This window comes from Mytilus edulis, chromosome 11 (assembly GCF_963676685.1).
Source record: "Mytilus edulis chromosome 11, xbMytEdul2.2, whole genome shotgun sequence".
Taxonomy (NCBI): domain Eukaryota; kingdom Metazoa; phylum Mollusca; class Bivalvia; order Mytilida; family Mytilidae; genus Mytilus; species Mytilus edulis.
The window spans coordinates 3,181,922-3,306,151 of NC_092354.1; the positions used below are offsets into that span (position 1 = coordinate 3,181,922).

The 124,230-nt window shown below is 33.4% G+C and overlaps 1 protein-coding gene across 1 annotated transcript; it reads right to left on the bottom strand.

Annotated features, from left to right (window-relative positions):
• Nucleotides 1-1,252: 1,252 nt before the first annotated feature.
• Nucleotides 1,253-106,816, bottom strand: LOC139493889 (uncharacterized). Its single transcript, XM_071282054.1, has 21 exons — nt 106,709-106,816; nt 97,139-97,322; nt 94,150-94,173; nt 89,660-89,746; nt 84,781-84,879; nt 84,056-84,154; nt 83,197-83,298; nt 71,880-71,960; nt 33,670-33,745; nt 25,961-26,203; nt 25,005-25,493; nt 23,336-23,442; nt 19,837-20,290; nt 15,193-15,965; nt 14,504-14,534; nt 11,239-11,507; nt 8,835-8,862; nt 7,414-7,740; nt 5,498-5,782; nt 4,083-4,485; nt 1,253-4,004 (listed from the first exon to the last, which is right to left on the bottom strand). Exons 3-20 carry the CDS (start codon nt 94,165-94,167, stop codon nt 4,151-4,153), a joined length of 3,903 nt encoding a protein of 1,300 aa, XP_071138155.1. The 5' UTR covers nt 94,168-94,173; nt 97,139-97,322; nt 106,709-106,816; the 3' UTR covers nt 1,253-4,004; nt 4,083-4,150.
• Nucleotides 106,817-124,230: the final 17,414 nt, after the last annotated feature.

A 124,230-nucleotide genomic window follows, 5' to 3' on the forward strand; every position in this document is an offset into this window, starting at 1 on the left:
CCTGTCTTAACCAGATGATTTTTCTAAGAATATTATCCATTGAAGAAGAAAATGAGATATTCAAGTGTTTAATACACATGTCAAAGTTTTAATTGGCAGATGAAACGTCGAAAAGAAAAACCAATGTCCATTAAAATATATTTCTAATGCAATTATTTTGTATCAATGGTTCTGGTTTGATGACAATAAGCGTACATTCTCTATCTCCCTGTCTAACTAATGAAGCCGACATTTTGAATACCCGAATGTATTGACATACAATTTCACTAAATAAATATGAAGTCAAACAAACTGAAATAATGACTGAAATTAAAACATTGGTTGATTTGTTTATTTTGCATTAGTATAGTGATAACTGTACTGTATTTGAAGTTTTGCGGACGTCTATCGGTAGTTTTATTGTCGAAAATATCCATTTACCTGTGTCGGCTATGCGTCGCAAAGTAAACTAATTTGCGACAGTAAAACTACAGACAGATGTCCGCAAAGCTTCAAATACAATTCAGTTATCTCTGAAGTATAAAGACTAACTATTAATAGATAATCATTTGAATATATTCTGGAAGGCATTTTATTCATTTGCTTATGTTTTGTACGATGATTTAAAACATCTGCTATATGGGCACTTGTTTGATTTGGGACTTATATAATATACAAAGATATTTTGTCGCAGAAAAGGAACCTTTATTTTCAGCAGGTCTTCATCTTTGAATGAATGTTTCTACTGATAATCATAGGGTTACAAAAGTATATTCCTTTCATTGTTTGAAAAAGATCTTCCAGCTACCGGTTTTTAGTAGGCTTTGTGCTGCTGAGTCTAGTTTTTTATGTTGCATTTTGTAAACTGTTGTTTGTTTCTTAGTCGCATATTTTGTTTGCCATAGTTGTCAGCTTATGAGTTTGAATATGCCTTTGGTATCTTTCACCTCGGTTCTGATTTTGCTCTTTAACTTTGTATTTATTTGGCTTTTTAACTATTTTGATCTGAGCGTCACTGATGAGTCTTATGTAGATGAAACGCGCGTCTGGCGTATAAAATTATAATCCTGGAACTTTTGATAACTATTTGTGAATGACTGGACTGTCAAACTCACCGTGTTGATGCTGCTTTAATTTTATTGCACAAAGAATAAGAACAAGAACATGTTAAGGGTATAAGTAGTAGATCTGTTTTATAAACATATATACAAGTAGAAGATACAACTAAAACACAAATAGCGCTTCAGTAATCACATCAACAACAACAAACACAATGGTATCATAACAAATTTAATTTGTAAATTACAAAGTCACTAGGTATTTACAATAAAGCAGTTGTGCTAATACAAACAGTTTGAAGGCAAAATGTATAAACATTGAAAAAAGTTGACAAATTTATGACAAATCTGGCTTAGGATTTTGTATACACGTTTGGAGTGATTGTTTACAAGGAGAAAATTATCAAGCATGAAATCAGACTATGATTGTTGCAAAATAATTTCTGACAAAATCTAATCAATATTAAATATTATAGAATATATAAACATGTTCACATTAAATCAAAAGAAATATCTAATAATGGAATAAAGGAATAAGTTGAAGACAATAAAATAACTATGAAACACTGTTCCAGGTTAGGGGAGGGTTGAGGGCTAATAAATATGTTTAACCCCGCCACATTCTGTATGTGCCTGTCCCAAGTCAGGAGCCTGTAGTTCAGTGGTTGTCGTTGGTTTAAATCTGTCAAATATGTTTTTCATAAATTGTTTTGTCATAACTTAGGTCGTACGTTTTCTCAATTAAGTTGTTTTATATTTGTCATGTTGGAGCCTTTTATAGCCGACTTTACGGTATGGGTTTTTCTCACTGTTGAAGCCCGTACATTTGCCTATAATTGCTTACCTCCAATTTATTTGAACTTTGGTAGATAGTTGTTTAATTGGCAATCATATCAAATCTCCTTATTTTTATATACAAATTTTGATATTGGCGATGAAAGGAAAAGGGGGTTAAATTTTGTAAAACTGACAATGAATATTGAAATTCAAATATTACACACTCAACTCCTTCAAATTTAACAGACGTACAAGATAAAAAAAAACTCATAAAATATTCCAGGCTTATCATTGTGAACGTCATTGTATTCTTCGTTTATAAAAAAAGTAAAATATCAGAAATACAAGGACAATTCAAAACGAAAAATTCCCTTATCAAACGGCAAAATCAAAAGGTCAAACACATCAAACGAATGGGAAGTCATATTCCTGACAACAATGTGTGAACAAAACAAACAGACATGATAGATAAAATATTTAAATGTAAAAAATAGGGGTACGGCAGTCAACATTGTGTTATAATCTTAATCACTATAAAAAAGACAAATATGTCAACAAAGAAAATAAAATGGCATATAGACCAAAGCGCGTAGGTAAAAATATACAAGAATACAAAAATGACCATAGCAAAATAACACAATGGCGGGATGTTTAAATACTGAGCCACACCAAAAGATCCCAAAAGGGTATTACAAAAAGGGCTAAACAGTAAAAGTAATTTACGAAGACAAAAAAGGAACACCTCAACACATAATTAGGATGATAAACAACGTCAGTGACTAAAATTTATACTTCAAGACCATCATGTATTATTTGTGCAGTCGAATATGTATCAACAATGTCTTGGTATCTTCTGAAGAACTTAAGCAAAAGACTCATCAGTGACGATCGAAAAACAAAATGTTATAAAGGCAAGCAGAAAGTTGTAAAGCATTGCGCTAAAACACCACCAAACAACATATGGTGCAGATAGCTTGACTTGAAAGAGGCCAAACAATTGCTTAGTAGTAGGTTTTCAAATGTTTTTTGACATTTGATATGTTCTCAACTATTTGAAAATTTAATCATGTTAATATAACCAAACAATTATCACTGATATGTTTGGATTTAAAATCCTTTTTTCTAATGGATAAAAGATAAGTTCATTTGACAGAAAAGATGCGTTATGTCAAAAACATTCGTTGTGAAATACCATGTTATGTTAGCAACAACTACATTTACATAATAACAGCATATTGTTGCATTTTTGTTCAAAACTATATTTATGAAGAGGCATTTTTATTTACAAATGTACAAATAAAAGTAGCTGTTTGATAAACACAATATACAACAAGTTAATGTCAAAAATACAAAAACATCCTTAGGACAAGATTCGGTCACTGAATTAGTTATTTCATATGTACATACTTTATTATTCATTAGACTTACAATTTAGACCTAAATTGACTATTAAGGTAACATTTAACAGCTTTAAGAGATTAACATACAAAATTATGACTGAAATGAAATTGATAATAAGCTAATTACAGCTATGTAGGTTCTTTAAAATTTATCAAAATAGTACATATAGAATATTGTATCAAGTTATGACATTTCCTTTAGGTTGCACTTTGTAAATACAGCTGTTTCACAAACCACGCCTCTTTGGTTCCCAGATATGATATCTATGTTTCATCTCGAAGAGACTCATTTTGGGAACTTTACCAGTATAAATCCACATGGATAGCGGCTAAACTAAATTCTAAGAAGGACCAAATGTTAAGTGAGAGGAAGAACATAATTTTAGTATAGGTTTACATTTTTTGAAGTTTGAGGAATATAAATGTTGAAAATATGCCTCACAGCCAGATGTTTTTACCTTTGAAAAAACAGTAGTGCAAATGAACTTTCCAAATCCTGGTTCACAATAATTATACTAAGATACATTAAAATTATTTTATAGCAATATAGAATATGTCATGACTGCTTCATAATTATCGTATCTGTTATGGAACGAACACTCATAGGGGGGTATGTATTTAGGAATGAATACTCGGAAAAGGGGTACATATTTTAGCCTTTTTCCTTGCCCAGCATGACACTCACACATGACATATGTTTAATATAAAATATTGTTATCAATAATATATTGTTATTCATTCACTTTGATGGTTTAAGTGACCAAATCATTGATCATAGGATTGACAATACCTCCTTCTATTCATTTTTTACATGTGTTTGTCTTAGCGGTTTAAGAGACCAAATCATTGAACATTGGATTGACAATACCTCCTTCTATTCATTGTTTACATGTGTGTGTCTTAGCTGTCTTTAACTTGTTGTATAAAGTTTTTCTTTTATTTTGAGCATTTATGAAGGGTTGCCATATCTGTGCTAGTAACTTCTGTCTTCTCTATTTGATCTGCTAGATCTGCATAAATTGAGTCTTTTCGTAGGGCTTTGAGAAATTCATTAAATCCCTGTTCATTTTTACGCAACAGCATGTCCATTAAATTCCTGTTCTTTTCCTGTGGGGTTTTACCAGATTCTATCTTCTTCCCATCATCAACTAACAATACCTCTTTTGATATTAGATGATCTACTATATTCTCGTGTTGTATATCAGTGATGACCTTGAGGTAGTTCTTTTGTAGACGAACTTTATATAATGGAAAATTCCAAACTGATAACCCTACAAAATACAAAAAAAAAAATTCTTAAGATAGTGCTATTGACCTTTTATGACTATGAAATTTATAACGTGTTTTCATTTTTTTTACATCACTTGGTCGATACCTCTGCTGGTGGATTATATGTCCCCTAGAGTATCATTAGCTTAGTATTCAGTACTTTGCTACTCACATGATTTAAAACAAACCCTTCTTAAATTTACCGTTTATAAATTTTAAAATTATGCAGAAACTAAGGTTTCAACTCATTCGAGCAAAGTTGGCATTGGATGGATTTGGCCATTTTTAGTACTTTTCAGGTGCGTAGCCCTTCTACTGTTTTGGTTTTATTCACCCTTTTCTTAAATATAATGTATCATGAATAAGATGAATGCCCACATAGAATGTAGTATCTATAGATCTTACATTTCTTCAAACAAATTGAGATGTATGCTCTGAATTTATCAAACACATATGATAAGTGTTTGACATTTTAAAGAGAGCTGGTAAACATACATATTCACAATTTTTAGTTAATTACCAATTTGTTTGTTATTCTATTTTCTCTCACTTTGATTTTTTTTATAGTTGACCAAAACTAATGCCTTTGCATTATATATGTTCACTATTCTTTTCTACAGTTGGATCTAAGAAGTGAAATTCATCTGAGGTCATATTTGCCTGATTCGTAACAGGTACTTAATGAATTGTGACTTCATTATAACTGTAGAAAAGAATCTTGATTTCAATGTCTGAAATCATAATTACTCAATGTCACAATGTCTAAGATCATACTTACTACACACAAACTAAAATTCGCCCTGAAAGACTCATCATATTTACCAGTGTCCTACTTTGGTATGCAAGAAAAGTATTATACTTATGATAAATTAAATACGACGCAGTTGATCTGGTAGATAGTCTTTATAATCAAATAAATTATACCTATTTTGAATAAATATATAACAAGATTTTAAAATGATTTCAGTAAAAATCCTTCTTTGTTTTTGTTTATAATTAACCCTTCAGACATACCTTTAGTTTCAGCAGATACTGGACTTGGACTGAAATCACATTTCAAATCATTAGCGATATCTTCATATCCATAAATACGTAATCCATCAACAAACACACTGTAAACAGGTTCCCTCCTTTTGATCACAATATCCAGCAATGCTTTGTTTTGATCATCCTGTCGAGGATAATGTTCAATATAACGTCTGTCGTCTGCTGATATCACCAGATGTGTCATCATATGGTCTAAAATCTGACTGATTTGTATATCTTGTATGATGCTGTTTTCGTTTTCCCTGATTTTATCTGTAAATGAACAGATCTGTTTATTAACAAAGAAGAAGCTTAGTGGATTGTCAAGTAAAAGAATGCTTACAATTTTTTTTTACATTGTTTTTGTGCATCAACAAGGGACAAAAGATACCAAAAGGACAGTCAATCTCATAAATCTAAAACAAACTGACAACGCCATGGCTTAAAATGAAAAAAAAAACCAGAAAAACAATAGTACACATGACACAACATATAAAACTAAAGAATAAACAACACAAACCCCACCAAAAACTAGGGCTGATCTCAGGTGCTCCGGAAGGGTAAGCAGATCCTGCGCCACATATGGCACCCGTCATGTTGCTTATGTGATTTCAAATCCGGTAAATAGTCTAATTTGGTAGGTCACATGCATGAAAGGTAAGGGGATTGTAGTTACGACGTAAGGAACATATTCGATATCATTTGTGATACGGTTATTCCCTAACTGTCAACCAACTCGTGATGGCGTCCGTAAAATTTACGAAGGGATGATTTCAACTTCACCATTTGGAACTCTTGGTTTAATAGATTCATTGTACGCAGCAACCCTCTATCAAGAACATCAAGATAGAAAATGCAAGCACGGGAATATCGTATCAATTGGGAGATATGTACCCCGTATGCAGGTGCTGCTGGAATGTTGCTACTTAGAAATGGAAAGTTCATAATTGAAGCTGAAATCATCTCTTTTGTCGTATAGTTTTGTTTTCAACCGACCCTCATTATCAATTTCTAGATGTAAGTCAAGATATGAAGCCGACTTAACTGTATATGTAGTATCCTTTATCTCCAATTCGATGGAATAGATGCGTTCCACATAGTCACCAAATTTTGAATTGTTTAGTGAAAGAACGTCATCTATATAGCGGAAAGTTGAGTTAAATAATATTGCTAACTTCTTATCTTTCTTCCTAAATGTTGTTTCTCGAACAACATATCATTAGTTTTAAGAAAACCGCCATGAAGTGTCATAATACACAGATTAAATCAAGGTGAGTGTAATTGTAATTTAAAGTAAAGTGTGGCTCTATGGTCAGGTTGTTGTCTCTTTGACACATTTCCGATTTTCATTCTCAATTTTATTGCAAAAGAGGAAATACAAAACATGTCAGTATATTACAATGTACATTGATTTCAATAAGTTCAGAAAGAATCATCATGTAAAATTATCAGTATGGATTAGACTGTTGACAAAACACACCCCTTCCAGTTTGTGTATCTTTCTGTTTTGGATTTTTCCCCCTTCTTTTTCCTGCAGCAAATGTTTTCGGAGCTGTCATCACTCATCACTTGGCGTTACTTAGCAATTATTAGGAAAATAGTGACCAAGGTCTGGTTAATCATTAAATTAATAGGTCAGACAAAGGTGGTAGAAAGATATTTGTGCTTAACCATATGATGAAGTACAATAGAAAAACTTTGTTTTAAATATTTCCATGATTGCACGTAATTTCATTCAACAAACAAAACAGTGGCATTGGTATTAAAACTATTTTAGCACTGATTCTATGTATTTCTGTTACGAATCTATGATATACATATTCCCTGTACTGAATAACTTATTTACATAATACCTTATATAGTGTCTTTTTTTTTATTTACTTAGATCGTTCATGTAGCATTACCTGTTACAATTTCTACTGCTTTAAGTGTATTTGGATCAACATCCTTTACAACCTCCTTTAAACACCTTGCTCCTTTACCAATATTTACAAAAGCTTGCTCAAGAACCCGTATTGTAGGTTTCACTGTTCTGTCTTTCCTCCATGTAAACAAGACTTCCTTATTCTGTGCTGTCAAATCACGATCACATTTCTCTTTGATACTCTCTATTTCTTCTACAGACAGTCCAAGTTCTATTCCTAGTTGAAAAACTATCTTGCCAATCAGCGGTGCTAATCTGTCTACAATTTCATCTGATGGAATACAGTCTAGAATATCATCAGAAATACCTGAAATAAAAAAAACAAATATATCTACAGAGAATTATTCAAAACTAACAGTGTTACCTTGAATGCTTTTTTAAACAATGGAATATTGTTTATCCTGGACAGTCAAATTGCGTGTTATGCTTGTGAGACACAAGGGTAAACAATTGCATTTATTTTCCAGCTGGCACTACAAATCAAATATGGTAATATATACAGTTTCAAGATTCAATTCATGCTCTCTGGAAATGAGACAATAGCTGAAGCTGAAAATCGAACCTAAATATTTCCCCCATTACTTCATTGTAATTTTATAATTATTCAAGGCATATTTTTCCCCATATTGGACTACCAACTTTTAATTATTGTCTCATCCAAATTATTTTAATTCTGAAAGGGTCATGACCGGCATTTCAGAGAGCATTACAGATCGATTATTATTAGCGTCATTTCATTCACTGGCTGGTTAAAGTCGAAAATTAAATTTAGACATACAATGTATACATTTCAGAGTACTAGTATTACGGAAACAAAGCAAACCAATCAAACTGAACATTGAACAATAAATCCTAAAAATGGGATTAGGGTCAGTGGAATCCTACCAGTCGGACAACCTCACCTTACATTCATGCTATAAACCAAATACAACTGCCCCATTATTTCCCGGCAATCTACCAAACAACACATTGACCAATGGACTATTAAATAAAATGTATACCTTACCGTATTTCTTGGTTTGTTAGCCGGGTCATCGAACACATTTTTTTAAATTAGATACCCCAATAATGATTGTGATCAAGTTTGGTTAAATTTGGCACAGTAGTTTCAGAGGAGAAGATTTTTTTAAAAGTTAACGACAGACGACAGACGACGGACGACGACGGACGCCAAGTGACGAGAAAAGCTAACTTGGCCCTTTGGGCCAGGTGAGCCAAAAAGTTGCACAGTTAGATGAAAAGGAATCAAGATGACCTTTTGTTTACCTTAACTACCCTTAATTAGATATTGTACCAAGGTAAGCATTACATTTATGATTTTTTTTTCGAATCAGAACAGTATGAAAAACATAACACTTTTGAATATACCATGTAAAAAACTTTAGATATCCAAGTACTTACTAGATTTCACTTGTTTTCTCTGAAGTACCTGCAAATATGATAATATTAAACATTAATTTATTTCAGGGTGATAAGTTACATCTACCATTGATCCATGTTATGTGGAAACAAGTTCGTACAGAAGTAAAGGGTCCAGACAAAATCATAAAGACATGTTCAAATTACTCATTGCTTATGACGGTTTTGGTCAAAGATTAATATCATATAAACTTAACCTTAGCAAAAAATAATGTAAAAAGTTTAGCAAAAGTACCAAACTCAAAGAAAAATTCAAAAACAGGACGCTTATCAAAAGTTGACCAATTTATATGAAATCAATCAACTGAAAAGGTGAAAAACAGGATGCTTATCAAAACTTGACCAATTTATACAATATGAATCAACTGAAAAGGTGAAAAACAGGACACTTATCAAAAGTTGACCAATTTATATGAAATCAATCAACTGAAAAGGTGAAAAACAGGATGCTTATCAAAACTTGACCAATTTATACAATATGAATCAACTGAAAAGGTGAAAAACAGGACACTTATCAAAAGTTGACCAATTTATACGATATCAATCAACTGAAAAGGTGAAAAACAGGACGCTTATCAAAACTTGACCAATTTATACAATATCAATCAACTGAAAAGGTGAAAAACAGGACGCTTATCAAAACTTGACCAATTTATACAATATCAATCAACTGAAAAGGTGAAAAACAGGACGCTTATCAAAACTTGACCAATTTATACGAAATCAATCAACTGAAAAGGTGAACAACAGCGGCCATATTCATTAGTTGGTACAGTCATTTTCAGAAAAGAAAGCGTGTTCAATCTGGTTTAAAGCCAGTTAAACCTCACACTTGTATGACAGTTGTTTGTTTAAAGGGACACCATAGGGTGAGTAACCCAGACAGATTTAACAGGTCAAATTACTAAACAATTCCTACAAAAAAACCAACTTATGTAGCAAAGCGACAAAACAAAAAAAATAGTCGATACTGAATTTTGAGTTTCACTATAACATCAACAAAAAAGTGTTAAGTTACATATATGTCACATACCGTATATAGTAAACAATATCAACAATTTCTCGTAAGTGAAAACAAAGGAAATATAATTACAAACCATTCCAAATTGATTCCAAATCAAACCCCACGGTCCTCCTGGACCAGAAATGCCTAACGTAAAAATTATTTCAAATATTCTTAAGGGATTACACGGAACCCTTTGTCTCGGTTCCGATTGCTGCTGCGTGTCAAAGTGTAATGTTGACTTAATAAAAACTCAGTCCATTTATCAGTAAAATACAGAATTTTTCTATTGTCTCTCTTTAAATGCTACTTCTCGGTCAAGAAGATAAACTTCGGTCCAAGTTATATGAAGGCTTACAAACTAAGCATGTAAAAAAAATAGTCCCAAAATGTCGGTAAATGTTAACTAAAAAGTAAGTCCATCTTTTAAAAGGATACTGAAAATGAAAATATATTTTCAAAACGTTGCATCAGACATTATCTTTTACCCGTAATCATTAAAAAGCTTCTGCCAATGTTTCATAAAATACTAAGAAGGTTTGACAGGGTATTTGATGTGAAACAAACTTTAACCTTAGACTCTATCTACATGATCTACTTGTTAACTGTTAAAAGTCTATGTATCATTAAAGGGACATTAGCTGTCAAATGCATGCTTATCGATTTGACTCAAATTATAACATATAATTTAGAACTATTAACATGTATATTTAAATTATAAAAAAAGTCCTAAATAAACAATTCACGATGCATGTGGTCGATAATATTTATCACTACTTTGTGTGTATTCTAGTCTAGATGCCATTTAATTAACCATCGAGGTGACCTCCTAAAACTGCCTACGGTCATATAACCCGATATTAACAAGAACTGGATACTGTGTTTTAGTCATTAACAAGGATCTATCCACATTTCATAATAATTCCAGAAAGGATTGAAAAAGTTAATTTAGTAAAACTCTAACCTCAGACTGGACCTAAATGTTGATGTTGCAGCCGATGCCTAAACCAGAATAAAGGATTGCTATGTTTCACTTTCACAAAATTAATTTTGAAGGCTCAATGACAACCTGATGGTAGTTTGTTCAGATAGAGAGTCATTCAAAGTTAATCAAATCAAAAGAAACATGATATCTTGAAGACAAATAAAGGGAAACTGAAGAAAATTGAAATAAATAAACACAACATAAAAACTAGAATCTATTATTTAATATGACATTGCATATGTCTCTATTAGGTCTTGGTACTTTCAAATGCAATTTTTTGTCAATTGCAGATGAACATTACAAGACAGACATGCACACCTTAAAACCATACCATATACCAAATATATAAAAAAAAAAAATAAAAAAAATAGTACAAGTCCATTGCAGTAATAACTTACCACACATAATGTATGTGCTGTTATTTCCATTTCTCTCAATCCATTGTCCAATTCTGTGAATGTTATTTCATTCTCTTTCAAATGCATCAGTGTCAAAAATTTAACCATCTGTGTATTTGTTGGGTAATTTTCTACCATATCACTCCATACTATTTCTTCCATTCCAAGATGGAGAGCCAAATCGTGTAGCATGCGTGTCTCACAATTAACAGACAGACGAAGCAACTCTGTGTTACTTGGGATCTGAGATAACGCATCTTCACTCAAACCTAAAATGAAAATAAAAACACATGTATATATGTATATATATACAATTCATCTTAACATTAACCCAACAATGTTAGATCTGTAAATTTGCCTTCGCAAATTTTATATATATATATATATATATAAGGATATGTAGTATATAATTAAAGGCAACAATAGCATATTGTAATTCATAAAATTCATAAATCGATTGAGAGAAAAAACAAATCCGGGTTACAAACCAACACTAAGGAAAACACTTCAAAATAAGAGCGAACTATGACACAAGAGAAACACAAAACTGGTACAATGTAAGATTGCTAATGAGACAACTCTCCACAAAAGACCAAATGACACAAAAATTAACAACTGCTGGTCACTGTACGGCGTTCAACAATGAGCAAAGCCCATACCGCATAGTCAGCTATAAAATGACAATGTCAAACAATCCAAAAAAGAAAACTATCGGCATAATTTATTTACCCAACATGAACGATAAAAAAATTTGTAACGCATAAACAAACGATAACCACGGAATTACAGTTCAACATAAGAACGAACTAAAAAAATCAGTTGAAAAAGGCTTCACTCATCAGATGGATAAAAATACAAATACTATAAATACAAGTGGACGTGGCCGGGAACTAGTACATCCCAACAACCAAACGACACTTAATACATATCTGAGAGTACTCGCAGTTAACTGACAGCTAATACAAAGCAACTAACAACTAATAAAAAATCATGCTTCTAAGACTATATTATCAATCCGTACACATCCAACATCCAATGGATTTAATATAAAGACGTCCTAAACAGTCAGGGAAAAACAAAACCTTGTGCAATGACAAGTACATGTATCGACATATCGTAGATCCATGAATGTGTTTATGTATGTAGCATACCAGTAATATTTAGTTTGCTTCTAATTTACTGATAACAAAATCAATATTAATACCAATACAAACAATATTCAATTATCTTATTACAGTGTTGAATTGTTAACCTTTTAGAATAAGTTTATTTGAAGGATCGATAAGTTTACTAGGATCGTTTCTAAATTTCCGGTTGACAAAATTTCCGTAAAAAGAAGGATGTGCTTAATCCCGTTTCAAATAAGTTTTCTACAGGTACTACCAAACTTCAAAACCAAGTCTTTATATTTATGGACAAATGTAGTAAAGGTTTTAAGTAATTTATGGTAACGAAATCCCTGGCTTAATAATTTACCAGTAATACATAGATTATGTTCGTTAAAATCAAATACGTAACAAAAGATACGGGCATAGCGAACGAGCTGTTAAATATAAACACTGAAGATAGTGCCAAAGGAAAATCACCATCTATAAATGGAAAATTGACAATTTTAGTGTGGAGTTTCCCGTTTAAAACCGAAATATCTAAATATAGGAAAGGACAGTTATTACCATTTAAATTTGATTTATTCAAAGTATGTTTCTGTGGGTAAATTTAAGCAGTGTATTGATAAAATACTTGATTATTTAATGACAAAATATCATTAAGATAACGGTAGGTGTTGAATTTATCAATTTTTGCCAGTCTTTGTTAGAATCAGGCAATTTAGGTAAAAATCAAAACATGGTCAGAAAAAACCCACTGAGCTAATCATGCTATTTAATACTAACCATCATCCTGAGTTAAAAATAATTGGTCTTTCATTTGTGTCTGTCTGGTAATATCAAATAACTCGGTTAGAAAATTGGTTAGAATGGTAGCAAATTACAGAGTTCTCTCCCCTTATTTGTAAATTTCTTGTGCATTTCAACCAAATTGTATCTTCTATTACCAGAACAGTAAACGGAAATGAGTGTTATTTTTGTGCATAACTACATTTTATGAACTGAAATCAAAGTCAAATTGGGTGGGTTTATTTGGTCATGTTTTCACCACTGCCTGATTCTTAGGCAGACTGGCACTTAAATGCAATTTAGACGGGTCTTTACTGAGATTGGTCATAAACTGTGATTCATTACGGTACAAACACAATACAACTATTAAAGGGACACAATTAATGTCCATAGGGATACCTACAACCTGTTGACAAACTTTGTCCGAAACGTACATAACTGTTATCAAGGGGAAAATAACAGCTTTAATCATCTCATCACACCCTCATCAAGTATACCTAGCATATATAATGTACCTTTCTCTTTTGAGAAGAAGGCTCTAAATGAGTTGCAGCACATATATTTGCATTCCTATTTACCAAAATACTATTTAATTAAATAGGAACACTTTTGTTTGATAAGATAGTGTAGAAGTGTAGTGTAAAGAGTAGAAAAAAAAACAGAATCAAAGCCTTTAAGGGACCATCAAAAACACGTAATTTATTTAAAACATCCAAAGAACTTTTTACACTCCAAAAATAGTTAATTTAACTATGTTCATATATTGTATTATAAAAGTTTATAATAAGCTATTTGATAGCAGTGTAGGAACTTGTTAAAAGCACTGAAAGATAAGTTGTAGCATTTGTAAAGAGAGTGCGTTATATACCGAGTTAAGATGATATAATTATTCAACATTGAAAGTTCGCAATTTGAGCAACATATGCAGTAATCTAATTCTAAATTCTTCGAAGCTATCTCCACAAAATACACCTACATGTATTATCTTATGTACAGCACATAGTTGTATTTGTTGACAGCAATCATAGACAATTTACTCATAAGACATATAGGATATATTTTAGTAATTTACAGCAATTAATCTTAACTTAACATGCAAATCATATATTCTAAATTGAAAGTTTCTAATACATATATCTTTTGTAATTGTATAAACACAGATGGTTAAAATCCATTACTTTTCTAAAGAAGATTCAATCTGAATTATGTGAAATATCATTGTATTGTTTGAATGTCATCGGCACAAAATAAAAGCACATCAGTAGCATGGTTTATGTCATGAGATTGGAATTAAATTGGATATTTTAATAAGTTAAATGTTAACTCGAGTCAATAACATGGAAGTGCAGAGAGATTAATGATACATTTACCTTGACAATTAGCATCACACTGCTTTTGTTCCTGTAAAATAGAAAATAATAATTCCAGTATCTGTATAATTTCATGTAAGCAACCTACTTGCTCATCGGTCCACAAAAGAACATTTCACTTTGTAAAATGTGTGAAACTAATGACAAAAGCACATATAATAAAACAAATACAATATTGACAAATGCTGACAGTTACTTCAAGCTAAGTCAGGTAAATATTATAAATGTTAATCCGATTTTCTACCTTCTAAAAAAAGGTTTTAACATAGAGTTGTCATAGAAAAATTATCATCCTTTGTCCCTCTGTCTGATACATTCGTCTATTGCTGTTTAGTTACTATCATACCAGCATCAACAAGTTTGTACAGATATAAATTTGTCTCTGAATGTATAAACTTTTTTACGTAACGACTTTAAGAGCTTGATATGTAACATATATTTTACTCATTGTTGAAGATCTTACGGCAACCTAAAGGTGCTGAATTTTACGTCATTTGGTTTATGGTAGGGAGTTGTCGCGTTGACAATCATATACCATATCATATTTTTTACATATTGTTGAAAGATTGAATGTCTAACATATAATGCAAATAAAGTAACTATCTTATCCAATAAGGGAACTTGGCCACATTTGCGCAAAAAATTTCTGAATTTCTCGCAGTGTTGTTCCCTTAAAAGTATTTACATACCTTTTTCTTGTTCCAAATACGCCAGTTATTTTTAATGTTTTCTCCGTGTTTACAAAGACATTCCTCAGTTTCTGAGACCAACTTGTTTTCTGAAGTGAAACAGTTTAATGTCGAGCAGGAGTACTCGGTGAGGAAGGGTAACTTGCTGCTGGCTTTACAATCAATGGAGGACTGATAAAATTCGGAGATTCTTTCTAAAGTAACAAACAAACAATCCCGGACACTGGTGGCTATATCAGGTATTATCAGGCCCTTGGAGCGCTTGTGGACGAGGAACAGTAAGATCTTATGTCCTTCTACACAGACAACAATATCATGCTCTTTATCAAATGATAACCCAACAAACCCAGAAAACATAAGTTTCCTTCCTTGGTATTCTTTTAATGTCCACATACTCAGACATGCACATATTAGACGGTTTGGTAAGGCTGGAGGTATGATGGTTCCTTTGAAAACAAAGGCCAAATTTACAGTCCTCTCTGGTGTACATTCTTGTGTCAGGTAATCTGTATTATTTCTTTGTGTAAGCATACAGGGTACAAAGAAGTTTTCTATTGGTAGACGGCTTCCTGTTTTTGTATCATATCTCCGTTGTTCGGATACAATATCTAGATGTATCAGCATATCAAATATGTACTCTTTAAATGGTAAAATCTGACGGAATTCTTCTTGTTCCCAAATCTGGTAGAGGTCTACTTTTTGTATCATTCCATTTTCAGACATTTTTTTGAAGGTTTTCCTTGTTTTATTTTCTTTGGGCCAAAATGCAACATCTATAAATATGAAATAAAGAAGATGTTATCAGACTTCATATATAGTTTATATTATGAGGTAATACCGGTCTATAAAGCTAAATGATCAAACAATTGGTATCGCTCACTTAGATCAGGATTTGATGATCAAAGTTGAATTATTTCCCATTTGGAAGAAAATAATCTGAAACAAGGCTTGCATGTGCTGCTGTGGGAAAATTGCAAGTTTTCAAATGTTTGCATGGTTTCTACATGTTTTATTAGTTTTGAGTTAAGTTCCCAAGCTGTGATCCTTTTCGGTGGGTAATTTATTAATTTTGAGGTAAGTTCCCAAGCTGTGATCGTATATAGAAAGAAGACATTTATGTTAAACACACTGAATGTGATTATTTTTCCTTGACAAATACATGAAATATGATAGTATAAAATAGGGGCGAGATATACCAGAGGGACATTGAAACTCATAAACTGACATAGCCATGGCTAAAAAGAAAAAGACAAACAGACAAATATGATATTATAAAATAGGAGCAAAATATAACAGAGGGACATTCATACTCATAAACTGACATCGCCATGGCTAAAAAGAAAAAAGACAAACAGGCAAATATGATATTATAAAATAGGACAAAATATACCAGAGGGACATTTAAACTCATAAGTTGAAAATGCCATGGCTAAAAAAGAAAAAGACAAACAGAAAAATATGATATTATACATATTATAAAATAGGGGTGAAATATACCAGAGGCACATTCAAATTCATAAACTGACATCGCCATGGCTAAAAAAGAAAGACATACAGACAAATATGATATTATAAAATAGGGGTGAAATATACCAGAGGCACAATTCAAATTCATAAACTGACATCGTCAAGGCTAAAAAAGAAAAAGACAAACAGACAAATATGATAGTATAAAATAGGGGCGAGATATACCAGAGGCACATTCAAATTCATAAACTGACATCGCCATGGCTAAAAAAGAAAGACATACAGACAAATATGATATTATAAAATAGGGGTGAAATATAACAGAGGCACAATTCAAATTCATAAACTGACATCGCCATGGCTAAAAAAGAAAAAGACAAACAGACAAATATGATATCATAAAATAGGACAAAATATACCAGAGGGACATTTAAACTCATAAACTGACGTTGCCATAGATACGACATAATCCGTTATCATCTGTGAAACTAATATTTCATAACAGTCAACCAACTCGTGATGGTGTCCGTAAAAATTACTTTCAACTTCACCGTTTGGGTTAATTTAGCAGGAATTTCTGCTCTATCGGTGAGTTTCAGATTTCTGGATGAAATTTGTTCCCTAATATAAATAGAAAGTGACGCAGTTACAACATGATGGGAGAACTAAGTATTAATAGTTGATATTTCATGATTATGAAGAATAAACGTCTGCAGACTTTCAGACAATTGATTAATCCAGGATATCTTCCATCAAAATACAAGTTTCATTTAAATCTGTGTATAAAACTTGTATCTTTTGACAAATATTTCAAAAATGGGAACCAATGAATAATTTGTAACACTAGGCATCATTATGGACACTTATACCATTTTGCAATTGTGTTTCACACTGAAATGTCTCGCCTTTTTTACTAATCATTGATATTATGTTGAAAGTCCTAAGTATAAAGCTTTATTACAACTGTCACTGAACTTAACATTAACCAAGATAGCTAAACAAAGACCAATGAACCATGAAAATGAGGTCAAGGTCAGAAGAACCATGCCAGGCAGACATGTGCAGCTAACAATGCTTCCATACAAAAAATATAGTTGACCTGTTACTTATAGTTCAAGAAAAATAGACCAAAACACAAAAAACAGTCAAAGGACACCAACACATCGAAAAAATCTCGCAACCCTAGGGGTGCATCAGCTGGTCCCTAAACAATAATGTATGTTAGTTTAGTGAAACTGAATGTCACACTAACCACGTCAACATTCACCTTCTATAAAAAGCCTAGTATAAGAGTTTCAGTTTAAATATATAAAAACTACACATTGTCTCAAAACATAATTGTGTTGGAAATCAACTCATAACGAGATAGAACTACTTGCATTCTCAAAGTTTTTTAGCATTGTTCATGTTGTTCAAATATATCTTATATTTTGAAACCATGTAGTTCTATCTATACCGATACCTTTATACTAAATAAATATCAGTTTCAGTTTAACTTGAAAAAAAATATATTATATTTAAGTTTCATAAAATTTTGATGAAGTAAACTTAAGAAAGAGAACAGAAACGAAAAATTCTGCATTGTTTCCATCTGTAAGAAGCATAACTCTAGAATGGTAAAAGGGAAGGCACCAAAATTCAAACTTGATTTTTGTTTAGTGGTAATAAGCATTTTGTATAGAATTCATAAAGTTTGGTTGAGGTTGCACTTTGTAAATACAGCTGTTTCTCTAAACACGCCTCTTTTGGGGAGTAATTGAATATTCATAGAAAATTGATTTTGTTTACATACTGGTTCCCAGTTATGCTCTCTGTGTTCCATATCGCAGAGACAGAACTTGGGAATGTTACCAGTAAATAAACACGTGCATATTGTTTACATTGAAATCTATGGTAACCTTTCATTCGAGGTAGGGGTAGTTAAGAAAATTAGTGTAAGTTTAAACTCTGAGAAGTTCAGGGCATATAAACGTTGAAAATATGCAGCACAGCCCTATATTTTGACCTTTGAAAAAAATTGTGGTGCATATGAACTTTCAATTCTAGGATAAGATTTTTTTCAAAACTTCATAGTAAAAGTGGTACAGTTTTAGCCGTAAAAGGAGTTCCTATGGGAAATTGCATTGTCAATATTTACAGAAATGCAACCTTGAGGCATGGACTTTCTATACTAACAGGACTAGTCACTTATAACAAAATCTATACACATTATCAGACTGATCTCGGCCGTAGCTGATGTCACGTGACTTTATAGCAAATCATTTCACATTTATGAAGTATTTAACATAACTACAAATAACTATATATTCAAGTTTAACAAACAATCGTTTTTATGAAATTTTTTGTCATTGCAAACTGCTTTTCATGTTTTTCAAAAGATTTCTCGTCTTTTAAATATTGATCTTTAAACTTTGAGGAATTTGTTCGTTGAATTTTCAGTGGCTGCCATCTTGTGTGATATGGTAACCATTTTACACAACTGGGGTGTTCTTAAAAACGATACGTCTCAGTTAAATAATTCATCATTCTTTCAAAATCTTATATTTTTTGTCATCTTAAATCGCTATTAATCAGATTTTATATATACAACTAATAATAATTATACAATTACAATGTACTGTGAAGTACGCAAATATATACTAGCATTGTATATCAGAACTAAGTTTATTGTTGGGTGGTAGCTTTAAACAGGAGGCTGAGTAATCAGTTAAAATCAATAAAGACGAGTCCCGTTAGTATAGAAAGTCCCTGGTTGAGGCAAACTTAAGTAAGAAAATGGAAACAAAAAATTCAGCAATTTTCCCATTTATAAATTAAAGGGACATAACTCTAGTATAAAAGTGACGCCACACAATTCAAATTTGATCTAAGTATCTAAGTAAACTCCTCGGTTGCCTGCTGCCGTACATCACCAATTAAAAAACAACATTTTCATTCAGAAATCTGTATAAAAATTGCATGCATTTCACAATTTTTAACACTGTGGATAAAAAAAAGATTAATCTTTTTACTAATCATATTACATAAAAGTTCTCACATACCAACATAGATATTAGTATAGGATATTATCAAACAGTCTGTCATGCTCTAATAAAAGGTAGGTAAACACTTTTTGGATATTGGAACATTTTTACCTGCAATATATATATTCACTACACAATGAAAATACATACACACCTGTGATAAAAGATCTCATAACTTCCACCATAAGAAGAGGGTTGATCATTACATTATCTCTCAGCTGGGGGGTATCGAAATAAACAATCTTCCCCAGGGAATGATGAAAATGTAGGAAATCAGTCAACTGCTCAGGGGACAGGACAGACACCTCGCTGATAGCATTTAATTCTTTGACTTCAGCCAATGACATTATTTGTTTTCCTTCTGCCACTAGTTCAGCGATCTCTAGCTCTAGTTGAACACAAGCATTGGGCATTCTTTCACCCCAGCATGGGTGGTCGAATGTAAGTTCTGTTATTGTTTTCTTCAGAACTTCTATTTCTGGGTCGGCTTGATCTTTGGCATTGACAAATATTAGAGGTCTAAGGACCAGATGATGTTTTCCCTCGTGGTCTTTAAACAACTCCTCAATTCCTCTGTAAAGCTCTTCACGTCTGGTCTCAATATTCTCCTGTTAAACATAAAGAGTTGACAGAATAATACACTGTAAAGATACTGTATCGCACACCTAGTGATTTAAATGCATCTTCAATGGTGGAATAACAACAACAACAACAACTTTATTTTAAGATAGTTCTTTGTCTAATACGTTCTCCTAGTTATTTTTATTGTAGTCCTGTAATATTATGTTGTCATTTCAATGTTATATTTAACATTGCCATTAAAGTGCGAGGTTTGGCATGCCACAAAACCAGGTTCAACCTACCATGTTTTCCTTTAAAAATGTCCTGTATCAAGTCAGGAATATGGCCATTGTTATATTATAGTTCGTTTCTGTGTGTGTTACAATTTAACGTTGCATCGTTTGTTTTCTCTTATTTTTGAGTGTAAACTGACATTGCGATAAGACGTGTCACGGTATGTCTATCCCAAAATCTTGTATTTGGTTTTGATGTTATATTTGTTATTCTCGTGGGATTTTGTCTGATGCCTGGTTTCTGTTTGTGTTACAATGTAGTGTTGTGTCGTTGTTCTCCTCTTATATTAATGCGTTTCCCTCAGTTTTAGTTTGTTACCCCGATTTTGTTTTTGTCCATGGATTTATGAGTTTGAACAGCGGTATACTACTGTTGCCTTTATTTACACAATTAGCTAATCTTCCCTGAGGCCCTCATCATAAAAAATCAAACAAAATGCAAACATATACATTGCATACATTAGTATAAAAAGTCAAGTATGATAATAATGTTCAATACAACTTGATAAAATGTGATGAAAAAATAAACATGATGACATAATCAGTTTTTAATATTATTTATACAGCTAGGTTGATTTCAATAAATGATCTGTTATAAATGTTGTATTTGAAAGAATTAACATTTGTAATATTTCTTCACGGTATTGGCGCAAAGTATTCCACATGAACGGTCTAGAATACATAATTTTTTTTTTTGAACAATTCTGTTTTTGGTTTAGGAAGTATGATGTTTCCTTGAACAGCATTTCTCAAGGGGTATGTATTTCTGTCTGAAACATAATGATACTTGTCAGTTAGAGATGATGGGGCATCATTTTTAATGCACTTAAATGTCATCACAAACTTGTGATATTTTATTCTCTGTTCAACTGTCAACCAGTTTAAGTGTTTGAATAAGGGCGAAGAAGGAGCGAAAGGGTCGGTTTCTAGTATTAATCTAGCAGCTCTCTTTTGTAATTTTAATATCCTTTTTAAATCCTCACTGCTACAACTACTCCACACTAAACACCAATAATCAATTAGTGGCAAGATAAAACCATTATAGAATAATTTTCTGCATTTTAGATTTAGAAATATTTTAATCTTTAATAGTAGATATAATCTAGAGGATATTTTTGAGCAAATCACATCAATTTGGTTTGTCCATGTGAGGGAAGGGTCAATTTCAATGCCTAAAAGACTTTCGCATGTGGAAGATTGTATCACTTGATTGTTAATAGTTAAACAACTCTCATTGTAATGTGGCTATGCTCTTTGCTTCGTTCCAATAATCATATTTTTTTTTAATTTTTATTGATGAACATATTGTCATCATTGCACCATTCCTCAACACCATGTAAATCTTTTTGTACCTTTGACTGTAGAGTTTGATAACAATTACCAGACAGATGTAAAGTTGAATCATCGGCATATAACAGTGAAACAATTTTTTATATACAATGTAAAAAGGAAGGTCGTTTATGTATAATATAAACAGAAGGGGGCCTAATATGGAGCCTTCGGGGACACCATACTTGATATACAGTTTTCAGAATGAGCATTACCAATTTGTACTTGTTGAGTTCTTTCATTCAAATATGATTTTAAAAAAGAAACAGCAGTATCATCAAATCCATAAATTTCAAATTTTTTACAGAGAATATCATGATCTACTACATCAAAAGCTTTCTTAAAATCCGACAGGACTGTTAAGTTGACATCACCATCATTCATAACTCGTTCTACAATTAGATTTATCTCAAATTTTCAAGTGACATACATCTTCTATCAAAGGTAAATTTTACACTTTTAACCTAGATCTTATACTTTCAAAGATAACAGATTGAAACTGTTATCAGTTGTTAAATCTTACATTCCAAAGGGGAATACAATGAAAAGGGTATTTTGAAAGAAAAACTTGCTATTGATATTTTTGTTTGGTAATTCACTTTACCTACCTAGTAAAGAAACACAAGTAAACTAAACAAAATAAGACACAATTAATAAGTTGGCAATAAATCTAAAACAGGTCAAGAGGGTATTTGCATGAACATAAGGATATTGTTTAAATTCAATTTTTTGTTGATAAAAATTGAAGTTATTTTAAAACAAATCATGAATCGTCCTCATGCATTCCCTGTCACAATCTTTTATTTCACAAACTCATCAACATTTGTATTAGGTTTTGGAATTTCAAATATTTTGGCCTCTAACATCACTGAAGAGACATTTATTGTTAAGATGTGCATCTGGTGCAGTACCACTAAATTCTAAACTTTCATATTGTTAACATATTTGTTGAAATAAAACTTAAAAAGAAAATACAAACTTTAACATTTAAACTGAGCAATTGTTATAGTCAATAGACCATGCCCGAGAGTAACAAGGCAAAGAAAATACAAACTTTAACATTTAAACTGAGCAATTGTTATATTCAATAGACCATGCCGAGAGTAACACGGCAAAGAAAATACAAACTTTAACATTTAAACTCAGCAATTGTTATATTCAATAGACCATGACCGAGAGTAACAAGGCAAAGAAAATACAAACTTTTACATTTAAACTGAGCAATTGTTATATTCAATAGACCATGACCGAGAGTGAAGCGGCAAAGAATCTCCATGACAATGAGATATATCAAATTGAATATTAATACAAATGCTAACCAATATCATACCGAGAGTGTAGCTTTATACGAAGTTTGGTCAAGTTAAGACATATGGGCATATTATCGTTATGTAAGCAGTTTTTACACATTATTCAAGTGTTTCAAATGGCAATGACTTACTACTATATTTCTAACATAAGATCACTCACCATTGGTACTTTGTCCTTGTGAGTGGCAACAAACAAGATTTTTGGTATGCCTGCATATACAACCTTACAATAGGTCAGGATGGAATTGACCCAATATTGCAAGAATACTACAAAATAAAATCAAAATCTGTCATAAAAAAAGTATAAACTAGAGGCTCTAAAGAGCCTGTGTCTCTCACCTTGGTCTATGTGAATATTAAACAAAGGAAGCAGATGGAATACAAATTCATGACCAAATCTAACAAGTAATTCCATTCCCCTACTTACTTTTTTAGGCATAAAATATAAGAAAATAAAACTGGATGGTGTATGAAGAAAAAATTCATCAAAACTACAATTTTTAGTCTTTGGGTATATATTTTGAGAAATCAGTATGTAAACATTCTAACATTAAATATGTTTTTTGGTTTACTCATTATAAAACAATCTGACTTTCTATAGGAAAACATTTTTTTAACATTGCTTAATGACTAGGCCGTGAATTTGACAATACATTGATTATCTTACTTTTACAACAAATAAACATATTTTGACACAAGTAAGGATAACATTTGTTTTGCTGCTATTTAATACAAAGTTTTAACAAAAGTTGCAGGCTCGACAAAAAATAAAAAAAAAATAAACAGAAAAAAAAAATCTCCCCCCCCCCAAATTTTTTGAACCCCTTATGATTCATCACCCCAAACTCAATCCCAGCCTTCCCTTTGTGGTATAATACCTTGCAGTACAAATTCAGAGAGATCCATACACTTGAACACAAGTTATTGTCTGGAAACTAGAAAAAAAGCTTTTTTGTGTCCTTTTTGGTCCCAAATTCCTACACATTTAGGGCAATTGCCCCAAAACTCAAGCCAAGCCTTCCCTTTGTGATATAGAACCTTGTAGTATAATTTCAGAATTTCATGCACTTACACAAAAGTTATTGTCCTGAAACTAGAAAAATGTATGTTTTTTTAAACTTTTTGGCCGCTAATTCCAAAAATTTTGAGGCAATTACCCCCAATATCAATTCCAGCATTTCCTTTGTGATATGGAACCTTGTGGTACAATGTCAGAGAGATCCATACACTAACACACAGGTTATTGTCTGAAAGTTACAAAAATGCTTATTTTTGGCCCCTTTTTCCTTAAATTTTGGTACCATAACCCCCAAAATCAAACCCAACCTTCCTTTTGTGGAATTGAACCTTATGGTAATATTTCATAGAGATCCATTTCTTAAACTTAAGTTATTGTGCAAAAACCAATATGTCTTCCGACGACGACAACAACGCCAACTTCATACCAATATATGACCGCAAAAATATAATGTTGTCTGTCAATAAATGCAACACTCTGTTCATGCGTATGATAAAATCATCAGCTCCTTTTTTGTGAGAATTTACTCATTCAAAATCTAAAGCACTTTCCGACGTTCAAAAATTTAAACCTGGTATCTTTGATAAATATTATTGTCTTACCTCATATCAATGTTTCAAAATGTGAGACATATTAAGGTTAATATTGTAGTTTGTGACAAGCTCAAAGTGGCAATGTAAACAAGTTACGTAAACATTTAGATTTAGGCTTAAATATTTAGACAATTTTAATTGTTTTTTGAACTATCACCTTGCTGTCATAGAAATGTATCCTGTTTTCATTATCTGAGTGTAAATAACATGCACATTACCTGCTGGCGTTGGCGCCATGTGCTGCCCTGGAAAACACATCACATCAGGGACCTGTTCATGCAAATCTTTGCTCCCATCAAATACTACAAGAAACAATGCCCGGAACGTCATGAAGGTCTGATGTGTTGTTAGATAAACATATTGTCCACCAAAATCCCAGAAGATAAGACGTCCAACTTTCATTTTATACTTCCCACTTTTGAGGACCTTTTCCATTTTCTTTCTTATTTCTTCTTTTGTCATTCTTGTTCTCATTTTCTTTTCCATCTGTTTTACCGTGTGAGGCACATTGGAGGATTTCGTAGATGGTAGAGATTGTGCTGTTGTAGACTGTTCTGAGGGCAAAGAGGAAAGTGTAGCTTTGGCATAACCAGTTGGACTTGTATCTGAAGCTTTGATGAACTTTTTGGTTAGTTCACTCTCCTCCTCTTCTTCCAGAGAGGACATTAAAACCTTACTGTACACAACATCCAGGGCATTAAAAGAGTCTGAAATTATATTTAATACATCAGGCAAATCAAATCAAAATCGGCTGCAGGCTGTCAAAACGAAGTGAAGAATGTAAGAAAAATCAGTAATTAAGATTAGAATGAAATCTTATCAGGTGTAACATAATGCTATTAAGACATTTTAAAGAGTCATATTTTAACTGATTGATTGATGACATTATTGAATATGGAAAATAATGTTAATTCATTGAATAATTTTAACATTTAAATTCAATTTCAAAATATAAAACCTTAACATCTTTCTAATAAGATTAGTAAAATGTCAAGATTTTCATACACAAATCAGATTTGATATTGAATTAATATGGTGCGTGAATAGAAGGCACAAAAAAATGGCTACAATGAGAAACTATTTAAATCAGTACTTTAACATGTCTGCTGATAGGGCAGTCCATGCAATAGATTTTTTTAATGTGGTCAGATATTCTACTTGTGCTCTTTCTCACCTGGATCAACAAGAATCCATTCTTTTGTCTGAACATCGAGGCCACAGCGACCTTCTACCAGAGAAATCCCATCAGTCGGGTGTCGACCATCAGGTATAATTTCTCCAGCTAACAGCTTCACAAGAGTCGATTTCCCAACAGAAAATTGGCCGGTTACCATACATCTCATATCAAATGATTCATAGCTGCCCTTCCCATATAAACGATTTAACATGGCAGACTGTTGACCTTTTCCGATGGAATCTAAAAAAAAAAAAAAAATGGAAAGTTTTGATGTGTTTCTGTTGTGAAAAAAAATGTATCCATACACACACTCTTATATAATTTCTCCTCATTTGTTGGTTAATATGTTGATATGTCATCTTTTCGATATGTCAATGTGTTAAATATGTCAGAATGTCTTTATGTCTATGTGTTGATGTATTAGCCTGTTTATGTATTGAATTATTGGTGTAATGATGTAGAAGTCTGTTAATGTGTTAAATTGTTAGTGTTTTAATATGTTAATGTGTTGATATATGAATATTTTAATGTGTTAACATTTCAGTGTGTCAATATGTCTATGTGTTAATGTATGCATTGTTCAATATGTTTGTGGTTCAATATGTCAAGAGTGTCTATATGTCTATGCATTGATGTATGATCCTGTCAATGTGTCAATATGTCAAAATGTCAGTTTGTCGATATCTCTGTGTGGATGAATTTATCTGTTAATGTGTTAATTTATAAGTGTGTTGATATGTCTACATGTTGATATACGAATCTGTTAATTTGTTGATCTGTTAGTGTGCCAATATGTCAAGGTGATTGTATGAGTCTGACATTTTAGTAAATATGTCAGTGTGTCAATATGTTTATGTGTCGATGTATGAGTGTTAAGGTATTGATATATCAGTGTGTTAATGCGTTGATGTTTGAATCTGTTAATGGGTTGATTTGTCAGTATGTCGATGTATTAATGTGTAGATGTTTTAGTATGTTAATGTGTTGATATGTTGATGTGTTGATATGTCATGTGTAGATTTATTAATCTGTTATAGTGTTCATCTGTCAGTGTGTCAATATGCCAATGTGTTGCTGTGTGAGTCTGTTAATGTGTCGTAATGTCAACTTGTGGATGTTAGAGACTGTTAATGTGTTAATTTGTCAGTGTGTCAATATGTCAATGTGTTAATGTATGAGTTTTTCAATATGTTTGTGGTTCAATATGTTCAAGAGTGTCTATATGTCTATGTATTGATGTATGATCCTGTCAATGTGTCAATATGTCGACGTGTGAATATTTTAGTCTGTTAATGTGTTGATTTGTCAGTGTGTCAATTTGTCAATATGCAAATGTTTCAGTCTGTTAATGTGTAGATCTGTCAATGTGTCAATGTATGAGTCTGTTGATGTGTTCATCTGTCAATGTGCTGATGTTTGAGTCAGGGAATGTGTTGATATGTCAGTGTGTCAATATGTTAATGTGTTGATGTTTGAGTCGGGGAATGTGTTGATATGTCAGTGTGTCAATATGTCAATGTGTTGAGGTGTAATACCACCAAATCATGGTACGTCACATCCGGTTGCATACGAAAGTAGGTCTAAAAAAATATTCCCTTGAATTTGACCGTTGTAGGTAATTAATCCTACATTTTATTGCAGTAAAACTATTTCTGAGTCATAAACATATGTCTTGGGTATTTCAAAACACCATTATTTTTTATTTGTGATTTCTATAGAAAATTTTGTAATCTTGAGGTTACATGGTGACTAAACCTTGTACACAGATAGAATAAGGGGAGAAATTTGATTGGTTAACTTCCAATGATGGTTATTTTCTTATATGCAATGAAATGTTAGATGGAACTTTTTCTATAGAACTGGACAGGATGAAACTTTACTCATGCCAAGTATTTCTTTATTTGAAACAAAGATAAATTCTACACAATTTTTTGAAAAGTACAAATTTAACAAAGACTAATAGGGGAAAATCAATGGTGGTATTACACCTTGATGTTTGAGTCTGGTAATATGTTGATATGTCAGTGTGTCAATATCCAATGTGCTGATGCATGAGTCTATCAATGTGTTGATCTATTAGCGTGATGATGTATGTGTGCTTTAGTGTTGATCTGTCAATGTTTCAATATGTCAATGTGTTGATGTATGAATCTGGTTATATGTTGATATGTAAGTGTGTCAATATGTCAATGTGTTGATGTATGAATCTGGTTATATGTTGTTATGTAGGTGTGTCAATATGTCAATGTGTTGATGTATGAATCTGGTTATATGTTGATATGTAAGTGTGTCAATATGTCAATGTGTTGATGTATGAATCTGGTTATATGTTGATATGTAAGTGTGTCAATATGTCAATGTGTTGATGTATGAATCTGGTTATATGTTGATATGTAAGTGTGTCAATATGTCAATGTGTTGATGTATGAGCCTGTCAATGTGTTGATCTATCAGCGTGATGACAAATGTGTGTTAAAGTGTTGATTTGTCAGTGTGTGGATATGTCAATTTGTTGATGTGGGAGTCTGGTAATATGTTGATCTGTCAGTGTGTCAATATGTCAATGTGTCTGTTCAATATGTCATTGTGTTGATGTACAAGTCTTTTAATATGTTAATCTATCAGTGTGAATCTTTTAATGTGTTAAGTTTGTCAATGTGTCAATATGTATATGTGCTGATGTATGGGTCTGTTTATTTTTTTTATTTGTCAGTGTGTCAATATGTCAACTTGTTAATGTTTGAGTGTGTTTATATGTTGATTTGTTAGTGTGTCAACATGTCTATGTGTTGATGTACCAGTCTGTTAATGTGTTGATCTGTCAGTGTATCAATATGTCAATGTGTTGATGTGTTAAATCTGTAAGTGTTTCAATATGTCTATGTGTTGATGTGTGAGTCTGTTAATGTGTTGATCTGTCAATGTGTTGAAATATCAAATGTTGATGTATGAGTCAGTTGATGTGTTGATCTGTCAGTGTGTCAATATGTTTATGTGTCGATGTATGAGTGTTAATGTATTGATATATCAGTGTATTAATGTTCCATGTTTGAATCTGTTAATGTGTTAATCTGTCAGTGTGTTTATATGGCAATGCATTGATTTTTAAGTCTCTCAAGGTATCAATATGTCATTGTGTTGATGTATGAGTCTTGTTATATGTAGATCTGTCAGTGTTATGATGTATGAGTGTTAATGGGTTGATTTGTCAGTGTGTCGATGTATCAATGTGTAGATGTTTTAGTATGTTAATGTGTTGATATGTTGATGTGTCAATATGTATATGTGTTGATGTGTGAGTCTGTTAATGTGTTGATCTGTCAATGTGTTGATATATCAAATGTTGATGTATGAGTCAGTTGATGTGTTGATCTGTCAGTGTTTCAATATAACAATGAGTCAATATATGAGTCTGTTATTTTTTCTAATCTGTCAGTGTGTCAATATGGTAATGTGTTGATGTATGAATCTGTTTAAGTGTTATTTTGTCAGTGTATCAATATGACAATGTGTTGATGTATGAATATGTTTATGTGTTGATTTGTCAGTGTAGCAATATGCCAATTGATGAGTCTGTTTCGTGTTGATCTGTCAGTTTGTCGATATGTCAATGTGCAGATGTATGAATCTGTAAAAGTGTTAATCTGTCGGTGTGTCAATATAGCAATGTGCAGACCTCGACAATAACGCTTGTCCAATTGTCCGGTACCAGAGGGAAAAAAGGTCGGACAAGTAAAAGCTGTATCAAGCTTGTCCGTTGGGACAAGTACAATTATTCTGCAGAAAATAAACTTCATCCAACTTTAATGAACAGAGTATAATTATAAACAACAAACAAACAAAACAAATATTAATTTGACATGTTTCTGTCACATGGTTTCTGTATTCTGTCTATTCAAATGCAAAACCTTTTTCTTCGACTTGCAATCGATAATTAAAACTGGTTCTTTGTCAGGTACTTTTTAACAGGTCAAAAGTATACTATTCTCGGAAACCAGTCTTACTGATCCGAATCAATGCTGCGCTTTATAGATAAAGTAACTTTATAGTACAGTTCGTCACCTGGACAGGTTTAGCTCGAAGTTTAAGACAGTTTGGCACCGTAGGACACATATTTAGTAGACATGATTGATAGACAGTTTGGCAAGACAGGAGACAATTTGGGACCAAGACAAATCAGTATCTCATTTTCTTACCTTATTATGTTCTTTTTAATAAATACCATATGAGTTTTCTCATTGGCAATCAGACCTCATCTTCTTTTTATTGATTGCATTTGAATAGATTATGATGAGACTGGCATTGGTGAAAACTAGAACCTAAGTCCTGTGACATGACTAGATTCAGTTGTACTTGACTCATATTTTTGAAAAGTATTTCAAAAGAAATTCATCAAATTCAATTCTATTATTTAAATTCGTTTTGTTCCTTTAATCAACTTAAAATGTAAAAAGGTTATTTTGGGTTAAAAAAAAATTGGACAAGTAACAATTTCATTCGGACAAGTAAGTTTTGGTATGTACTTGTCCTACTGGACAAGTTGAAAAAAAGTTATTGTAGACATGGTAGAGGCCTGATGTGTCGATGCATATATGAGTCTGTTATTGTGTTGATCTGTCTAAGTGTGGATACATCAATGTGTCAGTATATGAGTCTGTTTAAGTGTTGATCTGTCAATGTGTCAATATGTCAATGTGTAGATCTCTCAAGGCGTTGATGTGTAAAAAGCTTTAGAACTGTCAATGTATAAATATGTCAATGTGTTAATTTGTCAACTGGTCAATGTGTCCATATGTCTTTGTGTCAATGTTTGAATTTGATCCTCTTTTGATACCTCAATTTTGAGATGATGATCTGTCAATGTTTTAATATGTCAATTATTTAATATGTCAATTTTTTAATAGGTCAACTGGTCAATGTGTCTATCCGTCTATGTGTCAATGTATTAATATGTCAAAAAACTACTTATTCTGTATAATCCAGTTGAGCTGATGGCTGGTTTTCAGCATTTCAACTTCCCCTTATTAGCATTAGAGTCAACATGAAAAGACAGACACAAGTCCCTTAAAAACATTAAACATAAAATTGCAGATAGAGCACAAATCTCAACAAACGTCCATGAGAACAATTATTGATCCACCAGTGGCGTCCATCAGTTTGTACTTGCAAATAAACCCTTCAATACGTAATTACGTGATATCCTGTCAATTTAATTAATTTATTTTATTATTCCACACTTTGTGAATACTGATAGTTTATTTTAGTAAGACGTTCATTTTCGCTGAAGTTGTATACATTAAAGTTTAGGGGCCAGCTTTAAAGCAGCCTCTTGGTGTGGAATTTTGATGTTTTTGTCAGTCAGATAATTTTTTCTCGGATTACATATTACTTGTTAGCGATTTTCGGCATAAAGCTAGCAGTTGAACAAAATAAACATCGCTGTCACGGATAATAAAGATTAAAATGAATTTTGAGATCGTTTGGGAATCTTGCAAGAATGCTAGAAAAATCCATGTAAAAAACAACACCTAACATTCGGACCAAAATTCAACAAAATTTTACCAGACCGATTCATTATTAACCAGATTTGTCCAACGGTCCGAATAATTTTGTGTAGTCTTATGTTACTGCCACATGCCTTGTGTGAGGAACAAGTAAGAATGATATTAACACCACATGCCTTGTGTAAGGAACAAGTGAGAATGATAGTACCGTCACATGCCTTGTAAGGGTAACAAGTAAGAATGTTATTGACACCACATGCCTTGTGTGAGGAACAATTGAGAATGACAGTACCGTCACATGCCTTGTAAGAGGAACAAGTAAGAATGATAGTGACGTCACATGCCTTGTGTGAGGAACAAGTGATAATGATATTGATGTCACATGCCTTATGAGGGTAACAAGTAAGAATGATAGTTACGTCACATGACTTGTAAGGGGAACAAGTGAGAATGATATTGACGTCACATGCCCTGTGAGGGGAACAGTAAGAATGATATTGACTTCACATGACTTGTGAGAGGAACAAGTTAGAACCAGGTGCTCCGCAGGGCGCAGCTTTTTACGACTCCAGTGGTTGAACCCTGAATAGTTGGGGCAAATTTGGTCAACATATTCAAGCTCGATTCTGTCTGAATTTGGATTGTGATCCAGTGTTTGACATAATATAGGTTTTTCTCACAAAATTGATGTGGTCAATTATCTAACAAATATATTGCACAATACTGTGCAATTGAAGATTTCTTCTTGAAACAAAAAAGATTTCTTCTTGAAACAATAAACAAAAAATCCCCCCCAACTTTTAGAACCATCCTTGGAGCAATAACCCTTAAACTCAATCTCATGCTTTCCATTGCATCATTGAACCTTGTAGTACAATTTCAGAGAGATCCATACACTTGAACACAAGTTATTGTCATGATTGTTTGGAAACTAAAAACAAGCTTCTTTTTGGCCCCTTATTCCTTCATATTTTGGGCAATTAACCCAAAACTTTATTCCAGCCTCCCCTTTGTTATATGGTACATTGTGGTACAATTTCGAGAGATCCATACAATTATGCAAAGTTATTGTCTTGAAACTTGAAAAATGCTTGTTTTGTGCCACTTTTGAGCCCCTAATTCTTAATCGGTTGGGATCATCATCCCCAAAATCAATCCCAACCTTCTTTTTGTGGTATTGAACCTTCTATAAAAAATTCATGAAGATCTATTAACTTAAACTAAAGTTATTATCCGGAAACAAATGTGTCGTCAGACGATGACGATACAGACAATGACATCATACCATTATACAATCCCAAAAATTTTTTGGGGTCGTATAATGATATTGATGTCACATGCCTTGTGAGGGTAACAAGTGAGAAAGATATTGACGTCACATGCCTAGCGTGAGGAACAAGTAGGAATGATATTGATGTCACATGCCTTGTGTGAGGAACAAGTAAGAATGATATTGACGTCACATGCCTTGTGTGAGGAACAAGTAAGAATGATATTGACGTCACATGCCTTGTGTGAGGAACAAGTAAGAATGTTATTGACGTCACATGCCTTGTGAGGGGTAAAAGTAAGGATGATATTGATGTTATATGCCTTGTGAGGGGAACAAGTAAGAATGATATTGACGTCACATGCCTTGTGAGGGGAACAAGTAAGAATGATATTGAAGTCACATGCCTTGTGATGGAACACATAAGAATGATATTGACGTCACATGCCTTGTGAGAGGAACAAGTAAAAATGATATTGACGTCACATGCCTTGTGATGTGAACAAGTAAGAATGATATTGACGTCACATGCCTTGTGAGGGGAACAAGTAAGAATGATATTGAAGTCACATGCCTTGTGAAGGGAACAAGTTAGAATGATATTGACTTCACATGCCTTGTGAGGGGAACAAGTAAGAATGATATTGATGTCACATGCCTTGCGAGAGGAAGTAGTTAGAATGATTATAAAAAAATATATTCAACACGTCGAGGAAAGTATAAATTAGATGAGAATGATTTTAAAATTAATGTGATCTGTAATCAATCAATCTTCATCAATAGCCTACTTTACTTTTCCCATCAATTTGTTAGTTGTTTTCATCATTTTTCATAATAACATTATAAGCAGATATCAAGGTTTCCATATATTAGAAACAAGTCAATATAAATCATTTCAGCTGGTATCTGAATAATTAACATTAGATGATTACCTTCAACTACTGGTGCTGCAGGTTCCTGTAAATGGGTGTCAGGAGTTACTTCTGTGGATGTCTTTGACATGACAGTCTACAAAAAAAAGTATGCTATAAACTATCATGCTCTATGTGAAAAGTTGGGGTCGAACTACATGTATCTCGAAATATTTCTCTGGTCCGGCTGACTTCGAGACAAAGAGAGTCGACAATATTCAGGTTTTCAGGTTTTAGGCTCCAATCTGGCAATATGTGGTGTAATGCATGTAATGTGGCTACCTTTATTTGAAATGATTAGTTAAGAAAAAAAATCAATTGTTTTCTGATTTTTGTGATTCACCGATTTTGCTTTAAAGGTGTCAGACCACCAATTCAAAATTCCTACCTATTCCAACATTTTTTTTTTTCAAATGTCACAGCATTCGAAATTTTTTGGAAATTGGAATTAGTGGTCTGACATCTTTACCACTATGCCATATCTCACTAGAGTAAAATTTAGGTACTGGCTACGGTTACATGGAAATGTAACAATAATAACTAGAGGCTCTAAAGAGACTGTGTCGCTCACCTTGGTCTATGTGAATATTAAACAAAGGACGCAGATTGATTCATGACAAAATTGTGTTTTGGTGATGGTGATGTGTTTGTACATCTTAATTTACTGAACATTCTAGCTGCTTACAATTATCTCTATCTATAATTAACTTGGCCCAGTAGTTTCAGAGGAGAAGATTTTTGTAAAACATTACTAAGATTTACGAAAAATGGTTAAAAATTGACTATAAAGGGCAATAACTCCTAAATGGGTCAACTGACCATTTCGGTCATGTTGACTTATTTGTAAATCTTACTTTGCTGAACATTACTGTTTACAGTTTATCTCTATCTATAATAATATTCAAGATAATAACCAAAAACAGCAAAATTTCCTTAAAATTACTAATTCAGGGGCAGCAACCCATCAATGGGTTGTCCGATTCATCTGAAAATTTCAGGGCAGATAGATCTTTACCTGATGCACAATTTAACACCAAATGTGAGATTTGCTCTAAATGCTTTGGTTTTTGAGTTATAAGCCAAAAACTGCATTTTACCCCTATGTTCTATATTATTAGCTGTGGTGGCCATCTTGGTTGGTTAGCAGTCAGGCAAAACATTTTTTAACCTAAATACCTCAATGATAGTTGTGGTCAAGTTTGGTTAAATTTGGCCCAGTTGTTTCAGAGAAGATTTTTGTAAAAGATTACCAAGATTTACGAAAAATGGTTAAGAATTGACTATAAAGAGCAATAACTCCTAAACGGGTCAACTGACCATTTTGGTCATGTTGACTTATTTGTACATCTTACTTTGCTGAACATTATTGCTGTTTACAGTTTATCTCTATCTATAATAATATTCAAGATAATAACCAAAAACAGTAAAATTTCCTTAAAATTACCAATTGAGGGGCAGCGACCCAACAATGGGTTGTCGAATTCATCTGAAAATTTCAGGGCAGATAGATCTTTACCTGATGAACAATTTAACATCGTCAGATTTGCTCTAAATGCTTTGGTCATTGAGTTATAAGCCAAAAACTGCATTTTACCCCAATGTTCTATTTTTAGCCATGACGGCCATCTTGGTTGGTTGGGCGGGTCACCGGACACAATTTTTAAACTAGATACCCCAATGATGATTGTGGCCAAGTTTGGTTTAATTTGGCCCAGCAGTTTCAGAGGAGAAGATTTTTGTAAAACATAACTAAGATTTACGAAAAATGGTAAAAAATTGACTATAAAGGGCAATAACTCCTAAACGGGTCAACTGACCATTTCGATCATGTTGACTTATTTGTAAATCTTACTTTGCTGAACATTATTGCTGTTTACAGTTTATCTCTATCTATAATAATACTCAAGATAATAACCAAAAAACAGCAAGATTTCCTTAAAATTACTAATTCAGGGGCAGCAACCCAACAATTTGTTGTCCTATTCATCTGAAAATTTCAGGGCAGATAGATCTTGACCTGATTAACAATTTTACCACATGTCATATTTGCCCTAAATGCTTTGGTTTTTGAGTTATAAGCCAAAAACTGCAATTACCCCTATGTTCTATTTTTAGCCATGGCGGCCATCTTGGTTGGTTGGGCGGGTCACCGGACACAATTTTCAAACTAGATACCCCAATGATGATTGTGGCCAAGTTTGGTTTAATTTGGCCCAGCAGTTTCAGAGGAGAAGATTTTTGTAAAAGTTAACGACGCCGGACGACGGACGACGACAGACTAAATGCTGGAATGCAAAGGCGGATAAGGAACCGATTAATTACGCATGTAACAATAATTACTGAGGCTACGGTTACATTGGGTTATTGTTAAATGAAAAACAGCAATCATTAAACTTAAATCTTGTATAGTTTTGTTGCCCAAGTTCTCAACAAAAAACCATTGGACTATATTTTCGCCTTTGGCACTACTGACAGAACCTTCCTATAAGCTCCCCCCCTAAAATGATACGCCGAGGAAGACCAAAAGGTGCAGAAACTACCGTCGTTGGATTGCCCAGAAGAACGAAGAGAGTCATGCTGTTTCTTAAAAGACAGGAAAAAGAAGAAGGTAATTTTTTTTTTTTTAAATGGACAGTTGATATACCCCAAGTTTTTGATAGGGTTCGTGTTTCTCAGTCTTTATTTGTCTGTTTGCCTTTTTACTTTTTAGCCATGGCGTTGTCAGTTTAAATAATGGAAAATGATTCACTATTTATTAGTACTTGATGAACTTTTGACTTGCATTTTTATAATTTATTGTTTTTTTAAGCTATGCTAAGATGGATACTGAAATCCGAGATAAACTTTACTGTAACATCCATAATGGACGGCAATGTGACCATACTGAAAGATGACATAAAACTACATCACATGCTTCCAACCAAAATATTAGATGAGAACATAAACATTGCTCGAGTGAAAAAGTATTTCACACTGGAAGCATGGCAAACATTAAAGGTTGCATTATCATCAAAAAGGGATATCGCAGAATGGAACTGTACAGTATGTGATACTGACGTTCAAAGTGCGGCATCACTGGTGTGTGATGGCTGCTTGGAGTGGTTTCACCAAAAATGTGTCGGACTTAGAAATGCTCCAAAAACCACTTACTGGATATGTAGAAAATGTCATTGCAAATAAATAATTAAAGAATTTATATTTAATAATTGTATGTATTGTAAATATAAAATAAATGTCTTTAGTTTTTATTATATAGTACATTTTAATAGACCCATTGTATATTGCTGTTTTTCATATAACAATAACACAATGTAACCGTAGCCTCAGTAATTATTGTTACATTCGTAATTTATCGGTTCCTTATCCGTCTTTGCATTCCGGCATTTAGTCTCCTATGTAACAATAATATTTTTATTACTGTAACATTTCCATGTAATCGTAGCCAGTGCCTATAAATGAGTATGTGATTTATTTGTTTTGTATGTTATTTAAAGAGGTTTTGCAGGAAAGTTAACGATACTGAGTTTACTAATTTCATAGAGGTTTTATCTATGTAGGTAGCTAAATTTGTCTACCCGCTCAGGGATGATTCCACTATATAGTTTAGGGCCGCTGAGCGGCCATTAAATCAGCCAGCGACCCCCAAAAAATGTAAATGAAAATGAATTCCCAATTCAGGAAAATAAAATAAAAATCGATATTTCCGGAAAAGTTTCTGTCACCAATTAAGGCAATCTATAGTTTTTCATAGTTTGTTATCAAAACGTTTTAAATCCGGATAAGTATAACATGTTTACTGTTTATGATCGCATTTTATTAACAACGATTTAATTATATCAAAAACATTCTTATTCAATTGATTGATATGTTATAGGAGTATTTGATCTTGTAAAAGCAGATCGCCCAGCAGGTTGATAAAAATGGGTGTCAAAGCAAACCTCGGCAGAGAGAAAATTCAAATTTTGATATAACATTGATGGATAAAGTTAAATGGGCGCCGATCTCGTAAAAGCAGATCGCCCAGCAGAGCTGATTATATAAAATGATGAAAACTTGTTTTGTAAAAGAAATTATTTCCTAAGCGTTTTTTGAAAATAATGTTGATGATACACCATTTATGAAATACGATGTCATCATTATGGAACTATTTCAAAAGTTTTGAAGATGATTCAAATAATTTTAAAGAACACTGGTTTAATTATGGCAAGCCGTTCTCGTGAAAACTATGTTTAAACCATTTTTCGAAAAATTTACACACTGAGAATTACAACAAAGCACACTGAGATTTAAAAACTTCAAAACACACACTGAGAATTAAAAATTACAACAAAGAATTAAAAATTACACACTGAGATTTCATAAAGACGCACTGAGATTACAAAAACGAAAAACACACACTGAGATTTCAAAAAGACACACTGAGAATAAATAAACTGAAAACACACACTGAGAATTTGAAATTACACAATGAGAATTTAAAATAACACTGAGATTTGGGCGCACTTTTTATGCGCACATATCTAATTAGCATACTTTATCTGAATCTATTACACGCTAAAAACAACTAGGGGACAGAACTCGTTAGTCCTTTGATTTGGTTCCAAATTATTTATAAAAAAAACTTAAGAAATACAAGAACAAGAAAAATACCCACTTACTCTTATTACAAAATATAACCAAATGGTGAAAAACTTTATTAAAATCATGAGAAAACATTGGAACAATCTGCCAAATAAAAAACAAAGAATGCAGTGAAATGTTTACTCAAGTGTCTATCATAGCATATAAACGTAACAAAAATATAAAAGATTACCTTGCGAAATCAGGGTAACAGTTGGAAGACTTTTAACAAGGAATCCATGCTTAAAAGGTGTTAAGTAAAAAAAATCCTGATACACTGGTAGTAATGATCTGAATTATAGGCAACAAACTTATGAATATGAGGGATGTTAAGTCTTGAAATTTATTACGAATGTTGGTTGAAGGAATCGCATGTCATTATCATTATTCAGTTCTGTTGAATTATTCATCTAATGAATATTCATTAGTAATTTGCATATTAATCGTAGTGTGTATTTTTGAAATCGCAGTGTGTAATTAACAATTCTCAGGGTGTGTTTTTCAATTTATTTCATCTCAGTGTGTCTTTTTAAAATCTCAGTGTGTAATTTTGAATTCTCAGTTTGTGTGTGGTTTTTTTTTAAATCTCAGTGTGTATTTTCGATTTCTCAGTGTGTTATTTTAGGTTTTTAAATCTCAGTGTGTATTTTTTTCTAAGAAAGGGTTTAAACATAGTTTTGACGAGAACGGTTTGCCATATCCAATGCTTTAAATATCTTATCAATTAAGTATATGAACTTTTGTAATTGCTTTTCTGAATTCGACAATTGACCAGTTCAATTTGAAATTCATTTGAATCAAGGTAAATTTATAGAGATGACCTGCTGTTGAAAAAAATACCCGTTGAATGATTTTTTTCAGTGGTTTATGTGAACTGAAATATATGTTTTTGTAATAGGCCTAGGTAACTAAAGCTAAGATGATAGACTAGTGCAATGTTCAATGATATTCATGTAATAACAGTAGTATATCCAGAATTATTCAAAATGTTACAACTTACATGAACATCAGTGTACAGGTTAAACTTAATAATATATACATTTTCTGTTTTTACAGGAAAATAATGTTATTTTGTCTTAGATTTTATGCTTAACAAATTCCCAATTAGAATAAAACTTCCAAATTTGATGTTCAAGGGACCCACGGTGGGTAAGGTTGTCCTGCGCGAGAACGTTCTGTGCTGGTGATTCGGTCCTGACGGGTGCTGGTGGGACCTGATTCTGTGCTGGTGGGTTTGTTTACATTGTATCAGAACGACAATAAAACGACTGTTTTGTTGCTTAATTTTTCTCTGATACGTCATAAGTACCATGCAAAGTATATTACAACAATGTTTTATTGCAAAAGTCGTGCAAGTTCGTTAAACGAAATTGTCCTGACGCTGTGCTGGTTATAAGAAAAACGGTCCTGGTTCTGTGCTCCTATGTCCTGGTTCTGTGGCTTTATATTTTAGTCAAAAGTGGCAAATATTCAAGATCATTGATGCTTAACTGTAATTGACTAATTAGCTATTATCTGTTTTCTTAACATTGACATTATTGTGAATCTGTTTACTGCAATTATGAAAAAAAAGAACCCATAATTTTTTAAATGACTGTTTTCTGTTTTTCTCTATAAATGAATTAAACAGCTGTTATCGGTTATCAACATTTTAATGTACTGAAATTATAAACAAAATCTGAAAACAGACATACAAGACTTACAAATCCAAGACTCGCCTGACTTGGACCGGGTCTAAAATGCTTTGGGATTTAACCTGTTTTGTACGAATCAAAAACAAACAAAGTTGATCAAGGCATACGATCAGACTCAGGTGAGCCTGAACACTTCTTTGGTGAGTTTGGATAATAAATTCAGTGTAATCTAAACATCCTGAATATTGTTTCTCTGACAAATTTGTATGATACTGTAGATACTTTTCTTTGTATTCAAGCAAATGAAACCCAGCCTTGTTACTGTGCGTAAGAATCATGTGTCTTCAGCAGCTACAATCAGATTTCTTTGTAAACAAGTTAGTGCTGACTCAAAGGGTGACTAGTCTATTATAGTATTGCGTTTTTTTACGTTTTTTAAGGTTGTTTTTTTTTGGGGGGGGGGGGGTGTAAGAGGGAGGTCTGAATTTGTCAGAGAATGAAGACGATATAACCTAGATAACACTAACAGAAATCAGATTTTTTAAGTTGTGTATGTTATAATTCCAAAAGAAAGTCTGTTGTTGAAGATTTTTGATAAAGAATTAAGGAGGCTGAATGATGTGTCCTACTTTTCTATATTTATATCCACAAAAGACCAAAATGACACAGACATTAACAACTATAGGTCACCGTACGGCCTTCAACAAGGAGCAAAAGCCCATACCGCATAGTCAGCTATAAAAGGCCCCGATAAGACAATGAAAAACAATTCAAACGAGAAAACTAACGGCCTTATTTATGTAAAAAAAAATGAACGAAAATCGAAATGTAACACATAAACAAACGACAACCACCGAATTACAGGCTCCTGACTTGGGACAGGCACATACAGAAATAATGTGTCGGGGTTAAACATGTTAGCGGAACCCAACCCTCCCCTAACCTGGGACAGTGGTATAACAGTACAACATAAGAACGAACTATAAAAATCAGTTGAAAAAGGCTTAACTCATCAGATGGACAAATAATAAAAGTGGACGTGGCCCGGTACTTATACATTAAATATATTTCATGAATAAAAATAAAAAAAATGCCTTAATTTTAATTGAAATTGAGTGAAAAACGAGTGAACGGAAAAATGCCTGACTAAAAAATACTTATTTAAATATTGGTAATATCACAAGGCTTTGAAGTTTTGTGTTCCAAACATACCTTCTTTGTAGTAATGACTCTTTACTGGGATATTTCACTTCACGCATTTATTTCATTTTTTGATACAGTGAATTCTTAGTACTATACCATTAACATGTATCCTTTGTATATATATATATTTTTAAATCGAAAGTTAAGCCAGATATATCAAACATTTGTTTTTTATTTGTTTTTTATTTATGTGCTTTCAGGACAAAACAATCAACTCAAACACGCCTTGGAAGTAGAATGCCATAAAATAAATGCCCATTTTTACTCCCCAGCCCACCCTCCCCCTCCCCCCAAAAAAAGAGCTGTTGCTGGATGGGAAAGGAAGGTCAGATATGCAAATTAAAATCAATATTTTATCTTTTCTTGTACGTTTTTTTTTCAGTTGAATTTATACTTGTTTGCACCTTGTTTTGTTTTGTTAAATGTGCTTTTAACTTCAAAAATTAAATTATCTTGTAGCTTCATACTACCAATTGAGTGATAATTATAAAAGTATATAAGATGCAAAAAAAATCCCTAACTTATACACCTACATTTAACTTTTAAAAGCCATAACAGTTGAAAATCAAAGTACTGATGTACTGAACATCGGATGACAGCTGTCCGATCGATATAATGATAAAGACTTGTCTCAGAAAAACATCACATCTCTATACCTGAAAGTAAGGTTTGTTTACAGATATAATTTCTTTTGCTGGGACAAATTTGTGAATTGATAATAAATTACTGACAGGGAATTCAACCTCAACATAATGACTATTATATTGTAGTGATACAACTCAGTATACTCTTGTTTATTGTTATTTATTATATATTCATACTTGTTTATTACAGCTACATGTATATTTAATGTTCATGTATTTGTATATCATTCTCGTCTTCTATATAAATAATAGTGCAGTACAAGTGCATATTGGACACTCTACTGAAATAATTCGATTTTTAGAATGGATTTGAGTAGGCATTCGTATTTTCCCGCAATATATGTTTAATCATCCATGCAGAGTTATAGTTCCTTGAGATTGCAAACGTTCTTGAGATATTCTTCCCCATGCGTGTGCATAGATATTATTGGTTTTTTTTTCTTATATGTATATACATATAACAAAACATTTTAATGTTATTAATATTTATCTTATTTAAAAAGTATTCGATGAGTATTCATTAAAGAAAAGCGCTTAGGAATTTTGATGATATATCTGTATTCATCATGTTCATAGATCGGTTAAAAACCTAAAACGAAAGTTACGTAATGGTAATCTAGGCTAAATCAATACACCGGAATGCCCTCACTGTCATCCGCTGTAACAATACAAATCTACAAATTTTACAAAACTGATTTGAAATAACTGGTTCTCAACCCGTTTCGCTATAAGCTCACCTGTGGCGAGGGGCGGTGTGAGCTACATGTATTGACTTGGCGTCCTTAATAACAAAAACATGTCTATCTCCCTTGCACTTTTTAGAAAATTCAGATCAGATAACGAAACTTGGTACAACAACATTTATAACCAATACGAGATTTTGACCAACACAGTTTCCATTCAGCACAAATATTCTTGTTACAACAAATAAATGAAAATGCAAAAGTACAAGTTTCAACCTCTTTAGTTTGTTTAATTTAAACATAAAAATATGAACTTTATGATCGGTACGATTGAGATTTTTATCTAAGATAACTTGGTTTATCTACCGGTATTAGTTGAAAAAGCGGCTTTGAATTAGCTTTCATAGTAGCTGCGAGTATGCGTTGTTCAATAATTTATGTCTTAATGTTATTGTTTTATGTGATAAATTGATGTGCTGTTACACCACTGTACCAATGAATGAGGAAAGGAGGAGGGGTTGGTTTGATGGAGTTGCGAGCGGTGTGTGGAACGCATATTTACCTGAATAAACCAGTCAAACCTTAATGTCAATAAACGACCCCCTCTTATAAATGTTGCTTTACTGTAAGCACCTTTTAAAACTGTTTAAGTTAACATATTATTTACGTTAATATATTATGTAAAGAATTATCAATTCAAAAACGTTTAATATCTTAAATGAAACTATTCTAATTAGATACATTTTCATCTTCTATTGGACGGAAGATGTTGCTCATTTGTGTAATATAAGTTACTATTATTTTAAAACACTTATAAAACAGCCACTAAAGTAAAAATAGGAGTCACAGATCCGATTGAATACAATTATTAGCCAAATTTTATTGATTTTGTAACATTTGTTACAAATATGACAAAAGTTTTACCCAAAATCACCAGCACCGTACCAGGACCCACCAGCACAATGACAGGACCCAACAGCACAGTAGCAGGACATAAATCAACTGAGAAAATGCAAAAAATTCTTAAATTGCATGGGTTTTTCACAAAATAATTTTGTCTTTTGGATTTGAGTATAGAAAGCGGACGTTATGAGCATTTTTGTTTAATTTTTCCAGTTCTAGATTTTCTGAAAATGAGCACTTTTGTGTTACGCTTACTGAAACCGTTTAGAGGGTCAATTTTTTTATGGTTTGCGTATAAACTCATAAGAAACAAAATTGAAAAATCTTAACTGTTTCCTTCCATTTTTTGTGAGAGAAAACGTCAAAAATCATCATTTTCGTCTTAGTTTACATTTTTTCAATGATCACCAGCACCAGTCAGGACCGAATCACCAGCACAGAACGTTTTCTCGCAGGACAACCTTACCCACCGTAGGACCCATTTCAAAACACCTTGAATCATCCCTGCCGCTACATATTTAAAGGTTTAAAATCTATACACAGGTTGACAGCATACTTAACATTTTGTAAAGATGTGCTTTTGTTTAAATACATGATTTAATATTACATACGTGTATTTGCATAAACATGTAAATCAACCTTTCCGCAGAAATATGCATTATATATACATACAAGGAGATGATGTGATGTATATACCTAGGAGATACCAAGCTGATGACACATACAAGGAGATGATGTGATGTATATACCTAGGAGATACCAAGCTGATGACACATACAAGGAGATGATGTGATGTATATACCTAGGAGATACCAAGCTGATGACACATAAAAGGAGATGATGTAAGGTATATACCTAGGAGATGCCAAGCTGATGACACATAACATGACATGATGTGATGTATATACCTAAGAGATACCAAGCTGATTACACAAAAAAGGAGATGATGTGATGTATATACCTAGGAGATACCAAGCTAATGACACATACAAGGAGATGATGTGATGTATATACCTAGGAGATACCAAGCTGATGACACATAAAAGGAGATGATGTGATGTATATACCTAGGAGATACCACGCTGATGGCACATAAAAGGAGATGATGTAATGTATATACCTAGGAGATACCAAGCTGATGACACATACAAGGACATGATGTGATATATATACCTAGGAGATACCACGCTGATGACACATAAAAGGAGATGATGTGATGTATATACCTAGGAGATAGCAAGCTGATGACACATACAAGGACATGATGAGATGTATATATCTAGGAGATAGCGAGCTGATGACACATACAAGGAGATGATGTGATGTATATACCTAGGAGATAGCGAGCTGATGACACATAAAAGGAGATGATGTGATGTATATACCTAGGAGTTACCAAGCTGATGACACATAAAAGGAGATGATGTGATGTTTATACCTAGGAGATACCAAGCTGATGACACAAAAAATATGAGACATCCAACAGATGAGAACACAGATTTCAAACATTTGTCTTTCACATATATATGCCAACATGTATATAAGGCAACAAGCTTGGAATTGTCAACTTACATTGTTAACTGACAACAAATACTGTAAACCAACTTATTTTCACGGCTACTTATTTTCGCGTTTTCGGAAGTCAATTCAATTTCGCGGCTACTTATTTTCGCGATTAACACTCTCGCTAGAGTGTATTTTAAAATGTCAATAAAAATCCCTACGTCTATTGTCACTAATTAAAACTTGACCGAACGTGAACTGAATTCATGCACCTGTACAACTCCTAAATTATTTATTCTTATAATTTAATTGTCAGTTTAAGGATGTCTTTACGGCTAAAATAGCAAGATATGCTTGCGAACAATAAATGAAAGTACTGTTAGATCTATGAAAAAACAATATATCGATGAAATGAACAAAACCCCAGAGAAAAAAATTGTGGAATTGAGCAGAAGTCCGAAAGGTCGCCCAAAATTACTTGGAAAATACGACGAAGAAGTAGTGGATTACGTCAAAAAACTTCGTGCAACGGGTGCAATAGTAAACAAACAAATTTTGATAGCCTGTGCTACGGGAATCTTGGAGCATAAGTGCAGAAGTATGCTACAGGAGAACGGTGGACATATTTCTCTTCATAGATCTTGGGCCGAGTCTTTTCTTAGGAGAATCGGTTTTGTTAAACGGAAAGGGACAAAAGCAGCACGCAAAGTGCCTGCTAATTTTGATGAACTAAGGGTAGAATTTCTCGGCAGTGTTTCAAAAATTATAACTGAAAATAACATTCCCGAAGAATTAGTGATGAACTTTGACCAAACAAATATCAGTATGATTCCATGTGGGAATTGGAGAATGGAGGAAGAAGGTTAGGTTTTTATTTTATTTTGTTATGCCTTATTTTATTTAATTTTTATAGTAACGATCAATTCAGGCCAAACAAAAAAATTATTTTGTTGAAAATTTTTGTTTCTCATATCAATAATATTGATGATAATTCACTATATAAAACAATAAACGTCAAAAAAATAAACATAAAATCCATCTCCATTTAAATGAAATTAAAATTGACCCTCCTTTGTATTTACAGGGTCAAAGCAAGTTGAAATTACTGGTCTCGAGGATAAACGCCAGATTACGGCTCTTTTAACATGCACCATGGCAGGGAATTTACTCCCCCCTCAACTACTGTATCAAGGGAAAACTGATCAATGTCACCCTCCAGTGAAATTTCCTAAAGGTTGGGATATTCATCATTCCGAAAACCACTGGTCAAACGAACAAACTATGTTGAGATTTATTGACACTATTCTCTTGCCGTACATTCACGAACAAGGTGACCGTTTAAATCTCCCACTTAAACAACCAGCTCTAGCAATATTTGATGTTTATGCTGCTCATCGTGTTGAATCGTTCATTAACAAGTTACAGAAAGCAGGCATACTAATTAAATATGTTCCAGGAGGGTGTACTGGAGAGCTTCAACCCCTTGATTTATCTGGTAATTTTCAGATTAAGGAGGTAGTGAAATCGTGTTTCACTGCATGGTATGCACAACAAGTTGGTACGCAATTGAAAGCTGGTAAAACTGTCAAAAACATTGAAATCAATTTGAAGTTGTCAAACATAAAGCCAATACACGCTAATTGGATTATTCAAGCCATTCAAAAGGTGAAAGATCAAAAAGGTGTAATCCGTAACGGTTGGGTGAGAAGTGGAATGTTGACAGTCGATAAATAATTGATTATGTACACACCTGCGGCATGACTTACCTGAATAATTATGTCGTCTAATCTGTTTGTTTACATAATGATGTTTGTGTTTTTATTTCAATTTCCTTTCAGTAATAAAGTTTGTCATTTTCTCATCTTAAATTTTGTTACATGCCCCATTAGAATTTATGGACTTATTCGCGGCGATTTATTTTCGCGTTTTTTTAATGCTCGCGAAATTAGCGAAAATAAATCGCTCGCGAAAATAAGTACTACAATGACATTGAAAACTACAGGCAACCGTTTAATTGTAATTTCTTTATACCAAGTCTGTTTTGTCTCTTATAATCTGTGAATATCTTTTAAAGTAAGACAATACTATTTACCTTAAGGAAGTCCATCACTTCTTTCTTCTTCTCTTTAGAACAATACTCTGATATCGTTACCAGATCATAAGGAGTCTTACCCTGAAATACAATCAAATAATCTTTCATTAATTATACCCATATATATCTTTTATTTCAAAAACTGTAAAACATTAAATAATAGGTAACTGTTGCATTAATTTTACCTATGCAATGCAGAATGTTGTCTTATTTATATATACTTGAAATAAAAACCAGTGAACCTAAACCAACAACAAATATGAAGTGGCATTATAAAGAGATCAATGAATAATATGAGATTTTGCTGTTAAAGAAATTATTGAATGATTGGTGTAGGGTGTGTGGGTGAAATGTGATAAGATGGAGTATAATCAAATGGTAGTTTTGTTAATAGTGTATGATTGGTGTAAGATGTGTTGCTGGAGTATAATTAAATGGTAGTTTTGTTAGTAGTGTATGATTGGTGTAAGATGTGTTGCCGGAGTATGCTTAGATGGTAGTTTTGATAAAAGTGTATGATTGGTGTAGGGTGTATTGGTAGAATGTGATTAGATGGTAGTTTTGTAAGTAGTTTAGGATTCGTGTTAGGTGTGTTGGTGGAGTATAATGAGATGGCAGTTGTGTCAGTAATGTAGGATTGGTGTTAGGTGTGTTGGTGGAGTATGATGAGATGGTAGTTATGTCAGTAAAGTAGGATTGGTGTTAGGTGTGTTGGTGGAGTATGATGAGATGGTAGTTGTGTCAGTAATGTAGGATTGGTGTTAGGTGTGTTGGTGGAGTATGATGAGATGGTAGTTGTGTCAGTAATGTAGGATTGGTGTTAGGTGTGTTGGTGGAGTATGATGAGATGGTAGTTGTGTCAGTAATGTAGGATTGGTGTAAGTTGTGTTGGTGGAGTATGATGAGATGGTAGTTGTGTCAGTAATGTAGGATTGGTGTTAGGTGTGTTGGTGGAGTATGATGAGATGGTAGTTGTGTCAGTAATGTAGGATTGGTGTAAGTTGTGTTGGTGGAGTATGATGAGATGGTAGATGTGTCAGTAATGTAGGATTGGTGTAAGTTGTGTTGGTGGAGTATGATGAGATGGTAGATGTGTCAGTAATGTAGGATTGGTGTTAGATGTGTTGGTGGAGTATGATGAGATGGTAGTTGTGTCAGTAATGTAGGATTGGTGTTAAGTGTGTTGGTGATGTATGATGAGATGGTTGTTGTATCAGTAGTGTAGGATTGGTGTAGGGTGTGTTGGTAGAGTATGATGAGATGGTAGTTGTGTCAGTTATGTAGGATTGGTGTTAGATGTATTGGTGGAGTATGATGAGATGGTAGTTGTGTCAGTAATGTAGGATTGGTGTTAGGTGAGTTGGTGGAGAATGATGAGATGGTAGTTGTGTCAGTAGTGTATGATTGGTGTTAGGTGTGTTGGTGGAGTATGATGAGATGGTAGTTGTGTCAGTAATGTAGGATTGGTGTTAGGTGTGTTGGTGAAATATGATAAGATGGTAGTTGTGTCAGTAGTGTAGGATTGGTGTTAGGTGTGTTGGTGGAGTATGATGAGATGGTAGTTGTGTCAGTAATGTAGGATTGGTGTTAGGTGTGTTGGTGAAATATGATGAGATGGTAGTTGTGTCAGTAGGGTAGGATCGGTGTTAGGTGTGTTGTTGGAGTATGAAGAGATGGTAGTTGTATCAGTAGTGTAGGATTGGTGTAGGGTGTGTTGATAGAGTATGATGAGATGGTTGTTGTGTCAGTAGTGTAGGATTGGTGTAGGTTGAGTTGGTAGAGTATGATGAGATGGTAGTTGTGTCAGTAGTATATGATTGGTGTAGGGTGCGTTGGTGGAGTATGATGAGATTTATTCCATACCAGGGCAATTTAAACTTTTCTTGCTAATCATTTTCATCATATTCACAACTTAATAAACTGCTTCGCCGAACGCAGCTGGATAAGACCACATAGTTCCAACCCTGAACCGTTGGGACAAAAATAGAGTCACTATTTAAGCTTGCTACAGGTCTGAATTTGGAATGTAATTAAATATTCTGACACAGAATAACTGTAGTCGAAGAACTTAAAACTAATTAAATAATTTGAATTTATACTTATTGTTTTGGTTTTGCACTTCGCTTTTGCGAATTACCTCACCCCCTCCAAAAATTACCCCTTTTTTGTTGATTTGGTGCAATACACTATGCTTTTGCAATAGAAGGTTGCTTCTCACAAGGAAGCTATTAAACCAAGAGTTCCAAATGGTGAAGTTGAAATCATCCCTTCGTACATTTTACGGACGCCATCACAAGTTGGTTGACCGTTATGGAATAACTGTTTCACAAATGATATCGGATATGTTCCTTACGTCGTAACTACAATCCCCTTCCCTTTCATGAATGTGATCTACCGAATTAAGACTATTTACCAGATTTGTTATCACATAAACAACACGACGGGTGCCTAATGTGGAGCAGGATCTGCTTACCCTTCCGGGGCAAAAGATCACCCCTAATTTTTTGGTGGGGTTCGTGTTGTTTATTCTTTAGTCTTCTATGTTGTGTCATGTGTGCTGTTGTTTGTTTGTCTTTTTTCATTTTTAGCCATGACGTTGTCAGTTTGTTTTAGATTTATGAGTTTATGAGTTTGACTGTTCCTTTGGTATCTTTCGTCCCTCTTTTATACTTGGAAAATTGGAATAATTGATGTAAAGTTATGTTAAAAACCTACAATGAAATGCTTTAAACTGCATTTTTCATATTTTCATGTTAGATACTTATTCATGTAAAAATGCCAAATTCTGAAAATCGATGCCAATAATGACTCTTTCATGACATATATAAGCTAGCGTAATATGGCACTTAGTTGTTATAGAAAGCTGACTATTTTATTTAAAAGGTAATTAAGCTTTTTAAAACTGAGTACTGACTATAAAATGGCACCTTGCTAAAGTTCTTCAGTAGAAAATGAACTCGAGGCATATATCATACAAATTTTCCTTCAGTTCAATATTTTATTAACTAAAATTTCATTACCTTACATTATGCCATGCGTATTTCTGACGATGAACATAACTAGTTCATTCATTCACCTCTTAGTTTCATATTTTCTTCAGAATGAACTTCAAATAAATTAATAAAATTATATCTGTCCAATTGCAGACAATAGCAGGCGTTATTTTTCTTCTGATATAGTTTATAATCGAATTGCCTTGATAACATGACTTCAACCACTGTTTCAATTTGTTTACGGGCCACTATCAATTATGACTGTATTCAATAATTTCCGCTAAAAAAAAAACCGAAGTTTACCGAATCATCTCATCATACATCAAACATCATCATCACAATCACCGATCATCACCTTCATCAACAAAAAACGTATAATGTTGTGAGCACTTCATATAATGTTGTGAGCACTTCATATAATGTCGTGGGCACTTCATATAATGTTGTGACCACTGCATATAATGTTTGGATCACGGCGTATAATGTTGTGAGCACTTCATATAATGTTGTGAGCACTTCATATAATGCTGTGAGCACTGCATATAATGTTGTGAGCACATCATATAATGCTGATCATTAACATAAGGCAGCCATGGCGTTCCATAGATACGTGTAGTATTCGAACTGTAATATGTATTTAGAAATGAAATAAAACACTTTTGTATTTACATTAGTTTGACTTTTTATTTAAAATAGTAACACATCTTGTAAGCCTTCTATTAAAACTGAAGTAGATAAATAGACCCCTTTTAGAAGGTAATTGTATTACTGAAGGCAAAACTGGACTTTCGTATCGCTCTACCATTTAATAGAATGATCCTCGATGCTCTTCAACTTTGTACTTGTTTGGCTTTATAAATATTTTGCTATGAGCGTCACTGACGAGTCTTATGTAGACGAAATGTGCGTCTGTCGTACTAAATTATAATCCTGGTACCTTTGATAACTAAAGGCCTCATATTATATTCCGTTATTTTTTTTTTTTAATTTCTGATTGCATAATTAAACTTTTTTTATAAGAAAATAAGTTTAGATATAGTATAAATATTCAAATCTTTCCAAAACAATTTAATTGATATATTAATCTTTAAAGTCATTACTGTTATTTTGAAAAGCAATAGTTTAACAGTGCATACCAATGATACTTTATTAATAAAAGAAATACAGCTTAAAGGAAGCATACACATAATAAAAATAATTTTGTACGCACCCATAATACGGATTCTTACAAAATATTATTGAGTAATACAATATATTAACATAAAGGTGACAAGAAATAAATAATGCATAATACAATATACAAAATACGAACGGAGAAAGATATTATATGTTATTCAGGTCTCAGACATTTCCGGCTCAGGGCTTATATCGCCTTCGCCTTCGTCTCAGGGGATATAAACTCTAAGCCGGGAATGTCACAGTATATACCCTGTCTGAGACCTGAATTACACATATATTCTGGTTTACCCCTGACCTGTTATTTTCCAGTGTAGGTATTTGTTGAACATTCACAATACAACATGTACATGCATTACCTGTTTATTGTTTCTTTAATATGTTGAGTAATCCATTTAAATGCACCTTTTATATCTTGATAAATTTTTTCCCGTTAAAAAATAGTTTCAATAAAGTTTTAAGATATCATATGTTGTGTTTGTATGTGTGTGTGGCTTTGTTTTTTTACAACACATATATTGAAAACCCCAACCTTATATGTTTGACATACGTGAAGGATTTTCAAATATGCTGTGAACATAATTTTATCGAGTATGTAATAATTTATAATCACACTTTTAACATTTAATTTAAGCATTAAAAGTGTAAATTAAGTGATTGTGTATTAAAAATGTTCTATTGACTGAAGCACGTCATTAGTTTGCCTCTGTGAGGCTCTGACATTTCTTAGTGTTCTGTACAGCTTTTGACTACGTTACATAGTAACCGTTGTTATGATAACGTTTTTGAGGTTCCAATTAGGGATACAAATGGTGTATATACCCCGGCAGTTTTCTAAATATATACTGACAATTCTGTGGTGTTATCCAATACCTCGACACATTTGTATTCTGTAATATACTTTAATAAATATGTTAGAACAAATATACTATATAATGCAATTAAACGTTTCTGCTTATTTTGAAAATATACCTAAATAATATAAGTCACTAATATTTCTGACAGACAACAACTTGAGAAGTATGTATACAGATGGATTTCTGTTTAATTTACTTTTCTGGGATTTCATTAAAAATATATTTGACATTCAAGTATAAAATGGTATTCATCTTTAATAGCGTTAGTGTTACGATTAGTACATAGTCTATTATTTTATCAACACTATAACATCTGCTTGTTAATTTGTATGCTTGAATTATGAGCTGATATATGATATTTACAAATATATAGTGTGTATGTAAATATAGTTTACAGGTCTATCTAAATAAAATTACAATCATGTATACTATGTATACATCTATACAAACAACATTTACTCTTATTTTTTAATGACTGGCTATACATTGGACTTTGGTTTTTTTATTGAAACTTTTTTACTTTTATTTACTTATTCATCTGTAAAAGTGTAGGAAATCAAATTTGTCATCAATACACACTATCGAAAACTGCATGAATCTGTTCAATCAATCCTGAAACATTTAAAAGAAATTCTGTCAAAAAATCATTTGCAAAACGTGTTTGCATCCGATACTGAGATGATATAATGTACATAATTAGAGCAACATTCGTTGACCTTAACATGAAGAATAACTTAGTTGTTGTCGCTTTATCCAGATGATTTGTTGTATGTATTATTATTCATTTTTAAATTTGAATTGATGATACAGACTTCGTTTGAGTATTTGTTAGATTTTTCCGGATGTTGTCATATTTTGTATGCATCTAAATGATGTTGAACTACAGTTAAATCGTATACATAATTTACATGTCTGAAGCATATTTACGTCGAAAGATACAATACAATAATTCAAAATACGTGAAATAGATCAACAAGGTATAAAAAACAAGTCGTAAATATCATCTGTTAATTGAAAGTTGCAGTTTAAACAAGGAAATGTAAACACGATAAACTTTTGTATTCACGTTTTCCGATCGTAATCGTCAATAGTCGAGAACGAAGGTGAACGTTTTATTTTTGGCTTCAAAGCATTGGTTTTACTGTTTAGGGTAGTGATTTTTTACTGTTGTACTCTTTTCCATCGATTTCTATTTGGGCGTGGTGTTATCTGTCTTTCAAGATTTAGGATTTATTCCTGTACTTCAAACATGAAAAAGATATCACTTAAGTTACCTGCTTTCATTCGTTCTTTTATCTCTTCAAAACTCCTTGTCTCTAATTCCATTTTCCTGATTTCGTCAAATCGTTTTACATAGGATTCAACTGCTGGATTGTTACGCTGGTCAAATCTAGTTAGCATATCATGAACTATAGTGATTAGTGTTTGGTATCGTGTGTCATCTAATGCAAAGACAGAAGAATGCTGCATTTCATTTCTGATCACACGTATCCGTTGAATGTCGTCACCAATAGTATCTTCTATGGTAGAAATCTCGTCAACCTTTTCTATTTTCCTAAAGCCTTTACTTGGAAAGTTTATTTTTAAAGCACAATATTTCTTACACATTTCTGTTATGTCCAATTTATCACGATCAAGTATTTCTCCAGTCTTTGTATCTATGTATAAGCGATCGTATAAAACGCCTGATAATACCTCTAGAACTATCATTGACATTCTGACGTAATTCTGTTGATCACTACTTATTCTACGGGAAGCCTAAAATATCAATGAAATATGTAATGGTACAAACTTATGCTATATAATTGACATCTATTAACAGGTAGGTAGACCTAACAAAATATAGTCAAGGCAGTAAATACACCGAAACAGTGAAAAAGGATAGAACACAGAATTAATGCTAGCCAGAAAATTCATGTTGAGGTCAGAATATTCAAAATTACGTCAAATGTACTTGAATTATTAAAAAACTATAAAAAAAAAGATATACATATATAACATTGCAAGCATGCGAGATTTGTACATAGCATGACACAATATTCTTAAAGATATACTAGAAGTATTTCCATTCAACTGAACAATAATTTTACAGTGGAGCATTTTTTTTTTAATTAGCTAGCTACGTAGTATGTTGTTCGACAAAGATAGATATTTAGGACATAGGGACTATTCAAACTGCTATGATATTCAATGAAACCAAGTAAAGATGGCGTTCTTTTCAATTGATTGAAGATGCATTATTACATGCATTGCATTACTTCTGCCTTGAACATATATAAAACAACTCAGAATATAATAGCAACATACCGGTCAGTAACATTTCTTTATTTTTCATATAGCATAGTATGATACGATCTTAAACAAGTAAAATAGGATGGATGATTTGCTTAAAAATCACATTAATATTTTCGTTATACAGCGTTAATCCTATAGTTTAAACATATTTTATTGTTCCAAAAAGAGACAAATGGATTAGACATAAGTTTTTCAACTTAGTAACGTCTTCTCCAAGCGTTAATCCTGTAGATCACATTAATTTTAGGAAAGCACTTAACATGCTTAAAAAGGACGCACTTCAAAAAATTGTCAGGTGTGGGCGTGAAGCCTGTAGGCTGGCTGTAAAATTATCTGAAAGTTCATTTATGATTTCAAACATTTAAATAGATATAAATAGATATAAATAGATATAAATAGATATAAATAGATATAAATAGAAATAACTCAAGTGTTACTTTCGCTTTTTGTGATATTTTTCGTGTCATGTTGTTTTTCAACCCGGAACAGAAATATGAATCAATGAAGACCCTAGGGTAACTTGTATTTTTTTTTCGCAAATTGTATTCATACATTTACAATGCAATCTTTATTTTATATGAAGTTCCACAAAAAATGTAAAAAGTGTGTATGTTTTTCAGCTTCTCTCATGCGATACCTTTTTGGTCACTTTTTATGTGTTGTGTGTGAATATGAATTATAACCCTCAATAGTGAATGAACAGGTTGAACAAATCCTTCTGAACAAACAGAAAAAGAAGACACATAAGAGCCTCACAAGACCTTTTCGAGTTTATTAATGAAAACTCTGTCTCTGATCGAATACGGTTAGATGAGCTTTAAATTATAAGTTATAGTGTGGATTACGCAAATGTTTGAAGTTGGTCGCGTTTTGTGTACATTTCCTGTTAAACAAAGTTTTGTTGTTTTCCTCTGACAGTTGATGTGTTTACCTTAGTTTTAGTTTGGAACACGGATCTGTTTTCTCTCAATAGATCTATGACTTTCGAACAGCGGTATATATAAAATTTAGTCCTGGTATCTATGATGAGTTTATTTACAACCACTGCCGGAAGAGATTTATTTCCCCGAGGGTATCACAAGCCCAGTAGTTAGCACTTTCTGTGCTGACATGAATTATCATTGATATTGTTATATTATAAGTTAACTGTTTACAAAATTTTGAATTTTGTGAAATACTAAGGCTTTTCTACCTCAGGCATAGATTACCTTAGCTGTATTTAGCAACAATTTTAGGAATTAGGGATCTAAATGCTCTTCAACTTCATACTTTATTTGGCTTTTTTTTCTTTTTTTTTTTTTAACTTTTTTGGATTCGAGCTTCACTGATGAGTCTGTTGTAGACGAAATGCACGTCTGCCGTATATATAAAATTTAGTCCTGGTATCTATGATGAGTTTATATACTACTGTTGCCTTTATTTGACACATTTAAAAAAACCTTAGTCATATTTGACACAACTTCTTGGAATTTTGGATCCTTAATGCTCTTCAACTTTGTACAGTCGCGCATATTAATTGCGAATGAACCCAATACTTTTATCTTTATCACAACTAGTCCACACTGATACTGACATAAGCAACGAGTACACATCAAAGGAATTAATATACAAATTACCAATAATTGGATTTCATCATGTCACAAATATATGCCCACTAAATGAAAATAATCTAAAGCAAATAAAGACATTACCTCTGATTTCTCACCAGACCAATAGTCTTTATATTTATGAACTGTCGCATGTTCTTCGCAATAATAATTTTCCCCATCATTTACTTGATCAAATTCAAGGAATCCTGTGTCAAAGGAGAAACTGGTGGTCTCACACTTCCATTTTTTCTCGAAAGATACTGTTTTCAACTTGTATCGCGTGTTGGCAATTCTGTTGATTTCTCTTTCGACAACTTTTAAAACAGCTTGGTTAACCTCTGTATCTACTTCATTCCATTGCCATACTTGCAGCTGAATCATATGGCTACTCTTTGCTAATACAAATTTTGCACATCCAGTTCTGTCAATATTGAATACACAACAATCCTTGAAGAGACCTATCTCGCCCTTTACCACTGCTAGAGGATATTCTCGTAGACAAGAGACAATCAGATTGCTGATTAGATACGGCGGTAAAAAACTAAAGACAAAACACAAACATGTAGATTTGCTAGCATTTGGAACGTTAAACAATACATCAATATCCTTAATTTTTAATGTTTGAAGCATGCATGGAACATAAAAAAAACTATGCTCCCTTTGTACATTTCCACTTTCCGTCAGTAGCAATGGATAGATGATAATGTCAAACTTTTCAATTACTTCCAGTATATGCTCTTTATGAATTCTCATGTCTGCTGATTGTTTCTTGAATATTTCTTCCAATAGCTTAGGATCCATCTTTCCTGTTTTTTTGAAGTTGTTCCATTGTAAGTGTGGTAATTCAAGTTGAAACTGCTGGGCTGTAACAATGCATGTAAAAGCATTTGCTAACCATTGGGGATCAAGTATGATGTATGACGAAATGTCTTCAAAAAATATCACGTTACCAATTTCATGTTGATACCTGAGAAAGAGATGAAGCTCCTTGTTATCAGTTATCGGAAGTGGTATTTTCTCACCTAGTTCTTTTAATCTTTCAAAAGAAATTATTTGTTTTCCGATCGTAAGTTCAGAGTTGATGGCTTTTTCCATCTGAATAAATTTAACAGGATATTCTCGATTCCAATTTGCGGTACTCTTTGCTGTGGCAAATATATCATTCCTCAATTTTTCAAAAGCATCGTCTACATCCTCTGTGTTGGAGATCAGGTGAATTGATCTCAGGTGAAGCTTGGAATCTTTAAAGATTTTATCAATGTAGGATTCGAGACGTTTTCTGCATTGTTCTTGGTCCTTTCGCAAAAACAAAAACAGTGATATTGTATTATTTCATTATCATTTAACCTAAACAGTCTTGTAACTATTACTATTCTCATATCTGTACTTTTCTGTGTCTTTTTTTCTAGAGCGGATGTATAAATACTCTGGCTTTCGTAAATTGTTATGATATAAATTAGGCTGTTAGTTTTCGCATTGAATTGTTTCATATGTTTCCAATCAGGATGTTTTTAAGCCGGCTTTGAGTCTTTTGTTTTTATGCTGATTGGTTTGTGCTTCGTACCGATCCAATGGAGAGGGTTGCGTGTTCACAAACATGCTTAACCCCACAACATTCTTAATGTGTCTATGTGTCTGTCCGACGTCAGTAGCCTGTAATTCAGTGGCTGTCGTTGATTAAAGCATGTCTGTCAATTAGTATTTAACAAATTGAATCGCTATAAATAAGGCCATAAGTTTTTCCGTTGTTTCAAATTTTTCATTTCGGGGACTATACGGTGTGTATTATTGTCGTTGTTGTACAGTTACCTACATTGTATGAGTGTTTATCATTTTTATCTGGTCGGTAGTTGTCTTATTGTCATACCACATCTCCTTATTTGCATACACTTTTATAGTAATAACATCTTCGAGTAGTGTGGCTACACATACAAACATTTTTTAAACTTGGACTTTTTGTGTTTGAGTTGATATTGTAGCACTCCTTTATTCTCTTTTCCTTTTCTGGCAATTGCAACTAGAAACATGTTCATGTATAGTTTATGTTTAGTCAGTCTTAAAAAAAATACAATAACATTTAAGGAAGGATATCTTTTACAAACACATTCATTTAACGACAAACTCAATAGTCCGACACAAATTTTTGAAAAGTACACCAAAAATAATTTTGCTTTTAAGTTTTCAATATAGCTTAGGGCTACTAGTTAGTTCAATCAATACAAATCAGCGGCGGTCGATATATCTGAGAAATGTCTTCGATGATAAATAAACATAGCTTATATTTTAATAGTTTTCTTTAATCAAAGAAAACCCCAGTACTTCTAGGATCTCATTCACACTTCATTCAAAAAATGTCCTTGAGATGTAAAATCATCAAGTAGAAAGATCAAGCACCACTTTAAAAACAAAAACGACAATCAGCATTGACAAGCTTGACCGTCAGGACAGAAAAAGATATACATTGTTATCGATATGACAAAGGTACATATTCGTACAGCAAAATGAAATAGATATTATACAATCTAGACTGAAACAATTTCCATAGTCTCTATTTAAACTGTGCTCTAACGTAACAGTGAATCAGCGATTCATTAACAACCCGTCGTGGTAAACTTGATCTAATTGTATCCAATACATTGGTGAAGTATTTCCAATGTCCATAGTCTAAACTTAACTAGAATACCGTTTTTATACGAACACAAGTTAAATTTACCTAAATATTTTCAAAGACGCAAATTCAGTCGTCAAGTTTTTATAAACAGTACCTAATTAACATGTCTACGCCATTGTTACTTTGATATAAATACCTGAAATTTGTCCTTGTGTGTACCAATTGCAATAACTGGTGGATCTAGAAGGTTGTGAGCTCCTTCGAGCAATACAGCTTCAGTTTTGTCGTTTATGCTTCCATAACAATGTATTGTATCCATCCAGAAATTGAATGTGCCTGTGATTAAAGACAAGTTAATATCTAAATATTTCGGTGGATGCCAGACTGCACTTGAAATGTGTCTTAAGAATACAATTACTTCTTTCAATAAAAACATATATAATGATTCATCCTGCAGACCGTTATAATATTGCAATTAAAAAATATAACTATTTAAATCAGTGTTTAAAAAGAGGCGAAAGTTACACACAGGCGAATCAACATTCATGAGTCAAAAAGAAAGCGATAACGATCGGGCAGATAAAAAAAACCCCAAAGAATAGACAAACAAAAGTATGCACAACATTTTATAGAACACAATCGAGAAAACAAAATGAACCTTGCATAAATCAGGGTTGAATCGAGGTCCTCAAGAAGGGTTCGCAGATCCTATATCACATTCAGCACTCGTCTTGTTGGTTGTGGAAAGTACAAATTCAGTGATAAGTCTCACTTGTAGGTCAGAGTCGACGTAAATAGAACGATATTGTGGTAACTACAAATGGAACATGCCTACTGTAATCTGTGGTAATAAAGACAATCTAATGATGGAGTCCGTAAATTGTCCATGTACAGAAAGCAAAACCCTATACATTAATAAAACGCATTGCGGGGCGCAACTTGATACGAGCGAAGAGGTCAAACCCTTAACAGTTTGGGTGAAAATTGACACTTCATTCATGCAAGCTTGATACAGATCTGAATTTGGATTCTGATTAAATATTTGACACATATATATATAAAGCTTTCTAAAAATTAATTTTTACAAAATTATAAACAAACCTACCATGAAGTTCTGCATAGTTAGATTCAGCATATAAAAAAACACCATTGAATTCAAATTTTGTTAAAATCAAACTAAATTTAATTTGGACCCATAGGACCTTAATGTGGATCAATTTAAACATGGGGCCAAAAATCCCAAATCTAAAAATACGGTTCCATTCAGCATAATAAAGAACCCACAGTGTTCTATGCTTTGAATTAAATCCCATTGAATATGGTCAAGAAATGAACAATTGATACATTTGTATTAGAAAAGTTTTGTTTTTGTTCTGTTTTTATAAACAGTTAAGACCATTGACCCAAAAGTCAATCCTAACCTTCATTTTTTAAATGAAACCTTTTGGTAACATTTCATTAATTTCCAATCACTAATATATGTAAGCTATTGTTTGGAAATCAAATGTCTTCGTACAACGCAAGATATTTGCAGTCGTATAAAAAAGGATGTTTTTATGAGATAAGAAGAAAACAACATTTGTGGTGATATCTTTTAAGCACTATATAAAATAGGTTAGCTACAAGTATATTACATGATTTTACTTGTAAAAGAGAGGGGAAAGGTACCAAAGGAACATTTATAATCATAAGACGAAAATAAACTGACAAAGGCATAACAAAGAACGCCAAAGACTAAAACGACAATCAAAAATATTCAAAACACAACGTAGAAAACTTAAGACTGAGCAACAGAAAACCCAACCAAAAACCGGGGGTGATTTCATACACTCAGGGAAGATTCTACTCTACATGTGCACCCGTCGTGTTGTTTGTGTATTTAAAAACCTGGTGATCAGTATAATTCGGTAGGTTACATACGAGACAAAAGTGGACGGGAATGTAGTTACGACTTTTGGAACATATCCGTCGTCATCTTTAAAACAGATATTCAATGATGTTAAACTAACTATTGATGGCATCTGTAAATTTTTAGAAGGGATAATTGCAATTGCACTTCTTTAACACTTGGCTTGATAGCTTTTTTGTGAGCAGCAACCTTCTGATAAGGACATCATGATAGAAAATACAAGTCCTAGAATATCGTATCAATTTGGAGATATATACTTCATGGGAAGACACTGCTAGAATGTTGCTACATAGGAAATGAATTGGGAAGCTGAAGTCATCTCTTTTGTCACGATATTTTGTTTTCATCCAATCCTCATTGTCAATTTCTAGATGCAAGTCAAGATAGTAAATGGCTATATTAAATGATTACACGAAAAGTAGTGTTGTTTAAAGCAAATAATAAAAATCATTTAACAAAAAAGCCACGCATTAAAATTTGCTGTCTTAAATGTTTAGTTTCATTGTTTTTATATGAACTGAACATCAAGAATAATTCGTATCTACGTTTAATATAATTATATCTTTAAATTTGATAAGGAAGCACAAATTGACTTTACAAACCGTAGGATACTGTGTCATCTATGTCATGTAAATTTGCTACGACAAGAAAAATTGCTTCTGAATTCAAAAACGTTTGATGTGTGTTGTAATACTCAATGTCACCAGCAAAATCCCACACTGTTAAATTTGCATAGTCGTCTTCGTCTTGTAAGTCTACAGCAGATCCGATTATACTTAACAGCTCATCCTTTGCCAGTTTAGAAATCGGCGGTTCTGTAATCTCCGGATAAGCAAACTGATAATTCATTTTGGGTTGAGGTTCTTTGTCATGTTCAATTTTTTTGGTGATTGTGCCCTTATTATCATCTGTTGATATCTGATCTGATGATGATATCTCCAATATGTCATGCTTTGGTTTTTCTTTATCTTGATGTAATTCTTTGACAATTGACTGTAATATTCTATTGTTGATACTTGTTTCTTTCACTAATCTTGTATCTACAAAAAAAATTGTAAAAAGTGTTCATAGTACAGAAGAAATCTATGGAAGTTAGGATTAAACTTCACCGATTTCATATGTTATATAATAAAAAAACAATAAAGAAAATCACATCCACCCCTTTCTCAGAAACTAAACACAAAACAATAATCTGTTAAGGCAACAGGTCATTATCAAGAAAAAAGTAAATTAACAAAAATACCGAACTATGCGGAAAATTCAAAACGGAAAGTCCGTATTCAAATGACAAAATCAAAGGTCAAACACATCAAACGAATCTGCATTTAAAAAATATATATCTTTCACTAATCTTGTATCTACAAAAAAAATCCGTATTCAAATGACATAATCAAAGGTCAAACACATCAAACGAATATAGATATCAATAACATTTTATTTTCATATAAAACCTTTACAGTAACAACTATCGCAGTAATTGAAATAGTGAAATTACAGTAGACATAAAGTATTTGTTAAAGGATTAAATTGCCATATACAACACTTAATCCAGACATCCATCTGATTAGACATTGTTATTTAGTTTTTTTGCGCTGATTGGATTGTATTCTTGAGAACAAATTTTAATAAGACGTTGAAGATCATATAAACGTCATGAAATGCAGGCACTAAAAATTTATTTAAAAAAATCCTAATTACACAGCTTTTTAAGTCTCAAGTATAAAAGAGTACACTGCAAAACAGTACAAATATAAAAAAACAAAACATTTTTACATATAATAAAACGGATGCGAGGATAAGTTTACATAAGCATAGTAATTTTTGCGAAGAAATTATTTTTGTGATAATGTAGTAGAGATCATTAGTCTGTATTTTAATTTAAATTACATCCAACAAGCCTATCTTTAATTCCATTAATTAAATATTGAATATTCATATTAGGTCTGAGACATACGGTTCATACTAGGATCTAGCAAAAATGTGTTTCCAAGAATTGAAAAATAAAAAAAAGAGTAAATACATAAAAACAGCATACACAGAACTTTAAAAAAAATTATAATTATGTTTACTATGATTTAGTTTTTCTATGATAACTTTGCAATAAATAAAACATGTAAAACGAGAGTGAGCAAAACATCGCATACTTACCTAACACTTTATTCCATTCCCAGTTACTTAGATTTATTCGACATCTCCGCCGATGAATTTCTATACCATTTGTGCTTTTAACGCTTTGTAACTCCTCCCCGAACAATCTTCGTACTAAGGAAGTCTTTCCAACAGATTTTTTTCCAACAATTATTAAATTTATATCCCGTCTTCTTTCTGAACCCGATTCAAGGGCGTTCAGATAAATGGCAATCGACTCATGATCCATCTTTTTTATTTGTTCTGGTATTTTGCTGTCTGAAATGTAAATAAATAAATGTTTATACTTAAACGTCATTAGTAAGAGGTAATACTCGTCTACTGATTTATACATATTAGGTCCGAGACATACAGTTCATATTAGGGCCTTCTCAATCGATTTATGAATTTCGAACAGCGGTGTCCTACTGTTGCCTTTATGATTATGTTGACGTCACATGCCTTGTGACAGCAACTAGTAAGAATGATTTTGACGTCACATGCCTTGTGAGAGGAACTAGTAAGAATGATTATCCAAAATATATTCAGCACGTTGAGGAAAGTATAAATTAGATAAGAATGATTTTAAAGTTAATGTGATCATGGTGATCTGTAATCAATCAATCTTCATCAATAGCCTACTTCACTTTTCCCATCAATTTGTTGTTTTTTTTCATCATTTTTCATTATAACATGCGCATCTGGTGCAAGAAAATTGGTACCGTTAATTTTATTACTACCACTGGGTCGATGCCTCTGCTGGTGGACTATTAGTCCCCGGGGTATCACCAACCCAGTAGCCAGTACTTCGGTACTGGCATGAAAATACGGATTTTTTGTGTTATTAAAATTTACTGTTACAAAATGATAAAAATTATTATAAATTAAGGAATGTATCTCCCTCATGCAAAGCTCTGATTCCTTTCACGGATTTGGCTATACTTTTTAGCTCATCTTTTATATAAGCTTTGGATTTCAAATATTTTGGCCACGAGCATCACTGAAGAGACATGTATTGTCGAAAAGCGCATCTGGTGCAAGAAAATTGGTATCGTTAATTTTATTATAAGCAGATATCAAGGTTTCTGTATATTAGAAACAAGTAATTATAAATCATTTCAGCCTGAATCTGAATAATTAACATTAGATGATTACCTTCAACTATTGGTGCTGCAGGTTCCTGTAAATGGGTGTCAGGAGTTACTTCTGGGGATGTCTTTGACATGGCAGTCTACAAAAAAAAGTATGCTATAAACTATCATGCCCCATGTGAAATTTTGTCAAATAGTTTAATACACATATTTTAATAGCCTTTCTACTTGCCACTAGGTTTAAAGGACAATAACTCTATATTTTACAGAAAGTTGAAATGCGCAATGCAATCACAACTTATGTTTACTAGACACAGACAATTATCTTGAATGGACCGTAATTCTTAACTTATTTTCAACTTTGATTCTGTTGTTTGCATCTATTTGTTATAATAGGTACAGTCATTGTATTGAACAAAATCATTCCTCTTCGCCGCATAATTTATAGATAATGCATAGTGATGCACGTTGACTAAATATGAAAGTGCATATGTAGTTGTCTCCCTTACTAGGATAATCAGTTTCAGAATGTTCATTGTTATTTTTCTTGTTTAAAACTATCAATTTCATGTTTCTTTATCTAATGATTTACATGATGCTTATTCAGTACATATTTGTGAAATTGAATAGATATTAGTATTTTGAATTCATTGGTTAAAGATATTCATTTATATTCTAAAATTTAGTATTTGCATTGTCACAAATCATTTACAACCTCCTTTGACAGACTTCAGGCCTATACATTTTATATGACTGGTTTGGTGTAATTGCATTGAATTGTCTGATGTCTGAAGTATACAGTCCAACCAATGAAAGCTGTACTGAATGCAAATCTTCCTGTAACTTATTGGAAATCCGAAATAAACTTTTTATAATTGAATCAGTGATAATAATGTACAGATTGAAAATATATTATTGATATTGAATAAATACTGTATCAAATGCAGTTTATACATCTATTTCAACCAACAAAGAGGATATTTTTTTGGTCAGGTAAATTAATCAATGAGCGATAGATTTCTCCAAGAAGAAATTTAAAGGTCTCAAATGAATAAACTACACAGATAACAATTGCTACTGTATTGATTGAATGGGACAGGTTAACTTACAAAAGTTTAAATACCTTGGTCAAGAGCAGACAACTCTGTGGTTCGCAATAACACATAATGAACGGGTATATAATCTGTTTATTGTTGGCATTGTAAAAAACAATCTAAATAAAAATTTATTATATTTAAACTAGCCAAAGTTTGTCAAGGGCAATGCCTCCAACAACACCACAATCATCAATACTGGGACCAACTACCATATCCCCAGGACCAACAAATTTCACCTCTAGACCAACAACCTCAGGGCGGACAACAAATTCCACCTCTAGACGAACAACCTCAGGGCGGACAACAAATTCCACCTCTAGACTAACAATTTCTGGACCAACAACAAGTTCCACATCTAGACCAACCAGATCTGGACCAACAACAAATTAATAATTATATATTTATTTAGAACGCCGGAATAATTGCTTGCTAATTCCGTTTCAGGTCTTCATATTTAGAATTTAAAATGAAAATTAAGTCAGAGTTATATATGATGAACTAATTTATTTGAATAAATAATTTGTTATATATATGCATACATAATCTATAATTATAGTTAATATTTAAAGAAAAATATTCAAAAACTAGCCAGGATCGTTTCTACAAAAGCGTATTAGGGACGTAGTAAAAATGAAATCGGATTACTGATTGTTTTTAAAGTCATAATGTTGACATCTCATATCTTAAAATCTCTGTGAATTATATTTTTGTTTCACTTATTTTGATAATTTACCAGTTTAATACACAATTATCTCTATCCAATGCAATAATATGTGAATATTTGGCGGTTATGCGTACCCTAAGAAGTCCAATTATGCCACGCGTACCCATATGACGCAGACACTGCTTTTATTATAAGCTTAATTTCACTCGTTTCATTTTCTTAAAAGAAATGATAGTTTTCGCTATAGTTCTTAGACTGGGTAAAAGAATAACACTAAAAAGCGATAAAAATGTATTTCAAGCTTAAATTGTATAATAAGAACATTTGAACTTCTGGAAATAGTTGCATAAGTTTTTGGGGTTTTTTTTGGAACGTTTTAAAAATCTAAAATATGTCCCCAAACATTTTCAGTTTGTCATAACCAGGCGTGGTGTTCTCGGAAGTATCCTTTCGTTTGAAGACACACTATAAGACAGATTTTGGGATGGACTTAAGATCATTTTAGAGCACTGACGCATCTCAAGTTTGAACGTTCTGATCATATCTTACATTTGTTTTTAATTGATTGAATTGTATATACTTCAGAGTAAAACAGTAAAGAAAAATAATACAGATATCATGTTAGTCTATAGAGTTAGTCATGCAAAAATTTTAATCCTCACAACTGAAATCTTTGTAATTATGTAAAGGGATTTTTTTTAACGTACTCTGTCTTCTACAATATGTACTTGAATGCAACAAAATCAAATGGAGATAAGGTTTTTACGTCAATGAGACAAAAACAAAGCGACACAAATTAAACAGAAGAAAGATGTGCATCCCCATTTGCAATTATATACTGGCATTTCATTAAGAAACTCTGTAAAGTTGATATCTATATTTTTCTTTCATTGCTTTTTTTTTTATAGAGAAACATAATTTTCGAAATACACATTGCAACTATTAAATTTAACCACGTCTCACCTTGAAAACCAGTATTGGTCCTTTTAACGAGACTGCAACCAAACGACATAATTAAACTATAATTATATACAATCCCAATAATTCCTCTAATATACAATAAAGATACTCAAAATTTATAAGAATATTTCAGGTTGATATTTATTTGTTTAATATCTTTTGATATTTTAAAGAGATTTTTTTTCCTTCTGGTATTGAAATTTAAACAATTGATTAAACGAAGTGAATATCTGTACTTTGGAAATCTTGAAATTTGTAAGAAAATTTAAAGTTGATATTTTGGTTTTTCTCACTGGGGTAATATTTTAGAGAATTGTTTTTTTGTATGGAAATTAAAACATTTGATATAACTAAGTCAATATGGGAAATCCGTAGTTTGCTTTTAAAAAAAAAAACCAATAGTTTAAAATCATACATTGTAACTGTTGACTATAACCACGGATTCGTTTAGATTAATATATAAATCATTGTTATAACCAAGTCCGACTTTTGAAATTCAAACTCTTTGTTTTTTATTAAAGTTAATTCAATATTTGAGAAGTTATTTAAGGTTTAATCAAATGAATATTTCATCTAAGTGTTAATTGTTAATAATTTTTGTTTACAGTATAATCTAACTAAACATGAATTTTAGAGTGCAATTAACTCGGCTTAAAGTTTTCACATGATTTATTTGTTGAAGTAGGCCGTTATTATTGAGTAAATAAGTTAGATCTGAGACTACTATAATATAAGTTATCTACATTCATATCCGTAATATATTAGATATTCTAACACCCTGTAGTACCCCAGTACACCCTGAGGCAAATTTATCCCCGGTCTTAATCCGAATCGGGCGAGTTTTAGGGAAATCGGCGTACAAACTGTAACGTGAAAACAACGTTATAGTAGTCTCAGGTTAGATTGACAGTGTACTCTTTGTACTTTGAATAGTACTGAAGATGAATTCCATTTTGTTTTACAATGTGAAAGCTATAGAGACTTAAGTAGGCAGTTCATGAAACCATATTATTATTGACGTCCGTTGTCGTTCAAATTAGTGCAACTCCTCAGTACTGAAAATATAAGATTGCGTAATTTGTGTAAACTCTTGATAAATGCACTTAATCCTAGGACCGAACTGTTATTTGTCAATTCTTGATGTTTACTTGCTTCTCTGATTTAGTATGTCATATGGTCATATTAAAAATATATATTTGTATTTATTGCACTGATAAGCATCATATCTGTGCTTAGAGTAATAAAGAATTGGATAGAATTATTTTTTTTATGTATGAAATGCACATTTAAGGCATATACAAACAATACAATAAAATATACACAATGGAAAAATTAACATATTAAACATCATTTATAAATAATTACATTAGATTCATGTTTCATTATGATACGTTATTCTGATTGGCTAACTGCACATAACGTGTTATTCCTTAAGCAGTTGTATCACACAATAAAACTTTTCATTCATGATGACACGAGGTCCCACAATCATGACAATAAAGTGCACAGGTAAATGAAATAAAAACTTTATAAAAGGTGTGTTTTCATGATTCTATAGGTAAAAATGTAATTATAAGTATTGAATGCTTTTTTTTGTGTAACTTTATAGGGTTGTAAAAGCGTTGACCGTGCGCACATTTTTAGTAAGAAGCGCTTACGCGCTTCATAAAAAATGTACTTCGGTCAACGCTTTTACACCCCAATAAATTTACAAAAAAGAGCATTCAATTCTTAAATGACTTTTTAATGAATGGAACAGTCAGCTGCATAATATGAAATGAAAATAGAATTAATTGTAATCTATCTGTTTCAGACAATTTAAAGTATTCTGGGCATATATTATTTATATCATTTTCAAGCTGATTACGTAAGATTTATTAATTTTACATTTTTAAGAAAAAGTGGGTTTTATCTTCAACCGAATTTATATTAAAATGTTAAAATATTCTATTTTCTCTTTGAATTCTTTTATATCTACCCCTCTCTATTTCCAAGAAATGGTCGGCTTACTCGCATTTTACATAATAATTTTCTATTTTCAAAACTATTTTTAGAAATGTATTTGTCTATTTCATATTTTGTCTTTATTTTACTGGTGTCATTAGTTAATTTTAATTTTTCAAAGAAAATATTTCCAAAGCTATCTTTTTTTTTTTTTTTTAATATTTTTTGAGAATAAAATCTTCTCTTGTTTATAGTTTATATCCTGTATTTTATTTATTTCTAATTTATTTGCATGAGCTATATTTTCTAAATATTAAAACCATGAAAATATACCGTTTGTGCTAAGCCATTTAGATAAACAGAAAGCATCATATAATAAATTGTTATTTTCATCACTAGAAATTCTTGCTAAATACTTCAATGATTGTACTTTAATAAATACATCTATGGGATACTGAGCTAGTTCTGCTCTTGCAGCTATATTGACAGATTGTTTACTAAGCCCCGGTATATATTTGTAAAATTTTAAATGTGTCTTCTCCATTTGGCTACTATCAATCATTGCTAGAATATCAAATTTACTCATGTCTTTAATTTGTGCTTGTCTTTCAGCTTTTATTATTTTTTCATAAAAATCCATATACCAAAATTCAGAATGATACATGAGAATAGGTTTAACAAGTGATGCGAACAATTTTTTGTATAGTTTTATAGACACATTTTCTAAAGGAGAAAAATACTTAAAAATAGAAAACAAAACTTTAGTAGTACCTTTCTCAACCATAATTCAGTGTGCGATGAAGTCAAAGTTAGATCGAATCTCTGATAGATTCTCCGTAGAATTGATTGAAATCAATTCCTAAAATATTATTGCACATTTTTTAAATCGTAAAACGAACTTGACATAAATCATTCATGTTAAATTTAAAATGGTTATAACCAAGAATTGACATAATTCTACAATAGATTGCTGACTAGACGAGCTCAGATTGGATGGAAATGATTAAGGCTCTTACGGGGAACGTAACATGTATGTCGATTCATTGGATTATGGAAAGTATCTCTTCGAGCTTCTTATCAAAAGGTTGCAATTGAATAAAAATGAAACATATCTCAAGTGCCGTGTGCTGGAAACCTCATAATGAAAGAATTATGCAAAATCAAAAAGTTTTATTTTAATAAAAATACATTTTATTCTCCAGTGCCGTTTACTATCCATATCCTCTTGTCATGCTTGTGTCTTTAAACAGACGATGAAATCTAGCATTCACCAATCTTAAAATCAATCAATGTACTAACAAAACATCGGATGACTACAAGTTCTTTTGGGTGGTGACAGGCACTTGTATCAGAAAAAGAATCGCATCTCTATATCCAAAAGTTAGGTTAAGGTACACTTCACAGACACATGTTTTCTGGTGACAAGTTCCTGTGTGGATGATGAATAAATGACCGGGAATTCAACCTCACCGTAACAACTATTATATTGTTAATCAGTATACTCTACTTTGTTGTTATATATTATAAAAAGTCATATGAAACTTCAAATTAAAAAAAAAAGGATGCATACGTTTTTTTTTACAACTATAACATTGAATAAGTATAGTTTTCATTCTAAAACATATGTACTGTCATATACTTTTTTTCTGAAGAAATTTCTTTAACTTGTCCACATTTAGAAGATTACTTTTTTTAATTGCTTGATTCCAGGATGCAATTCGCCGACATATTTTCCGTATGCAAGTAACCTTAGCGTGACCTTTCTTGTAATTGATCGCAATTCGCATCGATATGTCATTTAAATAAACCATATTTTGATTGTACATGTGGAAGTGCATAGTGGTCATTCTTTTGAAATAATTAGTTTCAGTGAACTGGTAAAGGTTATGACCCTTAAACGTCTCTTACAAAGATGAAAAGTGTATGAAATATTGCAAAAATATAACTACTATACAAAAAGATTATATTGGAATAAATCCCTTAAAAAGCATCTAACGTATACGAAAATCACGAGGAATATCCAGAATTGTGCACACTTCTTTCCACCGTATACCGTGGGCATAGTATGTCTACGGCTGTCCTCAATATAGGGTGGACACCACGCCCACGGCTGTCCTCGGTATAGGGTTGGCACTACGCCCATGGATGTCCACGGCATAGGGTGGGCACCACGCCCACGGTGGACAGAGAGTGGACGGCATTGGTTTGTCCACCGTGGGCGAGTGGAAATGACAAAGTCCACCTGGACGGTAGTGTATATACCTAGGAGATACCAAGCTGCAGGGGTTAAAAAATTTTGTTACAGCTAACTAGCCGAGGACTTATTGGCAGCAGGATTTTACTAGCCCTGTTGGAAGAACTGCTATACATCAAAACTGAGCTGCTAGCCCTAGCATGCCTTAAAAATCAAGAGCTTGCTGCAAAATACAAAGTGGGTGTCCTTTGTTTTGAAGGAGACATTATACACTGTATTTAATAATTTTTGTTGATCTGTTATTTATTCTTTTGGTGATTAACCTAACTTATTTGTTCCCATATTCAAAGCAGACCTTTTTTTTGCGTGTTTGGGGCAACTAACGGCATATTCACAGAGCATTGTCTGTTTTTTTCATCAGCAACAGCCAACCTTGCCAGGGGAATCATTGTGTCCCAGTTCTGCCAACTTTTCAGGAAGTGAATTCGTGATTTGTTGGCCAAATTGTAAAGATCAAAGAGAAAAAAACAACTAAGTTTAAAGACTAAAGACTTGGCAGCCCTTCTGTCCTGGACACTATTAATTTTTTTCCGCTGCTTTTCCATGTCGTAATTAGCATTTTCGGGGGGGGGGGGGGTGAATTTTCAGCCTCGTTACTCCTTTCATCTACCGTTTTTCGTTTTGAAACTGACGAAGTTCCTTCGGTTCCCATACTAAAATATTAAGAAATATTTTGTTGCATGGTTTTGTGCTCAAGAGCTGTGCAACAAGACAGGTCAATACCAATCAATACATCATACCCCCAAATACCATTAATTGAAAATCTCGGCACGATAAGCAATGTACAATACCCCAAGCCATGGTATGAGAAATCGATATTTAAAGTACGAGAATTGCGATCAACACATGATACCAGACAACCCAGACATGCCAGAGTTATTTGTTCTAATTTTAAAATATGTACAACAGGACCTGTACAAACCAGTTCAAATTCTTGGAATCCCAGATGATTTAATTGAATCGAATTGGCTAACATAGAATTGTGATGAAGGGATTTTTCACTTTCTATTTTGGAAACATCAAGAATTTTTTGTTACTAGTCAGTTGGGCATATCGGATTACACATTTTAATTGCCCGAGGCATTATTGATCTAGTCCCGGGCGTCGGGCTAGTGGATTTTTAACCCCTGCAGCTGATGACACAAAAAATAAGAGACATCCAACAGATGAGAACACAGATTTAAAACATTTGTCTTTCACATATGCCAACATGTATATTAGGCAACAAGCTTGGAATTGTCAACTTACATTGTTAACTGACAACAAATACTACAAAGACATTGAAAACTACAGGCAACCATTTATTGTAATTTCTTTGTACCAAGTCTGTTTTGTCTCTTATAATCTGTGAATATCTTTTAAAGTAAGACAAGACTATTTACCTTAAGGAAGTCCATCACTTCTTTCTTCTTCTCTTCAGAACAATGCCATGATATTTTTACCAGATCATAAGGAGTCTTACCCTGAAATACAATCAAATAATCTTTCATTAATTATACACATATATATCTTTTATTTCAAAAAACTGTAAAACATTAAAAAATAGGTAACTGTTGCATTAATTTTACCTATGCAATGGAGAGTGTTGTGTTATTTATATATACTTGAAACAAAAACCAGTGAACATAAACCAAAAACAAATATGAAATGCCATTATAAAGAGCTCAATGAATAATATTTGAGATTTTGCTGTTAAAGAAACTATTGAATGATTGGTGTAAAGTGTGTGGGTGAAATGTGATAAGATGGAGTATAATCAAATGGTAGTTTTGTTAATAGTGTATGATTGGTGTAAGATGTGTTGCTGGAGTATAATTAAATGGTAGTTGTGTTAGTAGTGTATGATTGGTGTAAGATATGTTGCCGGAGTATGCTTAGATGGTAGTTTTGATAAAAGTGTATGATTGGTGTAGGGTGTGTTGGTGGAATGTGATTGAATGGTAGTTTTGTTAATAGTGTATAATTGGTGTAAGGTGTATTGGTAGAATGTGATTAGATGGTAGTTTTGTAAGTAGTTTAGGATTCGTGTTAGGTGTGTTAGTGGAGTATGATGAGATGGCAGTTGTGTCAGTAATGTAGGATTGGTGTTAGGTGTGTTGGTAGAGTATGATGAGATGGTAGTTATGTCAGTAAAGTAGGATTGGTGTTAGGTGTGTTGGTGGAGTATGAAGAGATGGTAGTAGTGTCAGTAATGTAGGATTGGTGTTAGGTGTGTTGGTGGAGTATGATGAGATGGTAGTAGTGTCAGTAATGTAGGATTGGTGTTAGGTGTGTTGGTGGAGTATGATGAGATGGTAGTTGTGTCAGTAATGTAGGATTGGTGTAAGTTGTGTTGGTGGAGTATGATGAGATGGTAGTTGTGTCGTAATGTAGGATTGGTGTTAGGTGTGTTGGTGGAGTATGATGAGATGGTAGTTGTGTCAGTAATGTAGGATTGGTGTAAGTTGTGTTGGTGGAGTATGATGAGATGGTAGATGTGTCAGTAATGTAGGATTGGTGTAAGTTGTGTTGGTGGAGTATGATGAGATGGTAGTTGTGTCAGTAATGTAGGATTGGTGTTAGATGTGTTGGTGGATATGATGAGATGGTAGTTGTGTCAGTAATGTAGGATTGGTGTTAAGTGTGTTGGTGATGTATGATGAGATGGTTGTTGTATCAGTAGTGTAGGATTGGTGTAGGGTGTGTTGGTAGAGTATGATGAGATGGTAGTTGTGTCAGTTATGTAGGATTGGTGTTAGATGTATTGGTGGAGTATGATGAGATGGTAGTTGTGTCAGTAATGTAGGATTGGTGTTAAGTGTGTTGGTGATGTATGATGAGATGGTTGATGTATCAGTAGTGTAGGATTGGTGTAGGGTGTGTTGGTAGAGTATGATGAGATGGTAGTTGTGTCAGTTATGTAGGATTGGTGTTAGATGTATTGGTGGAGTATGATGAGATGGTAGTTGTGTCAGTAATGTAGGATTGGTGTTAGGTGAGTTGGTGTAGAATGATGAGATGGTAGTTGTGTCAGTAGTGTATGATTGGTGTTAGGTGTGTTGGTGGAGTATGAGATGGTAGTTGTGTCAGTAATGTAGGATTGATGTTAGGTGTGTTGGTGAAATATGATGAGATGGTAGTTGTGTCAGTAGGGTAGGATTGGTGTTAGGTGTGTTGTTGGAGTATGATGAGATGGTAGTTGTATCAGTAGTGTAGGATTGGTGTAGGGTGTGTTGATAGAGTATGATGAGATGATTGTTGTGTCAGTAGTGTAGGATTGGTGTAGGGTGAGTTGGTAGAGTATGATGAGATGGTAGTTGTGTCAGTAGTATATGATTGGTGTAGGGTGTGTTGGTGGAGTATGATGAGATGGTAGTTGTGTCAGTAGTGTAGGATTGGTGTTAGGTGTGTTGGTGGAGTATGATAAGATGGTAGTTGTGTCAGTAGTGTAGGATTGGTGTAGGGTGAGTTGGTAGAGTATGATGAGATGGTTGTTGTGTCAGTAGTATATGATTGATGTAGGGTGTGTTGGTGGAGTAAGATGAGATGGTAGTTGTGTCAGTAGTGTATGATTGGTGTAGGGTGTGTTGGTGGAGTATAATGAGATGGTTGTTGTGTCAGTAATGTAGGATTGGTGTAGGGTGAGTTGGTAGAGTATGATGAGATGGTTGTTGTGTCAGTAGTGTAGGATTGGTGTAGGGTGTGTTGGTAGAGTATGATGAGATGGTTGTTGTGTCAGTAGTATATGATTGATGTAGGGTGTGTTGGTGGAGTATGATGAGATGGTTGTTGTGTCAGTAGTATATGATTGGTGTAGGGTGTGTTGGTGGAGTATAATGAGATGGTTGTTGTGTCAGTAATGTAGGATTGGTGTAGGGTGAGTTGGTAGAGTATGATGAGATGGTTGTTGTGTCAGTAGTGTAGGATTGGTGTAGGGTGAGTTGGTAGAGTATAATGAGATGGTAGTTGTGTCAGTAGTGTAGGATTGGTGTTAGGTGTGTTGGTAGAGTATGATGAGATGGTAGTTGTGTCAGTTATGTAGGATTGGTGTTAGATGTATTGGTGGAGTATAATGAGATGGTAGTTGTGTCAGTAATGTAGGATTGGTGTTAGGTGAGTTGGTAGAGAATGATGAGATGGTAGTTGTGTCAGTAGTGTATGATTGGTGTTAGGTGTGTTGGTGGAGTATGATGAGATGGTAGTTGTGTCAGTAATGTAGGATTGGTGTTAGGTGTGTTGGTGAAATATGATGAGATGGTAGTTGTGTCAGTAGGGTAGGATTGGTGTTAGGTGTGTTGTTGGAGTATGATGAGATGGTAGTTGTATCAGTAGTGTAGGATTGGTGTAGGGTGTGTTGATAGAGTATGATGAGATGGTAGTTGTGTCAGTAATGTAGAATTGGCGTTAGGTGTGTTGGTGGAGTATGATGAGATGGTTGTTGTGTCAGTAATGTAGGATTGGTGAAGGGTGAGTTGGTAGAGTATGATGAGATGGTTGTTGTGTCAGTAGTGTAGGATTGGTGTAAGGTGTGTTGGTGGAGTATGATGAGATGGTAGTTGTGTCAGTAGTATATGATTGATGTAGTGTGTGTTGGTAGAGTATGATGAGATGGAAGTTGTGTCAGTAGTGTAGGATTGGTGTTAAGTGTGTTGGTGATGTATGATGAGATGGTTGTTGTATCAGTAGTGTAGGATTGGTGTAGGGTGTGTTGGTAGAGTATGATGAGATGGTAGTTTTGTCAGTTATGTAGGATTGGTGTTAGATGTATTGGTGGAGTATGATGAGATGGTAGTTGTGTCAGTAATGTAGGATTGGTGTTAAGTGTGTTGGTAGAGTATGATGAGATGGTAGTTGTGTCAGTAGTGTAGGATTGGTGTAAGGTGTGTTGGTGGAGTATGATGAGATGGTAGTTGTGTCAGTAGTATATGATTGATGTAGTGTGTGTTGGTAGAGTATGATGAGATGGAAGTTGTGTCAGTAGTATATGATTGGTGTTAGGTGTGTTGGTGGAGTATGATGAGATGGTAGTTGTGTCAGTAATGTAGGATTGGTGTAAGTTGTGTTGGTGGAGTATGATGAGATGGTAGTTGTGTCGTAATGTAGGATTGGTGTTAGGTGTGTTGGTGGAGTATGATGAGATGGTAGTTGTGTCAGTAATGTAGGATTGGTGTAAGTTGTGTTGGTGGAGTATGATGAGATGGTAGATGTGTCAGTAATGTAGGATTGGTGTAAGTTGTGTTGGTGGAGTATGATGAGATGGTAGTTGTGTCAGTAATGTAGGATTGGTGTTAGATGTGTTGGTGGAGTATGATGAGATGGTAGTTGTGTCAGTAATGTAGGATTGGCGTTAAGTGTGTTGGTGATGTATGATGAGATGGTTGTTGTATCAGTAGTGTAGGATTGGTGTAGGGTGTGTTGGTAGAGTATGATGAGATGGTAGTTGTGTCAGTTATGTAGGATTGGTGTTAGATGTATTGGTGGAGTATGATGAGATGGTAGTTGTGTCAGTAATGTAGGATTGGTGTTAAGTGTGTTGGTGATGTATGATGAGATGGTTGATGTATCAGTAGTGTAGGATTGGTGTAGGGTGTGTTGGTAGAGTATGATGAGATGGTAGTTGTGTCAGTTATGTAGGATTGGTGTTAGATGTATTGGTGGAGTATGATGAGATGGTAGTTGTGTCAGTAATGTAGGATTGGTGTTAGGTGAGTTGGTGTAGAATGATGAGATGGTAGTTGTGTCAGTAGTGTATGATTGGTGCTAGGTGTGTTGGTGGAGTATGATGAGATGGTAGTTGTGTCAGTAATGTAGGATTGATGTTAGGTGTGTTGGTGAAATATGATGAGATGGTAGTTGTGTCAGTAGGGTAGGATTGGTGTTAGGTGTGTTGTTGGAGTATGATGAGATGGTAGTTGTATCAGTAGTGTAGGATTGGTGTAGGGTGTGTTGATAGAGTATGATGAGATGATTGTTGTGTCAGTAGTGTAGAATTGGTGTAGGGTGAGTTGGTAGAGTATGATGAGATGGTAGTTGTGTCAGTAGTATATGATTGGTGTAGGGTGTGTTGGTGGAGTATGATGAGATGGTAGTTGTGTCAGTAGTATAGGATTGGTGTTAGGTGTGTTGGTGGAGTATGATAAGATGGTAGTTGTGTCAGTAGTGTAGGATTGGTGTAGGGTGAGTTGGTAGAGTATGATGAGATGGTTGTTGTGTCAGTAGTATATGATTGATGTAGGGTGTGTTGGTGGAGTAAGATGAGATGGTAGTTGTGTCAGTAGTGTATGACTGGTGTAGGGTGTGTTGGTGGAGTATAATGAGATGGTTGTTGTGTCAGTAATGTAGGATTGGTGTAGGGTGAGTTGGTAGAGTATGATGAGATGGTTGTTGTGTCAGTAGTGTAGGATTGGTGTAGGGTGTGTTGGTAGAGTATGATGAGATGGTTGTTGTGTCAGTAGTATATGATTGATGTAGGGTGTGTTGGTGGAGTATGATGAGATGGTTGTTGTGTCAGTAGTATATGATTGGTGTAGGGTGTGTTGGTGGAGTATAATGAGATGGTTGTTGTGTCAGTAATGTAGGATTGGTGTAGGGTGAGTTGGTAGAGTATGATGAGATGGTTGTTGTGTCAGTAGTGTAGGATTGGTGTAGGGTGAGTTGGTAGAGTATAATGAGATGGTAGTTGTGTCAGTAGTGTAGGATTGGTGTTAGGTGTGTTGGTAGAGTATGATGAGATGGTAGTTGTGTCAGTTATGTAGGATTGGTGTTAGATGTATTGGTGGAGTATGATGAGATGGTAGTTGTGTCAGTAATGTAGGATTGGTGTTAGGTGAGTTGGTGGAGAATGATGAGATGGTAGTTGTGTCAGTAGTGTATGATTGGTGTTAGGTGTGTTGGTGGAGTATGATGAGATGGTAGTTGTGTCAGTAATGTAGGATTGGTGTTAGGTGTGTTGGTGAAATATGATGAGATGGTAGTTGTGTCAGTAGGGTAGGATTGGTGTTAGGTGTGTTGTTGGAGTATGATGAGATGGTAGTTGTATCAGTGTTGTAGGATTGGTGTAGGGTGTGTTGATAGAGTATGATGAGATGGTAGTTGTGTCAGTAATGTAGAATTGGCGTTAGGTGTGTTGGTGGAGTATGATGAGATGGTTGTTGTGTCAGTTATGTAGGATTGGTGTTAGATGTATTGGTGGAGTATGATGAGATGGTAGTTGTGTCAGTAATGTAGGATTGGTGTTAGGTGAGTTGGTGTAGAATGATGAGATGGTAGTTGTATCAGTGTTGTAGGATTGGTGTAGGGTGTGTTGATAGAGTATGATGAGATGGTAGTTGTGTCAGTAGTGTAGGATTGGTGTAGGGTGAGTTGGTAGAGTATGATGAGATGGTAGTTGTGTCAGTTATGTAGGATTGGTGTTAGATGTATTGGTGGAGTATGATGAGATGGTAGTTGTGTCAGTAATGTAGGATTGGTGTTAGGTGAGTTGGTGTAGAATGATGAGATGGTAGTTGTGTCAGTAGTGTATGATTGGTGTTAGGTGTGTTGGTGGAGTATGATGAGATGGTAGTTGTGTCAGTAATGTAGGATTGATGTTAGGTGTGTTGGTGAAATATGATGAGATGGTAGTTGTGTCAGTAGGGTAGGATTGGTGTTAGGTGTGTTGTTGGAGTATGATGAGATGGTAGTTGTATCAGTAGTGTAGGATTGGTGTAGGGTGTGTTGATAGAGTATGATGAGATGATTGTTGTGTCAGTAGTGTAGAATTGGTGTAGGGTGAGTTGGTAGAGTATGATAAGATGGTAGTTGTGTCAGTAGTATATGATTGGTGTAGGGTGTGTTGGTGGAGTATGATGAGATGGTAGTTGTGTCAGTAGTATAGGATTGGTGTTAGGTGTGTTGGTGGAGTATGATAAGATCGTAGTTGTGTCAGTAGTGTAGGATTGGTGTAGGGTGAGTTGGTAGAGTATGATGAGATGGTTGTTGTGTCAGTAGTATATGATTGATGTAGGGTGTGTTGGTGGAGTAAGATGAGATGGTAGTTGTGTCAGTAGTGTATGACTGGTGTAGGGTGTGTTGGTGGAGTATAATGAGATGGTTGTTGTGTCAGTAATGTAGGATTGGTGTAGGGTGAGTTGGTAGAGTATGATGAGATGGTTGTTGTGTCAGTAGTGTAGGATTGGTGTAGGGTGTGTTGGTAGAGTATGATGAGATGGTTGTTGTGTCAGTAGTATATGATTGATGTAGGGTGTGTTGGTGGAGTATGATGAGATGGTTGTTGTGTCAGTAGTATATGATTGGTGTAGGGTGTGTTGGTGGAGTATAATGAGATGGTTGTTGTGTCAGTAATGTAGGATTGGTGTAGGATGAGTTGGTAGAGTATGATGAGATGGTTGTTGTGTCAGTAGTGTAGGATTGGTGTAGGGTGAGTTGGTAGAGTATAATGAGATGGTAGTTGTGTCAGTAGTGTAGGATTGGTGTTAGGTGTGTTGGTAGAGTATGATGAGATGGTAGTTGTGTCAGTTATGTAGGATTGGTGTTAGATGTATTGGTGGAGTATGATGAGATGGTAGTTGTGTCAGTAATGTAGGATTGGTGTTAGGTGAGTTGGTGGAGAATGATGAGATGGTAGTTGTGTCAGTAGTGTATGATTGGTGTTAGGTGTGTTGGTGGAGTATGATGAGATGGTAGTTGTGTCAGTAATGTAGGATTGGTGTTAGGTGTGTTGGTGAAATATGATGAGATGGTAGTTGTGTCAGTAGGGTAGGATTGGTGTTAGGTGTGTTGTTGGAGTATGATGAGATGGTAGTTGTATCAGTGTTGTAGGATTGGTGTAGGGTGTGTTGATAGAGTATGATGAGATGGTAGTTGTGTCAGTAATGTAGAATTGGCGTTAGGTGTGTTGGTGGAGTATGATGAGATGGTTGTTGTGTCAGTAATGTAGGATTGGTGAAGGGTGAGTTGGTAGAGTATGATGAGATGGTAGTTGTGTCAGTAGTGTAGGATTGGTGTAAGGTGTGTTGGTGGAGTATGATGAGATGGTAGTTGTGTCAGTAGTATATGATTGATGTAGTGTGTGTTGGTAGAGTATGATGAGATGGAAGTTGTGTCAGTAGTGTAGGATTGGTGTTAAGTGTGTTGGTGATGTATGATGAGATGGTTGTTGTATCAGTAGTGTAGGATTGGTGTAGGGTGTGTTGGTAGAGTATGATGAGATGGTAGTTGTGTCAGTTATGTAGGATTGGTGTTAGATGTATTGGTGGAGTATGATGAGATGGTAGTTGTGTCAGTAATGTAGGATTGGTGTTAAGTGTGTTGGTGGAGTAAGATGAGATGGTAGTTGTGTCAGTAGTGTAGGATTGGTGTAAGGTGTGTTGGTGGAGTATGATGAGATGGTAGTTGTGTCAGTAGTATATGATTGATGTAGTGTGTGTTGGTAGAGTATGATGAGATGGAAGTTGTGTCAGTAGTATATGATTGGTGTTAGGTGTGTTGGTGAAGTATGATGAGATGGTAGTTGTGTCAGTAATGTAGGATTGGTGTAAGTTGTGTTGGTGGAGTATGATGAGATGGTAGTTGTGTCGTAATGTAGGATTGGTGTTAGGTGTGTTGGTGGAGTATGATGAGATGGTAGTTGTGTCAGTAATGTAGGATTGGTGTAAGTTGTGTTGGTGGAGTATGATGAGATGGTAGATGTGTCAGTAATGTAGGATTGGTGTAAGTTGTGTTGGTGGAGTATGATGAGATGGTAGTTGTGTCAGTAATGTAGGATTGGTGTTAGATGTGTTGGTGGAGTATGATGAGATGGTAGTTGTGTCAGTAATGTAGGATTGGTGTTAAGTGTGTTGGTGATGTATGATGAGATGGTTGTTGTATCAGTAGTGTAGGATTGGTGTAGGGTGTGTTGGTAGAGTATGATGAGATGGTAGTTGTTTCAGTTATGTAGGATTGGTGTTAGATGTATTGGTGGAGTATGATGAGATGGTAGTTGTGTCAGTAATGTAGGATTGGTGTTAAGTGTGTTGGTGATGTATGATGAGATGGTTGATGTATCAGTAGTGTAGGATTGGTGTAGGGTGTGTTGGTAGAGTATGATGAGATGGTAGTTGTGTCAGTTATGTAGGATTGGTGTTAGATGTATTGGTGGAGTATGATGAGATGGTAGTTGTGTCAGTAATGTAGGATTTGTGTTAGGTGAGTTGGTGTAGAATGATGAGATGGTAGTTGTGTCAGTAGTGTATGATTGGTGTTAGGTGTGTTGGTGGAGTATGATGAGATGGTAGTTGTGTCAGTAATGTAGGATTGATGTTAGGTGTGTTGGTGAAATATGATGAGATGGTAGTTGTGTCAGTAGGGTAGGATTGGTGTTAGGTGTGTTGTTGGAGTATGATGAGATGGTAGTTGTATCAGTAGTGTAGGATTGGTGTAGGGTGTGTTGATAGAGTATGATGAGATGATTGTTGTGTCAGTAGTGTAGGATTGGTGTAGGGTGAGTTGGTAGAGTATGATGAGATGGTAGTTGTGTCAGTAGTATATGATTGGTGTAGGGTGTGTTGGTTGAGTATGATGAGATGGTAGTTGTGTCAGTAGTGTAGGATTGGTGTTAGGTGTGTTGGTGGAGTATGCTAAGATGGTAGTTGTGTCAGTAGTGTAGGATTGGTGTAGGGTGAGTTGGTAGAGTATGATGAGATGGTTGTTGTGTCAGTAGTATATGATTGATGTAGGGTGTGTTGGTGGAATAAGATGAGATGGTAGTTGTGTCAGTAGTGTATGATTGGTGTAGGGTGTGTTGGTGGAGTATAATGAGATGGTTGTTGTGTCAGTAATGTAGGATTGGTGTAGGGTGAGTTGGTAGAGTATGATGAGATGGTTGTTGTGTCAGTAGTGTAGGATTGGTGTAGGGTGTGTTGGTGGAGTATGATGAGATGGTTGTTGTGTCAGTAGTATATGATTGATGTAGGGTGTGTTGGTGGAGTATGATGAGATGGTTGTTGTGTCAGTAGTATATGATTGGTGTAGGGTGTGTTGGTGGAGTATAATGAGATGGTTGTTGTGTCAGTAATGTAGGATTGGTGTAGGGTGAGTTGGTAGAGTATGATGAGATGGTTGTTGTGTCAGTAGTGTAGGATTGGTGTAGGGTGAGTTGGTAGAGTATAATGAGATGGTAGTTGTGTCAGTAGTGTAGGATTGGTGTTAGGTGTGTTGGTGGAGAATGATGAGATGGTAGTTGTGTCAGTAGTGTATGATTGGTGTTAGGTGTGTTGGTGGAGTATGATGAGATGGTAGTTGTGTCAGTAATGTAGGATTGGTGTTAGGTGTGTTGGTGAAATATGATGAGATGGTAGTTGTGTCAGTAGGGTAGGATTGGTGTTAGGTGTGTTGTTGGAGTATGATGAGATGGTAGTTGTATCAGTAGTGTAGGATTGGTGTAGGGTGTGTTGATAGAGTATGATGAGATGGTTGTTGTGTCAGTAGTGTAGGATTGGTGTAGGGTGAGTTGGTAGAGTATAATGAGATGGTAGTTGTGTCAGTAGTGTAGGATTGGTGTTAGGTGTGTTGGTGGAGTATGATGAGATGGTTGTTGTGTCAGTAATGTAGGATTGGTGAAGGGTGAGTTGGTAGAGTATGATGAGATGGTTGTTGTGTCAGTAGTGTAGGATTGGTGTAAGGTGTGTTGGTGGAGTATGATGAGATGGTAGTTGTGTCAGTAGTATATGATTGATGTAGTGTGTGTTGGTAGAGTATGATGAGATGGAAGTTGTGTCAGTAGTGTAGGATTGGTGTTAAGTGTGTTGGTGATGTATGATGAGATGGTTGTTGTATCAGTAGTGTAGGATTGGTGTAGGGTGTGTTGGTAGAGTATGATGAGATGGTAGTTGTGTCAGTTATGTAGGATTGGTGTTAGATGTATTGGTGGAGTATGATGAGATGGTAGTTGTGTCAGTAATGTAGGATTGGTGTTAAGTGTGTTGGTGGAGTAAGATGAGATGGTAGTTGTGTCAGTAGTGTAGGATTGGTGTAAGGTGTGTTGGTGGAGTATGATGAGATGGTAGTTGTGTCAGTAGTATATGATTGATGTAGTGTGTGTTGGTAGAGTATGATGAGATGGAAATTACAGAAATCGCTTAAATTTTACAATTATTTAGTTTATGTACAGCTTTTTTCGAAAACAACAAAAAAAAATATAGGTCACCGATGAGTTAAAAAAGATATTTCAATTTTAATGCCAAAAATGACATTTTTGCACAAAAGGGAGATAATTTGGAGCTTTTCCAATGATATCTACATTTTAAAAGTCACCTGAGGCCAACACAAATTGATTTTTTGGAATGATTCTTGTACCATAATGATAAAGTAATAACTACTTAAGGTAATAAATGAAATTTGTAATGAAAAATTATTGTTTAATTTTTTTCTGAAAATCTTATACCCGCGAGCCTCCTTAAGAAAACTGTTCATTCATTAAGTATATTAATAAAAAGGTTTTTCCCTCCATGTAAAAGTTAAGCACAAACTGATTTCTTCATATTTAGTTTAACCTGTTTATTATACAGGTATTTCATCATAAACTTAAAAGTTGTACTTTATTATATTTTATCTGCAGCTGTTTATTCTCAACTATTGTATTTGTATTTATATTGTAATTGTACATTCTCTGTTGACTTGTATTTAGTTTTTAGAGAATAAAATATCTATCAATCTAATAAGAATAAAACTGAATGTTACCTCTTTTGTTTTCACCCAAGGACTGCATCCTTTATCTGTTAACCATTTTGTTACATCAATCTGTCCATTCTCAGCAGCCCAATGTAAAGCTGTTTGTCCACGCTATAACAATATAAAAATATAAACATGTTAATGGTGTGTGATAACAAAATCACGATAGGAGTCAAACAATTTACCAAATGTAAGAAATATAACATCTGTTAAGAAAATATCCAATTATATTTGTGTATAAACTATTAAATGGTAGATTAAGATATATAAATTCAATGTATATTTTCTGATTCAGTGAAACAAAACAGGTAAAAAAATATTAGTAAAGTCTTAATTATATGTGTAACAAGTCAAATAATAGCAACCCTAACTTTATATAAGTCTCACAAGTAATTGTTGTCCATTTAACATGAATGATAAACAACATGATTTTATGTTGATTCAGTAGAATGATCAAAGTTGAAAAAAAACTTTTTTCAAGAAATATTAAAACGAGTAGTATTTTCTGATTCAGTACGAAAAAACAAGAAAAATAAGACCCCACTTTATATAATTTTGTCAAGTATTTGTTATTTTTAAAAGACATTTTACATTAGATCTGTAGAATTAAAGATGTTAACACAACTTGTTCTCATCAACTTCTCATTAAAATCAGATGTTTACAAAATAATTTTTCGTCAAGAAACAAAATTAAACCTTTACCATCTGATTCAGTTCTGTGTTACGAATAAAATGAGACCCCACTTTATATAATTCTAACAAGTATTTGTTGTCCATTAAACCCGTCGGATTAACCACATGATTTTGTGTAAAATTCTGTATAAAGTGATGTTTAAGTGATGAGTAAGGTGATTATATCTATCATTACCCTTGATGTAGCTTCTAACTGACTTCCATGAGTGACTAGGAAAATCACCACCTCCAGGTGTCCTCCCTCAGCCGCCAACATTAATGGTGTCATTCCATACTGTAATATCAACATATAACAGACATCAAAACTTGTGTCATAAACTGGACAATGTTGTGTAATAAATATAAACAAAATATATATCACATGAATCAGTGGTCAAAACTGAATAAAATGACCAGTCACACTTGTATTTATATTCTACATAAACAAATAAACAACATGTTTTATTGTGAGATGTCAGAACTTCCATCAGAACTGTCAGGTTAAAAAAAAACTTTTTTTTAGAAACATTAAAACGAGTTATATTTTCTGATTCAGTACGAAGAGACAAGAAAAATGAGACCCCACTTTATATAATTCTGTCAAGTATTTGTTATTTTTAACAGATGTTTTACATTAGATCTGTAGAATTAACACTATCTGACTAAAGATGTTAACACAACTTTTTCTCATCAACTTCTCATTAAAATCAAATGTTTACAAAATAATTTTTCGTCAAGAAACAAAATAAAACCTTAACTATCTGATTCAGTTCTGTGTTACGAATAAAATGAGACCCCACTTTATATAATTCTAACAAATATTTGTTGTCCATTAAATCTGTCTGATTAACAACATGATTTTGTGTAGATTCTGTATAAAGTGATGTTTGGTCAGAGTAAGGTGATTATATCTATCATTACATCGTTTGTAGCTTCTAATTGACTTCTGTGAGTGACTAGGAAAGTCACCACCTCCAGGTGTCCGTACACAGCCGCCAACATTAATGGTGTATATCCTCCCTGTAATATCAACATATAACAGACATCAAAACTTGTGTCATAAACTGGACAATGTTGTGTAATAAATATAAACAAAATATATATCACATAAATCAGTGGTCAAAACTGAATAAAATGACCAGTCACACTTGTATTTATATTCTACATAAAAAACAAATAAACAACATGTTTTATTGTGAGATGTCAGAACTTCCATCAGAACTGTCAGGTTAAAAAAAAACTTTTCTAGAAACATAACAATATTTATATCATTGGACTCAGCTGGACAAGACAATTAAAATAAGACCCCACTTCATATAATTCTAACAAATATTTGTTGTCCATTAAATCTGTCTGATTAACAATGATTACGTAGAATGATCAAAGTTCAAAAAAAAAAAAAATTTCAAGAAACATTAAAACGAGTAATATTTTCTGATTCAGCACGAAGAGACAGGAAAAATGAGACCCCACTTTATATAATTCTGTCAAGTATTTGTTATTTTTAAAAGATGTTTTACATTAGATCTGTAGAATTATTAGTATCTGACTAAAGAAGTTAACACAACTTTTTCTCATCAACTTCTCATTAAAATCAAATGTTTACAAAATAATTTTTTGTCAAGAAACAAAATAAAACCTTAACTATCTGATTCAGTTCTGTGTTACGAATAAAATGAGACCCCACTTTATATAATTCTAACAAATATTTGTTGTCCATTAAACCTGTCTGATTAACAACATGTTTTTGTGTAGATTGTGTATAAATTGGTGTTTGGTCAGAGTAAGGTGATTATATCTATCATTACCTCGTCTGTGGCTTCTAACAGACTGCCGTGAGTGACTAGGAAAGTCACTACCTCCAGGTGTCCTCTCCCAGCCGCCAACATTAATGGTGTCCTTCCAATCTGTAATATCAACATATAACAGACATCAAAACTTGTGTCATAAACTGGACAATGTTGTGTAATAAATATAAAAAAAATGTATATCACATGAATCAGTGGTCAAAAGTGAATAAGATGACCAGTCACACGGGTACTTATATTCTACATAAACAACAAATAAACAAAATGTTTTATTGTGAGATGTCAGAACTTCCATCAGAACTGTCAGGTTAAAAAAAATAATTTTTTCTAGACACACAAACAATATTTATATCAATGGACTCAGCTGGACAAGACAATTAAAATGAGACCCCACTTTATATAATTCTATCAAATATTTGTTGTCCATTAAATCTGTCTGATTAACAATGATGACGTAGAATGATCAACAGTTTGTTTTTTTTTTTAAATTTCAAGAAACATCAAAACGAGTTATATTTTCTGATTCAGTACGAAGAGACAAGAAAAATAAAACCCCACTTTATATAATTCTGTCAAGTATTTGTTATTTTTAAAAGATGTTTTACATAAGATTAACATTATCTAACTAAAGAAGTTAACACAACTTGTTCTCATCAACTTCTCATTAAAATCAGATGTTTACAAAATAATTTTTCATCAGGAAACAAAATAAAACCTTATTGATCTGATTCAGTTCTGTGTTACGAATAAAATGAGACCCCACTTTATATAATTCTAACAAATATGTGTTGTCCATTAAACCTGTCTGATTAACAGTATTTTGTGTCTATTCAAAATAATGATCAAAGCTTAGAAAATATTTAGTGGTATTTCCGTGTAAAATGTTGGGTGTCTACCAGCTGCTTCATATCATATGAGTTGTTGTGTATAAGGGTAATATAATAATGGTGTATGTTTGTGGTGAGTATAAGTAAAGAACTGCAATAAGCCTATTTTTTTTTTCAAGTTTGCATTGCTTATAAGTATCTGTAACTTGTTTGTGATGAGTGTAATAATGTCATTGCTATGTCACATGTTGGTGTTGAGTATAAGAGTGTCACTGCTACATCACATGCTGGTGTTGAGTATAAGAGTGTCATTGCTATGTCACATGTTGGTGTTGAGGTAAAGGGTGTCAGTGATATTTCACATGTTGGTGTTGAGGTAAAGAGTGTCATTGTTATGTCACATGTTGGTGTTGAGTATAAGAATGTCATTGCTATGTCACATGTTGGTGTTGACTATAAGAGTGTCATTGCTATGTCACATGTTGGTGTTGAGTATAAGAATGTCATTGCTATACCACATGTTGGGGCTGAGTATAAGAATGTCATTGTTATGTCACATGTTGGTGTTGAGTATAAGAATGTCATTGCTATGTCACATGTTGGTGTTGAGTATAAAAGTGTCATTGCTATGTCACATGTTGATGTTGAATATAATAAACTCATTGCTGTCACATGTTGGTGTTGAGTATAAGAGTGTCATTGCTATGTCACATGCTAGTGTTGAGTATAAGAGTGTCATTGCTATGTCACATGTTGGTGATGATTGTAAGAATGTCACTGCTGTGTTACATGTTGGTGTTGAGTATAAGAGTGTGATTGATATAACACATGTTGGTGTTGACTTTGAGAGTGTCATTGCTATTTCACATGTTGGGGTTGACTATAAGATTGTCATTGCTATTTCACATGTTGGGGTTGACTATAAGATTGGCATTGCTATGTCACATGTTGGTGATGAGCATAAGAATGTCACTGCTATGTCACATGTTGGTGTTGAGGTAAAGAGTGTCATTGATATGCGTTTTGTACCTTTTTGGATCATAGCTCTTCATCGTTTTAATAAGCTTTGGATTTTCAAATATTTTGTCCTCGAGCATCTCTGAAGAGACATTTACAGGTGCAGAAAAAATTGGTGAGTTAATGTCACAGGTTGGTGTTGAGTATAAGAGTGTTATGGCTAGGTCACATGATGGTGTTGAATATAAGGATGGCTTTGCTAGTTTACATGTTTGTGTCAAGTATGATAGTTTCACTGCTATGTCACATGTTGGTGTTGAGCATAAAAGTGTCATGGCTAGCTCACATGTTGGTGTTAGGTATGACAGTTAAAGAGTAATTGCTATGTCACATGTTGGTGTTAGGTATGACAGTTTAAGAGTAATTGCTATGTCACATGTTGGTGTTAGGTATGACAGTTAAAGAGTAATTGCTATGTCACATGTTGGTTATGGGTATATGATCAAGTGGCACATAACATGTTCAGTACAGGAATGGTAAATAAATGTTGTATGATCAGATGGCAGAGTGGTATATACATGTTGTTTGATCAGGAGGTCCATGTCATGTTCAGGACAGGATTGGTAAATTCATGTTGTATGATCATGTGTGACATGTCATGTTCAGTACAGGATTGATATAAGTATGTTGTATGATCAGGTGTCTCATGGCATGTTAAGTTCTGGAGTGGCAAATTAATGTTGTATAATCAGGTGTCACATGTCATGTTTAGTACAGGAGTGAGTGGTTTATGAATGTTGTATAATCAGGTGTTAAATATCATGTTTAGTACAAGAGTGGTAAATGAATGCTGTATAATCAGGTGTCACATGTCATATTTAGTACAAGAGTGGTAAATGAATGTTGTATGATCAGGTGTCACATGTCATGTTCAGTACAGGAGTGGTAAATGAATGTTGTATGATCAGGTGTCACATGTCATGTTCAGTACAAGAGTGGTAAATGAATGTTGTATTATCAGGTGTTACATGTCATGTTCAATACAGGAGTGGTAAATGAATGTTGTATAATCAGGTGTCACATGTCATGTTTAGTACAGGAGTGGTAAATGTATGTTGTATGATCAGGTGTTACATGTCATGTTCAATACAGGAGTGGTTAATGAATGTTGTATAATCAGGTGTCACATGTCATGTTCAGTACAGGAGTGGTAAATGAATGTTGTATAAGCAGGTGTTACATGTCATGTTCAGTACAAGAGTGGTAAATGAATATTGTATGATCAGGTGTCACATGTCATGTTCAGAACAGGAGTGGTTAATGAATGTTGTATGATCAGGTGTCACAAGTCAAGTTTAGTACTGGGGGGTAAACGAATGCTGTATAATCAGGTGTCACATGCCATGTTCAGTACAGGAGTGGTAAATGTATGTTGTATGATCAGGTGTTTCATGTCATGTTTAGTACTGGAGTGGTAAATGAATGTTGTATAATCAGGTGTCACAAGTCAAGTTTAGTACTGGGGTGGTAAATGAATATTGTATGATCAGGTGTCACATGTCATGTTCAGTACAAATGGTAAATTAAAGTTGTATGATCAGGTGTCACATGTCATGTTCAGTACAGGAGTGGTAAATGAATGTTGTATAATCAGGTGTTACATGTCATGTTCAGTACAAGAGTGGTAAATGCAGGTTGTATGATCAGGTGTCACAAGTCAAGTTTAGTACTGGGGTGGTAAACGAATGCTGTATAATCAGGTGTCACATGTCATGTTCAGTACAGGAGTGGTAAATGTATGTTGTATGATCAGGTGTTACATGTCATGTTTAGAACAGGAGTGGTCAATGAAAGTTGTATGATCAGGTGTCACGTCATTATTTTTTTGAACCAAAGTAATGTTTTTTGTGTAGAATACTATGTTACGTGTAATAAAGTAAATCAATATTTCAATTGTATACAGTTACGAAGTATCAGACAGCAACTCTTTGACATACAAACTGGAGTGGTATTCATCAGTGTAATAAAGTTAATCACAATATATCATAATACTATGTTTCTTAATATTTTGAAGACAAGAGTATTTGCAATAAATAGATTGTACACTGAATCACTAACACTAACAAGGGCAGTATTTAACTGATCCACATTATGTGTACTATATATAATAAATATCTGTAAATGTGTTAAACATTTTACTTTACTTACAACATCACTCCATTCCAAGTTAGCTCCGTTCTTTATACATAATTCTACCTCTTTTATATTCCCCTCCTCTGCAGCTGTAAGAAGTTTCTGTAAGCAAAACAAAGCTTTTACATTTTCCTCTAGAACATACAAATATATTATAAGTGTAATAATTGAATTTAACAAGCTACATTTTTACAGTTTCAACAGTTTATACCAAATACAGTGATTACCAAGAAGGAGTGAAATTGTTGTCTATAATTTCAGAGTTTTTTTTAGAAAAGTCTGTAGACAATTGTCATGATTGTATTATGCATCAGTTTTGAGATCAGCCTAAGTTTTTGTTGAGGTTTGTGTTGCTCGGTCTTTAGTTTTCTATGTAATGTTTTGAATATAAAAAGAAGATGTGGTATGATTGCCAATGAGACAATTCTACAAAATAGACCAAATGACACAGAAAATAACAACCATAGGTCACTGTACGGCCTTCAACAATGATCAAAGCCCATATGGCATAGTCAGCTATAAAAGGCCCTGAAATGACTAATGCATGTAATGTAGACTGTTGAATTTTGATTGTTTTTAATTTTTTTTCCATGGCGTTGTCAGATTCTTTTCGACTTAAAAGAGTTGTGAATGTCCTACAATGTCTTACATTTCTTTTTGTCTCCTGGAATTTTGTATATTGAAATTCACTGTAGTCATTTTGATTTCTACTCTTCTTTCCCTTAGAATATTGCACGCCTGTATCTTAATATACAGTTTATAGACAACATATGTCACATGACATAGGTCACATGACATTGACTTTTAAGAAGAAAAACTTACCTCATCCCAACTTGCCATTGTATCCTGTAAAAGAAAATGAAATCATTGTATATTTATAAAAATAAGGAGATATGATTACCAATGAGACAACTATCAACTTAAGTTCAAATGAAGTGGATGTAAGCAATTATAGGCAACGGTACGGCCTTCAACAATAAGAACAAGAGGCTGTCAAGTGACACAAACTAATATAGATCTGCAACTTCTCTATCCATGCCAACAACTTTAAATGTAATAAAATATATCCTTTAATAAAAATAGATCATTATCTAATTAGAGGAGTTCACTTCATAAAATTATATATATAAAATTCAGAAAATTCTTCAAACAATTTACCAACATTTGACCAAAGAAACAAGAAAAAAACTTTAAATGTCAGTTATCCTTTATACAATGTCTTTTAAAAATGCTTTAAAAAATGAGTTATTTCCCTTTGAAATTCTGTTCACTGTAGTAATCTTGATTTCTCCTGTTCTCCCCCTAGGAATACTGCACTTCTGTATCTTTCTGTACAGTTTATAGACAACATAGGTCACATGACATAGGTCACATGACTTTTAAGAAAAAAATACTTACCTCATCCGAACTTGCCATTATATCCTGTAAAAGAAAATGAAATCCTTGTATATTTATAAAAATAAGGAGATATGATTACATATGAGACAACTATCAACTTAAGTTCAGAAAATTCTTCAAACAATTTACCAACATTTTAATAAAGAAACAAGAAAAAAACTTAAAATGTCATTTATCATTGATACAATGTCTTTTAAAAATGTTTTGTACAGAAATGGATTAAACCATCAAAAATTAAATTCTTGGGAAAGGGTTATTTATATATATAAACAGTCAGGGGACTTACTTAAATGAGTGATTTTCTAAATCACTGATTCAAGTAACATTATTTCCATAACGAATGGAAGTAAGAGTTGTCTTTCTTCAATAATCACCTATTTAAGTAGTACAAAATGATCACTAGAAGAAGTGATTTAATTTTACTGTAGCTTAAAATATAGAATACTAATGATCCAGGGACTAATTATGTTTCTAAACTTATCAGAACCAACATCTGTGTTGTCTAGGATGACCAGGTCATTTCAGGTGATGACCTTGTACTGAATCTAGGATAATGACATAAAAATCACTTGTTTAAGTATCATACCTCAATTTCCTTCCCAAAAATCACTTTTTTAAGTATTATTATTTTAATAACCCCCATTAATTTCAACACCCCCGAACAGTGAAATTTTTATCGCGAACAGTAGAATTTTATTACATAATCTGAAAGATAAAACCTTGAACTTTACAGGAAAAATACTCCCACTGCTGGGAAAAATATGTTAAGAAAGTATCAGTCCATTATGTAAAGCCATTATAACAGCATTTTTTCCAACTAAAATAAAATTTGCAGCTAAATGATAGTATCAAAGGCATAAACCTTGCTACTAAAAGAAGCAAAAAAATCATTTTTTTTCAATTTTACTAATAAAAAGATATTATTTAAATCTATGTGTTAAAAATTTTGGTAAAACTACAAAATCACAATTTGTGACAAAACTTCGAATTTGCTACTTAAATAAGTGATTTAAAAATCACTTATTTCAATAAGTCCCCTGACTGATAAATAAACTCATCATAGATACCAGGACTAAATTTAGTATATGCGCCAGACGCGCGTTTCGTCTACAAAAGACTCATCAGTGACGCTCGAATCCAAAAAAGTTAAAAAAGCCAATTAAAGTACAAAGTTGAAGAGCATTGAGAACCAAAATTCCTAAAAGTTTTGCCAAATACATAACTTAACATCAAGAAAGCTAAAATCATGAAAATTGAACTTGACCTTCATTTAGTCACAGGAAACAACATATATCTAAATTTGTTTTCATGTAAATGAATGGACACTAATTGGCAGCCGCCTGCCTGCACGGCCGCCTTACATCCCAAAATCAATAACTGATTTAACTTCGATAATCTGGTTAAAAAGCCATACCGTAAAGTCAGCTATAAATGGCCTCAACATGCAGCACGCCCGCCGTACATCCCAAAATCAATAACTGATTTTTATTTTAAAAATCTGGTTAAAAATCCATGCCGTATAGTCAGCTATAAAAGGCCCCAACATGAAAAATATGAAACAATTCAATTGAGAAAACTTACACCTAATTTATAACAAAACTATTTACGAAAAACAAATATGACAGACAAGAACCAGTGATAGCCACTGAACTACAAGCTCCCAAGGTGGGATAGGCACATAAAGAATGAGGAGGGGTTAAACATGTTTGTAAACAGGAGTTGTAATTTTATGAAGAATACATTAATTAGTGTTGTAATCATTATGTCATATTTAGATTGACCCAATACTATTAAATATTAAAATTGATAAAATCTGTATTTTCTCCAAATTGATTATCCTCTAACATTGTCCTTTTATTACCATGATTACATTCCACCATGTCCACCATATATACATGTACAAGTAAATTAGATAAACTTTAAAACAAAGTTACTCTTTTTTAAATAGATACTGTAAAAATGATGTACACATTTTGCTTACATTTTAGTGTCATTGTTGAAACAATGAAGGGCCATAACTCCTGAACAGCATAAAGAAAATTGGCACTCTCACACTTGACCGCCATTTTGACATGAGAAACATAAAATATGAAAACTTTAAAAGGTTTGGTTAAATGTTTCGCAAGTTATTACACATAAATGTCATAAACAGTAATTTTTCAATCAATCACAAGAACCATAGCACTTAATTCATAATATGAAAATGTTAAAGTTTTGATAGCAACAGTTTGTCGAAATTCGGTTTTTCAGTCAGAAATGTGTTTTTCTTGTTTTTGTAAAATAATGTTAAAAGTAAGAAGATGTGGTATGATTGCTAATGGGACGACTCAGACTCTTCACCAGAGAGTTTTCAATAATATGGGGACGAAGTCCCCAATAACAGTAGAAAATTCAATAAAAAAAAAATACGGGAAAATTTCCCGAATTTTTCATTGTACTAATGAACTCAAAATCGTTCAAATTTTTTTTGTCGTGTTTTGAAATCCCGGACCTGCGCAGAAATGTACAATGTACTTCCTTTTTCCGGTCTCGTTTGTATGAAACTTTGAGTAAAATATATATTTATCAGTCTAGTATAAAATAGGAAGGAACGCGCAATACCAATTTCATTTTTAATAATTCCTTGATATGAAAAAACATTACCTGATGATAGCGTTTCTTTGTTTACATTGCATATGACGTCATAATTTAAATAACGTCACAACTAAATCCCTAACAACAGAACCAAAATCGGAAACGTTACGGTATTTCAGTTTCTTTTTTTTTAAACAAATATTTAAGTCACAAAAAAATAATTCATACAGACTTCGTCCCCATGTACAGGTAATGCCTGCCTCATATTAAGCAAAACCTTTACCAAACAGCAATCTATAAAAGGCTCCAAAATGACAAATGTAAAACAATTCAAACAAGAAAGGCCATAGAACAGTATTTCATAGTGCATTTCTTTAAGAAAATAAATTCAAATTAAAAAAATCCAACCTGCTGTATCTCAAAAATGACACAGACTGAATCTGAAAATACTGCACGCCTGTATCTTTCTGTAGTTTATAGACAACATGGGTCACATGACATAGGTCACATGACTTTTAAGAAGAAAAACTTACCTCATCCGAACTTGCCATTATATCCTGTAAAAGAAAATGAAATCCTTGTATATTTATAAAAATAAGGAGATATGATTACCAATGAGACAACTATCCACTTAAGTTCAAATGAGGTGGATGTAAGCAATTATAGGCAATGGTACGGCCTTCAACAATAAGAACAAGAGGCTGTCAAGTGACACAAACTAATATAGATCTGCAACTTCTCTATCCATGCCAACAACTTTAAATGTAATGAAATATATCCTTTAATAAAAATAGATTATTATCTAACTAGATACCATTGAGATGGGAGCCATCTCTGTGGGCCCCGCTGTCAATAACGTCCTCTGGTGGTGGTTAAAATGGATGTTAAGTATAAACTTTGAAATCCTAACGGTTATCTAGATATGGAGTGGACACGATCTTCACCACAGGACATGGGGTTGTCAACTGAAACCAAAGTTTTTGACCTTGACCTTTGACCTAGGAAGTTGTACATACATCATGACACACCCTCTAGTGTTGGTTAATAAACATCTTAAGTATTAAGTATAAAATCATAACGGTTATCTAGATATGGAGCAGACACGATCTTCACCACAGGACACAGGGTTGTCGACTGAAACCAAAGTTTTTTTACCTTGACCTTTGACCTAGGAAATTGTACATACATCATGAAACGCCCTCTGGTTGTGGTTAATAAACATGTTAAGTATAAAATCATTATGGTTCTCTAGATATGGAGCGGACACAAAGTTAAAGTGTTACGGACGGACAGAGACGGACGGACGGAGACAGACGGACGGAGAAGGACGGAGACGGACGGACTGATCACTATAGGGCGACCTGCCTAAAGGCGGGGCCCTAATTAGAGGAGTTCACTTCATAAAATTATATATATAACATTCAGAAAATTCTTCAAACAATTTACCAACATTTGACCAAAGAAACGAGAAAATAATATAAAATGTCATTTATCATTTATACAATGTCTTTTAAAAATGTTTTAAAAAATGAGTTATTTCCCTTTGAAATTCTGTTCACTGTATTAAGCTTGATTTCTCCTGTTCTCCCCCTAGGAATACTGCACTCCTGTATCTTTCTGTACAGTTTATAGACAACATAGGTCACATGACATAGGTCACATGACACTGACTGACTCTGAGAATATTGCATGCCTGTATCTTTATATACAGTTTATAGACAACATAAGTCACATGACCATTTCTTTTAAGAAGAAAATCTTACCTTATTCCAACTTGCCATTATATCTTGAAAAAGAAAAGCACAATTTCATTGACAATGGCACGTGCGCCCTTAGTGTCTAGCGATAATTTTTGGTATCACTCTACAGTGCTGAGAAAGGAAATTATCAGTTAGTAAGATCAAAGGAAAATTTCGTAAAATAGCGATAATTTTGTATATTGAAATTCAGTTCACTGTAGTCAATTTAATTTCTCCTATTCTCCCCCTGTCTGACTCTTGAGAATACTACACACCTGTATCTTTATGTACAGTTTATAGACAACATAAGTCACATGACCATTGACTTTAAAGAAGAAAATCTTACCTCATCCCAACTTGCCATTATATCCATTATAAAGAAAAACACAACATTGTATCATGTTTGTACACAAGAGTTGTAATTTGAAGAGAATTATTTTTAAGGGGCATTAACTACTAGAAACAAACAAACTTAAAATAAGATTTTTTACCACTATGTTCTAATTTTAGCCATGTAGGTCATTTTGTTTGGTAGGTGGGGTCATCGGACACATTTTTTAAATTATATACCACAATTATGATTGTGGCCAAGTAAGTTTAAATTTGGTCCAGTAGTTTCAGAGAAGAAGATTTTTGTACAAGCTGAAAAAAATGACTAAAAAGTTGTTAAAATTGACTATAAAGGGCAATAACTCCTTAAGGGGTTGACTGACAATTTTGGTCATGTTTGACTTATTTGTAGGTCTTATTTTGCTGAACATTATTGCTGTTTACAGTTTATCTCTATCTATAATAGTATTCAAGATAATAACCAAAAACTGCAAAATTTCCTTAAAATTACCAATTCAGGGGCAGCAACCCAACAACAGGTTGTCATATTCGTCTGAAAATTTCAGGGCAGATAGATCTTGACCTGATCAACAATTTAACCCATGTCAGATTTGCTCTAAATGCTTTTTATCTCTTTGGTTTTAAAGATATAAGCCAAAATATACATTTTACCCCTGTGTTCTATTTTTAGCCATGGTGGCCATCTTGGTTTAATGGCCAGGTCATCGAACACATTTTTTAAACTAGATACCCCAAGGATGATTGTGGCCAAGTGGTTTCAGAGGAGAAGATTTTTGTAAAAGTTTACGGACGACGGACGCCGGACAACGGACGCCAAGTGATGAGAAAAGCTCATTGACCGGACAAGCAATTTTTTGTGTCTTTGTTCACCGTGGACAAGTGAAAAAATGATGCTTGACATTGTTGATTTATATAATCATAAAGAAAAGTCCCCAAAATCCATTCACAAAAGTAGAAAAAATATCAAATAAAAAGACGAAAACAACATGTTTTAGTAAAACTCATCATGATCAAGACAGATTGGTTATCAAACAAAAAATAGGTATGGGGATCTGGGTTTCATTCATATTCTGTGATTTTTTCCAATTGATCCGGGATTGTTGATCAGGTTATCAGGTTATAGCAACGGTACACCAGAAATGGTAATTATAAATTTCAAAGACTTATTTCTCAAGAATGAAAACTAAATGAACGGTCGAGATGTATTTAAGCATCTTAAGATAGGTCATCGCTCGGAAGTCAAGAATCGGAAATCAGAGATGGCAAAGCGCAAATATCATGAAAATCAAAGAGCAGCATGCTCTGAGGGATATGATTGCCATAGTTTTCATTGACACATGTATAGCAGTTCTGCCAACTTGTCATTAAGCAAATGCGTGAGATTCGGATGACTAATTATCAATATGATTAAATGATTAAACATGTTAAATACCCAATGTGAAATCTGTTGGCCAGAGTTCTGCAATTGTCAATAGGGGATTACACGTGGGCCTTCATCAAACTCTTATTGCAACTTCAGCATGTTATTGTACAGTCTGTCGTCATGGTCTTAATGCCACTTTATATTACATACATTTTTATCCCATCTGCCACCAGTCAATAAGCTTGATCAGAATCTGCAAATAAAGATTTATATAAAATGTTAAACATGTAAATTATCATTGATATGGTCATAATTATAACTGTATACAAAACTTTGAATTTTTGAAATACTAAGGCTTTTCTACCTCAGTAAAAGATTACCTTAGCTGTATTTGGCAAAACTTTTAGGAATTTTTGGTCCTCAATGGTCTTAATCTTCGTACTTTATTTGGCCTTTTTAACTTTTTTTTTATTCAAGTGTCATTGATGAGTCTTTTGTAGACGAAACGCGCGTCTGGCACAAATACAAAATTTCAATCCTGGTATCTTTGATGAGTTTATTTATCTTGTTTATAAACAGATGTGAACCTGTAAAAAAATCCTGGGTCTAATATTATTAAATGTAATTTGAAGAATGGAATGCCAATAAAATTTGCTGACAATACAGTGAAGGTCATACAGTTCCCTCGTAATTCAGATTTTATAAAGAACAATGTGTACTTATCTAATCAAAATTTCTTGATTGCAGGTGCGTATTTTGTGGTATGTACTTGTACACAAGACAGCCATGTGATATCTAATTCATGTTTCAGATTGCTAGAGTAAAGGAGGGGCTAGATACGGGGAATTCTGTAATTCGAAGAGTGAAGCCTATGGTTCACATACATGTACCTGTCTATTTGTTATATATATTACAGTGTTTTTGTTAAACAACTGATTAACATTGTTATCACAACTAATTCAAATTTTCGGAAGATAAAAAACAATTACCCCACATCTATGATTAGTGATACATTATTAAAATGTAATAACATATACATGTAGCCTAGATGAAATTTATTTTGATAATCACGTTTATCTAAGGGGACGACCATTTGATATACTAGACGTGCAAAATAAATTGTGTTACCATGGTTACTGACAACGATTTACAACAGCCTGCAAACTGCACAAGCCTTAAAATGGTGGGAAAGAGATTACATAAAGTGATCTGGTACAAGGGTTAAAAATGTGATTACCCAGTGATCTGGAAGTTTTTTTTCACTATGGTCCCAGGGCCCCTGGAAAATAAATTCAATGGGCCATTTTAAAAAATAATGGGCCATTTTAAAAAATAATGGGCCATTTGAATTGACCTCTGTAAAAAATAAAAAAAGTATCAGTATATTTTGGCAAAAAGGTGTTGGTACTTACCTTTATGATTTTAAATAAAATCATGGATATTGTTCCTGTGATTTTGTAATTTCAATTTCAATGAATATATATACAATAACTTCTTCCAACCCCAACAATATTTCAGTTAACCTTTATTTACTATAAACGACAATAAAGACAACAACACCCATCAATTACCGCATGGTGATTAATTTATTGTGGTCGACATGTTTCGCCAACAAGCGTGGCGTCTTCAGGACAATATTATACATGAAATCAAACAGTGAAGTACAAATTTTGCGGTTGTGCGGTTTGCCTGAACAATAGAGGTTGTTATGACGACGTTATAGATATAAATAGAAAGTGAAAGTGAAAGTAAAATAAGAATCTAGTATAGTTAAAAGAGAAAGTTAGTCAATAAAGTTATTAACGATGTGGTTATCTGCTATTCTTGCACGTCTGTGTAGTGGTCCTCATAGAAGTTTCTAGTGGTAATAATGTAGAAATGATGGAAGTAGCTCATAAAATGTCAGTTCATTTCCAAATTGGACAACACCCCATTGGCCATCCCGTACCAATTCAACTGGCTTCGCTCCGAGGGAGGTACTGCTTCCATTGAGTTGGTAAAAGGTGAAGTGTGTGATCGCCGCAATTTTGGGAATTGTAAATCTTGGTAGATGTGTTCATAAAAATTAACTTTGCTAATAAAATGTTCGTGGATGAAGCTTTTCTTTATTTACTATGTTTAAACTGGTACTGTTGCCTTGTTCATGTTAATGGTTTTTTTTGTACATTAAATTTGGGTCTTTGTCGATACCATACTTATTCCAGATGTTCTGTATCAGAGGTCATTTCATCTTGTATTATTATAACTTCATCACGGTGACAAGAATAACAGTATAGAGTACCATTAAACAAAACATAGAACAAAACAACAAATCGCTGAAGTCATGTTTACAAAATGTCAAAACAAGCCAAAGACCAAAAAATGACAAGGACAGTTAACAAGGTTAAGCGTCTTTTATGGAGACAAAAACTATATTCCTAAAAAGTCTTTGGGGTTCTTCAATCGAAATAATACCAAACTAAACTAAATGAGATTATTATAAGAGTTAAATCTCATCTGTACTAGCCAAATTTCACAAATTTAAAGATGTTTATAAAAAAAATATATCATGAATGAGGGTTAATTAGGTTTTTCGAATTATCAGATAGACCACATGGTTCTATTATTACTATAGGAAAACACCCGAGACGTTAAATCGCATGGTTCTATTATCAGGCCACAGACCACAATTAATTCCTCTATCAGTTCTTTATAACATGTATAACCAGTCAGAGGACTTACTGAAATCAGTGATTTTTAAATCACTTATTTGAGTAGCAAATTCAACATGTTCAAGGTTTTGTCACAAATTGGGATTTTGTATTTTTTCCAAAATTTTAAACACATAGGTTTAAACAATATCTTTTAATTAGTAAAATTAAAAAATATGAACTTTTTGCTTCTTTTAAGTAGCAAGGTTTATACCTTTGATGCTATCATTTAGCTGAAAATTCTATTTTAGTTGAAAAAATGCTATAATAATGGCTTTACATAATGAACTGATACTTTCTTTAAAGATTTTTCACAGCAGTGGGAGTATTTTTCCTGTGAAGTTCAAGGTTTCATTTTTCAGATTATGTAATAAAATTCTACTGTTCGCGATAAAAATTTCACTGTTCGGGGGTGTTGAAATTAGTGGGGGTTATTAAAAGAATGATACTTAAAGAAGTGATTTTTGGGAAGGAAATTGAGGTCTGATACATGTACTTAAACAAGTGATTTTTATGTCATTATCCTAGATTCAGTACAAGGTCATCACCTGAAATGACCTGGTCATCCTAGACAACACAGATGTTGGTTCTGATAAGTTTAGAAACATAATTAGTCCCTGGATCATTAGTATTCTATATTAAAGGTACAATAAAATTAAATCACTTCTTCTGGTGATTAATTTGTACTACTTAAATAGGTGATTTTGAAAGAAAGACAACTCTAACTTCCAACCTTTATGGAAATAATGTTACTTGAATCAGTGATTTAGAAAATCACTTGTTTAAGTAAGTCCCCTGACTGATAACGTTTTGCATCATTAAAAAAATTGCACCATGCACTTTTGTCAATTTTTTTTTTGTGTGTAATGTAAAGTCCTAGTCCGTTTTGTAGTCCAAATATATATCTAAAATTCAGAAAGATTGAACCAATGACTTTTACAAATTGAGCCAATACACATCCATACCCTTATTGACAAGTCAAGAGATGTTCCAAAAACTGTAAATATTACCTTTTTGCACTTGGCCTAATCACTTATTCCATATCAAAATCAGTTTAAATACAACATCCAAAAATTTATTTCACCTCTCTTCTTTCATTTCCACCCAAAAAAATCTAAGAAATGAGTGAGGAAGGGAAAGAAAAAAAATAAGGAAAAATACACTCTAATTAAAAGGAACTATATTCATGCAGAACGAAAAGCGGGGTCATTATTGTTGTCTTGGGCCTATTAGGGGCCTAAAACTTGACAAATTCTGATAAAACTTGGCATGATTTAAGCTTAGTAAATTATAAAACAGTTTACAAAGTTTCAATGCCATATATGATACCAAATAAAAAAAATGTGGCATTTTTTATATCTGAACTTTGGGTGCTGAATTGTGGCGTTGAATTAGAACAATTTCAACTATCAAATTTGAGCTTCCGATGCAAAGACTTTAAGAGTGAATCTATACTATGAAACGAGAAGACCTCATTTTGTGTGTCGCTTCTCTTCCTTCCACAATACATTAATCATTATACCTCTGTGTCCTACAGTTACCATGCATAGTCGCATTTGTCATCCTTTCTTATGATTATTCAGATTGAGTTAATTTTGGAGAAAAAAACGACAAAAAAGGAGTCAGGATATGATTCCGTCATCAGACTGACCTTTAGTCATAGATGAGACTTCCTGTTTGAAACATGCACACGTACTACCAATCGTATGATAGATAACAAAAATGAAAAATAAAACAGCCAATCAGAGCGTTCTCCATATCATGGTGTTTAGATCACAAGAACAACAACTATTATACCTCCTTAGACATGTTAGAGAGGACAATTGTTTTTGGCGTTTATCTACATCATGTACATGTAAATAACGATTATACTGCTTTAATATAAAGTCTCTCAGTATTCTGACTACTGTTTTCTTTGAAATGTTAAATATTTAAGGCCTAAAAAAAAAAGATATGTGTTTCCGGTAACATCATTTTGAAAAATAGGGTCGGTAGGTCGGAATTCTTTTTTTTTTTTTTTTTTTTTTTTTTTTTGACATCGTAAATGAAATCTGGAAAATTATCATGTTTTTTCCAAGTCCGGATCCGTAATTAGTTTCAAAAACCGGAAGTGTGCCATTTGCAATGTTTTTGAAGCACCTGCTGTGCAAATTTCTTGGATTTTAACCTATTTGGAATACCTTTTGACATTAATAAAATGTTTTACTGGCTTTCTATGCAAGAGGAAGCAAGAGAGAAAAAATATTATGTCATCTATCAGAAGCCTGTGTCAAAAACAGGGTCGGTTGATAAATTTTTTTTTTTTTTTTTTTGGAAGATCCAATAAAAAAGTTAGGGTCGGGGCTAAAAAACAGGGTCGGTCGGGTTACCGGAAACACGGATCTTTTTTTTCTCGGCCTAAGGGGTCATACCAGTTGCATAATATATATCAAAATAAGTAAAACATGTGGAAACAAGAATCACAGTGTCCATAGTACACGGATACCACATCGACACTACATGTAGTTCCGTTCACACCCCATTTGTCTTGAAGTTCATCTATCATCTTTCATTTGTATTGTTAGAAGTTTTAACAGTTCTCTTAATTCGTGTCACTAATGTGTATATAAAGGGAGTTTATCATGTTTATGGATAATATATGGATGACATTCACAATGTTTGACACGAAGTCATTTTGAATATAGATTTAAACAAGATCAACATGCGATGGCGCTTTGTTTGTCATTCTTCATCTTAAGTTCACAGTGAGACTTTACGACGTGTAAATTGAATAATTGCACCTTGTAAGTTAAGTACGTCCCCTGGGACTAGTATATGTACAAAAAATGTATCATCGGGCTTAACTTTCTGCTTTCAAAGCTGCCTGACAGCATATGGATTTATTTTAAGGTTTGAGTTTTGGGATGAGTTTTGGGAAGTCTTAGGCCGTGTTCACATTGACCTAAATTCGGTGTTGTGTTTGTGTAACTCACACGTAAACTAAACACAATTGCGTTCCCATTGATAAAACTCAATGTTTACATGTAGTTTAAATCATGTTTTACCTACACACAGTCGATAGTCAATGTAGGCCATGTGTAGGCTAAGTGTACACAAAACTGCATTTAGGACATTAGTTTTATCGTGTAAATATTTAAGGAGGAAACTAGTTTTGAGTAAAATTGATATTTTTGATAATTATTAGTTGTCTAAATTTTACAGATTTTTTTTTGGTTAAAAAAAATTAACGTACTTTATTAACCCCTAATCAAGACTCAAAGCAGCATCATTGCCGAACCCATAAGGCAGCAACCAATTGATTTTCGGGGGGGGGGCTATTATAGTCGAGTATAAAACATAAAGGCAAGGGGGTGGGGGTGGTGAGCTATGGATTTTGTTTTGGAAACAAAAAATGTTTCCAGTTTTTGGCCCTGAAAAAAAATGTTTGTTTCACCCTCAGCTGCCACTATATATAATGCTAAAATTGATTTCGACTTGTCACCAAAATTTGTCCTAAAAAAAATCAAAAGCTCACGCCCCCCTCCCCCTCCACAAAAATTTAAGTAAATAGTTGCTGCCTAATTCATTTGAAAAGGTCTTCCCGAATCGACTTGACGTACACAGAAATATTCGCCACTGGTCTTTACTCAAAAAACGATTCACGCATAAATGCATGACTAAAAAAAATGTGAGGTAAATGATCTGTTTGTCTAGTATCTCAGTTCCGTTAAATAACACGTAAAATAAATTAAAAAGAACGTTACCCTATTCCTTTACCAAATATTCCTTGGAGAAGAAAAACCATTTGAAACGAACAAATAGTTGTTCTCTTACCGCTAGAAAAAATTTTCAAAAATTTTGAATTCAGTTACACGTAATGAACATTTAAATGACATATAGTTTACAAGTGGGAACAAATCTTATGTACAGGTAGCTAAACAAGGTGTATAGATGTGAACAAATGTAATGTGAAACCAGTGTACACTACACTAAACTAATTGTAAACATGTTTACTCTACACGGCGTTTGGTGTGAACACGGCCTTAATTAGGTTTGTTTTGTTTCTGTATAGTAACTTCCATTGTTCAGGTGAAGTATGACTGTGTTTTATATCTACTTCACCCCAATACTTAACCGAACCCTAGTCTATTTGAGCAATCTTAATTATGATAGTATCAGATTTGAGGTATAATCCACCAATTAATGGTATTGAATTCCTGACCATGCTGACTAGTCCAAATAATTATAACGTCTGGCAAGGCTATTTTCATTTTTTTTTCAGGGACGCCTTCCTATGACATACGTAGGAAGGTGTTCCAGAAAATTCATAGGAAGGTGTCCCAGAAAAAAAATTAAATAGCCTTGCCAGACGTCATAAATCATGTAAATAGGCCAAATAAAAAAGTATGTGTGGTTCCAGTTACATCTGAAAAAAAGTTAGGGTAGATAGGTAGGGATTTTTTTTATTTTATGTTTTTTTTTACATTGAGTCGATGGGTGCAACATTCTGACTTTAACAGTGCTTAATGAAAAATGGCAATAAATCTTTAGGGTAGGCTATTTTTAAGGGAGTTCGCTTCTCAGTTTCAAAGTAATTAACTTTTCAAAAGCTTAGTTTATATTGATCATGTTGATAGGGGATTAATAAAAGAATCCATAGAGCATAAAAAATATATAGGTCGCTGTGCTCGTTTTCGATATATAAGCCATTGAAATTTTGGCGGGAAAATATTTTCTCTTGACTTTTCATAGCTTTATTATTGACAAGTTAAAGTCTTCAAAAACTATTAAAAAGTAATTAAAATTTTAAAAGACTTAAACATGTTAAACAGACAGCTTTAAAACTACACATCATGTACATGTAAAAGAATTATAAAAAGAAAAATGGGGGTTATCGGGCAAAATTTGTTTATGCATTCCAACGGATAAAACCAGAGGATGCCTGAAAATCTGACCAAAATTCCAAAACATGACAGCCAGCTTCCTTAAGCTGAAATAGTAGGGACGGTAGGGTAACTGGAACCACATATATTTTTATTTGGCCTTAACGTGACGGTACCCAAATTGCACCTATTTTGACAGTTTTTTCACCTACATTTTTTTACATTTTTATGATAAAGAAAAAAAATTCCATTCTGTGTTTATTTTGTAGCCGTATCCTTCATTTGTCCTTCATTATTATATAGGAACACTAATTTGATTGTTAATCCATACGGAATCATAAGAAAATTGGTCTAAACTGACCTCCAAACCATCAATGATTCTGAAATAAGGAGTACCCAAATTGCATCCATGCTTAAATTCGCACTGTCAAAATTCTGATAACAGAGCTTTTGTTTAATTTCTTCAAATATTTTGAACAATTAGATATTAGTCCATGCTTACTCTTTATTTTTTTTAAATGGAGACTAGTACAGTCAGGGGACTTACTGAAATAAGTGATTTTTAAATGATTTTTAAATCACTTATTTGAGTAGCAAATTCGAGGTTTTGTCACAAATTGGGATTTTGTAGTTTTTAAAATTTTACACACATAGGTTTAAATAATATCTTTTAGTTAGTAAAATTAAAAAATATGAACTTTTTGCTTCTTTTAAGTAGCAAGGTTTATGCATTTGATGCTATGATTTAGCTGAAAATTCTATTTTAGTTGAAAAAATGCTATAATAATGGCTTTACATAATGAACTGATACTTTCTTAAAAGATTTTTCACAGCAGTGGGAGTATTTTTCCTGTGAAGTTCAAGGTTTCATCTGTAAGATTATGTAATAAATTTCTACTGTTCGCGATAAAAATTTCACTGTTCGGGGGTGATGAAATTAGTGGGGGTTATTAAAAGACTGATACTTAAAGAAGTGATTTTTGCGAAGGAAATTGAGGTCTGATACTTAAACAAGTGATTTTTATGTCATGATCCTAGATTCAGTACAAGGTCATCACCTGAAATGATCTGGTCATCCTAGACAACACAGATGTTGGTTCTGATAAGTTTAGAAACATAATTAGTCCCTGGATCATTAGTATTCTATATTTAAAGTTACAATAAAATGAAATCACTTCTTCTAGTGATTAGTTTGTACTACTTAAATAGGTGATTATTAAAGAAAGAAAACTCTAACTTCCAACCTTTATGGAAATAATGTTACTTGAATCAGTGATTTAGAAAATCACTTGTTTAAGTAAGTCCCCTGACTGTAGTAACATATTGTATTTGATCATTTTAAAAAGATGACGTTTTGATGACGTCGCCATGCGACGTTTCAGTAAAAGACAGTATACATTTTGCTTTTTCAGTAAACACTTCACCTGTTGATAAATACTGTGAACGTTTTGTGCATATCTAAATAGTTTGACCTGGTTGAAAGATGTGCATAGTATCAAATCATAAAAATACAAATTGTTTACGGTCTCTAGGAAATCTTGTAAGATTATTTTAACTATTTTGGCTTAATAGGTGCAATTTGGGTACTCGGTGCAATTTGGGTACGGTACCGTTACGTTACATGTATTTGGACTAATTTCTGACCCTTTTTACATTGTAAGCACAATTTTAATTCTAAATGCATTTATAAGTCTTAATGAAAGGTTCAAGACAAGCTTTTTATAAAAAAAAATACTTGCCACAAAAAAAAAATGGCAAACATCAGCGCCGCCTGGTGTCTAAAAACTTTTCAACGGCATAAGTTTTACTGTCTTTTACCTTTCAAATTTGGTTTCATAAATACTTTAACCTTAAAAAACATAAAAATACTCAGTTAAACGTTCAATTGAACATTTCTTCTCAGTCATCATTTAGAAATTTCGTCCAAATGCAAAGAAAAAGAGATATGGAAACCCGGAAATGTGTCCATAGACCTGTTGACTGTGTTCAAAATGTAAATAAATATTTTTTTAAAATGAGATAAAATGAGTACGGCCTATGTCATTTCTTCACTTGAGTCAGATATAACAGAAATATTCAAAACTTACCATTTAAAGTCATTGAAATGACATCTTCTTGGTTAAAAATAATTGTCTGTAGTTTGAGAATTGAGAACAGGAAGCTTCAAATGTCAAAACGAGACAACGAATGACGGGATTGGGACAAGTCGGACCAGGAAAACTCGGACCAGTTTTAAACAAACTCGGATTAGATTGAACGATCTGACCAGTTTGAAACACTGATTGGGCCCATTTAAGGTCAATACAATTTCAAAGACACCTCGGAACAATGTGAAACACTGATTGGCCCCATTTAAGAACGCTTCTCAGTGGTTGATTCTAAGGGGGAAAAGGGGGCGTAGAGGACGTAAGACTCGGCCTCCCGTTTGATCGCCAAATAAATAATAAATATTTTTTCCCGGTATATATATATAGATTTTTTTATATAAAAACGTCCCAACATTTTTTTTATTTAATTGTCTTAAAAATTGGTCCGAGTTGTCTTAAAATGATATTGACAAAATTTCATTGTTTTATGATGAGTCTATAAAAAAAATTAAGTCACCGGCAAATCTGCAAATGGAGCCACTGATTCATATAAATTTGCCAATGAATATTGACTGAACGCTAACATTTCCCCAACAGGCGGATCTTTTCCTTCGTCACCTCAGTGAGGGTCTGGAATTGGGGGAGGGGTGTCGTATCTACAAACTGATTCACCTTTGTGACACATGCAACCGAGTGGCGGATCCAGCCCCCCTTTTTTCGGACGATCAATGTATTTAAATGGGGACATATAGTTGGACCCCCCTTTATCCTAGTTTGGGACCCCTTTTAAAAATGGCTGGATCTGTCCCTGCATGCATGTAATTCAGTACAAAGAGTCACAATTTCCTTCGTCAACTTTGTGACACATATAATTTCAGAAACTTTTGAGTCAATTGACAATGTTTTTTTTTGTGGAATAGTACATTTTTTTGTACAAGTTCAACTTGTATGCGAACACAGGCATGTGCACTTAAATTTTCTTGGTGGCTTTAATTCAATAAATAACAACTAGCCTGTTTCCTTTGGAAATGCAGAAAGTTTCACTTCCGCAAACAAAAGTCTTAGGAAGCTATACCATTTGATTTTTATGGGGTGGGGGGGGGGGGGGGCTTCGGGGGAGGGCTAGGATGAAATTTGAAAAAAATAGGCAGGACAGGAGTTTTTAGTAAAAAAAAAGTCAGGATGTGACACTTGCTAAAAAAAAGTCAGGACGACAATTTAGGCAAAAAAAGTCAGGATAAACTAAAAAAAAAAGAAGGCAGGACCGATTAGAGTGAAAAATAAAAAGGCAGGACAGAGATTACAGCTAAAAAAAATGCAGGACAAAATTTTTCATTATTAATACATAGATAGCACATGCAGAATAAAAGTAAAGCAAGTTATATATTAAAACAAATGTCAAATATCAGCACATAGTAGCACATAGCATTTATATCGGAGTAGCACATAGTATTTATATCGGAGTAGCACATAGTATTTATATCGGAGTAGCACATAGTATTTATATAGGAGTAGCACATAGTATTTATATCGGAGTAGCACATGCAGAATAAAACACTATAATCACAAACAAAAGACTGCATGCAGCAATAGCAAACGTAATGCAAAAGCAAAAGAAATAAATTGCTAAATAAATAAAGTAAAAATAACTGCAAAAAGATAAAACATAGAAAAACAAAAAAAAAAAACAAACAGCAGGCTTCGAGATCAAGTTATGGGGCAGCAAGTAAGTACATTATTTACAAGAACTGCATGTACATTTTTCTGTACCAAAAGTTGATAAGCTCCTTGAGGCAAGGAGTACCAGAGTTTTGCTGCCTTATAACTAAAGCTTTTCTTACCATCATTGTTTTTTGGCCGTGATATATCTGCTATGCTTTGTACCTGAAGTTATATGAATTTTCTTTAATATTTACTAAATTATGTAGGAATTCTGGACTTGATTTATCAATAATTTTATATGTCTCTAATGCCATGGTTCTCAATCTTCTGATTTTTAGTGCTGGTAGCTTACATAATTAGACTGTGCAAGAAGTGTATCGTAAGAATTTGTGTAGTCGTCATCAATAAATCTGAGTGCTCTTTCTTGAATTTTTTCTATTTTCTTTGTGTTTTGTTCACTGCAGAAGTGCCATGTAAGAGGACAGTAGCTGAGGTTTGACATGATAAATGAGTGGTATATTGTAAGTTTAGAAAGTCTGGTGAGATGAGTGCCAATTCTTTTTTAGAACGTTTAGTTGTCGTGCAGCTTTTTTCCAAATATTTGAAATGTGAGTGTTGAAATCCAGTTTAAAGTCTATTGTTACACCGAAAAGTTTCACTTCGTCGTCACATTTTATATTGAATCCATTTAGGTTTAAAACAATATTTTGAGTGTGTGTTTTTTTTACCTATGGAAATTGCTAGGAATTTTTCTGGGTTTGCCTGCATTTTGTTGAAAGAGAACCATGATATTAGGGAATTACTATCTTCCTCTAAGGGTTGAATAACTGATTCAAAAGTAGTACCTGTTTTTGAGAGGGTGTCACTATCAGCATAGTTATATAAAATCACAGTGTTTGACAGAAAGAAAAATATCATTTATGAATACATTAAATAATACAGGGCCTAGTATAGATCCCTGAGGAACACCTTTCTTGCATTTAACTGATACTCTGGCCTATTTTTACACACTGTTTTCTTGCATGCAGTCAGATAGCTTTTGAGTAATTCCAGAGCAGATGGACTAAGGCCATATTTTTCCAATTTAAAAAGAAATAAATCATGTTATTACATGTATACGGGAATTTCTCGCTACATTGATGACCTGTTGGTGACCTTCTGCTGTTGTTTTTTTCTATGGTCGGGTTGTTGTCTCTTTGACACATTCCCCATTTCCATTCTCAATTTTATTTGTTTATTAATATCAGTCGGTTTAAAGAGCTCTTAAGAGCTCATGTTCATTGTTATTGTGTATATATGCAACCCGACTTTAAATAAAGATTACTTTACTTTACTTTTACTTTTTACAGTGTGGATGGGGTATATAGAATATAGAATAATTGGGAGAGCAACATTGTGTCCGGGGATACAGAGGAACGTATGTATGGTACAGTGGCGGATCCAGGGGAGGGGGGGTTACGGCGGTTGGAACCCCCCCTTTTTATTTTGGCCGATCAATGCATTTGAATGGGAGCATATAGTTAAAACCCCCTTTACTCTGGGTTGGGAACCCCCCTTTTTAAAATGGCTGGATCCGCCACCATGGTTTAAACAAATCAGTACTGATCTGAACACAATCTTATATCTATATATAAAAATTAGATATTAAATAGTGAACAGAACTGGATTCAGTGCTATATTAAACTTATAGAAACAGGGGATACAGACGGGCACAACTGGACACTGCTATTTCTATATAAAAATTACAAAAACAGGGGGCTACAGGCGGACACAAGTGGACACACTGTTATTTCTATATAAAACGTAAAGAAACTTGTGGCTACAGGCAGACACAGCTGGACCCAGTGCTATATATAAAACTTTAAAAAAAAAACCAAAAAAAAAAACAGAGGGCTACAGGCGGACACAAGTGAACACAGTGCAATTTCTATATAAAAACTGAATTCAGAACTTATGACTGTTACATACAGGGGGCTTCAGGCGGACACAATTAAGTGGACACAACGTTATTTATATATAAAACTTATAAAAACCGGTGGCTAAAGCTGGACACGCTGGACACAGCCGGACACAATGCTATTTCTATAAAAAAAAAAAACACTAAAGAAACAGGGGGCTACAGGCGGACCCAGCTGAACAATCTAATTAAAATATAGATCTCTGATTTCGTTATACATCTAATTAAAATATAGATCTCTGATTTCGTTAACTAAATATCTTAACTTAACTTGCATTTAAAAAAAATGTCAGGCGGTGACGAAATTCCGTTATATGCCGCTTCTAGGCTATCAACCCCACTTAAACTTGTTATATCGTAAATCCAAATTGATTTATCTTTACAGTAGTGTATAACACGCCTATATTTGTTGTCGGAATCATCCGTAGCTATCCTTCCCAAGTATGTCAATCGTAATAATTTTGCCAACCCGGGCGCTGAAAACTTGGCAATAAACGTCTCGCAGTAAATGATTAATTATAAAAACTGTTTCAGAAAAAGCTGTTATTTGTTTGTCTGAATAGAACTTATCCTCCAGCTAGTAAAATTGTATAAGATACCGTGAACAAATCTAACAAGTGTTATTAGGGTGCTACCATTTGATTTTTAGGGGGGGGGGGGGGGGGGTGGCTAGAATGAAATTTGAAAAAGGCAGGACAGGAGTTTTGAATTTAAAAAATGCAGGATGAGCAACTTGGTAAAAAAAAAGACAGGATGACAATTCATGTAAAAAAAGGTCAGGATAAATTAATAAAAAAAAAAGCAGGACCGAATAGGGTGAAAAATAAAAAGGCAGGACAGAGATTACAACTAAACAAAATTGCAGAACAAAAGTTTTCATCCTACCTCTCTAAAAATCAAATGGTAGCTCCCTTAGGTGGCAGAAACCAGTTATTTTACAATAAATCTTTAGAATTTCATTGGTTTATGATTTATTTTCTTGAAAATTCATTCAATAAAATTGAGAATGGAAATGGGGAATGTGTCAAAGAGACAACAACCCGACCAAATAAAAAACAACAGCAGAGGGTCACCAACAGGTCTTCAATGTAGCGAGAAATTCCCGCACCCGGAGGCGTCCTTCAGCTGGCCCCTAAACAAATATATACTAGTCCAGTGATAATGAACGCCATACTAATTTCCAAATTGTACACAAGAAACTCAAATTAAAATAATACAAGACTAACAAAGGCCAGAGGCTCCTGACTTGGGACAGGCGCAAAAATGCGGCGGGGTTAAACATGTTTGTGAGATCTCAACCCTCCCCCTATACCTCTAGCCAATGTAGAAAAGTAAACGCATAACAATACGCACATTAAAATTCCGTTCAAGAGAAATCCGAGTCTGATGTCAGAAGATGTAACCAAAGAAAATAAACAAAATGACAATAATACATAAATAACAACAGACTACTAGCAGTTAACTGACATGCCAGCTCCAGACTTCAATTAAACTGACTGAAAGATTATGATTTCATCATATGAACATCAGGCACAATCCTTCCCGTTAGGGGTTTAGTATCATACCATCATAACATATATGAGAAGAACATAACCCGTGTCATGCCAACAACTGTTTTTAGAATAAATGTGTTTAGTTCCGATGCTTATATACAAATAAAATGTATGGTTTCAAGGAACTCAGATGTGTGCGTGCTTATGTAAATATATAGAAAACCTTTAAATTTGGGTGTCTGTCCAGCATGGAGATTTTAAAATTTATAAATGCATTACAAATAAGGCAAAAAATGTGATGCTCTGATACCAATCTAATTCTCACTTGCAGAATCCTGCTAAAAGCCGACAAGAATTTTAGGCAAAATTCAAGAGATAAAGGATATTCAGTGAATTAGAGCCTTATCCGAAACTATCCTTACCATCAAAATCTCAAGATATTTTTGTTTGCATAAAAATGAATTTTTTACCCACTTTGATTGGATGCCGTCAAGTGAGGAGACCACCATTTTGACTTCTGATTGGACCCAAGGAAATCCCCAACCTATGTATGCAACTTCTTACTTGTGTAGTTCAATAGCTTAGAATTTACATTTATTTAGTTTTTCAGTCTACATGATGCAATTATATATACTCAATGCTTAACTATAACAAAATCTCTGCATGTGACACAATTGTTCTGGTAAACCAAAACTGGTACCTGCCACCTTTAACCACTCATTGAAAACAATATGTTTCCATTTTTTTAGTCTGATTGAGTTCTATAGTCATTTACCATTAAAAATACATGCATTTCATATGGTTACAGCACAAAAAAAATATTAAATAGACTTTGTAAGACCAAATTTATTACAGCAATATTTGCGTCTTTTGCCGTCAAACTGCTTTGAATGCAAACAAATTAGAAAAAAATGGTTGTGTTCATATTTAATAACTTTTATTGTGCGAGTTTTCTGGTACAGTGTATGAATTATCTAACAGTGTTTAAAACTACTTTAGTTTATTGTTTCATGCATGATATAAAACCACTTACAACTGATCTCAAGAAGTATTTTCTACGGAAGCCGGTTAGTGTCAGGGTAGAGTTTTATTTTCAAGTTGTTTTAACGACTTAGCTTACTTGTTTAAACGACTTAGCTAAGTTGTTATAACGTCTTAGCATATTTATCTTGTTATAACAACTTAGCTAACTTGTTTTAACGACTTAGCTTACTTGTTTAAACAACTTAGCTAACTCGTTTAAACAACATAGCTAACTTGTTAAAACGACTTAGCTAACTTGTTTAAACAACTTAGCTAACTTGTTTAAACAACTTAGCTAACTTGTTTAAACAACTTAGCTAATTTAACTCGTTTTAACAACTTAGCTTACTCGTTATAACGACTTATCTAAGTCCTTTTAACAACTTAGCTATCTCGTTTAAACGACTTAGCTAACTAGTTTAAACAACTTAGCTAACTTGTTTAAACAACTTAGCTTACTCGTTTAAACAACTCAGCTAACTTGTTATAACGACTTAGCTAAGTTGTTATAACGACTTGGCATATTTATCTTGTTATAACAACTTAGCTAACTTGTTTTAACGACTTAGCTTATTTGTTTAAACAACTTAGCTAACTCGTTTAAACAACTTAGCTAACTTGTTAAAACGACTTAGCTAACTTGTTTAAACAACTTAGCTTACTTGTTTTAACGACTTAGCTTACTTGTTTAAACAACTTAGCTAACTCGTTTAAACAACTTAGCTAACTCGTTTAAACAACTTAGCTAACTTGTTAAAACGACTTAGCTAACTTGTTTAAACAACTTAGCTAACTTGTTATAACGACTTAGCTAACTTGTTTAAACAACTTAGCTAACTTGTTATAACGACTTAGGGTAATCTTTCAAAAGGCCCACACGTGCACAAGGACGTGATGTTACCGGAGGTTATGTTTTCGTAAGATATGAAGCACATTAGCAACAAGTAAACAGAGAACAGAGACAAGGTAAACTTAATACTAAGTCCAAATACTTTATGTTTCTTTCTATAATCATATTTTTGTTTTGTGTGAATGGATGCATGGCATGTATATAGTATTTGTATTTGTTTATTAATAGTCATTGCGTTTATATGCACACTCATTGCGTACAGCATGTCAGGTTTAAATGCAAAATATGCAAGGAACGCGATTAACTGCAAAAATGATCGAGTTTAGTCGCAATGAAATAACGTTTAAAGGTTTCAAGTTGCTCGAATTAGCTTTCGTACAAAAACTAAAGGGTTATTTCATGAACCTATTTGTTTTTATATAAATGGACTTATTTAGAGAATAAACAGATTTTTAAATTTATGTGGCTGTCATTTATCTTTTTTTTTAACAACATAAATAAATATTTATTTCAAATATTGGCTTGTTACAATATTATTCAGGAGTCCAAGCTCCTCCTGATGTTCCCTGTTACAATATCATTCAGGAGTCCAAGCTCCTCCTGATGTTCCCTGTTACAATATTATTCAGGAGTCCAACCACCTCCTGATGTTCCCTGTTACAATATCATTCGGGAGTCCAAGCTCCTCCTAATGTTCCCTGTTACAATATTATTCAGTTGTCCAAGCTCCTCCTGATGTTCCCTGTTACAATATCATTCAGGAGTCCAAGCTCCTTCTGATGTTCCCTTTAACAATATGATTCAGGAGTCCAACCACCTCCTGATTTTCCCTGTTACAATATCATTCGGGAGTCCAAGCTCCTCCTGATGTTCCCTGTTACAATATTATTCAGGAGTCCAAGCTCCTCCTGATGTTTCCTGTTACAATATGATTCAGGAGTCCAAGCTCCTCCTGATGTTCCCTGTTACAATGTCATTCAGGAGTCCAAGCTCCTCCTGATGTTCCCTGTTACAATATCATTCAGGAGTTCAAGCTCCTCCTGATGTTCCCTGTTACAATATCATTCGGGAGTCCAAGCTCCTCCCGATGTTCCCTGTTACAATATCATTCGGGAGTCCAAGCTCCTCCTGATGTTCCCTGTTACAATATTATTCAGGAGTGCTCCTCCTTATGTTCCCTGTTACAATATTATTCAGGAGTCCAAGCTCCTCCTGATGTTCCCTGTTACAATATTATTCAGGAGTGCTCCTCCTTATGTTCCCTGTTACAATATTATTCAGGAGTCCAAGCTCCTCCTGATGTTCCCTGTTACAATATTATTCAGGAGTGCTCCTCCTTATGTTCCCTGTTACAATATTATTCAGGAGTCCAAGCTCCTCCTGATGTTCCCTGTTACAATATCATTCAGGAGTCCAAGCTCCTCCTGATGTTCCCTGTTACAATATCATTCAGTAGTCCAAGCTCCTCCCGATGTTCCCTGTTACAATATCATTTAGGAGTCCAAGCTCCTCCTAATGTTCCCTGTTAAATCCACTAGTCACTCAGGGTAGTGATTAGTTGTAAAATACATATTACATTTTTACATCATATATATATCAAATAATATCACTTAATCACTTAATATGACTATTCATATGTTTTCTAATAGTTGCTAAAACATTACTTTTAATTTTCAAACATACTCTTCTATTGAACTCATTGAGAAAAATTGAGAAAACGTTGACATTTTTTTGTCTTTTGATCAGATATGTAGCTGTCATCTATCTTAGATAGTTAGATAAAAAAAACAAGTTATTTATATTTTAGGTTTAAAAAATTGAAATCAAGATATTTGCTGCCGAGTTTTTTTTGCGCGCCAAAAGCTAAGCATCTTGACGTTTCTTGTCTGTGACGTTGCAAAACTTGTGTCTCTCTGTAGAACAGCGCTTTCCCGCCGTCCCTAATTTTTCCCGCGTCATTGTAGCCGTAATTTTGAAAAGCGATGTAAATATAATTTTATGAAGGTTACTGCTCTGAGATTGTTATAAACCATGATTTTTATACAGCATCATTTAAAAATACAGCTTTTTACCTTGAAATATAGTAATCTTTTTTATCTTTCTTGTCTTTAAAAAAGTGAAAATAGTTGCTACGAGGCTACGAGCCGTATAGGCGATTTTTGCTTTATCTTTGTCAAGTGAAATGCTTACATGATTCTTTACCACCTCTAAAATACTAAAATATAGTTATCCTTGTTTTCTGATTAGGCTCGTAAACCTAGTTATAATTGATAAATACTGCAAAAAAACTCTCAAATAATTATATAAACAAAACAACGGCACTCAATTAAAAAATAAACAATGCGTGTACAAATAAAAATAAATGGAAACTCCGAGCAGCTGATTCTATGAACTAGATTTTGTTGTAAAGTATCAAACGTGTCGGACTAATAATTTCGTTTTTAGCCTTGCTTAAGTTATTATCCATATTCATTTTGCTTATTTTTTATTCATGTTTATCATTATTTTGTTGACCACATATTGCTCAAAATTTCAGAGAATACAGGAAAAAAATTCCAAGAAAAACAGGGGAAGAAATTCTCTTAAATTAATTTGTATTGTCTACAAGTGAACCTGAATCAATAATGATTAAATTTCATTTTGTACAAATGTATGTACACACTCTAAGTGACATACACTAAATATCTTTAAAATATGTTAATTGATAAAGTGTTATCTTCTCAACCTTCAGTATTTCATGCAATATTAAGGACCTCTGAAATTTAATGTGCAATGCATCAATTGCTAGTGGGTCCTACAAAGTATAAGATCTAAAATGAATGTTTGGTTTGTCTGTTTCCACCGAGTGGCCCGGTGGTTCTCTCCGAGTACTTCGACTTCCTCCACCATAATAACAGGCTTCCCGGTGTCCTACATCAGTGGCGGATCCAGGGGGGGGGGGTTTCCGGGGGTGCGCACCCCCCCTTTATTTTTGCCGATCAATTTTTATTCATGTTTATCATTATTTTGTTGACCACATATTGCTCAAAATTTCAGAGAATACAGGAAAAAAATTCCAAGAAAAACAGGGGAAGAAATTCTCTTAAATTAATTTGTATTGTCTACAAGTGAACCTGAATCAATAATGATTAAATTTCATTTTGTACAAATGTATGTACACACTCTAAGTGACATACACTAAATATCTTTAAAATATGTTAATTGATAAAGTGTTATCTTCTCAACCTTCAGTATTTCATGCAATATTAAGGACCTCTGAAATTTAATGTGCAATGCATCAATTGCTAGTGGGTCCTACAAAGTATAAGATCTAAAATGAATGTTTGGTTTGTCTGTTTCCACCGAGTGGCCCGGTGGTTCTCTCCGAGTACTTCGACTTCCTCCACCATAATAACAGGCTTCCCGGTGTCCTACATCAGTGGCGGATCCAGGGGGGGGGGGGGGGGGTTCCGGGGGTGCGCACCCCCCCTTTATTTTTGCCGATCAATGCATTTGTATCGGGACATATGTTTTGCACCCCCCCTTTGCCCTGGGTTAGCCTGGGTTAGCACCCCCCCTTTCGAAAATTCCTGCATCCGCCCCTGCTACATGCTCCCTTGGGCGGCGTAGGGTGGGGATTGTTCTTGTGGTGGGATAATATTATAAAGGACACATCTCCATTAATCCTTAGGGAGTGTACATGGATCCGCTGTACCCTTGCAGTCAATCAAGGGGTGCGTCTAAATTGGCGGAATCTCGAAGTACATACATACAATGGCTGACAATATTGAAGTTGCCACTTGGGAAGGATATCGATGATATATATAGGATATGGATAGAATTCATTGTGTCACCAACTATTTTAAAACAGCTATGCAGGCTGTGAATTATGGAAACTATTGGTGATAAACGGGCCATTGACATCAGTTTTTTGTAAAGAAATTCAGGACAGTGCTTGACAAAAAGAAGTTGCAAACGATGATTTAAACTGTGTTGATAAGCCACTAGACTTTGTTGTAACATAATAATTTAAAATATGACGAACATTTTATTTATGATTAAATATTTAGACACATTTTGCAAATTACAATTGTTATATTTCTAACTTGTCCATGTTGTCTACATGTAACTTGCCATTTTTAAGTTGCTTCAATATTTCACATTTTATTGTACTTTTTGTTTTAATTTTGCCTCTTTTAATCAATTAAAGATTTTTTTAATCAATTCAATTATTTTTTTTTACAAGACCACAATAATATTTCAGAAAATAGAACACTTTTTTCTGGAACATGTAAAATTGTGTTCCAGTAGTATACACTATGTGTTCTGGATATTAACACACATTTCTGGAATGCAGTCCAAGCGTTCCAGAAGTGTTACAAGGCTTGGAACGCGTAACGGCATACAGTTTTGCTCACAAGGACATGTTCAAGATTCAAACACTAGGCGTTCAAGGGTACACACAATCCGTTCAAGAATAACACACATAACGTTCGAAAGATGCACATATGATGTTAAAAACTGGAGCACCAATGTTAATATGTAGAACACTGTTACGCGTTCCAGAAGTGTTACAAAAGGGCGTTCAAAAAGTGTTCAGATTCTTAACACTATAATTACAGTGATGTAGCTTGTTATACTTATATCTGAGAGTTTTAAATTTCTTCATTATCTATATTTTTAATTTTTACAGCCAAGGGTATACTGTCGGACAGGAAGGTTAAAACATGTCAATATTTCAATATCCAATACATCCTTTGATTTTGAATAAAATGAAATAAAGGTATAAATTAATGCGGCAGCAATCCAACGACATAGACAAATCATATTATGAGTCAACCGGCCAAGTCTTTTGTTATAGAATATCCCAAGAGGCACAAGTATTTGGTTGAAAAATATCACTTGCCATTTGTTTAATTTCGATCGGTGAAAATTTAAGAAGGTGTACTGATAGATCTGATAGGTAGTTTTTCATGATGTTTTTTTTCTGATACGTATAAACAAAATTCTCCCCATCCATCCCCACCTGTCAGAAATTAACTGTAATGGCCCTATTTAAGAAGGTGTACTACATGTATAAACCAGTAGAAGACAACACTTCACTAAATAGAATAGAAGGTGTACTACATGTATAATCCAGTAGAAGAAAACACTTCACTCAATAGAATAGAAGGTGTACTACATGTATAAACCAGTAGAAGAAAACACTTCACTAAATAGAAGGTGTACTACATGTATAAACCAGTAGAAGAAAACACTTCACTAAATAGAAGGTGTACTACATGTATAAACCAGTAGAAGAAAACACTTCACTAAATAGAAGGTGTACTACATGTATAAACCAGTAGAAGAAAACACTTCACTAAATAGAAGGTGTACTACATGTATAAACCAGTAGAAGACAACACTTCACTAAAAAGAAGGTGTACTACATGTATAAACCAGTAGAAGAAAACACTTCACTAAATAGAAGGTGTACTAAATGTATAAACCAGTAGAAGAAAACACTTCACTAAATAGAAGGTGTACTACATGTATAAACCAGTAGAAGACAACACTTCACTAAATAGAAGGTGTACTACATGTATAAACCAGTAGAAACAACACTTCACTAAATAGAAGGTGTACTACATGTATAAACCAGTAGAAGACAACACTTCACTAAATAGAAGGTGTACTACATGTATAAACCAGTAGAAGACAACACTTCACTAAATAGAAGGTGTACTACATGTATAAACCAGTAGAAGAAAACACTTCACTAAATAGAAGGTGTACTACATGTATAAACCAGTAGAAGAAAACACTTCACTAAATAGAAGGTGTACTACATGTATAAACCAGTAGAAGACAACACTTCACTAAATAGAAGGTGTACTACATGTATAAACCAGTAGAAGAAAACACTTCTCTAAATAGAAGGTGTACTACATGTATAAACCAGTAGAAGACAACACTTCACTAAATAGAAGGTGTACTACATGTATAAACCAGTAGAAGACAACACTTCACTAAATAGAAGGTGTACTACATGTATAAACCAGTAGAAGACAACACTTCACTAAATAGAAGGTGTACTACATGTATAAACCAGTAGAAGACAACACTTCACTAAATAGAAGGTGTACTACATGTATAAACCAGTAGAAGACAACACTTCACTAAATAGAAGGTGTACCACATGTATAAACCAGTAGAAGACAACACTTCACTAAATAGAAGGTGTACCACATGTATAAACCAGTAGAAGACAACACTTCACTAAATAGAATAGAAGGTGTACTACATGTATAAACCAGTAGAAGAAAACACTTCACTAAATAGAAGGTGTACTACATGTATAAACCAGTAGAAGAAAACACTTCACTAAATAGAAGGTGTACTACATGTATAAACCAGTAGAAGAAAACACTTCACTAAATAGAAGGTGTACTACATGTATAAACCAGTAGAAGACAACACTTCACTAAATAGAAGGTGTACTACATGTATAAACCAGTAGAAGAAAACACTTCACTAAATAGAATAGAAGGTGTACTACATGTATAATCCAGTAGAAGAAAACACTTCACTAAATAGAATAGAAGGTGTACTACATGTATAAACCAGTAGAAGAAAACACTTCACTAAATAGAAGGTGTACTACATGTATAAACCAGTAGAAGAAAACACTTCACTAAATAGAAGGTGTACTACATGTATAAACCAGTAGAAGACAACACTTCACTAAATAGAAGGTGTACTACATGTATAAACCAGTAGAAGAAAACACTTCACTCAATAGAAGGTGTACTACATGTATAAACCAGTAGAAGACAACCCTTCACTAAATAGAAGGTGTACTACATGTATAAACCAGTAGAAGAAAACACTTCACTAAATAGAAGGTGTACTACATGTATAAACCAGTAGAAGAAAACACTTCACTAAATAGAAGGTGTACTACATGTATTAACCAGTAGAAGACAACACTTCACTAAATAGAAGGTGTACTACATGTATAAACCAGTAGAAGAAAACACTTCACTAAATAGAAGGTGTACTACATGTATAAACCAGTAGAAGACAACACTTCACTAAATAGAAGGTGTACTACATGTATAAACCAGTAGAAGACAACACTTCACTAAATAGAAGGTGTACTACATGTATAAACCAGTAGAAGAAAACACTTCACTAAATAGAAGGTGTACTACATGTATAAACCAGTAGAAGAAAACACTTCACTAAATAGAAGGTGTACTACATGTATAAACCAGTAGAAGACAACACTTCACTAAATAGAAGGTGTACTACATGTATAAACCAGTAGAAGAAAACACTTCACTAAATAGAAGGTGTACTACATGTATAAACCAGTAGAAGACAACACTTCACTAAATAGAAGGTGTACTACATGTATAAACCAGTAGAAGACAACACTTCACTAAATAGAAGGTGTACTACATGTATAAACCAGTAGAAGAAAACACTTCACTAAATAGAAGGTGTACTACATGTATAAACCAGTAGAAGACAACACTTCACTAAATAGAAGGTGTACTACATGTATAAACCAGTAGAAGACAACACTTCACTAAATAGAAGGTGTACTACATGTATAAACCAGTAGAAGACAACACTTCACTAAATAGAAGGTGTACCACATGTATAAACCAGTAGAAGACAACACTTCACTAAATAGAAGGTGTACCACATGTATAAACCAGTAGAAGACAACACTTCACTAAATAGAATAGAAGGTGTACTACATGTATAAACCAGTAGAAGAAAACACTTCACTAAATAGAAGGTGTACTACATGTATAAACCAGTAGAAGAAAACACTTCACTAAATAGAAGGTGTACTACATGTATAAACCAGTAGAAGAAAACACTTCACTAAATAGAAGGTGTACTACATGTATAAACCAGTAGAAGACAACACTTCACTAAATAGAAGGTGTACTACATGTATAAACCAGTAGAAGAAAACACTTCACTAAATAGAATAGAAGGTGTACTACATGTATAATCCAGTAGAAGAAAACACTTCACTAAATAGAATAGAAGGTGTACTACATGTATAAACCAGTAGAAGAAAACACTTCACTAAATAGAAGGTGTACTACATGTATAAACCAGTAGAAGAAAACACTTCACTAAATAGAAGGTGTACTACATGTATAAACCAGTAGAAGACAACACTTCACTAAATAGAAGGTGTACTACATGTATAAACCAGTAGAAGACAACACGTCACTAAATAGAAGGTGTACTACATGTATAAACCAGTAGAAGACAACACTTCACTAAATAGAAGGTGTACTACATGTATAAACCAGTAGAAGAAAACACTTCACTCAATAGAAGGTGTACTACATGTATAAACCAGTAGAAGACAACACTTCACTAAATAGAAGGTGTACTACATGTATAAACCAGTAGAAGACAACACTTCACTAAATAGAAGGTGTACTACATGTATAAACCAGTAGAAGACAACACTTCACTAAATAGAATAGAAGGTGTACTACATGTATAAACCATAAGAAGACAACACTTCACTAAATAGAAGGTGTACTACATGTATAAACCAGTAGAAGGTGTACTACATGTATAAACCAGTAGAAGAAAACACTTCACTAAATAGAAGGTGTACTTCATGTATAAACCAGTAGAAGAAAACACTTCATTAAATAGAAGGTGTACTACATGTATAAACCAGTAGAAGAAAACACTTCACTAAATAGAAGGTGTACCTCATGTATAAACCAGTAGAAGACAACACTTCACTAAATAGAAGGTGTACTACATGTATAAACCAGTAGAAGACAACACTTCACTAAATAGAAGGTGTACTACATGTATAAACCAGTAGAAGACAACACTTCACTAAATAGAAGGTGTACTACATGTATAAACCAGTAGAAGACAACACTTCACTAAATAGAAGGTGTACTACATGTATAAACCAGTAGAAGACAACACTTCACTAAATAGAAGGTGTACTACATGTATAAACCAGTAGAAGGAAACACTTCACTAAATAGAAGGTGTACTACATGTATAAACCAGTAGAAGACAACACTTCACTAAATAGAAGGTGTACTACATGTATAAACCAGTAGAAGACAACACCACTAAATAGAAGGTGTACTACATGTATAAACCAGTAGAAGACAACACTTCACTAAATAGAAGGTGTACTACATGTATAAACCATTAGAAGAAAACACTTCACTAAATAGAAGGTGTACTACATGTATAAACCAGTAGAAGACAACACTTCATTAAATAGAAGGTGTACTACATGTATAAACCAGTATAAGACAACACTTCACTAAATAGAAGGTGTACTACATGTATAAACCAGTAGAAGACAACACTTCACTAAATAGAATAAATAATGAATGACGTAAAGTGGCACATCAAATGAATATTCATGACATGTAAATATAAAATGAATAATCATGACGATCACATGTAAATATAATATGAATAATCATGACGATCACATGTAAATATAATATGAATAATCATGACGATCACATGTAAATATAATATGAATAATCATGACGATCACATGTAAATATAATATGAATAATCATGACGAATAATCATGACGATCACATGTAAATATAATATGAATAATCATGACGATCACATGTAAATATAATATGAATAATCATGACGATCACATGTAAATATAATATGAATAATCATGACGATCACATGTAAATATAATATGAATAATCATGACGATCACATGTAAATATAATATGAACATTAACCCTGCTTTGTTCTAATTCGACATGCGGAGCCAGGTTTTTTTTACGCGTAAGTTCACATGAAGATAACAGTTCGCAGGAAGGATAGTCACCCAACACGGAATCATTTAATTTCTGGCTCCGATCCGACAAGTCTGTGCTCTTACTGTAAAGCTAGGTTCACACTGCCAATCAAGTCAACTCGATGATCCCGATATCCCAAATTTCCACGACCAAGCGTAACCAAATTCTTGATCGGTCCTGTTTATGACTTCTACCCGACTGTTAGGATCCGACCGAATACGAACTTAAGGATGTTTGCTGCTCAGTTTCAAAATAAATAACTGTCCATAAAACTAGTATATATTGGTTATTAATTGAGGAATCAATAAAGCAAAAAATAAATAGGGGTCAATGTGATTGCTTTCGAGATATAAGCCATTGGCATTTTGGCGGGAAAATGTTCTCTCTTGATTTTTCATAGCTTTATCCTTGACCAGTTAAAGTTCTCAAAAACTATTAGTAACATGATTGGGATACAATGTATAATAAACGAGTTAGTGTTTGTCGATAATTTTTTTTTAAATCCTACAAATGTTAACATTCGTCGTAGATTTCCCCACAATGCATCTCGTTTGCGAAAGAAAATGTCGCTACTCCACACAAGAAACGATTTTCTCGATTCGCACTTTCCATAGACAGAATAACGATTTCTTACTATCTCGTTTCATGATATAATTTAATCTATAGTACACATTGAAGAGAATACAACATTTTGATTGGCCAGATGCCAGTTCATATTTTCCACC

Excerpts from the sequence above, each read along its gene's own strand:
- LOC139493889 (XM_071282054.1), bottom strand. Across the intron at positions 25,494-25,960 it reads ATGGATTCTTGTTGATCCAG|ACTCTTTTAATGCCCTGGAT; the intron begins GTGAGAAAGAGC and ends ATATAATTTCAG. Across the intron at positions 14,535-15,192 it reads GTATTTGGAACAAGAAAAAG|GAACAAAAGCAGTGTGATGC; the intron begins GTATGTAAATAC and ends TCTATTTTACAG.